Below are 144,179 nucleotides of genomic sequence, written 5' to 3' on the forward strand. Positions count from 1 at the left end.
ATCCAACATACAAAACTACATTGGAGGTCTACATCCAGATGCTAATTTTACAATACTTTACTAGAAATAAATGTCAATGTCTGATTTAGTAACTTTGCTAAACTTGCTTAATATAATAAACTCAAATGCAGGGAAGGAAAATTAGAGACAAAATCAGAATTTTCTCTTGTTTTTGAGGAATGTGGCTATAAAATGTATGTTAGAGTTGATAAGAAGACATTCTTACTATACCATCAAAACATCTGTGTAGGCCTTTGCAAAACTTAAAAGGGACATGTAATCATAGTATAAATAATTACTAAAACTGGTACATTTGATTTATTCCAGAAAATGCTTCTTATGAATTTCATTACAATACTATTTATTATGCAATCGACTGGCATTCTGTCCAGGGTGTTTCCTGCCTTGTGCCTGTTGCTTGTCGGGATAGGTTCCAGCTCGCCAGCAGCCCTGAATTGGATAAAGTGGTTAGAAAATGGATGAATGGATACTATTTATTGGAGATTGATTTCTTGATGTGCTGCAGTAATTATTTTCAAGAGGCATTGCAACAATTTAAGAAAATATTCAGTACACAGGACATAGCATCTCCCATCTGATATGTTCACGTAATTCAAAATGCTTCCCAGGTGGTAATTAACTGCAGTCCAGTTTTTAACAACTGTCAGTTTGGCAGCCTGTTTTAGAGACTGGAGTCTGAATACGCTTTAGGAGCTAAACTGCCATTTCAGTAGATCTCTCAAGGGCATTTAGTTGGCAGAATCTGAGCTGGTGAAGGTCACTCCACAGGATGCTCTTAAGAGTGACTTCACTGAATGTTTCTCTTCTCAATATGAGTTTGCTATCTCAGTGTGGGTGTTGTACAACCAGTCGCTTTTTCACAATCATCCTTGTCGTCATTTTCAAATCCTGGCTCTGAGAAGGCAGTATGTTAAAGAGCATAGAGTTCAAACTTAGCATATGCAATGCCAGCCCGTAATAAATGACGAGCAAGGTACTCAGTCATTTAGTGAAGGCTATGACAATGTGAGATGGATAAGAGGGTTGTTTAAACAAATACAGCATGTTTGTAAAAAGAGAACTCCTTTGTGCCTGGAGCACCAAGCACATTTTTTCAACTTTTTGTTTATTGATGAATCAGTTTACGTGTAAAATACACATAGAACATTTAGCTTTTTTTTCTTTCATCTTATCTTTTAGTTTACAATTGTTTTTTTTTAGAACTATGTACTGTACATTGGGCCAGTGAAGTTTGGGATTTAAATATGCAAACATATTTAGTCAAATTCATATTAAATTAGTCATTACAGAAAAAGAGAAAACTGTCTACACAGAGCTATTGATATTACTTCATTTCTTTCACAAACTTAAATCAGGTCTTAATAGGGACATAGATTTTACCTGTAGTTAACCAGCATTTGCTAAAATTTTTCAGAATGTAATATGAGAGAAAATACTACCCTTTTCATTATATACATTATATTATATACAGTATAATGTATATGTATACATAGATTATACATTAGTTCATGTGGGTAGCTGCATCAGCATGCATAGGCTGCAAAGGAACAAGTAATAGGTTTATTCTATGCTGAGAAGAGAAGAAAGAAAACACAACATTTCTAGGCTGTGGAGCCTTCTTCAGGTGTGAGAAAGAGAGGAAAGTCAGCAGCTGATAAAGCATGGGAGAACGAATTCCGAGGCTCCACACCCAAAATGTGTTTTCTTTCTTCTCTTTTCAGCATGGAATAAACCTATTACTTGTTAGATTATATATTATATCACAATATCAATCCACTGCTCAGATGCTGTATGTCCTTTAATAAGCTATTTTTTTGTAGTTGCCTTTTTAGTAGAGGTTAGAAGAATTCCTAGTATATATCTGTCTTCTGGCTCAATTTGATCAAAGGAATAATTTCCCAAATACATAGCAGAGAATATAAGAAGTACGACTGAATGTCCTATCTCATTTAAGGCTAGGTGTCTGAATTACTGCTGTATCCATGAAAGACCAGAAGGACCAGAGCATGCCTGAGTCACTGCATGCTTACCACAACCTCCAACATTGTGAAGTGGTAACAAATTATACCTTATGGAACTTTGTTGACATTTGCATACTCATCCACTTATCAGTTGATATCACATTCTGCCTTTATTTTGCCAATTTTATTGTCCTAAATAATAGCGTACAGCTTTGATATTGTTTTCTTCTGATTGCTCTGTTGGTAAGCTACAATATTAATATAAAATATTAACAAATTTGTCATCTAGCAAGCATATTGTCATTACATCTTGTTTACAAAGCCTGTAACAAGGGTTAGTTGCTGACAATATCAATAGATAAAGAGAGAGACGTTTGACTTTCAACAGACATTTTTAATTTAATAAGACAATAGAGAAAACTAAGCAAAAGTGTTGAAAACATCAAATAAGACCGTGATGTAAAATGAAACTACACGAGGGTTATGATTAAGATAAGATCACTTTATTGGCCATATACAATTTCTTGCATTAGGAATTTGTTTTTTCTCATACCCCAGCTTGCTCTCCATGAGACACACAGACAGGGAGAGAGAAGCTTGGGGTCAGAGCACAGGGTCAGCTATTGTACAGCGCCCCTGGAGCAGTTGGGGTTAAGGGCCTTGCTCAGGAGCCCTACGGAGTAGGATTCCTCTGCCAGCTGTGGGATTTGAACTGGTAACCTTCCAACCACGGGTACTTATCCTTAGCCACAGACCCACCACTCTGCCCCCTGATTAGGTAGCATGTCAAAAACAAACAATAGCTCTTCTTTTCCACCATTCCCCATCTCCACCAACCATCACTCACACTGTTCAAACTATCACTACAACAAGCTTCTAAGCTCCCCCTTTGGACTTCCTTTGGACTCATTCGCCTGCGCTCCCCCCATGCACCGGATCACCTCAGTCACAGCCCCCTGTCTGTCATCCTGACCTTACCTTGCTGTGCCTTCCCTGATGTCATTCTCCAGACACTTCCGGATTATTCCGTCACGCATAGGGTCTTTCACACCACGCTCCACAGGAGTCGGATTCGGCTCTCGTGACATCATTCTTTGGGAATCACATGAGCACTGTATATTTCTTTGTGTGATGCCGTCAAGCAGCTCTTTGCTCCTGGGTGACTAGAGAGATACTGGCTTCCCAACCCTGCTTGGGGAGAGAAACAGAGAGACAGATGTATCTTACAGGGGAAACCTTTCAGGTTCTTTGTGTCTTAAATGTAATGACTATGAATTGTAGTAATGAATATTAACAAGCCCTTGCTGTTTCACAATAATGAGAGGTGGAACTGTCAAGATCAAGAGACAGCAACATGTCTCTCACCACCTGTCATTGAATCACTCACAACAGATCTGAAAACACCATGAATATTATGTTAATTATTAAGTTGTGTAATTATTTCCATCACAAGCTATCATTATCTAATCCCACTTGTATTAAATGCTGCAGTTAGTTGCACCTTAGTTGGACATTGTTCCACCCCTGGTTTTCCCTAATTAGTTGATAAATAGCAGAACACTTAATCTGCCACTTACATTCTGGCAAATATTAACAAGGTCAAAGTTTCGCTATATCGTAAGAAACAGCTGTCTGTTACCTAGTCTATTAGGGGTTGGAAAAATGCCAAAGTCAAGACCAGCATCCTGAAGCTATGAAACATTAGTGATAATTGCAAAACCACAATGTCACCCAGTCTTTCAGGTTTGTCAAAAAGTAATAAATGCATGGATTCAGAACAGGTGAAGTGGTTGGCTATGCCACTATCAGGAAACCTGTCTAAAATGACTTTAGCTCTAGCTTAATTCAGAAATGTGTGAAAGACTCCTGCAATTATTGTTCACAATTAATCCCCATCTATGATTTAGTTTCATCACTCTGTTCTCCTCCGCACTGAGAGCTGGTGTGTGGTGAGCATACTGGTATACATTGGCTTCTGTCACATCATCCAGGTGGGGCTGCACACTGGTGGTGGTGGAGGAGAGTCCCCATTACCTGTAAAGCACTATGAGTGGAGTGTCCAGAAAACCGCTATACAAGTGAAAGGGATATTGTTATTACAATTACATGAACATTTGGAATATTAATTAGAACATTACAATAATGACCATATGTAGAGGACCTTTTGAGTAAATTGGATTATTAACAGCTATTAACATTGATGTTCATGAATGAGGAGGTGTTACTTGGAGAGATCTGATAACTTTAAGATTTTAAACATCAGGATCAAGCACATGAGCAAAATTAGCCCAGGAAGCCATGGAATAGGGACACTGGAGATTGAAGATCTGAGTCAAAAGAGCAAAGTTACCTCACTACAGCTTCTCAAGTCTGAGTTGTTGTGTAATGTACAGTAAATTGCTCTTGGTAAGGGCATCTGCTTAGCTCATTTTTTTGAGGCAGCCATTGTTGTATGGTGACATTTGTTATTTTAGGCTTTTAGGGAACGGGTAACATTTCCTCTGTTTCATTGTGGGTAATGTTGATGAACAGTAGGTGAAAAAGAGAGCACTGGCTTATGTTCCTAGGGCAAGGAAAGCCTCTGTATGCCTTTCCTGGAATACAATTACTTCCTCTTTTTAGTTGTGTTCCTGGAGTAACCAATTGTTCTCCTGTTGTTCTCCCTATCAATGATTTCTTTGTCTGGTAGTCCTGAGGACAGGCTAATAGGATTAGGGACATACCACACCCTTCCTGTTAACATTCTTCCATTGACTATGTTAGAGATACTAAGGTTTGTATTCCACCTACTGTATGCTTTAGATTAAGTTTAGGGTTAGGTTTGGAATTCCTTTCTCATTATTCCTGTATAAGTAAAGAAAAAAAGGATGCACTCGCTTTCTAAGTGTTTTGGATCTTTCTTATTAAGTGTACACAGGATCTGTGCTATTTGACCAAATACCCATCCTACTCTATGAAAAGGTGTGTGCTAATCCTGGGTCTCCCTAGCTATTATTTTTGCAAAATACATTTATTGTTCTTAAGGTATATCTATGTTTTATAAGAATGCATGTTGCTACAGAATATGCTGTAAAGTTTCTAGACATTGGTTTCAATGGCTCGTCTAGGGTGTGAAAGTAATAATAATAATAATAATAATAATAATAATAATAATAATTGCTTACACTTATATAGCGCTTTTTCTGGACACTCCACTCAAAGCGCTTTACAGGTAATGGGGACTCCCCTCCACCACCACCAATGTGCAGTATCCACCTGGATGATGCGACGGCAGCCATAGTGCGCCAAAACGCTCAACACACATCAGCTATCAGTGGGGAGGAGAGCAGAGTAATGAAGCCAATTCACAGAGGGCCATGATTGATAACAGCCGATGGGGAAATTTGGCCAGGATGCCGGGGTTACACCCCTACTCTTTTCGAGAAACACCCTGGGATTTTTAATGACCACAGAGAGTCAGGACCTCGGTTTTACGTCTCATCCGAAGGACGGCACCTGTTTTTTACAGTATAGTGCCCCGTCACTACACTGGGGCATTAGGACCCACATGAGCCGCAGGGTGAGCGCCCCCTGCTGGCCCCACTAATGCCTCTTCCAGCAGCAACCTTAGTTTTTCCCAGGTGGTCTCCCATCCAGGTACTGACCAGGCTCACACCTGCTTAGCTTCAGTGGGTTGCCAGTTGTGAGTTGCAGGGTGATATGGCTGCTGGCAAAGTACTCCTCTCAGACCTCTAAAGTCCTTCAGCATTTACATCTACTATTTACATTTCAAAAGTTAAACAGTTGGGGGAGCTGGTTTACCCCCTCTTTGTGCCCATTTTGCCTAATAATAATGTGTAGCCCCACCTGGGTGATGTGATGGCAGCCAAAGTGGACCAATATGCTCATCACACACCAGCTATCAGTGGGGAGGAGATCAGAGTGATGAAGCCAATTCATAGATGGGGATTATTAGGAAACTATAAATGGTGAAGGCAAAGGGGACATTTGGCCAGGTTACCAGGGTTAATACCTTTACTCTCCCTATCTCATCCGAACTATGGCACCTCTTTTACAGTATAGTGTCCCCATCACTATACTGGGTCATTGGGACCCACACAGACCGCAGGGTGAGATCCCCCTGCTGGTCGCATTAACACCTCTTCCAGCAGCAAATTTAGCTCTCCCAGGGCACCCCCCATCCAGGACCTGGACAGGCTCACACCTGCTTTATTTCAGTGGGTTAGCATTTGTGAGATGCAGGGTGATGTAGTTGTTGGCTATCGTGCCATCAGTGGCATGCAGGCTTTGAGTGACATTCACAAGACTGAGCGCTGCTCTTCTAGTTCGCTCCCCTCAGCAGGATTTTAAATAACAAATGCCTCTGCTTGTGCATGTGTGGAGAGTATTTGCATGTCCAATCTTCTCTCAGGTTGTATGGGATTAACATGGATTGCGAGAAGGCCAAATCTTAAAATACATTAATTTGCAATTCCAGATTGAACGGATTCATAAGATGAAGAAATCATTGTCAATTCAAAATTTGATTTATATAAAGTCGGTCCTTTATAGAAGCAGTTGGATTAATTAATGAAGTTACTAGCAATTTAAGACGATTTATTCCTTGCTTTATTAATGAGTTTGATCAAGAAATTTTATTAATTTTCTACAAACCAAATGTTTTTTTTTTGTATATATACAAAATGATTCTGGATGTTCCTAGGAATACATACATACAGAAACACACTGCATACAGTACTGTATGTCATGTTTCACTGGAATTTGGAAAGGTTTTGAGTATGTCTATGTTACACCAAACTCCTGGAGGACTCTTCATTCCACCTCGCATTCCAGCACGGTTCCCAATTAGCCCATTTACCCCAGCGTATTTAATGCTGCTTTACACTCCCCTGTGCTCAGTAGTAGGGATTTTGATTTTTGCTACATACATACTACTTGTTTTTTGGCTTCCTGGCCCTGGTTTGTTCTCCGAATACATCTGCTGGTTTTGTTTTTGGTACTTTGGTTCTCGTTCTTGTTTCGACTCTCGGCTTCCTCACTGCTTACAGCTCCGCTTCTGGTTTTTGTACTTTTGCACCGGCTTTTTTACCTTCGGCTTTCGGACCTCGATTGTTATATCGACTACGTCTCACTACAATTTCCTAAGAGTCTAAGAGAGGAATAGTTTAGACCTTGCTTTGAATAGGAAGAGTTAAACATCAAAAGAGATGACTGTAATAAAATACACCATGGCATTGTTCACAAACGAGACTATGATTTTTATAATTAACATAAACACTACACTATGGGACTTCATTTGAATTTGTCCTTATTTTTAAGATAGTTCTGAGTTTGTGTTGTTGAAAATGACTGTACTTGCTGGGTACCAACTCAGTTATTTTAAGTCAAGATGCAATTTCTACTTGACTCACTCCTTGTACATAACAAGATTGTAATAATATATATCTGACTTTTATTACGGGGCGCCCCAAATGAATTCTAGAGGCTGCAGTATTTATTATCTCTTTCTTATCTAGTGGCAGAATTGATAACCAAACATGAATTTATTGCATCATACCTATAGTATAATTTTACTCTGGGGGTAAATGACTTGTCTGTCAGAATTTGCAAAGTCACAGTGCTGTAATTTTTACAGCATAGACACACACGTCTACTTCAGCTAAGGTATTACAAGCAGCCCCCAAACTTCTACATTTACCTGGGCTTTGAACTGTCAGTAGTTTGTCTGGGAGATGCTGTGCATCTGAAAGAGGTGTGTGGAGGACATGGAGGGCAGACTATACTTAGTGGGACAAACCAAACAAAGCACCAGAAGAAAGCTCCATGGCCAAAACGTTGTGTTTTCTTTCTTCTCTTTTGAGCATGGAATCAACCTATTACTTGTTCCAAAGCAGGTGAAGATCACTTTGTCATTTGACAACAAGTTTCTGGCAGGATGGTTCAAAAGCAACTTTGAGTCCTGATATTACCACAGTTGGTGCACTTGCACTGAAACAAGCAGCTCAGTCATCTGGTCATATAATTGATTTGGGGTATTCTGTAATAATCAATTGGGTGAGTTGCTGCTGACCTTTAGTGATCACTCATTTTATCCCTCCTAGGTCATTACATGAGGTTGATCAGATCTCTGTCAATTTTGGGTTGACAGTTTTCGCTTCAAGCGACTAGTAATATCGATGGGCTGGACTATGAATGTCCTGTTATTTTCAAGCCATGATTACCAGAGCACAAATGCCTCTCCTTTCACCAAACTAAAAGCACCTTTGCGATGTAATGGAAGCTGAGTTATCAGAAATAATTGCCAAGTTCCAAAAAACAATCTGGCAAAACCTGGCTTACCATACTTCTGTACTTACCCCAGTTGGTTTTGTAATTTGGTTTCCATTTGTCAGCTTTGCACCCATTGCTTGCCAGTGTGACTCTAAGTTGGATGAAGCCATTAGTAAAACTGTATGGATGAATGGTTTCCATTTGTGGTGTTTTCTACATTTGATGTCTGGGGTCATTGACGAGACTTAAAAACAGTAAAATGATACACCAGTTTACAGTCATGTAGAACAATTTGTTTTCTTGATTAGTAATTAGACTAAGTTGTTTGTTTAGATGCTGGACTAGTGCATTGCATTTAAAGGTGGTCTGAGAATACCTCTAATCCATGCAATCCTAAGAACTTGTTTTGGACTTGCTGCTTTTATCATACTTGTCTGTATTCACAAGTGAATACCATTGTATTTCATGAGAAATCATTAGTGTGTGTCACAGGTTTTAAAAGAAAAAATAAAACACCATAAACCAGGGAAACAAAGACCCTTAATGCACTGAAGGAAGGTCTTCTCCAAAATTAGCAATTGGGAGTAACAGCTATCATTTGTCATATTGTTAGTCTGGTTTTTGCTTTTCAATACATCTTAATTACAGACATATCTGGGGCTGTATGGGAGTTAATGTATTGTAAATAAAGCACGACAGAAGGTTTGAAATCTGCACTCTCCCAGGCTATTAATGAAAGGCAATATAGCACTATTTCCAAATTATGGCTCCTGCATGTTTCACTGCTACAATAACTCAAGTCATAAATCTGTTCTCCCTTGAATCCTTGAATGATAATTCACACAGTCTACTCAGTTTCAGTTTGTAATGGTCTCCATCCTAAGACTTCTAGAAAGTAAAACAATTTAAATCTTATGTTAAATGACATAAATGATCTAACATAATAGACACATTTTTAATTCATTATTATTTCTGTTGTGATTTAGATTTACACCCATGACACTTGTGAAATGGTGCTCTTGTTTTTTTGGGTACTTCTGTAGGTAAGCATACATCAATTAGTTATATACTGTACAGTTATGATATATGTAATATACTGTGTATCATAAATCTCTGAAGACATGTAAATAGTAGGCCAGTTTTATAATCGCAGACGTAACAAGGAAGTCTTGTGGATAGCTGGGATTGGAATGGAAAGAACTACTAATTTAAGCAATTAAAATGCCTTTTCCTTCATTTCCTTCATATCCCTCTCTTTAACTGTGAAGTAGGTTGATGTGATGCAGGGTTATGAAAATGATTGTCTGCATTAATCCTTTAGGTCCCTTCTTCACTGATGTCAGTCACTGAACACAGACTTACTTTCAAAATGTTAGTGTAAGATGTGCTAGTAAAAGCAGAATTATCAGAATGATCTTTTCTCAATAGAAATGTTTGCACAATTAGGACATGTTCTTCATCAGTTCTTGTCATCATACAATTATAAATAATTGGCAATTTGTTGGTTTTACATGCAAACAAATCTAATACGATCACCCTAAAGAGACTCTCTCGGGTCGAAACAGGGATTCTGACCAGGTTATGGCAAAAAAACGTACAAACAGGAAAAAGGTTTGATTTACAGTTTCACAAAAAAATAGCACTAGGTATCTGTCCAACAAAAAACTGTTGTTTTTTGTTGAGAAAAATCTGGAAAAGTTTGCTTAAAGCCCTATGTCTAGTTAGTTTCTGCCTAGGGAGATGGGTGATTACTAGATGAACTGCCATGAACACAGTGTTTCTAGGATAGCAGTGAGATGAATGCAAATTAGATATACTGTATATCTTATATTTTGTGAAACTAGAAAGCCACATGGTGAGTTGTCTAAAAAGATGCAGAGGGATTCATGGGGCTTAGGTTGGATAAGGAACTAGGATCTAACATCTCACAAACCTTACGCTTTTTCTGGTTTAATACTTTGTGACAAAAACAGGAAGTAAGAAAATAATGGCATGAATCCTGCATATTGATTATTACTGTATATGTGTCACAAGAAGTATTTGGCATTTAATGTGACAAATAATCACTTTCCTTTTTGACCCACAGAGAATATGTTTATCTGATCAAAGTAAAACAGGGGCAGGATTTATTGGGCCTGATGCAATAAGCTTCTGGGCTAAAATTCAAATCATTTTTATTTATAAGAAAGGTTTCAAAAAGAGGTAGAAATCTTCCAGTTTGGGGAATATATGAAGCTGAAGTCTACCTCCTATTTCAAAGACAACAATGCTTTACACAAAGAAATGCTAATATACTGATAGTGAAAATTCAATTTTGCACTAAACAACCAACCTATGAAACACATGAGAATCTTTATACTTACAATGTTTTTTTCATCTAGAAAATTATTAGAAATTATTATTAGATTTTTGCAACAGAAAAACTAGAATGAATTGCGTTTTGTTGTTTTTATTTATATTATTTTTATAAATTGTTTTGTTGATGGAGAATGGCAACCAATTGTCAAATCATAATTTCCTTTCTGCTGTCAGATCTCAGTTGAAACTCAATTAGTTCCAAAAATGGCAATTTTAGTTGAATTTCTGCCTTATTCGACAGAAAATCATGATTTATTGCACTCTCTGCATTACTTTAAGAGGCAATAGACAATAAGTGGTGTGTCACTTTCAGCTGAGTTATGACTAGTTTGCAGCCAAGCATGATAAGTGAGCTTGGGCCTGAGGAGGTCCAATCTGGTTCAAATTTATAATGAGATCTCACAGCATGTTTAAATATTTAGCATATCTCTGTTTAGCCTTACTGTAATCCACTAGGGAGACCCTCTATGCCTTTTCCAATCCCATCCAAAAGCAGAACCAGAAAATAAAGGCTCATCTGATTCTCTCCCGAAATTGTTGCTATACATTCATTATGTATCTAAACTTCAGCATGGGAAAAAAGCCACACCATGGCAATAAAAAAGAAGAATGTACAACTGCTACAAATTGGCATATGTGCAGCTAATAGGGGCTTGTTCATAAAATAGCTGCAGAGGAAACGAGAACACAGGAGCATTTCATCCCCAAGGTAAGTGATTCAAGCAAACCACTCCCAGACTAATGGAAGTCAGAAAATAGCATATATTTTAAAATGTTTTCAAGCTGTTTCAGACAAAATAACTTAGGTCTTTCTCAATTATATCTGCACATTACAACTGTTTCTTAAAATAAAGACATTCATAATGGTGTGCTCATTTCCATGTGGGTTCTAATGGAGCAAATGAAAATGCAGTGTGTTAACTGCATTTCCTATGAAATGAACTAATTGAAGGCTGACTTTTTTAATAGTTTAGTTTACTCCTTATATCTCACAGGGGCACATAAAAAATAAAACTAAGTTCTTCCAAAACCACATGTAATTGTTCCATGAACTGTGAAACAATATTGGGAGTCTGGGGGAAAAAAACCTCCTTGGACAATTTGTGAAAGTTCTAAACATTTTCAGGCTTGATAGAAAGTTAATGAAGCATAATACCAACGTATTATAAGCATACGCAGTAAAATGAAGTGGCAAGTGTAGAGAAGTATACTTACTCAGTAGGAGCAAGTGTCTTCTGGTGAGTTTTGAAGAAGCATAGTTGAAAATAATAATAATAATAATAATAATAATAATAATAATAATAATAATAATAATAATAATAATAATAATAATAATAATTGTTTACACTTATATAGCGCTTTTCTGGACACTCCATTCAAAGCGCTTTTACAGGTAATGGGGACTCCCCTCCACCACCACCAGTGTGCAGGCCCACCTGGATGATGTGACGGCAGCCATAGTGCACCAGTACGCTCACCACACATCAGCTATCAGTGGGGAGGAGAACAGAGTGATGAAGCCAGTTCAGAGATGGGAATCATTAGGAGGCCATGACTGGTAAGGGCCAGGGGGAAATTTGGCCAAGACGCCGGGGTTACACCCCTACAAAGATCATCCCCTACAAATATCATTTTAATCCTGTACAGCAGTGGTTCTCAAACTGTGGTACGCGTACCTGCAGTGGTACGTGGCGTGCCGCCAGGTGGTACGCCAACTGACCCTGGAATTGTGTTGTGTGCGCTGAAAAAATCGGGACGGGTTTTCATATTTTGTATTTTTTATACGTGTCAAATACGCAGCCTACGTACTACAATACAGTGCGCGTTAGTACTTCAGTGGACACAAGAGATACTCTGTAATTCTATACCACTCTATAGGAATGCGTGCTACGGACGCAAGTGACCAATTGTATTTTAAAAAGCTACTGTATCTCCAGCAAATAGGGAGAAAGGAGAATGTGCGTGATTTTGGAACAATGCCAACGTTGTAAACACAGGAATGCATAGAAATGCGTGCTATGAATGCTGGTAATCTTGTGAGCACAGGAAAGCGTGAAAAATAACAGAAAAATATTTAAGAACTGTTCTAAGTTAATTTGAGAAAAATACACAGAGCGTCTCTGTGTTTCTCTCCCATGCGCATGAAATAAATACTTAAAATAAACACTGAAAAAAAAACGGAAACGTGGAAAAATGCAAGCTTGCGGATTGCTAAAGCAGGTAAGCCCCACACTATTATGTGTGGAGAAAAAGCTGCTGAACAGCTCGACCTGCTGCCCCCCCCCCCCGAAAGACACAGTCATTCACAAAGTTATTGAAATGAAGGATTATAACAAAAGTACGCGGACAGAGCGCGTTAAGATGAGCAGATGTTTTTCACTGCAATTAGATGAGTCTGTAGTCGATTTGGCCAATTTGCTCGTTTACATTAGATACGAGTTTGAGGGCATGTCCCATGAAGACTTTCTGTTCTGTAAGCCGCTACCAACAGGAACTACAGGAGAGCACGTATTTCAGCTTCTGAATGAATTTATCGAAGAGAATGGCATCGACTGTGTCGGAGTTTGTACAGACGGTGCTAGAGCAATGACAAGCCGACACAGCGGTGTAGTTGCACGAATTAGAGAGGTTGCTCCAGAAATAAATGGTTTCATTGCAACATCCACCGCGAGACCTTTGCCGTCAAGAAAATGCCTGACGATTTAAAATCTGTTAGACTGTTGTGAATTGTATCAAGGCTCGAAAAATTAATTCACATCTGCTTTGCTCAACTAAACAGGCTCACCCCTCTCACTGAAATGGTGCTTTTTTATTTTTGTGTGTTGTTGTTTTTTTTCTGTAAAACACTTTGAGAAGCCACATTTTAATATATCAAACAAAGTTTATTATTATAATATTTATTATATGTATGTGTGAGTGTGTGTGCACATGCGCTCATGTTGGTCATTGATAATTTCTGGGGTTCCTATGAGATGATGACTTGTAGGTGGTACTTGGATGCTTTGGTTGGATTAGGGGTGGTACTTGGTCCAAAAAGTTTGAGAACCACTGCTGTAAAGCATTTATTTTCTAAAAAATACATACTGTATATGAATAAATTGTGGTTGTTGGCTTGTTGTGTGACCAGTTATACAGTATGTCAGACTGGTACAATTAATCCTACCAAACAACGGAGTACTGAAAAAAAATAAGATACAGTATGTGGACATTGGATTTTAAATTAATTTATTCAATCATTATTTAACCCCTTAATGAAGAGCATTTGCATTTATCCTCCAACATAATGAATTGCCCAACTTTAAAGATAATGCAGTGAAATACACGAAAAAATAGAAACAGAAATAAAGGTTTTATTGTAAATTAACAATAAAGGAGAAATACTATTTACATATTAGAAGGGACGCCATACAAGGTTAGAGTGGGAATATAGAGTACACAGTACATTGCAAATAAGGGTATGAATTTTAATGACCTCTTGTTCCGCAAACTTCTTGCGCAAATACATTTTTATTGACTTCCACGTGTGCATAATGGCAGGAAGAAATTGTAATACAGTTCCATCCCCTAAGTCTTGTAACTATGAAGAGCTAATTAATAATCAGACCTATCATTCATATTTACAGTGCCTTGCGAAAGTATTCGGCCCCCTTGAACTTTTCAACCTTTTGCCACATTTCAGGCTTCAAACATAAAGATATAAATTTTTTATTTTATGTGAAGAATCACCAACAAGTGGGACACAATTGTGAAGTGGAACGAAATCTATTGGATTTTTGAAACTTTTTTAACTAATAAAAAAATGAAAAGTGGGGCGTGCAAAATTATTCGGCCCCTTTACTTTCAGTGCAGCAAACTCACTCCAGAAGTTCAGCGAGGATCTCTGAATGATCCAATGTTGTCCTAAATGACTGATGGTGATAAATAGAATCCACCTGTGTGTAATCAAGTCTCTGTATAAATGCACCTGCTCTGTGATAGTCTCAAGGTTCTGTTGAAAGCGCAGAGAGCATCATGAAGACCAAGGAACACACCAGGCAGGTCCGTAATACTGTTGTGGAGAAGTTTAAAGCCGGATTTGGATACAAAAAGATTTCCTAAGCTTCAAACATCCCAAGGAGCACTGTGCAAGCGATCATCTTGAAAAGGAAGGAGTATCAGACCACTGCAAATCTACCAAGACCTGGCCGTCCCTCTAAACTTTCAACTCAGACAAGGAGAAGACTGATCAGAGATGCAGCCAAGAGGCCCATGATCACTCTGGATGAACTGCAGAGAACTACAGCTGAGGTGGGAGAGTCTGTCCATAGGACAACAATCAGTCTTACACTGCACAAATCTGGCCTTTATGGAAGAGTGGCAAGAAGAAAGCCATTTCTCAAAGATATCCATAAAAAGTCTCGTCTAAAGTTTGCCACAAGCCACCTGGGAGACACCCCAAACATGTGGAAGAAGGTGCTCTGGTCAGATGAAACCAAAATTGAACTTTTTGGCCACAATGCAAAACGATATGTTTGGCATAAAAGCAACACAGCTCATCACCCTCAACACACCATCCCCACTGTCAAACATGGTGGTGGCAGCATCATGGTTTGGGCCTGCTTTTCTTCAGCAGGGACAGGGAAGATGGTTAAAATTGAGGGGAAGATGGATGCAGCCAAATACAGGACCATTCTGGATGAAAACCTGTTGGAGTCTGCAAAAGACCTGAAACTGGGACGGAGATTTATCTTCCAACAAGACAATGATCCCAAACATACAGCAAAATCTACAAAGGAATGGTTCACAAATAAACGTATCCAGGTGTTTGAATGGCCAAGTCAAAGTCCAGACCTGAATCCAATCGAGAATCTGTGGAAAGAGCTGAAAACTGCTGTTCACAAACGCTCTCCATCCAACCTCACTGAGCTCGAGCTGTTTTGCAAGGAAGAATGGGCAAGAATTTCAGTCTCTCGATGTGCAAAACTGATAGAGACATACCCCAAGCGACTTGCAGCTGTAATCGCAGCAAAAGGTGGCTCTACAAAGTATTAACGCAAGGGGGCCGAATAATTTTGCACGCCCCACTTTTAATTTTTTTATTAGTTAAAAAAGTTTCAAAAATCCAATAGATTTCGTTCCACTTCACAATTGTGTCCCACTTGTTGGTGATTCTTCACATAAAATAAAAAATGTATATCTTTATGTTTGAAGCCTGAAATGTGGCAAAAGGTTGAAAAGTTCAATGGGGCCGAATACTTTCGCAAGGCACTGTATCTATACTGAAGAAACATTAAAATGTCAGAGTCCGTGTGCTGGTGAAAGAAGAGCTGTTTATTCGTATGCATACAGTACGTGAGATCAGCTTGCAAAAGCTAGTCTCTCCGATAGGCGTTGCTCAGCACTTTTTATACACAGTAACAAACTTCCTACCTTTAACATAGATTACCTAATCCCTAAAAAGAGCCATTAGTTTCTTAGTCAAGCTTGGGTAGCGGAAAACAACTCCTTATTAAGACTTTCGTTATTGCTTACATTCGCAAAACAAGACATTCGACTTCCCTTTTTAGTATATTTAAGACATGAGCCGTACTTTTCCACTGACCTACAGTATTGATGCCCCCTGGTATGTTTACACTTGCCAGGGTTTTAAGCAGTTAGGAAGGTAAAAGATAAGCAGTTTGTTAGCTTTTTTAAATGTATAACATTCCCTCAATACTGTATGTCTACAAACACTGTATAATTAGGTATATACGGTATTAGTCCTAATAGCAATGAAAAATAGAAATACAGCAACAGGGCCAATAGCAGAGGTATTTGCAATACCCCATTGCTCCTTAATTTTTCTGCACTTTATAGTCTAGATATCTTAATCTTTCGATCTGTCATATCATCCTCCATTCTTAACTTTTTTATTGAAAAGGATAATCATAGGCATAAAGCACGTAAATGTTTGGAAAAAAACTGTTGAGGCTACACTTGTATAACTAGAAAACCTACAAAACACGACACAAATACAAAAATAAGTCTTTCAATTAGAAGTGCACAAACTGACAAAGAGAACTGCATTTCTTCCACAACCAAAAATACAGTATATCACCCATAAATTAATCAACATTAAATAATCAAACTTTGATTCTTCAGTGTATTGCAACTACTATCAGGTTAGTGGTATCTTGTCTTAAACAGAAACAAAAGAGCCTAAGTAGCAGTTTTAGGTAAGGCGACAATTAGTCATGAGTATACTGTTTCAACCACAGCACTCAGGCAGATAAAATGACCCTATGTCACTCCCAGTCAGCACACTAAAACTACTGTCATTCAAAACACGTGTGCCCAGGTACAATGTTTTTTGGAAGTGGTTTTCTATGGATGAACCATTTGGAGAAAAAAAAATGTCATTTGTAGGAGTCTGCAGTCAAGAAAAGAAAGCATTTTGCTCAGTAAGCAATAAATTGCTCCACTCACCATCCCCACTAATCCCCTTGTTTGGAATACCCGATTGTAATTCAGCAGCTGAAATCCCACACTGATCTAGAGGAAGCAAAAAAAAATCTCCCTAGATATAAAATCATTGAGCCGACTACTCTTTGTCTTGCAATGGAACAGGAGAAGCTATACATACACAACACACTGAGGACAATGTGTAGCTAGAGCCTTACAGGAATAAGTTATGGAATCCTTTGGCTTTTATCCAGTTTGGTCCCTGGTGAGTTTTGGTCCAATTTAGAGCCAATATAGGAACTTTCAGGAACAGTCGGCAAATGTTAAAGCTTGGCATCATATCAGTGGCCCAAAGGCTATTGGAATCGTCCTGGCAGTCCTGTATCTTCACCAGATTAGCTAGACAGCAGCCTCTAGTCACTGAAAAGCAGGAGTTTCCAGACCTGGCCCTGGAGAGCCCCATTCCACTTAGTTTATAGGTCTTCTGTATTTAAAGATTGACAACAACTACAGTATAAGCTATTGATGAATGAAGCAAGCAATCTGTTCAGCTCAGAGAACTCTTGTCCTTCAGGGCTGAAGATTACTTTTCTTTTAGTCCTAAGGAATCTCAAAAAAACATTTATTTAACAAATCATCTGCTTAATTGATCATGATGGGATTGTTCCAGGTCTTTAATTAGTCTTCAGAAATCTTGCTGATTGGGTGGTCCATATAACCAGCTGGATTGGGACTTGCCAGGATCACAGCTGGAGACGCCTGCCCTACAGCTCAGGAATATTTGTAATGAGTTTAACTTTATAGATAACATGAGACAATGAAGACAATAAAGAAACTCTTCATTGTTACACTACCAAGGAACACGTAATTATCTTGAGCCAACATTTAAGCAACTTGCAGAAATTAAATGAATAATGTAAAGGATTCTCAAAGAATATTCAAGGTCAGTTACAATTTACAAGGTTACTTAGAAAAATCCTCAAATCCTTGTCCTGGATGACACTCTTTAATTTGTGCTATATGTTGTGTGCATAAAGAGTTTCATCTCACATTTTTAACAACAAGACAATCTTTCTACGACTGGAGAATTTAATTGCTTTATATGTATCAATTAAATTGAAGAGATTGATTGCCCTTGATTTCCAAATTGCACCTTTTTGTGACCCAAACAATACCACAAGAGGGCAATCATGAAGCATTGATGGAGCCATGAAAATAAAAATCAATTAAGCTATAATGGCCATGTCACTCAGCCATTCTTCAGAAATCAATTGTATTTCACTTATATACTTATTAAAGGCATACAACATTCAGATTTCTTACCCACATTTAGATAGCAATGTACATTGTTGCTCATTTATAATGTCAAATCATACAATAATGTTTGTGCACTTTTCCTACCTGCCTTTGCATTAAAATGATCAGTGTCAAGTATTTCAATTATATAGCTTATTCTGCATTTCTGAATCACTGCTGGGCCTTTATGCCCCAGCACTTTCACCTGCATTGCACTTGCCTACTTGCTCCAGGTCTCAGCACTATTTTTGATTTCCATAGGGAAGTTGTATGCATTTAGTGCCATACTGCAACATTTTTCACTTTTTCCCTTATATTCAGATGCGATATATGTAGCCACAGCACAGTTGGAAATTCCAATCAAGACATTGAGAGTTGACTGATATGTGTAACTTCAGGTGAATAAGAAGACAAGTGGAGCATAAAGGTTACTTATTAGTTCAAGCCATAAAAATGTCAAGAACCACAATGTCTTTCACTTTCTGTAAATATGTTTTTGATTTTCAAGTTTCTTAAAAAAATGAGATAGTTAAGAAAACAATAAAGTAAGAATTCATGCAACATCAAATTTATTGTGGTCTGTTGTATTTCTTCTATATTGTTTGAGACAACAGTTGTGCAGTCGCAGCCAGCATCCCAGAAAATATTTTACCAAAATCCCTAAAAGTTTGGGTCAAAAACAGATGTCATGATCATGCTGCCATGCTTATACTTGGCTTCACTCCTTCGTTCTCTTCAATACCCAGATATTAACTAGTTTTTCCACTTCCATGAGTACAATTTTGGTGAGAGATGCAAAGAAACAATATGAATATTCAGGTTGCATTTAATAAAAAATCATGCATTGTATTTTAGGGACATTCCTGTTGTGTAAAACAACGCAGAGGTATTTAATATGGAAACACTGATAAAGCTTGCTTCTCTATTATGTTGCACATAAATTAAATTTCCACTCTGCATGCATGTAATGATATAACAACATAAGCTATATCCCATTAATTGTCATGTAAATTACATCTACTAATGGCAGTTACTCTAATCATGAATGTTTGTAAAAGACTGGTCTAAGGTAAATCATTTTGTCTTTTCATGTCTATTTTTCAAGCCATACTAACCGTTTACCTAATAAATCTTCTAAACACAGAGCCTATTTGCTCTAATCACTTTAAGCCTGGAGAGTTAGGGACTGAAACTCAGATGTTTTATGATAGTGCAGAAAATAATTTAACTGACTTAACAAAACATATCCCAAGGCACAAGACAAAAATGTGTATTATGCATTTGCATTGGGCAGTACTGTGGTTGCTGTCTCATTCAATACTTCTTAGCTCCTGGGCTTGATTCTGGACTGCAAAACCTTCGGTGTAGAGTTTGCATGTTCTCTCCTGGTGTTTGTACAGCTTTTCTCTACATGTTCTGGCTTCTTTCCACATTAAAAGATATACTGGCTAGGTTCCACAGGCTGTTATACATTTTCATTTACTCTGTGGACCCTCAATGAACTGGATTTCTGTCCAGGGTAAGAACAGCCATGTGCTTTCAATCCCAGCTTGCACCCTGTGCTCTTAAGACAGGCATCAGGTTGCAGTAACGTATGAATAAATTTAGGTAGTTTATTTTTTTATATGCTATATATATACAGTAAGAACAGCATCCTATCACAAGTTATTAAATACAATTCCCACACCCTCTGCCCACACGTGCACAAGAAGAACATTGTAGAACTACTTAAACATTTGTAAAAAATGGCTCTGTGTCTTCTTCGCTTTAAATGACAGCAGATCTTTATGTTAGACACACATACTTTAGTATGAAAAACTTGTACCAATGGCAAAACCTTAAGCTGAAGTTAATTAACATCTTTTTATTGCTGTAAGAGAACTGTTTTTTAAAATAATGACAACTTGTTATCTACACAGGACAGATGTCTCAGTTGACAAATGGAAAGAATGGTGTTCATATGGAAAGAAATCAAATGGATAAACAGAGCGAACACTTCAAGCTTGTTAATTAGTTTTCAAATCTAACAAAATTCAAAGTTAGTCAACTGTGTGTGACTGATTTTATATGATGATTTAATTTTGCAGTGTAAGCCAGCTGCATTCTTCTCACTGTAAGTACATTTTGTTTCCTATCTTGTCTTGCATTAACAGTGAGGTGCAGTGGACCACCTTTCCTTTTGAAATATTTTCTCATTGTAACAGGTTCTGGACATAATTCACTGTGCCTCACAATGACCAGGCAAGTGTTCTTGATTTCATTTAAGAAACTACAGATTGGTTCATTTCATTAACCAAATAAAGGAAAAAAAACTGTATCCTACTGTATAGTATACTGTACACTAGTTTCCATTACATGGCTGTAATGATTCTGTTTGTGGTTTGGTAAGTTTATTTGTCACACCAACTAAGTATTCTAGAACATAAGATTCTGAAAAAACTTCCCAAAACCTAATACACTGAAATATGCAGGAAAGGACAATTTGCAATTTATAACAGTCCGAAGCCCAATGAGGATGTCATGGAAGGCTCCAGTTTTTACAGCCCTGATATACCTCACCACTTCAATTGCTCTTCAGAATTTTCCAAAGTACTTTGCAGTTACTTTGTATTAGAATAGTTGAAACAGCAAATAATCTGTATAAAAACAGAAATAGATATGCATGATGTCCATGCAGTTTTTAGCCAGAAAGCAAATAACAGGAAAAAAGGGGCTTTACAATACTCAATTATCATAGATGTATATACTGTATGTATATATATTCAACATGTACAATGTGACAAAATATCTTTGAGTTTGAAGAGTTCTGTATTCTGGTTTTGTGCTTTTTTGTAAATTCCATAGTCTTGAGCTTATGTTTTTGAAAGCAGGCTTCTAATGCCGATTACCAACACTTCAGTGCCATCTAGTGCTACTTAAACATTCAGGTTTCTAGAAGTAGAAGGCTTCTTCCGGTGGAGACCACATATTCACAAGTGGCATTTATTGTTAATTAAAAGTAGCACTTCTTTCAAAACCTCTTCTCTCGCTGGACCGGCATCAATCACAGCACAGGCAGGATCTTCAATTCTCTTGAAGGCTTCTTCCACCCTACATGAAAGAGGAATCATGATGCCAGTCAATCCTTTACTTCATTTCTACATTACCTCAACTTAGATAGCACAGTTGAGAACAGAGTGTATGAACATATAGTAATAATAAAAGTAATAATAAATTTTTTAAAAAAACATATTTAATAAGGACATTTAACTTGTTTTTCTTGAGATCTTTTTAAGTCTTATTTTTTGTCTTCAGCAATTTAGTTTTTATCTCTTCTTAGCCTTTTAGTCACGTTTTAGCCTCTTTTGAAACTTGTAAAACAGTATAAAGCCCTGGAAAAGTACTTAAACCCTTATCCATAAGGCAATCCATTCCCATGGCTATTCTCCTTGAGATTACAATTAAGATATAACAAATAGCAATGTGTCTTGAGCGGTTTTGTTTTCAACTTATGCAGAACTGGAAATGAATTCGAAAATGTAAAAGTCACAATGCTTACCCCTCATCCTCCCAAGAAGGTGTTTGAGTGAGACTCACCAACTACACAATGATGAACTGTGCCCATCGTTTCTCCCATGGACTTGGATTCATGTCGAAAGGGAATCTTAAAATGTTTGGAGCTTAGTGCTGGGTTACATTAAAGTTGGAATTCTCAAACAATCTTATACTGTAATTATCTCAGTGAATAGTAATACTACAATGTTAGTATAAATACTGCCTGTAAATGATTATTTTCTACAAAATAGATATTTTGTATTTATAATAGGACTTTTAGAACAAAATACATTTTAAATAATATGGTTGGATGCCTCTGGAAATATTTACTAGTATTTTATTTTTATCTTGTGGTGCCATTGTATGGCACAACCTCAATATGAAATGGCTCATTAGAATTACCTAAGAATCTGTCATACTTTAAGACTACACTTATTATATTTTGTATTGATGTTCCATGATCAATTTCTCAGCCAGAAAGGAAATAACAGGAAATTTAACCTAAAAGTGGAAATTCATCAAGAAAGGAAATTGCATTTTCATTGCATTGACATTATGCCCAAGAATTAATGTGAAGAGAGAAAATTGATACATTTATTTAAGATAATTACATTTCTGTATCCTTCAAAAACATGTAAAATTCTCTTGTTCACATTACGTTACACTAAAACCGACCTGAAATGTGCATGTTGTTTTCCCTTTTAAAAGCTGCAAAGAGATCTAGAAAAGGGTAAGAAGATATTCCTATCAAAGATTGGATTTCCTATTGATCTTCTGAGGAGAGATAGAAAAGCACTCAGTTTAGCATTTTGGGGCAGTGAACTACAGGTTTAAATGTAATGTTTCCACAGAGGAAGTCAGGGAAGTAAGCAGACATGATTAAATCAAATTTAGCTCTGTCTAAGCCTCCCACAAATCATTTTCAACTGCCAGAGACACGTTTCTCTGGTATTCCAAGGTCAACTAAGTTCCCAAAACCCTTTGTTCTGCCTATTTGTTTACCACTCCTGACAGTTTTGGTTTAAAAGTGGGACTGGCTCAAGAGATATCAGATTCATTTTGATGCCCTGTTTAGCGAGAAAGGTGTAGCAGAAAGCAATATCCAAACATGTGTCAAAGTTCAAAGCATATCTGAACATTTTTTGCGAATGTTAAATCCATCACAGAACACTCACATTACCTTCACATGATATATAAAACAACAGCAGCAACCAGCACTGCTTTTCCCATATGGGAGAGCAACATTAAGATCTGCTTCCCTTCCCCCACCCTTGCTTACTTGGAATAAACAGGAGACATGTTAAAAAATAAGTTTTAAAATGCACTCTGCCAGGTGTTATGGTGTTTTCTTGTTTGTTTGTTTTGTAATGTTTTGCTCTATTACATTATAAAGTAGCATTATACAGTAACTGCTACTGTAAGGAAGTGGTTAACAGACACAAGGGGAATTAAAGCAATTTCCACAAGTTATTTTGGATCATAAAAAAACCAACATGGAAACTTGACAGCAAATTTAAATAAAAGTTCCAAAAATACACTCTTGGCTTTACGATGCAATGAATGGCCAAGTGTGATGTACTGTACCACTGAGCATCTGGGAAACTCTATAAAACTCTATGTGAGATTATTTGTACATTCCTATTGGAATGTAGGAACACTCTATTTTGGATCATTCACATAGATAATAGCAACAAATTATGTAACAAACTGTTGAATTGCAGTGGTAATATAAGTTGCTGAAGTACAGCTGTATATAAGTTTCTATTGGACTAAACAGGAGAGGCAGAAGTGCCGCCATCAGTACATATTAGATGAGAGGATTTTAGAAATACACAGTGCAAAAGATAAAAGATTCCATAATGAGAACTGTTTTTTTATATATATAAAAATAATTTAACTGTAAAGAATAAAAAAGTGAAATTGGCAGTTATCACTGCTGTCTTACAGCTCTCCTGTCCCAGGTTTTATTCTGGACCGGAGAACTTTTTGTTTGGAGATAGCACGTTCTGCCTATCTACTGATTGTTTGAGGTAGTTTTTCTAGGTGTTACCACTTACAACACAACTGTCCACAAGCAGACTGGCTAGGGTAATGACACCTCTAAACTCTCCTTGTACCGTCAGTGTGCATGTGAATGTTTCCTCTGTGGACGAATGGCATGCAGTCTAGGATGCAATTCCTCCATCCAGCACAGGCTCAGACCTAGCACAATCCTTATTGTTTGGTCAGCTTTGTTTGCAGTCTTTACATCAGGGATGTGCAGCTCCAGTCTTCAAGGGCCCAAATTCTGTCAGACTTAACACGTGCTCTTCAGTGACCAGCTACAGAGATCACTTTATTGGCCATATACAATTTCTTGCATTAGGAATTTGTCTTTTCACATACCTCAGTTTGCTCTCCGTGAGACACACAGACAGGGAGAGAGAAGCTTGGGGTCAGAGCGCAGGGTCAGCCATTTATACGGCGCCCCTGGAGCAGCTGAGGTTAAGGGCCTTGCTCAGGGGCCCAACGGAGTAGGATTCCTCTTTCGGCCGCGGGATTTGAAAAGGCAACCTTCTAGCCATGGGCGCAGATCCTTACCCACAGTGCCACCGCTCCAAAAGGCTAATTAAGATCTACAATACCACTTCTTGCCCATATAATTATTCAAAATAAGTAATTATTATCAGCTGAACAAAACCAGAGGGCCGTGTTTTTAGGACTACACACACTCATCACTACCTTGCAGCATCCCTGGAAGATAGAAATTTCTTCCATTAAAAGAATTTACTTCTGGATGCCTACTATTATAACAACATCCATTTCCTTACACTTATATAGTGCTTTTCTGGACACTCCACTCAAAGCCCTTTGCAGGTAATAGGGACTCCCTTCCACAACCCTAAATGTGTAGCCCCCACCTGGATGATGCAATGTACACGAGTACGCTCACCACACACCAGTTATCAGTGGGAAGGAGAACAGAGATAAGAAGTCAATTCATAGGTGGGAATTATTAGGAAGCCATGACTGATAAACACCAGAAGGAAATTTGGCCCGGACAACCTACGTGATAACTTGCAAGGTTTAACATTTAACCAACTCTAAAAGGTTAACTAATTAAAGTTATTTATTTTGCTACAAAGTGGTTCATTCTGAAGGTAGGTGCCCCCATTAAACTCTCCTTTTTGCGGAGCATTTTATTGACACAGGGATGAAGCTGGACCCTTTGGGAAAAGAAATCAAATTATCGCTTGTAAAAGGGGTTGTGGGTTTCAAGAACTGCAAAGCTCATGTTACCAAAATGTACCTCTGTCATAGATACTGGTCTATTGATCTACTGTAGCTTCTAGTTAGCAGGGAAAATCTAAAGTAATAATTACATATAATGCAATAAGAATATAATGTACCCACTTTTGCCGGAAAAGCTGGTTTGCCTCAAGCTCTGCCTCCTCTTTCGTCTTGTCGCCCCCCCGGGCCTGCAGCCGACGCTGGCGCTCCGCAGGGCTGACTGTCAGCAGCACCACGAGATCTGGCTTGAGCAGGTCAGAGGGCCAGCGGTACACGTCAGAGCTCAGGGCTGGCAGATTCTCCGCTTTCCCGCTGACTTCGGTTGCAATTGCATAGGCTGCAGTGCTATGCCAATACCTGCAAATCAGTGAGTGAATTAAGAGGTGCGAATTCATCCATCCATTTTCCACTCAGTTTATCCAGTACAGAGTCACCGGGGAGCCGGAGCCTATCCAGGCATGCATTGGGTGCAAGGCAGGATACATCCTACAGTAGATGAGGCGCCAGTCCATCACAGGGCACACACAGGCACACACACTCACACCAGTGCCAATTAAGCTTCCAGTATATCCTCGGACTGTGGGAGCTAACCCACACAAACAGGAGGAGAACATGCAAACTCCACACAGATTGCACCCCAGGAGTTGAACCTAGGGCCCCAGTGCTGCAAGGTAGCAATGCTAACCCCAGCACCACCATGCCACCACAGAAGTGTCAATGCACATCCTATTTATTCTCAGTATGTGAATATTTCAGTATTTTTCAGCATTTCAGAATGTGAATCATAACTAATGAAAAATGAACTGAGCTGTGCGATGGTACCAGATGTCTCTCTGAAGGGACCTAATGTGTAAAACTGACTGGCCTAGAAAAACACGAGGTGTAAGGAACTGAAGTCCTGAGCAATATCTCTTTTGGAGCATATTTAATTAGATACAAAATTAGAATTACTGCTTCAGATAAGAAAGACACAATTCAAGACTGAAGAAAAATGATGAAAATGATTTGCTTTCCAAAGTCAAATTTAAGAATTTCAAAATTTCAAGTCAAAAAATCATATTGGAAGAAGTAAGAAACAGAATTATTTCTAGTTCTAATAAAAGGGGGTTTCTGAAGCTAATCCACATTCCCATCACTGTTATACATTGCGTTCAAATTAAAAAACAGAATTTAATTTTTGAAATCATTCCAGTCCACCAAAATAAAATCTTAATTAGCATAAAGTCCGTATTCCATTGTTAGACCTAGTTCTCCATATGTCCAAGTATTTGTATTCTTAAATAAGAAATAGTCATTAAGGGTGCCAACAGATTTGGAATCTAAAACATACTGTTATTTCATTTTAAAAAAATATTTTGACCTTTCTCTGAAGCAGGCAGTATTTTACCTGTATTGATGAAGAAGTGCTTTACATACCTATCAACAATAACAGGTGAATGTGCTGACTGTGTTGCTATCTGGCCTGCAGTGATGTAGTTCCCTAGGGCATAGAAAGCCCTTCTGATCAGAGGGGGTTCAGCATCAAATCGCACTCTCCATGGAGACAGACACTCAGGTGGAGACTTCAGCAGAGATCCTTCCAGAGCCTGACTGAGAGACTGGGTCAAGGTAGTTTTTCCTACATCGCAACGATAACAACAGAGGATAATGAGGGTGGGGAGATGACAACATGGGCAGAAATGGAAAATGTCAAATTCAGATCATTCATATGCATTCTTGTCTTTACATTTTCCCCTCTCAAGATTAATCTGTTGAAGGGATGTGCTCTTGTTTTTCTTTTGTTTCGTTTGTTTGTACATTTCTGAGGACACGCAACGAAATACAGACTGAAATTTCATTACTGACCAGACCAGTATGGATGTAAAGACTGGATAGGTCTCAGCCCAATAATAGGTTCACTTTTGGAGAAATTCAACTCTTATCTATAAAGAATCAGTATTAAGTCATGAATAGAAGGGCTTTTCTTTTTCTAGACCAAATCTATAAAGGATAATAACAGAGTACAAGCTTTTGAAAGCTTGTTACAACCTCAATGGATCCATTTTGTGGAAATGTGTTTTTTTCTCTCTTCAAAAGACTAATTTTGTTTAATCACCAAACTAAATCTAATTTCTCCAGTTTCTTAATTGAGAATTAGAAGCGGACATTTACTGTAAAACAGGTGGGATTTGTGCTATAGAAATTATTTGGAAGATTTTATTTTACTATTATTTTAAAAACACCCTCCATAACCTTACCTGTTGCATCCAATCCTTCTACTATAATCACAGGAAAGGTGCCCCTTTTCTCCGAACTTGAACATTGTTCTGCTGCCTCTAACACTTGTTTTGATTCAGGGATTATTTTTATACACTGAGGGAGAGAAGACAATGAGTTTATTAAATGGCAGCCTGATAAATGTGCACTTTGGCAAAAGCAAGTTTAGGGCATTTAAACTGCAAGTTACTAGACATGTACAGTATAAATGTGCATATTATAGACTGTAAATCAATAAATGACCAGCAACACATACATTTGTTGTGAGACAACAGAAAAGGCATGCCAACTGTTAAGAAATGTTCAGAAAAGTACAGCATTCAAGTCAATGTTTGTAATTACTGCATATATACAATGTATTAAATTCCTTAAGACTCTGGGAATAACAGTGAATGTATGATTTAAAGACATACATGGAAAAGAGGGAGTGTTTCAAGGACTGAACCGGGAAACAATTCTTTCCACAAGGGACTGTTGGGTCGGAAACATTCAACTGGTCTGTTGGTAAAGCAGATTCCCTGGAATCATCTTTGGCTACTAGAAACCAAATCGGCAAATTCGGCTGAATGGCCTCCTCTTGTTTTGAACCTTTTTACATTCTGTTGCCACTTCATTTGTAGCCTTTTTGAATACAGCAATTTCGACTCTAAACGTTCGTACTTTATATGTTGTAACGAATACGCCCCTGCGCCTAACAGGGATCTGCGGAAGGTCCTTTTGAGCTCAGCCGGCAAGACCCCTGTTGAACGACGCCGGAGAGCCGGGTTTGAGCCCATGCGGTGAGGGCAGAAGCCCTAGAACCCGAATTCGCTACAATACTGTATGTTTTGGAATAAGGGAAGGGCATTACTTATACTATTCAACTTCCACAAGTAGCATTGCGGCAATAATGTCTTAATTGTATTAAACTTTCCGTTGTCTGGTATAAGTCTTAGCCACTTTATAGGTGCGTTACTAAAAATAAATTATTGGGGTATTTAACTCCAAAACTCACATATAAAGTATGCATATATTTGACTTAACATGATTACAAATATTATCTTCAGGTACAGGACTGAGTCTATTTTACGTCGTTGCCACTAGGCGGAGACTTTGCCCAATTTACTCCCCTTTAGTCAGCAAACCAAGATGCGATAACATTTGAAGATGCGTCATTATGGCAGTAGGGCAAACGTCAACCCAAGCAATTTTTATTAGAGACATTCTCAGCAGTCACTTCAAAAACATTTAATTCTAATACGCCAAATCAAGTCTAGAAGAACTGCATTAGTTTTCGTCATTTCAAATAAAATATTATTCAACTGAATGATAGTCATGCTGTAATCTGAACTGCAAACACAGTATAGTATTTAAAACCTTACCTCCTTTAGAACGTTGTAAGCTTCTTCAAAGCTATAGAAAACAACGTTGTTTATAATATTGGTCTCTGACGGGTGGGTAACTGGTGTTTCTGTAGGTACAACACAATTTTTTTTAACCACTGTCATCTCCCCGTGATCAGTCTGAGACCAAACATATTGCCACCACAACTTGTCGTCTTCTTCACGGACATAGGTGCACAGATTGAATGAATGCACCTGAAACAGTTCCTGAAGTACTCGGTCAGTCTGTTGAGAATCCTTCGAGTCCTGAATGAAAAAACCCTTAATCACAGAGTTTTTCACGTCTGGCTGAAAGTCGACAAGATCCAAAACGTTGCAGGTTTTGGGTAACCTGGAAACTAATGTGTTTTGAAGGTCGCAATGTAATCTTGCTCTTTGTATTCTGTCTCCTGTGGAGACGTGAATGGAATAACTTTTTGCGCAATCGAATAACTTTTGAAATGCCAGATCGTCTTCGTAATCTTTAACTGAGGGGTTTGCGTTTAAGGCAAAATAGACGGGATACGTTCCTCCGCCAAGTTCTACTGCGAACTTTCGGAGACACCATCGGTTTAGATGACACAAAGTCAGAGGTCTTGCCATAGTCAGAAGACAGGCTTGGTATTGAAACGGTGTTTTAAGAAACCGTACCACTCGTCTGATGGGTATCATGATACCAGAAACACAACCGGAAATGCACACGACTAACCTGACGTAGGCGATAGAAAATCGAAACTTAAACTTGAAAGAGCACTCGCTGCTGTATGGAAACGAAAGAGAAATTGCATAGGCAAACCGAAGTCTTTTTTTATTTTGCTGTGTTGTTTGTTTCGCTAGGGTGTTACACAAGTGCAGCGCTCCTTAAATGACATGGCGTAGCCAGCATTAATGCACGAAGAAAATATCACGCATCATTTCAAAATATATAGTAGCATTTAATAAAATGCGTTAGTGAAGTGTTTAGACAGGGACTCAAAAGCACGTCAGCATTCTAAACTTTTGGGTTACTGATTTCTAATTGAGAATCGAGTTTTTTTATGCGTTTATTCGTTACTATGTTATTTGAATACTACTTTTCATAACTATGTGATTGAATATCTGATGCACCAGTTTTACGTGGTAAAGAATGAAAAGAACCAAAAATATACATAACAGTTATACTAATACTGGGTGAGGGAGTACCAGCGGCACCACTGAGCTTGTTGATTTTCATGTTACAACTTGTGGACTGCTCTCAGATGCCGTGATGAGTTCAATCTGCGCCAAATTCCCTGTCCAGTAGTCTGCAGTAAGCCTTGTAGTTCATAGAACACTTCTTTACCTCAGTATTTCATAGGAATCGTAAAGCCTTAGTAACAATGCCGTACAATGATTCAATATATTATATAACTGTAAATAAAGAAGCATTTTACCCTAATAATATAGCATCAATCAAAGTTACATTCATTCGTTATCTGAAAGACGCTCATAACATTAAGAACCCTTTCACGTAAAGTTATGGCATATTAACTGGTGACGTTTTAGCACTGTCTTGAGTTTCTATTCTTGCTTGCATACTCTGAACAATGTATTATCAGATGTTTTTATTCTGGTGCATTTTCGATACCTACGTATCGAAACTTGGCGCAGCTTGTAAACAGTAATATTACGCGCAACTCGTGACCTGTGCGATAGTCTATAAAACATCGAATGCCTCTTGTTAGTGGCACTTGTCACAGACAAATACGGGGGAGACTGGACAGGTCTGGAAGTGAAAAAACAAACAAACATGTTTGCCATTGATTTATTTTTTAGGAAAATGGTCCTGCAGCTCTGTATGAGTAATCTTTCCAAGGTCTTTGCAAGTCTGTCAGAGAAAGTCTGGATCTGGATCGGGGTGAGAAGTTTGCGAGGAAGCACTGCGAGAAAGACTGAACGAGACAGCTGCAAAGGAAATATCCAGACGCCAATTCCAACAAGTGTCAATTACCATTTTACTCGGGTCTGCAACTACAAGTGCGGCTTTTGTTTCCACACGGCAAAAACGTCATTTGTTCTACCAATAGAAGAAGCTAAGAAGGGTCTGCGTTTGCTTAAGCAATCAGGTATGTGAATAGTGTATCGGTATAAGATTTTGTCGGAGAGAGTAAGTACAACATAAATCCAATATTTGCCGGTGTTGTATGGAATTAATGTATTCATGCATTCATGTATGGAAACCTGTATTCCATCTCCGTAATTCGCACGGCAAGCGCTCCACAAAACTTTCCACGATACTTAACGATGTACTGTAGGAAGCTCCTGCGTACATGCCTGTGCCTTCGCTTATTACGATATGGATAATCGATATTACTTTTGTGTATGTTCACTCTGCATTTAATGCGTTTGCTCGGGATCAGAGTACAGTAAAAAAAAAACTTGAAAGCCCGAGTTTTTTTTACACAAGACAAGGGAACCCGAAAAAAAAGCACACGAATGCTACAGTATGTGCATCTTTTGCTCTTATGTGATACATATTGTAACGCAACGGGGGCTCAGGCGGGCGCCCTTGCCGCATTAGGTCGGCTCCCCACCGAACCCGGGACTCCCGCGTCACTCTGCAGGGACCCAGCCCGGTGAGCCAAAGAGAGATCTCTCTACAGCCCAGTAGCTGTAGTCCTGCTATCACAGGGAAGGGCGGTGACCTCACCTGCTCTGGTACGCCGGCTCTTACACAGTGCCTGTCGACCGTAAGCGTTACAATATAAAGCCTTTTATATGTGGAGTATGAGAAAAATAATGAATCCCCGAGAAAACGGTGTGTGCGCATTTCGGAGGAGGATACAGATTTCAAGTGGATACTGGATTGGATATGACACTCCATCATTTTTTAAACCTCTGTCAAAGTGTTACGTCTGCGTTGGGCATGGGGTCTTGGAGAATTATACCATTTATTAAGGAAATCAGCCAAGAACCGGATCCATTTAAACAGGTCTTCATCTACACACCTATTTCTATACAACAACATTAACAGTTATAATTGCAGTCATTAGCATGTCGCTTTTCACCCTAAAGGATCCCCCAACGCTTGACTTCTCGCAGGTGAATCAGATCACCCATCACTTCCACCGGCAGCCCTGCAGTTTACTCCATCACTCCACCAACTGAATTAAGGAAGAAATTCTAGATTTGTAGAAATTGTAGATTGCGCAGTCCCAAATGGAATTTAGCCAGCAGGAGGGGTTAACATCCCTACTCTTAGGTACTCTTGCCCTGAGGAATCCCAGCCTTGTTAAGCTTCTGAGATCTGATTAAATAATGTTACTATAGAAGCTACTGTCAGCGCTTCATTCCCTGACAACAGTAAATAAAGGAACAAGTCACAGGTTTATTCAATGCTGAAAAGAGAAGAGAGAAAACACAACGTGTCAGCTGTGGAGCCTTCTTCAGGTGTGAGAAAGCCAGGGCAGCCAGCGAAGATTTAATAGCACAGAAGAACAAAAGCTGGGAGAGGGGAGAAGGCAGGAGGGGCAGAGAGGCCACTCAGGAAGTGCAAAGTGCACAAAGTGGCTCTCTGCCCCTCCTGCCTCTCTTCGCTTTTCACATCTGATTTCACATCTGGTCCACATGTTAGGCAATCCTGGTTATCTGACCTGTTCCCTCTTCCCATGTCATGACATATGGTGTATTATACTAAAATTAAGTACATACAGTATGTTATACTATAATTGCAATTAATCATTATTCATAATTAGAAATTAAGGGAGTTTTTTTTACATTTACTTTGAAGTAAAATGAAAAAGTCAAATGTTCATTGGGACCAATTTGGTTTAGCTAAATGTAAAGTCATCTCAAAGTTTGAAGGAAAAGCTATTGTTTAAGAAGAAATAAGCAACAGGCGAGTATACCCCAGGTACAGAAATGATGGAAATGAAATAATCTAGGCTGGTGAGTTACTCATTTTTTGTTTTAGGGATGGAGAAAATCAATTTTTCTGGCGGAGAGCCCTTCTTACACGAAAGAGGTGAATATCTGGGACAGTTGGTTCAGTTCTGCAAACGAGACCTGCAGTTGCCAAGCGTCAGCATTGTAAGCAATGGAAGCATGATAAGAGAAAAATGGTTTCAGCGATATGGTAAGTTGCATGCATGCAAACTCCATTGCAGATAAGATCAGATCACTTTATTAGCCATATACAATTTCTTGTATTAGGAATTTGTCTTTTCACATACCCCAGCTTGCTCTCCATGAGACACACAGACAAGGAGAGAAGCTTGGGGTCAGAGTGCAGGGTCAGCCATTTAGATGGCACCCCTGGAGCAGTTGGGGTTCAGGGCCTTGCCTGGGGACCCAACAAAGTAGGATTCCTCCAGCAGCCACAGGATTTGAACTGGCAAACTTCTAGCCATGGGCACAGATCCTTAGCCACAGAGCCCATTTCTTTTTTTCTGTCCGAGACAGTTGTACATGTTGTAGTCAGAGTCAGTGACTACAGTAAGGGCTGAAACATTTGTACAAATCAGTTTTGAATCCTCAACTACATACACATATAATGTGTGTGTGTATTAACCCAAATTTCTTTTCACGTTCAAATACAAAAGCCTTTAAAGCCTCACATATTCAGTGCCACATTATTATTGAATTCTTACTGTGATACGTTTAGCTCAATAAAAGGTAAAAGGTTAATATTTCATAGGAGTGGCTAAAATATATAGTTGTTCTTACTATTTACTGTGCTCCCCCATCCTGTATACTGCACTGTAGACATCATTGTTCTGCGATGTATTTGTTACTTCTATGTCTGTTCAGATCCTGCAGATGGCGGTAGTGATTTATGTGCAGCTGCATCATAATTGATTGTAGATGTCTTTTTTGCTGCTACTAAAATATTGAAAATACTTTCCATCCCATGAGTGTAAAAGGTCCTCATGCAGTAATATACAGTAACACAGTGAAGTGCTGTGTTAGTTCTAGCTTTCATTCATTAAATGAAGAGCTGATTAATCACGTCATTTCAATATACTAATTTCCTTACAAGTATATTTTAATCTTAATAAATCAAAACGATAAAGAATTTGTTAATTTTTAAAGTTTTAAGAAAAAAGTAGGATAAATCAGCCCTTTATTTTGTTAATTCATAATATTTATTTCTGAAAATGGTGGTGCATTGCAGTTAGGGGACTGAGAGATCAGTGTCTCCTCTCACAATTCTGTAACATTGTTTTGTAAATTCTGGTCTAAGTGCAAGACTGCCACCTACTGGTAGAGTACCACTTAACTCCTTACAGCAGCAAAATGGCTCCTATCCCAGAGCAAGCCCAGATGTCCTTATTTTTTTACATCTTAATAGAACATCCTGCTATAAATGCAGTGTTTATTAAAAAACTAAATGTTTTGAGGAAAGACTCACATAAATCCTGCTATAATTCTGAATTCAGTTTTGCTTTTTAATCTTGCGCTGGTGCTTCACAGTGAAAATTGACTCCTGATATTCAGAATGATATTTTTCTTTATTGGGAAAAGATGCTTACTGTGAGAACTTTGTTGAGCTCATTGTCGCCCTGTGTTGCAGTTAGTTCTGGTAAGCAGCCGGGTGGAATGTGAAAAACTTCAGTAAATAGGGATCCTGAGCTCATCTCCTTAAATAAGTTTTTAATAGTAAAACCCCCAAAAAACATGAATTGAAATCAGAAATTTATTGTGAGAAAAACAAACTTTCTCTAGGGCGTATTCCAGATAGCCACTTTGTATTTTGCAGTATTCTTGAGCTGCTGCTTCTGAACTCGTTGTAACCTGAATGACTTCCTGTCCTTCCGCAGGGGAATATCTAGACATTTTGGCGATTTCCTGTGACAGTTTCAATGAGGAGACCAACTCTCTGATTGGCCGAAGACAGGGGAAGAAAAGCCACTTGGAAAACATATACAAAGTGCGGAACTGGTGTAAAGAGTACAAAGTGGCTTTTAAAATTAATTCAGTCATTAACACTTTTAACGTAGGAGAGGATATGAGAGACTGTATCAGGGAACTCAACCCAGTGCGCTGGAAGGTAAGGTCTTCTAATTTATGCCTGTTTTTGAATTAGGTGAATGATGTAATTTCCTATTGCTCTTCGTTTGATATTTTAAAACTGTGTGATCATGACTTGCCTCCAAATTTTCTTCCCTGCAGTGTAGTACCATACTTGCTCAATTAAATCTATTATATTAATAATGTAAAACTGGATCTAATTGTATAAGATAATTGTTAGCTGTCCAAAATGCAAATTCCATACTGAATTCCAAAGAAGGTTTATACTCTAGGCCTTTCTTTAAGGACTAGCTAATCCAGTCTCAGAAATAGTGTGACTGATGAATGTACAGTTTATGCAGTTCATTAGACTAAAATGTGTATAGGTCATAAACACTTCTCCACTAAACTGTATACTGGGTAAGGAGACAATTCAAGACAATAGCCACAAAATGTCTCTTAGACTCTGAACTGTTTCATATAAATTTCCCTAACAGAGGGATTTTCATAATAGGTTTCACTTTATAATAGTTTATTGTAGGGGGAGTAGATCATTGCAGTTTTCTTAACCAGGTAGAAGCAATTAAACCTTGCTACAGTACTTAGCAGGAGGAGAATAGAAGATGTGCTAATTATGTTTTCTAGGCTTATGTGAAAATGAAAGTGATAGGTAAGATGCAGTTATTGTTTGCATTTCACTTTCAAATTTAATTTTCATCCCAAAGTGCTTTACACATGCAGTGTGCAAGAGTAGACCCACGTTATCCAGTGCTGAAGTGCTACAGCTTCATTATTACAACAGATGAGATGGAGAATTGAGAAATTATACCACCAACTGAATTAACTGAGAACTTTAGGTTGGGTAGACCGTTCAAGTCCAGTATGGGTTTTAACCAGGACACTGGGATGAACACTCTTACTCTTATGAAAAGAGCGATGGGATTTTTAATGACCAAGTAGTAAGGACCTTCATTTAACGTCTCATCTGAAGGACAGCACCTCCTACAACACTGCCCTCAATCTCCATACTGGAGCACCGTTAATTCTAAATTGCTGTCCAGAGGGAAAGTGACTCACCAGCACCAATTACAGCAGCAACCTGATTGTCTTTAGAGGTCTCCCATTCCAGTACTAGACAGGCCCAAACCTGCTTAGTTGGAGATGCTAAGATTATGTTACCAGGTGGTAATGCTGCTGTAAAAGGCTTTGATATTGTTAAATGCTTTGCAACCTGTAATATTGTCTCTGCTATTACATCTCAAAATTATAGGCCTTAACTCAGTTTTAAAGTGTCAGTCATCGTAGTCTTAGTCATGATAGTACTTTTTCCCTGCAGGTATTTCAGTGCCTGATTATCGAGGGGGAGAATGCTGGTGAAAATGCCCTGAGGGAGGCTGAGAAGTTTGTCATCAGTGACCAACAATTCCAGGACTTCCTGGACTGCCACAGTGACATGGAGTGTTTAGTGCCAGAATCAAATCAAAAGGTACAGTACAGCTGGTGATGTAATCGTAGAAAATAGATCAATCACAGACCTCTTCATGAATCATAAGAGGATTGCTCACTATTGACAAATTGTGATCTCTTTATTCCTCAGTAATGCTTAATAAAGAGTAATTTATATAAGAAATGTTCCTTTGTACCCAATATTTCAGATTATATTAATGCTTAACATTTTTTTGTATGGTTTTAGATGAGAGACTCATACCTCATCCTGGATGAATATGTAAGTCCTTAATCTATTGTTTAATATCTTACATAAAGAGCCTGTTGTCCAATTTTCTGAAAATTTACAGATGATTACATAAATTACTGTGCATGGTTCTGCAGATACCCATTGACCTACATTGTACCACATACAGTATGTCTTTCTACCTTGCAATACAGCTGTCTGGGCTTTCACTTTCATCTGTAGTTATCTACACGCTGCTTAGCAGTTTATTATGGAAACTTGTCCACCACAGAAAATCAAACCCCAGACATCTTGTCTTTCATGTCTTTTTATTTAATTCTTCTGCTGCATTGGTTAGGTCACATTTTCTTATTATGGCAAGTGCAACATGCTATTAATGGCATTTCAGAATGCTTAAGTGAAACATCTGCATACAGAAGCCTGTGCTTTGATAAGCAAACTCTCCAGATTAATAATAAGTAAATCTAAAACTGAATTGCAGTTCTCGTCTAAAGCACTAAGTCCCGTCATTGTGACGGGTTTAGTCCACAATTAAAAAATTGAGTGTGAGTGGAAGCTTCCATGCACTTACCAAGCCAAAGATATTCTCATTTACATCACCTTAAGTCATCGAGGCAACTCGAAATGTCTGAAAATATTAAGAACTATTTTGAAAACAATGTTTCTTTGTGCACAGGAAACAGTTCTATGTCCTCTTGCCTGTTCTGTAATACCCTACTGCCCTTTCGGTCACAAAGCTGCACAAGGAAATGAGTTAGCACATTATCTGAGTTTTGACAACTAGGAGTAGAGAGGAAAAGCCAAGTAATTTTTATTTTCATGGAGTCCTCAGAGGAAAATTAGCTACAGGTATTTTCTGGAACTATAAGGGAGCTCTAACTGCAGAGTCTAGGGTAATTTTTCATTATATCTTCTAACTTTTCAACAATGCACTGATTAAGAATCCAGTAGAAAGATAAGGTGTCTCCAAGTGCAATATTTTAAATAACAATGGCAATATTTTGAAACAATAAACTATATTTTATTGTTTCAAAGAACGAGTACCAATGCTTTTCATGTGCACATTTTTAAAACACTCAGGCCACACTATAATTCCTTTCACTTGCATTTCTTTTTTGTTTTTTCCTTTTAAGATGCGCTTCTTGGATTGCACAGGAGGCAGAAAAGACCCTTCAAAGTCCATTCTTGATGTAGGTGTTGAGAACGCCATTATGTTTAGTGGCTTTGATGAGAAGATGTTCTTAAAGAGAGGTGGAAAATACACCTGGAGCAAAGCAGATATGAAACTGGAGTGGTGACTTATAGGAAAGCTTTTGTACACCAGCAGCATATACAGTATTTTGTATTCCAGATAAAATGTTTAGCGATCAAAATATACAAGATTTACAAAATGTAAAATGTTGAGACTAAGATTTTGCACTTATATTTTGTGGAATTTTCAAACCTTGTCGTATTTATATACATTTTGCAGTGTATGTTTTAATAATTTTATATTTAGCACCATGATACATTTTGTGTTATAGCTGAAAATGTAAATATATTCCTACATTTTGCACTTTATAAATAAGGAATGTTTATTTATAGTAAGAGATCCTGATAATTAACTTTTATCTGCTGGCATTATATTATCATTATTAGTAGTAGTAAGAGTAGTAGTAGTAGTTCAACAGATTATTTTCATCACTTTGTCCTACCATATCTCCAGACCCCTGTTTTTGTAATATTCTCTCTTCACTTTTCTGCTGGCCACTTAACACTTCCATCTCTTCGTTCTCCTGCCTCTGATTCTCCTCATTTGCAACTCTGAGTATCTACCATCACCTTCTTAAGACCCACCTCCTGCTCAGACAGCATCTGCCCTTCCTGTGATCTGTTCCTTCTTACAGCACATAATCTGTCACCACAAATACAGCCTTACTTCACACTACCCACTGTGTTACATCAGATGCCATACCTGTATTGAACTGTTCAGTTGTATTATATGGTATTTCTTAATTTAATTAGCTATGATTATTATTTTTTTATTCCTGTGTACAGTAAGCATTTGGGTTATGTTGTGTTTTTTTTAAGAAGGTATAAGCTATATAAGATTTAATTTAATTATCCACTATGGATTTTAATTATATATATATATGTTTTAAAGATATGTACAATGAATTTAAAAGACAGAATAAAATGACCACTCAATATTAAAAAAAATTAAAATCATGTGACTGCATGACTTGTTTTTTAGAATTTCATTTAAAGTGTCGAATAAATCACCTAAATGAAGCCCACATAAAATGAAGAAATCAAATACTGCACTGTTCTGGGAGAGTATTTCTATATACTGTATAGATATATAGTTTTCTCCAAACACAAGAAGTGTATTGGTATGTGATGTTTTAGAAGAAATTGACATTTTAACCTTTTTGTACCTCCTTCATGAATACCAATACTGATATAAAAATACAAACAATACTGTATTTATTAGTCCATACTGTATACTGAAAAGTAAAGTGTCTTTTACTGTTTTTTGCATAATCAATGACTTGCACAGGTCTGTCTCTAGCTGAAGTAATTTCTAATTCAACAGAGCACTTGTCTCTGCATAAGTAAGCAGCCATTATAGTGATCCATAATGCTTGTTGCACAAGGAGCTTGGTAAAGGCAACACACAGAGTAACATAAATATCCATCCATTTATTATCAGAATACGACTTTTTCCTGGCAAGAGTTTTGGCAAATCAGTCCACCACAGGGATAATATAAATATAAACTATGAAAGCAAACATACTGTGCAGGTGAAAAAAGGCCATTTTAAGTAAAGGAGGTTTTATACAGTCATAAGTTTCATCATCAACTTTATCATCTTTACCCTTTACGCTGGAGAAGAGCTTGTGCCAGATTCTTCCACAGACCCCCGTCTTCGTCTGTTCTCATTTCACTTACTCCCACAGACAGTGGGTTTGTTTTATCATCTTACACATCTTTTTCTTGGGAGTGTGTGTTTTTGTTTGTCTCTTAGTTCCCAACCCAGCATTTTCTCAATTCAGTATTTATTCAATCTCTGTTCATTCTACTCTTTCGTGTTCATTCTTAAAATATTTTTGCAAGCTCTTGATGGTCCTCGAACCCAGTCCCATTCCAGGAGTACCACCACATTTTCTGGTATTCATTCTAGCTAATCTCTTTCTTTATTTAGGTAATTTAACTTCAATTTAAACTTTTAGTAGTTGCAGCTCTTAAACAGTAGGACAGGATTAGGAATTAGCGTGGACCCTGGAATAGATGCCAGATATCAAAACTCAGATATCAAATTCCTCTCATTTAGGATTAAATTGTTTTAGTGACCAGATGGACATTAATATATATAGCCAGCAGCCATATCACTCTGCAGCTCATAACTAGCAACCCACTGAAGCTAAGCAGGTGTGAGCCTGGTCAGTACTGGGATGGGAGACCTCCTGGGAAAAACTAAGGTTGCAGCTAGAAGAGGTGTTAGTGGGGCCACCAGGGGGTGCTCAGCCTGCAGTCCATGTGGGTCCTAATGCCCCACTATAGTGACAGGGATGCTAAACTATAAAAAGGTACAATCCTTTGGATGAGATGTTAAACTCTCTGCGGTCATTAAAAATCCCTGGGCTTTTCTTGAAAAGAGTAGGGGTATACTCTGGCCAAATTTCCATTAGCCCTTAACAATCATGGCCTCCTAATAATCCTCATCTATAAATTGGCTACATCACTCTGTTTTCCTCCCCACTAATAGCTGACGTGTGTACTGGTGCACTATGGCTGCTGTTGCATCATCCAGGTGGATGCTGCACATTGGTGGTGGTGGAGGGGATCCCCATTACCTGTAAAGCGCTTTGAGTGGAGTGTCCAGAAAAGTGCTATATAAGTGTAAGTAATTATTATTATTAACCAATTTGTCTCAACCACCAACTCCAAGCTTCATTTGGAGGAATACTGGATGCAGTGTCACCCACTAGTTTCAGTGCACCATTCATTGTTAACCAGTGAATAATGGAGTTCAACTATTTTACACCAACTTGAAACAGAGGTCTTTTTTTTTCACCTTTCCTGGAAAAAAAAATGTTTTTCTGAAATAAATACAAGAAACCACTTGCTTGATTTTAACAGAAAAAAGCTGTACCATTTGCCTCAGCATGTTACACTGAATGAGGAGCAAACATCGTTCCACAAGTGGATTAGCTTGTTATAGAAAACTATCTCTTATATTTTAATAAGAACAAGTAAAGTTTAATTTGGAAAATGGGGAAATAGAAGTCAAAAGCATGTTTTGACTGTGAAACCTAATGCAGGTGGGTTGTTCCATTTGAACATTTCAGCATGGAATTAAGGTTTACTTGTTCCTCTGCTGCTTCTCACTACAACACTTTACTGTATGTTGTGATTTGTATACAACATGTTCTGTCCAAACATTTTGAGGTCAATTGCTCAGGGATAACGCCCTAGGATTAAAGACTTCAAATGAACGAATATAAAAATCTTAATAGTTCATTACGATATTTCTTTTCATACAAAAAGTGTTGCTTATTGCCATTGAATTACAAAAAAAACCCAACATCGCCATTAAATTACAACTCGTTCACTTCATTACAAAAATTCCTTGATGATTTTTGAAAGTCCGTGTTATCAGCAAATGGCTTTATCATTCGAAACAGTTTGTTGAATAGTTTGAATGCATATTTAAAAACTGTCGTACTAGTTTACTTATATTTACATACGTACATTTAACAGAATGTGTGTTTATGTAGGATTTACTCGTGGTGTTACTTCGATACTTTTTTAAAATAAATGTGTATGCACGTCTTTTGTTACGCGACGTTGTGCACGTTATCCTTAAAGCAAAGGTGAAGAGAATAATCAAAATGTACTGGTTTTAAATGGTGATATGACGTGATTTCGAATAAAACAGATTTCTCTATACAAAGAATTTGTACATCGATTTTGGCTAAATGTAAATAATATTTTTATGTATAAAAAGTAAATCTATGTACAGCCCTAAATGGTTAGCGACCAGTCGAAAACCATTAGGTAGGTATCAATTGTTTTACGTGCTATACTTTTGGCCGGCAAGGGGCGCTCTTCCTGATTTTTTGTGTCGGATTTGTAGTCGCCTCTTCCCAGCATTGCAACTCGCAAATACATACAAATGGCGTCTTTCCAGCCAGACCGAGTAGTTGGTTGTCTCCAGAGCGTGTAGAGCGAGGCTCGCCCACTTTGAATTTTGCAAAGAATTACCACGGCAAACCCTGGTAATTATGTGGATGTAACACTGAGACAACGATGATAGAGGAGCTCCAAAAATGGACGTCGCCCAGTTGCTTTTAGGAAATCAGTGGCAAATAATTTCTTCAGCTCTCTAGTTGCTCTGATGCTCTGTAGCTGCTAGATTTGATGCTTGTTTTGCGCGCTATTCAACTACCTGTTTTGTTGAACGATGCATTTCTATTTTTTTCTTTAACGTACCCTGATTGATATCGTCTTTCATCCGCAGTTTCCCAGTATATCGAATTACTGTATTCTGCCTTTGCTGGGCTTGAATGCCATGGATATATTAAGTACAATGTCAGTCACCATACCCTGTGATACTTTCTGTATCCAGTTCTTGTAATATATTCATTTCTGCAAGTACAACAGATCGCATCAGTTCCTGCACTACAGTTAAAATACGATTTGGGAGATAATCTTAGTAAAACTCGAAAGAACCATCCATCATTCAACGCTTTTTAAAGATTTGGCAGCGTTTAAGTACGGACGGCGGAATACACAAAAAAAAACAGGTAAGGTTTTCTGCGTAGTCTTGGATTTTGGTCGAGATCGATTTTAAACTCGTGAGAGCCAGTTGAGTCGAGTGTGATCAGTGGAATCGGCTGTGTTATTATTAGGGTCGTCCGTGTTATGGGTGCAAAAAGCAGAATTGGGAGCGTCCGTTGAGAGAGTATTAGTATTGAACAACGGCGTATTCCGGGCGATTACGCGTGAATGTCCGCAGGCAGGACTACAGCTGTAATTTTGTTGCAAGTATCACCAGGTTTGAGCCCTGGCATAGCTATGAATTCAGTAACTTTGAGGTGAAATTTAAGGGCATACCCGCTATCTGAATTGGGATCTCCATTTTGCTCTTTTCATCTGAGTCAAGTTTTTAGATGCCCGCTTGAGCTGAGTATATTACTGCAGACAGCAGACGTGCTGTGAACGGGAATTGTTTGAGTGTGCAGTTTGAAGTTAACGTGGTAAGTTTTTTAAAAAAAAGTTTTACTCTGTAGTTATCCGGCTCCCATTGTTTCATTGAAAAAAGTAATACCAAGTTTTTTTTTACAGTAACTGGATATTTTACATCTTAAACATCAAAGTATGTTGACTTTAAACCTTATAATACAGCTTCGAACAGTTAATTATTTAATGGTAGATACTGCGTTATCGTAAACCACAGCGGTGATGTGTTGTACTTGAATAGTTTAAATGAGTGGAAAGTGCTTCAGCTTTTGCCTTTTCCACAACCACTGGGAAATAGAAAAGTCCAAATATTTTCTTCACTTTTGTGATCACCCTGGAAGGATGCCGCACAACACTTTGAGGTGTTTCCTATTTGTTAAAGGTAGATGGGAGTCTGAACCTGCTAGATGAGATCCTCAGATCTATTTGCAACTATCCAAGAGGATAGAGATTCCAGTCTGCCTCTATGCGTAACCTTGCTTATGTTCTGTACAAGTTCATCCAGACTTCTGTTATCTGTTATATAGGGATATGCTGCATTATTTAAACAACACTAGTCTCATTTTAATAATGAATTTGCGCGTTAGTCTTTTGTACATTAAAGTTTCCATCTGCTTACCTTTGGATATCTTCACAGGAAGATAAGGATGTTTATTTTTTACTGCTTGTGTGCGCTTAGATGTTTTTACATTCGACTTATTAATAAGGATGTAGTTGGTATCTGCAGATTAATTGCAATACAAAAACTTTAAGATCATAGTGTTTTCAACATGAAACAGTATTGTCTTTTGTCTTTGTCATTTGTAATTTAATATGTTATTAGTTAATTTAATTTTATTGATAATTTCATAAATATTCGAATATCTATGGCAATAATACTCCGCTCGGTAGTTTGGCTAAAGTCTAATTTATAGCCGAGGTGTTATTTGAATTGGGTTGCTTTATCGGCTGAGAGAATAAAGCTCTCAGATCCCCTACCTCTCCACCCTTTGCAATCCATGAACCATGGATCTGCCACGAGGGTGAAGATGGAGTGGGGAGAGGGATGTGAACAGCAAGAAGAGCCGTGACATTTATACATAGTTGGGTGGATGGGTGCCAAAGTATTGTTTGGCCTTCATAACTTTAATGCAAAACTCCACTGGTAGACAGGCCTTGGAATCAAGCCCGTGGCTTCTCCTTAAAATTTGAGCTCTCACTACTTTTCATATGAGGTGTTGATATATTCACATATTATTCACAAATTAGTGAGTTACAGAGAAAAAAAATAAGTAATAGGTTTATTCCATGCTGAAAAGAGATGAAATTTCAGCATGGAATAAACCTATTAGTTGTTCCTTTGCAGCCTGCGCATGCTGACGCAGCTACCCACCTAAGAAAAAATAGTCCATGTTTTTGTCCATGCACTCTTAAAAGTACTGAAATTACTGTCTGTCCTCCAGATCAGTTCTATTGACCGAAACCACTGCATTGCACTTTGATTTGACCACTACCTTGATTACTGTATTCATCCTGCTTGTTATTAATTCAGTATTCAAGGAACTGGTTACAGCAAAACTTTGAAATGGAATAGATTGTAATGGCTGGAAATTGAATAGCCTTGTTCTAGATTATGTAACCTAAGTGTTGCAGAATAGCATTAGAACTGAATTGTCTGGGTCAGGCTGAATCGTACATAAAGCTAAGAGAGGTTTGTGATCTTGAATTAGTTCTGTATTAGTAAGAATGTGGAGGTATTTGAGAATTTCTTTAAACTTTTTAAAAACTATTTAAAAAGCTGATGTTTTAATTCGTTTGTTTATTGTGATGCTGAGGTCTCACTGTAATCTAATCAGTGCAGAACTGCGTGAGTCTCTGATAGCTACAATGCTACTTAACAAATCTAGCAAACATTTATTTTTACAAATCCTTCCGTAATCTGTTATATGTTTGACTGCTTTAAAAAGAAAAAATGGTTCAGCCAATATTATGGGAATAGTAATTTATTTTGGCTTTGTGTCACATAAAGTAAAACTAAGCATTTCTTGTGAGGTCCGCTTTACAGTTTCCAGATTGTATTTTGCTGAGTAGATCTTTGAGTCAAATCCAGGACTTTGTGAGCCCACTCTGCTAAATTGTGTTCCACCCGAGTTCTTAATTTAAATCCAAGATTTAACTAATGTTTTACTAATTAGACATTTTGTAATTGTTTTCAGCTCTGGCTCTGTAAGCATTTATGTTTACCAGTCAGTGCGATTATTTCACCTGAAAATGTCAACTTTTAGGGTTAAAAAACAAAAAAAGGTATAGTCAGCCACCTTGTTACATGAGTTAAGCACACAAGGATGCTGTAAAATAGGACAAGGGAAACTAATAGATATAAAGCTGTATTTTTAAGGTTTAAGCATTTCTGCTTTAGCATTTTCTGTCAGCACCTTACCATTTAAAGCTGACATTGAATAACATTAAGATAATCTGATTGTATGCTACATATATTATACATTATAAATATTATTTATATTCCAGTTTCTCATTAAGGTGTATTAAATAAATGTATGCCTGAGATTTGTACGTCATGGTTAGGCTGCTACCTTTTATGATGGTGTCTGTGTGTTTCATATAAACCTAAACAAAACCTGGTTTAAACAATATTGCAAATGTGACAAGCGCAGCTCACCCTACCACTGTTGGGTTTTCGATCCTGGTCGTTTTGCGACAGCCAGCAGAGAATTCTACTGCACCACAAGGCCGTATTCTTTGCTGCTGCAGAGATTTGCACCATTTAAAGTATCACATGGGGTGAGTGACATCAGTTCTCTCTCTGACTCAATGCATGAGCCCAGTGACACTCTCCCCATCTCGATACCTCCTTTTTTCTCCACTGCTAGACATCAGCGTGGGTTTCCCTGCTCTTGCTGGGATCCGATCACGCTCGCTCGTGGGTGCTGAGTGTGCACCAGTGCCTCTCTGTAGACAGCGGATAACTCCGCCAAGCTCAAAGAGCAGTAAGATTCTACACAACACCAGTGAGTCGCCCAGCTCTACACTGGCCCTGCCAGGTTTCCATCATGGTTGCTAGAGGGCCCAGAGCCACACAGCGCCACTCTAAACCCAGAGGAGAATTCTGCTGAGAGGTGTTGTAACTTGTTACTGGCATAGTGCATGGGCTCTGTTGCAGTACTGTGAGGACTGCTGGGGAAAATGGAATCATTCTGAGAAGAAATAGACTGCCTGAAGAGGATAAATTGTTGGGAGACATTCCTTCGCTTCATTCCACACTGCCACTTGTAGTTGTCATCTTCTGTTGTGCTATGCTCACTGCTTATTTTTAGCCTTCTTGTAGAAGATATTCTGGAGTTTAAAGGTGTAAGTTAGCCTATAGCCAATATCAATCAATAGTAGTGATAAGGTGTGCCTGGCTTTTGTTGGGGATAATGTTACTTTGCTTTGATCTGAACTGGATTTGTTTGTCACCTGATTTGTTATTCGGGAATTTCATGGGTATATTTAATTCAGCAATAGTTTAGATTATTCAGAGATTAAGAAATAAATAAAATAGTATAAATAAGTGAGAAATGAGCATTTAAGTTCTTTCTCGTCCAGCTATTCTTCAGATTATGATGGTGCAACCTAATAAATACAAATACCTTTTCAAAGAATTGCTGTTGAAACTTACAGTGGTGATAAAACGTATTTACGCTCTTTGGCATTTTCACATTTTATTTTCAGACTTTGTGTAATCAAAAGGGATTTATTCATACCACTGATCAACACAAAGCTGTTAATGCCAAATAATAAAAAAACTCAAAAGCTTTGTCTTAACTGCAAATAAAACAAAAGGTGATGAATGCATTTTATAGCCACTCTATTTTATTGCAAATGTTTAAAGATGTGAATCCACAATCCTAACGCTTACCCACACCTTTGTGTTGGGCGGAGCGGTGGCTTTGTGGCTAAGGATCTGCGCCTGTGGCTGGAAAGGTTCCTGGTTAAAATCCCACATGTGGCAGAGGAATCCTACTCTGTTGGGCCCCTGAGCAAGGCCCTTAACCCCAGCTGCTCCAGGGGCGCTGTACAATGGCAGACCCTGCGCTCTGACCCCAAGCTCTCTCCCTGTCTGTGTGTTTGTGTCTCATGGAGAGCAAGCTGGGGTATGCGAAAAAAGACGAATTCCTAATGCAAGAAATTGTATAGGGCTAATAAAGCAACATGATTATTATTATTATTAATAACAATACAATAAATGGTATGAATGATATTCCGTGGAATAGTATTGTTGGTATAATTCATAAAATAAAATATGAACAGAGTACTTTAGAGTTGTTTATATACCACATTAACATATTGACATTTGAGCATATCAGTATATATAAAATAAACTTAGACTGATTGAAAGCATCATTCTTTTAGGTCGTGCTGGCATTTATGTTGCTTTGATGATACAATAGATTAAGAACCATTAATTTATCATATAAGATTAAAGAAATATTATAAAGCTCATTGAGTTAGGGTATTCTTAGAGCTATCTCCAAGTACACTTTAGCAATACTGTACATCTCCTTTGTACCTTCTTTTCCGATCAGTGGATGTTTATTAAATATTCCAAATATATTCATGAAATTGAATGCCATTTTTATCACAGCTGGCTCCATTCAGTATGATATTTCCTAAGCTTCATTTTTTAAGCTTTCTGGAAATAGCATTCTGTTTTTGACAGTATGGGGGTGGATGATTACATGAATGGCATTAAATCATTTTTCATTTTCCAAAAATTCAGTACTTTCTAAGCTTGAGAATGAAAACTATTTTAGGGTTGTTGTGATGGGCTTTTCAGCTAAATGGACAAGATGATTGTCATCTGTTTTCATTAGCTCTGTAGTAACTAGAGTGCATTTGTGACATTATTGAGCTGTGGTGATTTTTTAGAAGGTACATATTTCACAGTGAATGTGTCAATAACAGCAAGATGTTACATTATTTCCGTAAGTAGTTTTCAGTTGTTCGGTCTTATACTGGCATATTTCTTTGAATACGTGTATGCAGCCATAAGAAGTAAAATATTTTTTAATATGAGAAAAAATAACTTATATTTTGGATCCCCATTTTTGCTACAATACACTTAAATTATGAACATGACTACCAGTTGGTGTTTAAGATTTTCCTAACTGAAAAATAGAACAAAATGTTTCCGAACTGGCCTTGTTTGTTACACTTTATTCAATACGCAAGGCCAGATTCCTTGTTTCTTTTTATTCCACATTTCAACATTGAAGATTAACTCACTCTGCTTTTGTAATTTCTTTCTTAGAAGATGAACAGAATGTGGAGATTTAAAAAAACGTTCCTTGTATAAAGTATCTTCAGAATATGTTTTACATGGCTACTTTCATGTGCATTTTGAAAAACTGCATTTAGACAACAGATTGGAATTTGTCCCTTGAATTTAATGACCAGTGCAAGAGAAAATGCTGTCTGTGGTATGTGAAGTATGCAGCACCAAAGTGGTACTGGGCACAAACTGTGCTTTCATTCTGTGGATGCTGACTCCTCCTTCGATGAAAAGGAGCATAAAGCAGCATGAATGACTCACTTAGATCTTCTACATTGAAATAATTCTAAACACAAAAATACATTGTGACTTATGAGAAATTAAGCATTTACTTTTCTTAAGCATGTCTTATTGTTAATTAGATTACGTAGATGCCTATTATAGTAAGATATAATGGAATAAACTGTATTGTTTATATCATCACAGCCTTCTCCCCCCCTGCCTTGTAATATTAAGCCTGCTAATGATTCAGGGATTGGAACAGACACTTTACTGTTAAAGACACTGGGGGAATGTAAGTAAGAATGATATTCACCAGAACGTGACTTGTGGGGATAATGTACTAGGATTTGGAGAAACCGATTAAAACTGATAAAGTTAGAAAACTTCTTTAGGATGTAGGACTGCAAGATAAAAACTGTGGATGTAAATAGGAATTGCAGTATTTTCGGAGTAAGTGGTAGGACTTAGATTTATGGTACTTAGGTTGGTATAAATGCAGGAAGATTTGGTTCTGCAGCTGCAGGCTCTATGCATTGGCTTCATGTATACAGCTTTGAGATGGTAGATGTACTTCGTAGTTGTACCAGTAGTTACCCTGGTTAAAATTGTCACAGACTTTAAGTTGCATTTCTGTTGACATTTCTGAATTGTTACTGTAGCAGCAATGCTTATTAATAAGACAGAATTATGTGTTGCTGTGCTTTTCCCAGTGTGCCCCCCCCCTCTCTCTCTCTTCTCTGTGGTCCAAGCCACAGAGAAGCCATTCATGTTGCTGCACTGATTTAGGGATGTTTGTCTTCCTGATAAGGAAAACTTCCCAGGATAGGGATGTAACCAGCATCCTTGAACCAGCAACCTTCCGGTCAATGGCACAGATCCTTAGCCACAGTGCCACTGCTCCGCTACGACTGCAGTGATGTCATGTATTTCCAAAACCAAGCACTCAAAATGCACTTTTTTGGGGGGATTACACTCCATTAAAACATCCTTGTACGTTTTTTGCTGAGTGTGAAATGTTCTGTATCATGTTGTTAACAAGCATCAGTTCCCCTGAGGAACATACCGCGCTTACAATGCATACAAACCCATTACCTAATAATAGGCGCAACAGTCATTATCGTATGATGGTTTAGCATTATTTTTTTGTGTTATAAGGTTTTCCTTTGGATGTGAATGGGCTGGTTTAACTACAAATAAGACTGTGTGTCGCAGCCTCCAGAATGGGATAAAAAAAAAAAACTACATTCTGCTAGTCCGTGTTCTCCTGTTACAATTTCAGTTCAATTCAATACTTTATTGCCATGTCAACAATGCAACTCCCAGTGGAATATAGATTTTGTATAGTAGATATTATAGGGTGTTTGTTATTAAAGGAATTTTCATAGGCATATGATTGCTGCTGCTGATAGTCAGCAGGGTTTAGACGAGAAAAAATGTAGAGAATTTTTTTACCAAGAACATTAAAGATTGCATCCACAGTACTGTAATATGACTATAATGGAGTTAAACTCCATTATAACTCTAAGTTAAAAGACTATTCACCGCAGAATTGCCTTTAAAGGCTTGTTAAAGACCCTTTTGGTTTCAGAGCTCTGTAATTATTTTTAAAAGATGTTAACCAGAATCTGTAAAAATCACATTTAATTCATTAGTTTGGCATTTCCACCTCATCCAGTTTCAAAATGAGACTTTTATTTGGCTTTTTAACAATACATTCCGTCGGCTTCAATTTAATCTGGTTCATCTTCTGAATTTTTTTTTCCCAAATGACATTTTATGCAGTTAATAATGCAATATAACTTCTGACTAATAATACTATAACCATTTATTAAACTTTCTTTGAATTAGTAGGAGTAATTTTATCTGTCAAACTGTAAATAGTAATCTCAGAAATCTAGTTATAAAAAAACAATCCAAAAACATTTAATATTTGAATTCTAACAATGTTAGAGGTGACAACAGTTTAAATGCAGTTACATATAATTATGTTTTTCTCATCGGGGGGGGAATCACTGTCAATTTCCAGTTCCGTTATCTCTGATAACCACAAATGTGTTGTCTGGATTATAGAGTGAGCCGAAACATCACTTATTTTAATCAAGATGTTACAGAACACATGCCTTAATCTAATACAGCATGGGGCAGTGGAGGTTTGTGTTCCAAATAATACCCAAAGACCCTATGTCCTTCACCTTAATCAATTACCTGAATAATGAAGGCCATGTTTAGTTTAACACACTAAAAGGAGAGTAAAGCGTTCTTTGAGAATTATGAACAGGTATTATGCCTAACAAATAGGAAAATATTTCTGACTTTTAAAATGATCATGATTAAATAAACTACAACACAACGAGCATTGTCACTTCCTTATTTAATGTTTGATTTTTGTAGAGTGTGTTTTTAAAACTAGGTTTGTAGAGCAGTACTGGGCTACTTAAAAATTATTGGTATTAGTGGTGTATCACCTTTCCTGCTCAAACAGCCTTGGAAAGTGCTGCAAGTGACACAATTATAATCAGTTAAAAATTAAACTTCTTATTGTGAAAAGTAACAAGACAGATTTTTCTCTTAATATTAAGCCCCCAAAATATTTGCGTCTACTTTTTCAGACAACTGGTTTTCTCTTGATTTACATATTAATATGTTATATATACTTTTCCGATGCATTGTGATATTGTTTAACGTAATACCATTAACCTAGCACTTTCATTAAATAACCTGGTGCAGTTTTCTTTTTCATGCATACTGCTTCCAATACTTCTTTAATTTTCTGCAATGGTTAGTTTAATTCAACTCTGTCATGAAGTATCAAGATAGATTATTAGAAATTTCTATTATTTTAGAATAATGATAACATTAATTTCAGTGTCCATGGAACACGACATTTTCATTTACAAGGCTAAAGTTTAAGTAGAGTAGTTTAAAGCCATATGTACACGTACATTGGATTTCTTAGTTGCGTTGATCTCTTGGTACACACACAGTATGTACAACACCACACAGTGTAGACAACAGAAACAGTAAATATGTTGTGGATAAAGAGGGTTAGATGGTTCTGGCATGGTCAGATGTTCTCCCTTGGAAACTCAGACTGCTGCCTAGCATGTGAAGAGCCTGAAAAAAAGCTAGAGACAGTTCAGCTCAGAGCAGCAGGCCTCTTGCCAAACATTGGCTTCTTGATCTAGTGTTGGTGCCTCTACATGGTTCCAAACCTGTCCCCAACTGAGGCTGGAGGATATCACTCTCGCCTGAAGTCCAATGTGAGAACACCTTGACACAGACTGGCTGAGTCCTTCCACCAGCACAATGTTGCCCAAGAGGTGATGGTGCTTGCCACATGATGGGTGTGGAGGAAAGGCTTTGAACTGCACTTGGACTGTCCAGAGGTACATTAACCTCAGAAGGAGGATGAGCGAAGTGGCCATCAGGCCATCTGCAGCCTCTAATATGTGCACTGTGCTGTTCCCTTCAAACTGGGAACGTTGTCTTGTGGTAAGAAGGCATTTTTGGAACTTGAATGTGTGCTGCCGTGGACATGAGGTCTTAAGGTTGCCCTGAACACGAGGTTAGGAAGCGAGTCCACTCACATTACAAAGAGTAATGAATTGAAGATGACAAGTCACTGGTTGCCAATGGAAAGAGGCTATGCTCCTTACATAAGGGCAGTGTTCTGCCTTTCAGCCTGTGAGCATTTAGGGCTCTGCTCTTTGAGTTAATTTTGGACCAAAAGCATTGTCTGGTCTGGTGGAACGGAAGCATCCAGGAGGATGCCTTCTGCACCCTGTGAGAACACTGGAATTTCAGAGGTGGGGTGAGTCCAGGTTATGTGGAATGGAAGGAAGTCAGGGAAAAGAGGTGATGCTAGTGTAGTGGCAGTCATACAGCATGAATGGATAGTGTGGAGGCATTAAAGGTGTAGTTTCATGGGAGGCACAGTTTACTGGACCACAGTACAGGTTTTCTAGCAGGTATATTAATACAGCCATCACAAGTAACAGCAGGAGCATAACATGTTTGGTGACTCTGCTTTAGAGTGCAACACACCTTTTGTGGTCAATATGGTCTTCCTATAATCTACAGTTCAGTCATCTGAGCACTAAAGATGCTGCCTCTGGAAAGTATACAGTGTTGCCCCTTTCAGATCAAAACTTGATCCACATCACACATTCACTGAAACAAGAAAAGGAGACAGACAGGCTCCAAAAGAAGTCAGCGACAGGTGGTGGGAAAACAAATTAACAGAAATGTGAATGGAGTGACAGTGCTCTCAGAGGAGAGATGTCAAACCATCCCAGCTCTTCAGCAGTTATCAATTCCTGTTATACCATTTTAATTTGATAGTTATACTTTAAGTGATAGCACTGCATACTAAAGCTGATTCAGTGGAAGCTTGGATCCACAATCCAGCTCACTTTTTGGAAGGATGTTTTCTTCTTTCACATCTTTTGACCCAGTGGTGCTGGGCTGATTCAAACAGAAACTCAGGAGGGGAAGGGGGTTCAGAATGGAGAGATACGAATCTGGGAAAGGGTCCATTGAAAGAATCTTTGAGATGTGCACATGCTCTAAGTTACCGGAGATGCGTTGTACAAAAATGTGCACTTAACCGCAAGTCACGAGGAAGGAAAGAAGAAACTGATTTTTCTGGAGATACTGTAGTATGGCAATATCCATGGGGAGCAGGTGGGAGCAGGTTTTAAGCTCTAATAAATAAGCTCCCTACCTTGTGCCCTGTGGGCAATATTCCATTTATGGAGGCTATGTTTTGAAATGAAAATTAACTGAAATGATATTAGTCTATGTTTGGAGTCACAGTTAGATGCTGGCAATAATACCAGTAAAGCTTTTACTTGTGGGGGTGGTATACTGAGCTCTTCATTATGTTTTTCTTTCCTTCCTGCCTATGTGTAGATGAAGGGTGTTGAATTACGGGGTGTTAAGCAAAGATATTTCACTCTGCATCATATTGCAAGTAAGGGTAGACATTAACTCTGAAAGGTATTTTAAGACATTTTATTTGCTTGATCACTCTGTTCCGGTTTGGCCTGGCAATAGTGGATGTGTACTTTACAGGAGACTTGTTTTGGATTCTAATCTCCAATGGCTTTTTTCCCCAAAATCAAAACAATGTTCAGGATATTAGGGGGAAAAGGGATTTTTATGTGCTCTGTGCACATTTATAACATAGAAAATAAACTATTTAGCTTTTGAAATAGAAGTCTAGGTCTTGTATGTGTACCAGAACATACAGTAGTATGCAAGCCAATGTTAATTGCATTTGGATGTCAGTATTATCTGAAAATCGAGTTCAGATACAATATTGTATGTCTGTTGTTAGTTCATTTAGAAACAAATGAGGAATTTGTATCTAAATTTAACTTCCTCCAAAAAAACACATTGCAACAGAAAATAGTTTTGAGATAAAAACATGCTAACAAATCATGTGTATTAATCAGTTTGAAAGTCGGTAGTTTATGTTCCAGATGATATACAGTACAGTAGTGTAATATAATAAATATTGTCTTTCAGGATTGAAGCCAGCCTTAATTCCAATGCTAAATCCTATATAAAGTACATTTATATACTTTTCAAATATCTATAGAAATACTGAGTACAAGAGTACACTGGAACACAATGCTTGTCTACTAAATTTATAGACTGGAATATTTGCTACTAAGTTTTTGCTTGCAGTTGCAAATTAAATTAAATGGTCTTTCACATGTTGCTCCTTAGGTTTTGGAATAAATGTTTTCCAACTTGTTACGCATGCTACAGGTATCTCTAATTAGAATTCATTATGCTGAATCCATTTAGCATGTTTTTAAATTTTCTCTCATGTAACAAAAACCTACATCTTCCCTTTTCACACTGCATTCTTATCATTATGCCTTGTGAACAGGCTTTCAAAGTTGGTTTTTAGAGCCACGATCTGCTGACTTGTCTTAGTTTAACTTTGTGTTCTGCTTTGGTTACAGAATAACCAGTTAAAGAGGAGGTATTTGAGTGCAAGGGCCTTTTCTCGTGACCTTAAATTGACTGTCCTTGCAGCTCTTCTGTTTTTGTGCTTGTTGTGCTCCTTTGCCATCGTACTCAATTTCCAGTTTAAGGAGGGGCCTGCCTCCCTCTTCCACGCTGATTCAGTGATGCATTGCTCTTAATTGCACATTTCATTCTTAGTTTGGAAGACACTAACCTTAACATTGCAAAGTGCTCCTTAGGAGCCCGGTGAAACTGCTGACGTTGTTTTCATAGAAGCAGTTTTACTGGAAATTACGGAAAATAATTTTTGTGTTGTAATTTGTAACCATACAATATGTTTACTTGCCCACTTTATGATTGAGAACTAAAGCTAAAATAAGTTGGGTAAATAGTAGAAAAAATGTAAGTCAAAGGTCTGTTACTGTTTTAAATACATTGATGAATAGTGCAGATGATGATTTGGAAATTTCAGGATTGTGAAATTTGGCTGAGTTCTTTGCATTAGATATGAAAGAACTGCATGTAAATTTATCATTACATTATTCTGGCACAGGTTAAACTACATAATATTTCATCCAGCTCCAGACAAGGCATTTTAAAACCAATTATATGAAGGAAACAATATTGTGTAAACAGTAACATTTGCGAGACCATTTTTCACCAGAAAAATTCTGGTTTTGCTTTCACCAAAAATTATTCTGACCAGAGTGGCCAGAATAAGCTCTATGTCAACAGGCTGACAAAAACCTGAAACGTTTGTATCCGCAACTATGAATTTATTGTTCTCTATTTTTTTTAAATAAAGCCAGTATCCTTTCAGTTTGGCCTGCTAAATTTCCCTGTGCTGATTTACTGAAAATGGTGCCTGTAAGGTTCCCAAGCGGAAGTTGATGAATTGAATGAGGTGGAGAAGTGTATTAGGTTCTAACCAAGCAGTCAAGAGGGCATCTCTCGTGCTGAAAGGCTTGGGTCAGGGCGGGATTGGAACTTCTTAACAGGATGACACATTTTCTTGGTTATTGGAATAGGAGACTGATTCACTCAGTTACACGGGCACTAAGAAGTGGAATGCTTCTGGTCAGCATGTAGTTCTGTGTGTCTGGCTTCACATGTAGTGTGTCTGGTTTCTTTGTGTTCGTCTCAGCATTTGAAGCACTGCTGTAGGTTCAGTGGCCAGGGACTTGGGAAATTCCTGTGTTTTTGTTTTTTGTTTTCAACCAAATATCCATTCTGTGACAACTGCAGCACTTTCATTAACTGCTGGCACAGTGATGAGGATGTGAAGCACCCCCTAAAGTACTGTGTTTCATAACAGGTGAGCTTCTTTGACAAGAAAGAAAAATACTCCTTGATGTAAGTATTTTGAAGTGTTTTGCAATACTTGTGATTTCATTCTTACCAAAGGTTTTAAATTCTTTGATATCAATGTCTAACATTTTCAATTGGTCAAAGGAAGTGAAAGCAGCAATGATCTATTTTTTTAAGAACAGTATCCCATTAAGTTGCTCTGGGGACATGTTCAATTCTGTGCTCAAGTTTTGATAGCTGTCACGGGTATGATATACTGTTCCAGCAATGAGGCTTTGTCAACAAATTAATTACTGTTTGATTTGCAGTACTTCTTTAGAATTGGCAGTAAGAGGTTTACACCTAAACAAGAAACTCCTATATTCAAGGGATCACACACTATCAGTTCAAGTTTGTCAGGGTTTTGCAAAGTCCACAGAATGGCCACCTTGTCTTACATGTTTTCTTCAGCTTTCTGATGGGAATCTGTTTATTTTTGTGGTAGGTTAAGTGAATAATCTTGATAGGGTCTTTGGCGATAGGGCCATGCTCTTAATTAGAGTTTCGCCAGAATTGTTATAGTGTATTCTGAACCTTGCTGATGTAAGATGCGTCTTCATTTGATTCTGTACAGTCTAGAGAAAATGCATGGACCTCTTCTCTTTGTGCCAGAATGTCCAAGCCTGTGCACCAGTATAGTGGTGGTTGACAAGTTGTGCTATAAGTGCTGTCCCTCAGGTGCAAAATCAAACATGGTCCACACTTTTCTGGCAACTTCATAGTCATTAAAGATTCCCATCTCACTTCTTGAAAGTGTAAGGATGTTAATCCTGGCACCCAGGGCTTGAAAATCTTTGCTCTTTTCTGCTTTTCTTTTTTCATGCTAAAGATGCCTTTTTATGGATGAGTACTTACGCAATCTGTGTTTTATTTTGGATTTTCTTTTTGCGGTGTTGGTCGACCAGTTTTTTCCCATAAAAATCCAGTCTCAGCAGTTAGGTTTTGATTAAAAGTATTCACATTATGAATGCGTGAACGCCATTTATAATTTAACAGAATAATTTCAAGTGGATTAATACTTTTGCAAAAAATACTACATTATTGCTTTCACTTACTATTAATTGCAGCCTTTTGCATGAACTTTGAGCTGACATCAACCACTTTATCATTGACTTCATGGCCAAAATGAAGAGGCTTCTCTCTCCCTAACTGTGTCTCTCATGGAGAGCAAGCTGGGGTATGCGAAAAGACAAATTCCAAATGCAAGAAATTGTATAGGACTAATAAAGAGACCTCTTATAAAATGTTGCTTTACTTGTTATCTCAAAAACTACTAGTACAGGCAATTCTATGGTTACAGTATTGGTGGACATAGAATTCCTCCGAGATTGTTTTGTTTAAATTATGCATTTATGCATAAATAATAAATGAGGACATTGACAATTCTGTTTTGTCAATTGACGCAATTCTGATTTTAATTACCAATCAGAGCTTCCCAGGAACAAAAGGAGAATATCTCAACAAGTGCCTCCATAGCGGGTATTACGTTTAACAATACCCTAAAAATGATCCAGTCTTGGTTTATCCGACACTAGTGTGTTCTACAGGAACTGTATATAGGAGATTCTTCTTGTTTGGCCTTCATAAGCACCAAATATAATTCCTGTAAACAGCATTCTGGGATCCTTAAAAGTCATAGTTGAATGTGGCTGACCTTACAGTCCAAGCAAACCTGTCCACTTACTTTCTGCTGAGATTGGTTGATGAGCGTGCTTCACAGATTTGCTGCTTTAAACAAACAGATTAATATGCTTGAGTTAACAAGTGTGGCAGATCGGCAGGGGAAGGGAGGTGAAATTCCGATTTTAGCCACCACAGGTTACCGACACACTTGGAAATAAATACTGTACATCGTCTTTATGCCTCAGACATTTCAACAAGGGAAGCCAAGTCGGCTCATTTAGGATTCTTCTGTCTCCTGGGAGCAAATGATTATTTGAGGACTGTTTAGGAGGATCAGAGAGATGAGAGCTTCAGTTTGTGGCCTGACTCATGCAGGTGTGGGAAAAGAGAACAGAACAGGCTACTGTGACTGAGAGACCAATCTTTAAGGAGATCCAGTCCTCAAATAAGCAGCTGACTAGAGGAAATAATGAGGAGGAGGCAAGAAAAGAGATAAGCCTATTTTACCCAAACACTAGGTGGCTTGGTAGGATTGTTATCTTTGCCCTGTTGTGGGAAATTCTTCATCAGAGGATAGGATAGAATCTCAATAAAGACAGCAACGCAGAACAGACCCATTGCAAGGGGTTCCCAAAGCTTATATAGAGTCAAAAAGAAGTTTGTTTCACATCTGATTGCTAATCCTGTTCTTTGATATGTTATTACTTTTTGCCTTGCTCTGTCCTGCTCTAAGTTCTGTCCTTTGATATGCAGCAGACATTGATCTGCTTTATCCTGTTTCTGATATGTTTGTGGGTGTTGATCCTGTCTTTTGTTATGTAGCATTAAGTCGCTGGGGCTGCTAAAGCAAGTCAGCTGTATTGCATCTAAGCATAACCTTTGTTGAAGGCTAAATTAGCAGACCCCAGCAACACCTTCTACAGTGTGGTTAAGTGGTAATATTGCAGTGCTGGGTATGTGAGATTTACATGCCCCACTTCAGCCCTATAAGCAGCTAGGCAAGACATCAAAGCCAGATGCCAAAGCAAGTAAATCTCACTAATACCATCTGATAACCTTGTTTTGGGCCAGCACCCAGAACGCCACCCAGATGCAGGGTGATACTTCTGCTCAGGATTAAAAAAAAAAATTGTGTATGGTTCCCATTTGTAATTAAACACTTGCATATTACACAACCCTGTGGTCCCCATTATTTTGCTTTGCACAGTGATTTCAATTTGGTTACTCTTTAAATACATTTTATGAATCGTACTATATACTGTGATTCATTGCAATATTTTTTTCCCATGAACTCGGGGTTCCCTGCTGTGTAATCCAGTAAAATGCGCCTCAGTGATTTTAGAAAAAATCCTACATCTTGGAATGTTATGGGTTTCAATCCAGTCTTGCTTAAATCCAGGTCCTGTTCTGGCCAGGGGCCAGCAGGGATGAGCAGTATGAGTGGGACCTGTCAGCTGTCCAGTTCACACTTAAGCCCTGCTGTTTGTGTAATAATAATAATAATAATAATAATAATAATAATAATAATAATAATAATTGCTTACACTTATATAGCGCTTTTCTGGACACTCCACTCAAAGCGCTTTACAGGTAATGGGGACTCCCCTCCACCACCACCAATGTGCAGCATCCACCTGGATGATGCGACGGCAGCCATAGTGCGCCAGAACGCTCCCCACACATCAGCTCTCAGTGGGGAGGAGAGCAGAGTAATGAAACCAATTCATAGATGGGGATTATTAGGAGGCCATGATTGGTAAGGGCCAATGGGAAATTTGGCCAGGACGCCGGGGTTACACCCCCACTCTTTTCGAGAAACGCCCTGGGATTTTTTAATGACCACAGGACTCAGGACCTCGGTTTTATGTCTCATCCGAAGGACGGCACCTGTTTACAGTACATTGTCCCCATCACTATACTGTGGCATTAGGACCCACATGGACTGCAGGGTGAGCGCCCCCTGCTGGCCCCACTAACACCTCTTCTAAGGGAGTTGCGCTGTGCAGTGAAGGTTTTGGCTTGACAGTACATCCTGGAAGGAAGGGTGTCTACAAGTCTTCATTATTATAGCCGAGTTTCAGTCTCGAGTTGGACACGTTTTTTTGTTTGAATCTATAGTTCAAAGTACAGTTAACAGAAAGTCACTGGTGACTTTCCAAGCAAAAAGATTAGCGTAGTTTTGTTCCCAGTCATGGGTAGGAAGAAAAAAGGAAAAGCAGATATTTTAGATTATTATTGTTGTTTCTATTTATGTAGTTTTGTCATGCTTAATGTACTGAGAGGTATTAAAAAGCTTCAAATACTATTGGGTGCAATAATAATTTGTTGCATTTTTAATGCCTCTCAGTGTAGAAAACTAATTTTGCTAATTGCAAGTTTGCAAAGCTGCTTTTATTACTGTAGGTAAGCAAACTGGAAGCTTTTCTCCAGAAATGATATTTGATTTATATACACGAAGCTTGATGTTCGTAGTGTATATTTAGTGATTGTAATATATTGTGAAAATAATACTGTATTGAATGCTTTATTAGCAGGGTTAGCTAATTTCATTTTCAGGTGGGTAGCTGTGTCAGCATGCGTAGGCTGCAAAGGAACAAGTAATAGGTTTATCCCATGCTGAAAAAAGTAAGAAAGAAAACAACACTTCGGCCGTGGAGCCTTCTTCAGAAATGTGTTTTCTTTCTTCTTTTTCTCAGCATGGAATAAACCTATTACTTGTTAATTTCATTTTCAATGTGCTGTATATTATTGCTTCAGACAGAGGTAGGTGATAATGGAGGTCTCTAAGAATCTACATAAAGGGTGTAACACTTGTGTAAACATTTCCAACTTCAAAGCAGAGGGGATGTTTTCTGAGATGTAGGGGTTCCAGAGTCTGTGATCAAAGCAATTGTAAAGTTTACCTTAGTTCACCATAGTTAATTAAGTTTTGGTTAAATGATTAAGTGTTAGTCAACAGCCCAGAAAATATACCATATAAGATCAGGAGAAGGAAAGAGAAGAGAAAAGGAAAAAGTTAAAGGTCAGACCACACTTCACAGGAACTTGAAGCTTGTCACAGACGAGAGTCCCTACTTCATAATCATCCGGAAAAACACGATTGGAGCTTAATATTTGAATCTTCCCAGGAGAGCTTGCAATACTGTACCTATTAGGAAAGAATCAGAATCACAATTTAACTGTAGGTTATGTACTTTTTAGTATAGAATGCAGTTAACCTCTTCTTTGGCCTCTGTCGGCATTATTTAAGGGTCAGATAGCAGCCTGGGGTTTTCTGGGTGGTTTAGACATAGGTCTCTGAAACGCCTTGCATGTAAACTTAAAAAGTACAGTAACTTGTGTGGTGTATGTTTATGTTATGTGTAGTGTAGTGTGTGTCACTGTTATTGTTAATAAATATTTGTTTAACTAAGTGTGCCTGAATTATTGCTCTTTTTACCAAGCTGTGCCAAAGAACAAAGAATTGGCATACTTCTACCTATACAATCTGTGCGGGTATATTCCGGTTTGATTAAGGACGCTGAGGAAGAACCGGCTTCCTCTTCTTCACAAAGAAGACTTGATGGCTGTCAAGGTCTGTCAAGACACAGAATACCAAGATGGTTTATATTCTTCTCCCATTAACATCAAGTATTTGGTTGCTGCTTTAAACAATTTTGAGTTTATTCATCATGGCAGTCTATAAACTTAGCTTAGTTTGAGGGGAAAAATCGATTCAGCACCATCAGGGGAATTGAACTCCTTACTCCCGTTATATGTTTGTTAACAAAGGATGCAGCGATCACATTTTGTGACAATTCCTTCCGTAACAAACCCAACAACTCACTTTAAAGGAATTATCAAACTCTTTTGAACTTTGAAAATATATTTCTATTAAAGCTGTCTTTGCCATATTGGATATTCCTCAAAATAATGTTAAATCTTGAAAATCCTGAACAATAGTTTGTTTGAATTTTGTTTTGTTTAAGTTTCTTAGACCGTTCGATCAAATATTCCTTTTATGCATTTATCACTAAAATTTAAGCTGAAATTATCCCCTGCCTACTGTTGCATGTATAAATTGGGGCGGAGCGGTGGCTCTGTGGCTAAGGATCTGTGCCTGTGGCTGGAAGGTTGCTGGTTCAAATCCTGCAGCAGGCAGAGGAATCCTACTCCTTTGGACAATTTCTTGCATTAGGAATTCATCTTTTCGCATACCCCAAGCTTCTCTCCTTGTCTGTGTCTCATAGAGAGCAAGCTGGGGTTTGCGAAAAGACGAATTCCTAATGCAAGAAATTGTATAGTGCTAATAAAGTGATGTTATGTTACTACTTTGGTAGGTGTTTTCTCTAGAAACTCTCAGGTCTTGAGCTTATGTTTACACCCTACATTTGTGGTCGGTGAGTAGCCTAGTTAAGGGAAGTAGTAATAGGTTTATTCCATGCTGAAAAAGAAGAAGAAGAAAGAAAACAACGTTTCGGCCGTGAAGAAGGCCGAAACGTTGTTTTCTTTCTTCTTTTTTTTTCCAGCATGGATTAAACCTATTACTTGTTCCTTTTCAGCCTATGCATGCTGACGCAGCTCCCCACCTGAACTAGTTAAGGGAAGGCATTTCTCATGTATTATCTGGCCTAGTACATCATGGTTATGGGAATTATAGCACAGTGGTTGTGAGTACCATAACTGCCTGACGTCAAACCCCAAAACATTTCTAGGGAATATGCCCCGTCTTCGGTTAATATGAAGCCTATGTTCACTGGTGCCATAAGATCACATTTATACATTTTTGTTCTGTAGTATATATTTCTCACACCAATATAAATGAAACAAAAAGGTTTTCTAATACTGCAGCCATACAGGAGTTAAAAATGTAGTTAGAATTTAATAGTTGTATGAGTGTCAATTTAATTGGTTTTTTGAGTTCTTAGATTCTTGACAAGCTAAACCTTGGCGTCGTCCCATACTCTTAAGAACACAATGCTATTCTGTCATCTGCATTTTTTTTATTTATCTTTATATAACTTTTTTTGTCCATCCAAAAGGGTGGAAATGTCTTTGGCATGACGATAAAAAACAAATAACACTCAACATAACAATAGTCCTTCCCATGCAACAATACATATACATATATAAAGCTCCACCCTTTGGATGAGACATAAAACCGAGGCTTCCTGTGGTCTTTAAAAATCCCTGGGCGTTTCTCAAAAAGAGGAGGGGTGTTAACAGTGGTGTCCTGGCCAAATTTCCCCCCAGCCTTTACCAGTCATGACCTCCTAATAAGCCCCTTCTATAAACTGGCTTTCACTCTCCTCCCCACGGATAGCACCTTTTTTCTGCCATCATATCATCTAGCTGGGAGCTGTACATGGTGATGGAGGTTCTCACTAACTGTGTAAAACACTTTGAATGGCATGTGCAGAAAAGCACTATATAAATTCTAGGTACTGCAGTACTGTTTAGCCAAGATGTCCTTAAATCAGAAAATAATGTTTTATAATTCAGTTTAAGTGAGCTCTTTTAGGTAAACTTGTAGATCATCCTTGTAAATTATACACCACTGAGTAAAGGAATTGATTTATTCACTAGAAAATATTGCTTTTGGTTTGAGGTGCTAGTGTTATGTAATACATTTATATAAGGGTATTTTTTGTCAGAACTAACTATAAATTTTAACAATGTAAGCTCATACATTCTTTAAAATAAAACATACTGAGCTGTGGCTGCTTCAGGTGACACTAGTGCACTCAGAACACAAGAATATAAAAAAGGAAAATTTTAGTTCAACTCGTCTACCATCTTGTTGCTAATTCCTGAAATGACAATCTCATCCAGCTGTTTCATTAAATAAGCATTGGGTATCGCCTTCTACCACACTCTCTTTGTAAATACAGTAAGTTGCCTCCTGTTCTCAGTTTTAAAATTACAAACGTTTCCACTTGCGTCTTCTGTTTCACTTTTTATTCTGAAGAAATCCTCTGGCCTTACTCGGTCAAAGCCTTAGATGAATTTTAGTTCTCGTCTCAGGTCCTCTCTGACTAAAACATTTCAGTCTCTTCAGCTTGTCATAAGTAGGACACTTCCAACTGTTGTAAGAGCAACAATATCTCTCTTTGTAAAGTGGTAACCAGAATACTGCATAATATTCTACTTGATTCCTAACAAGTGACTAGTACAATTGTAGCATAAAATCCCCTGATTTAAATTCTGTGCCTTTGAATACATATATCATATTTGTAATATTTAATATTTATATTGCTTCTCACATTATCTAGAGGATGAAAAAGATTTCCTCACATCACTAGACAAGTCTATTTTATATAAACAGCCTTTTTTTTTACCTCAGTGTTTCCAATGTTACATTTATAGTTTTTGTGTTTTCCACTTGAATGTAGCTCTACAGTGTGCCTACATTAAATGCCATCTGCTAGATGCCAGATGATCTTTAACCCTGTCTTCTGTCTATAATTCTAAATCTGGACACTGTTTGCTGACATAATCTCCTAATTTGACTAATTCACTAACTGTACACAGAAATAAATTGTTGATATTGGTACTAATAGGGGTTACCATAATGTAGAAAATGACCAAGAAGATAAACAAGTAAAATAAAGATTCATAACCTCCAACTTGTAAATTATTTCTGGCAAGAATATAAGCAGTTGGTATATTTAGAGGCATGTGAATTCTGATGGCTTTGATGAAAAGTAATAATTCAGACACACTTGGTTAAACGGATATGTATTAACAGTGACAATACTCGCACTAAACTACACAAAACATGAATATACAACATAAGTTGCGCTATGTACACAGTTACAAATAAGGTCTCCCAGAGGCCTGTGTTCTAACCACCCATAAAACCCCAAACTGTTACCAAGTATTCAACTTTTAAATAGCGCCTACAAAGGCTAAATAAGAGACCTTCTAGACTAAATAGAATACAGCCTGTAGTTAAATCTCTCTGTAAACCTGGATGCCACCAAATGAATGGAACCATATCTCCACATTCTAAAAATGCACTCACTCACCAGGAGAGGCAGTTTTTAACCAAGGGATTCTTTACAATCAGAATTCAAATCAGTTCAATTTCAATTCAAGGTGCTTTATTAGCATTAACCGATGGGTACAATCAGTGTTGCCAAAGCAAATAGAAATAATAAAATTAACATGAAACAAAATAGAATAAAATCTACAGACATATTACAGACATTTATAACAGAGGCATCTAAAATATTTACAAATGCTGTAAACAGATGGAGCATTACTGGGAGACAGACTCGCTGTTCTTCAGGCTGTGACAGGAGATCACATATTGTGCTGCCAGTTCAACTGAGTTCCCTCCTTCCTCTCCCAGTAGGATAGGGACCCGTTTAGGATCTATCTGCCCTTTCATCCACAGCGACTGTCCACTAGAATTTTATTCCCTTGTCGATGAGCTTTAGGTTGATTTCAGATGATCATTTTCATAATATTAACTACAGGTACTGTATGATTTATTATTCTATAAGTTCTTGGATTTGTCACCCATTTTCTAAACAGGCAATTATTTAGTCAGCTGATATTGCCCCTGTCTGGGGTGGTAGCTGGGATGATTTTGTTAGCCTTGTTTATTTCCTCATATAGGATTAACATCATTCCCTGTAGATGTTTGTTTGTCCTCGGTGTTCCCAATACCTGTTACATGTCTACCTCTTATTATTTAGCTCTTATTTTCTCAGCCTGGTATTGATTCCTCCTTGGTGAACACCTGAGTAAAATATTAATTTCGTAAAATGTGTCCATTTCAGTATCTTTAAGATTCCCATTCGCTGTCTCCGAGGCACTTTACTGTGCTTCTGGTGTTGTCATATTAATAATGGACATCTCCATTGCAGTAAACGCCTCTCTTGACCCTTCTAATAGCCTTTTTTTTCTAAAGTACTTTCTACATATATTTTTAATTGATCCGTTCAACCGTTTGGATCATTGCTTTTTAGGCTCAGATTTGTCTGCTGTTGGAATTGGTTTATTTAATGCTTCAAGCAGATCATCTTTAAACATTTGCCATCCATTTGCTAATGTTTCTTTATCATATCCTGTTCCATTTCTTCCATTTTGCCCTGAAAGTGAAAGCATTTGTTGTGGATTCTACATGTAGGGTTTTTAAAATACTGTAAACTTCAAAGCTTAAATCATTGGAATCACACTTCCCGAATGCTTCTCTCACCCTCCATTCTGTCTTGAGTGTTTGAAATGCGTAGATCAGTACAGGGTTTCTAAGTAGTAGGCGTTCTAACAGAATGAGTTAGGAAACAGTCGCTGGTTATATTTTCCATGTTCATTTTTGGCTGCTGCTGTCCTCAGTAGATTTTTCCCAATCTGTGTTAGGAAAATTAAAATATCCTATGATAATTATGTCTTCCGTTATACAAACATTCCTTCGAACATGATTATATTTGACTTTATTATAAATAGAGGGACAGCTATCCAAATTTCTGGAACTCTGTTGCTATTGTCAGTTTTTCTGTTGCTTCCACCTTTATGTTCAAATACCCATGAAATCCAAACTCCTGGATGAAAAACAAAAACAAAACTGGATTTTAAAGGCCTACAGTAATTTCTCTCTCCATCTCTCTCTCTAATTTCTATCAGTGTAAAACACTGCACTGGCAGGCTTTGGCTACTGTGTTGGTTTTCTTACTTTTCACACAGAGTTTGAAAATTCTCTAAAACCAAACATGATAGAAGTGTGAAACATCTTGGATTATTTCATCACATCTGTAGTAAATGCTGATGTTCATGACAAGGTGATTGATTTGGCTGTCATCTGGTGTTTGTTTTTTACAAACTCAAGAACGACCTCAGCTCTAAAACCAAGAGACAAAATGAAATGCAATTTGATATACAGTAAGTAACGTCCATAGTGCTGTCTGCCGAGTCTGTTGCTTCAGAAACTAGGGGGTTTGCATTAATTGCATTGTACTGTGATGGTCTAGTGTGCCTGAGTTAAAATGTCATGTAATTCCAGAGCTCTGGTAGGGATGCATTTATCTATAGTGCAGTTTGATAGGCAAGTGCTAAATCTTCTAAAAGTTCTAGTATCTCATTGTGGGGATTGTAGTTCATGCTGGACAAACCTGATTGGTCACATGATTTAATCAAATATGACCTGTGACCAGTGCTTCTGGTCAAATGAAAAATTGGCTTGTAAATACATTATGACTACAGACAGTCATGGTCACTGTGTACCCAATATGTAAAATATGTAGACTTATGTGCTTCAGACCTTTCCCATCGCTTAAAAGTCTCCTGTAATATTAAAGTTATATTACTGTTACTCGCTGCTGAGTGCATAGGAAGCCATGTGTATTCCAAAAATGAAAATATTAATATTACACTCCTTTATAGTACATTACATTTATGTGTCTATTACATTATTCAGTAGTTGAATTTCCAGTACACACCAGACTCTTTTCAAAAACAACTTCTGGGGTTTCTGAGCACTGCATCCAATAAAAATCCCAGCACCTAGAGATATCAGGATAAAGATTCATTCATTACACTGGCCACTTGTTTTCCAAGATATGTTGTGGAAAACATCAACGTTTTGTGGAGAAAAAAAATCTCTTCCTGCAAAAGAGAAAGTTCTTAAGTGGATGAGTGGTATTGGTGAAGGCGGTGATTTGTTCTGTAGTGCTATGGTTACTTAACCATGAAATAAATTGGTTAAAAACTAAAATAAATGCTTAACAGATTAGTCGATATCATAACAATCCAAACAGGTATTGAACGCCAATCTCCAGCTTGTAAGTCAAGCGCTTTACTTTCTTGAAAGAAAGTTATTTCAATTTAAATTCAAAATCTTTATTCATCCCAAGTCCTGGTGTCTGTTTCCATTATGGTACTGATCCCAAGTGCTGACAAGTGAAGAATGGATGTACTCTTTAATAATCCTGAAATATCTTGGGAAGTAAACACAGTACAGTTCTGGTAGGGTCTTGAATTCAAGGGAATCCCTTGGACATCAAGTCTAAACCTTCAGATTTGTATAGTATGTCATGTTCAGAACATGCATTAGAAAGAAATATCCAGAACAAAAAAAGGAAACGTGTTTAGCAGTTTTTTTTAACTTATGACAGAGTGAGAAGAAGCTACAGTCTGTGATCTTCACTTTATTGATAGGCTGAAATAAAAAAGCAAAGCAAATCCAAATAGAGGGTCACAAACAGTATATAGTTGAAAAACTATTCAGACTCAGTAATATTGAACTATAAAAACAGTCATAAGCATCTTAAAAAACAAGTAAAAACACCTTATAGGAAAATTTAAATGAACAACAGTAAACTTGTCTCTTGCAGTTCATTTCTTTTTGTCAGTGTAACAATATCAGTATTAGTGACATAATAAAACATGGATAGATGCACAATATTCCTGGTTTTACTTTATAATAAGGATTTGGTTGAATATAACTTGGGTCTGGATTTGAAGGTACTGAATCCTTCTAAATGTATTTGATATTATGACAGCCTCAGACTTTCTTTTCAATGTTGATTCATCAAATGCAGAAACTTAAAACAATGTATTGTGAAGACCAGCACATTATACATATTACATATTTGTGTTTTAATGAGAGGTGCCATTGAGAGGGGACAGGTGGAAGAAGATGACTCCCTTTTGAACTCAGGGAGCTTTCAGCATAAAGATTACATAATTTCTATTTATATCTAATTGTATCTAGGCTAAAACCAAATTAGAACACTATTTTCTCTGTTGTATTGTTTTCCATATATATATATTTGGTCTTGAAACTGCTGCATGCACTGAAGTTTCATTTTAAAAAATAAGCTGTTTAATCATGTAATAAACTTTTGCAAAAATTGTTTGACTGTATTTGGCTGTTAAATAAGAGCAGCAGCAGCACTGCAACTATAAGATGGGATTTTGTTTTTTTATAGGTGACCATAGCTTGTGTTTTCAAATCTGTGCTGGAGTTGTATTAACCTTTTATGGTATATAAAACATTTCTTTCATGAAATTTTATTTCACTTAACAGCCTTTTCATAATAAGCAATACCTCAATGCCCTTTGAGGTAGGTTACAACATGAGATAGCAATATTGTACTTCGGGTATATTATTGAAGTAATCAAATTAAGAAAGACCACCTTGAATTGTAAGAATTTGAAATTGCATAGCAATACATAAAAGGATTTAAATCTAAGTAATCCACAGTTTTGGTAATATATTGAATACGTAATTATATAGTTATGTGTTTTAATTGTTTTGTATTATTTATTGTCCATTAAAGCAAATTCATTTTAGAATGCTATTTTTTATACATTCATTACAGTTGCCCATTCCCAGTTCAACACAGTTCATCTGTTTTAATATAAACTTGTCATTTCTTCTGAGAAATAGCATTACCAGCACGACATTCTCTTGAAGGTGTCTCTCTTCACTGGCAAACCAAACTCTGCTATAAACAAACTCCAAAAGCAAACATGCTGTAGCCCAGTCCTTTTTAGGGTCAGAGTCCTTTTTCCTTTGCTAACTAACTTGTACAGAAGTATTTTGGGGAGATAAATAGAAAAATATTCCATACATTGTTGTAATACATTAAACATGTTGTTCACTGTAAATCATTTAGATGTATGTATATTTTTCACAGCATTTCATTCAAAGTAAATTCAAAAGATATTTTATAGTGACTCTGAGGCAGCCAGGGGAATTGTACAGAGCTGTCTCTATTCCCACTCGGAATACCATATGATTAAATTTTCTAAACGTGGCTGGGATTCAAGGTTAAATTTTTTCTCTATCAGCATTTCATTTTTGCCTCTTCAAGTAGAAGGTTTCTCATTTCAGAATGACCTACTTGTCTAGATCTAAGAAAGATTAATAATACCAAGAGATAAGATAAAATGTGCGGGAATATGTTATTACTGCTAAACGCTTATGTTCTATGTTTTCAAATGACTTACTTGTGTTCATTAACTGCTTTAATATCAGTTCCTTCTCTAATTTCTGTTTCTTGGTGGCCTAGCTCTGTGAACTTAAAGAAATGTGATGCTGTACTTCTTGATTGGCCAATGAAAATTTCTAATCTTGGAGACTGTCCAGAAATTACATACTGAGAATGTTTTGTTCTGCTTTTCCACCTTTATACTGATAACAGAACTTGAATTGAGGGTTTGTTGCCAATTTGAAATACAAAAAGGGATCATAGAAGGCACATACAAATATTTAAATCTTGTAAAATGTGTATAATGTGAAGTCCAAGCCCTAAACACTGTGTGGACTTAAAAGCTGTAATATGGAATGTAGCAATCCCTTTCACCTACATAAGTCACACAGAAATCTCACAGACAAGTGGGTCATTTGTTGCTTTTAAATTACTGTCCATAGTTGCGTTACACTCAGAGGGTCTGAAGTGGTCCGATGGGGTAGACCAACAGGCTGAAAACACCTCTGAACCGAGATCAGACGCAGACTTTGTGGGTCTCCCTGTCTTCTGCTGGTTTACTCTGTTGAGTCCAAGATTTTTTCTCTGCGAGTGTATATCTTAAATTACTCCTGTGACATCTATTTTATCAATGTTCATCAAGGTTTCAGTAGCTGTGGTTTTCTTGGTAAAATGTTATAATCAGTGAAAATTAAACTATTCATTAAGTAATTTCCCAAAACATGTTAAGGTCATTTGAACAGCAAAATAAGAAACCCATGTTTCTGTGGAAGATACAATTCTTAAACTATTGTCAAAAAAACCTTTAGTCATCATAGCCATTTAACTCTGAGAAAGCTGTAGTGCACTGCTTTGTACTATAGTCCTTGGATCCAAGGGAGAGCAAGTGGACACAAAAGGTTCTGTTGCATTTAAAGAACATGGAGCTTTTATTAGACCAGAATGTGCTTCCTGATATATTCCTAGATACACTTGCAGTATCCATGAATAGACTACATATGAATATTTTGTTCTCTAATAATTTTAGAACTGAGTAATACACAGAAGGAAGAAAACCTTACGGTGCTCTGAATATATACAGTACATGCAAAAAATCATTTATTTCTTGTCTAGGTCATCTACCAGAAAATAATACTACATTCTTAATATGTATAAGGTTACATATTTTACTTGTTAGGTTTTATTTTAATATTTATTGTTACATCTCTAAGGGTTATATACTGTAGTAGGGCTACCATGATTAATTGATGTAATCGACTAATCGACGCAAAACATAATCTAGTCGTATTTTCTTAATCGACTAATCGCCCTCCTCCCCCTACCCCCCCAAATTGCGCGCTGTTATTAGGATGCTATAATGCTCTGTACAGTTTTGGAGTAGGCTAATCATGGCTACAGCTTCACCACATTCTGCCGAAGAAGGCCCCTCCAAATATTGATAGATAGGCTAGCTAAATCCAATCAACTAGTCTGCTAAATGCACTTGCTAGCTTTATTAAGGGCAGTAGCATTTTAACCCTTTGCCATATATATATATGCCAGGGGTCTGCAACTTATGGCTCTTTAACTGTCACCTTGTGGGTTCAAAAGAAAAATACAAATTAGCAGCCTTTCAGAATTGAGCAGCAGTAAAATCCTATATAAACATATGAGAGCTTTATTAAGTTATTTGAAAGTTATTTTAAAGTATTTTCTCCGGTGATTAAATTGTAAATAAATCACATTCAACAAATGATCAGGCTGACATCTCAGGAAGATGTGTTTTTAAATATACCGAAGAACACAGGTTTTTTGCCGGTTTAAGAACGCGCATGTTACACTTGGTTGTAGCCTACTGTTTAAGATGGTTGGTTGGCTTTCTAAAAATAAAAAAATTGGCAATGAACATCAGGAATTTAAAGATGCTTTATTCACGTTTATAGTCATATTTAATATGTGACAAGAAATTGTCAAACAATAAGAAATCAGATGTTGAGAGAAACTGCAAAGAAACGATACACAGATACACTTTTCAGTCGCACTGAAAAGGTATGCCTAAATGTTGAAATGTAATGACAATAACAAACAGCTGTAATTAAAAAAAAGATTGCTCATTGTGCAGATGTTGCCTTCAGAATGGAGAGCGAGCCTGTACCAGAGTCTGCAGTGCCAAAATTAGCTGATACAGAAATGTTAAAATTTTTATATATATAATTATTTCACACATTGCAGCTCCAAAGTATAGTACTGTATATTTGTTCCACTTCAGTCTTCTCTTCAAGAGATATGAGTTGCTGTGCCCTGCCCCATACTTTCAATTGGTATCATTTTATTCTTTACAAACATTATTTAGCCTCTTTAGTCCTGTTTAACAAGATACGTAGCCAAGCCAACCCAACCCCCTTGGATTCAGGAAAATAATCTAGCAGCTATATTCACAATGTCTATGAATAGGCATGTATGTAAATCCCAATTCAAGTTGGAGTTTAAGATGGAAAACATTTATGTGCCTACTTGCGTTATTTGGACTAAATTAGTTTTTAGATTAATCCATAAAAATAGTCGATAGATTAATTATTTACAAAATAATCGTTAGTGGCAGCCCTATACTGTAGTAAATTGAGGAGTTTTCTAATGCTTTTTTTTTTTAAGAGGAGCCTTTTTTAAGATTGCAGGTTTAGTTTCTCCAGCAGTGAAATGAGATATCCAAATGAGTATTCCTTTCAGAAGAATGGAGATGCACTGTACAGTATGTACTGCGCAGTAATCACAAATCATTATGGTTTTATGGTTGGTATTAAAACTCATCCTATGCTCAGAGGCAATGAGTTGAGTATTTTTACTAGATTGGGATCTTGCAAATATAATTAATTACAGTTTAAAGAAAAATGAGCAGTTGGAACTTAAAGACAACCAAGAGCAGTAACTATCCAGTACATTAGTGAGTCAGAGTTCACAATTTTTTTGTTTCCTGGACGCTCATATTTATGTCATGATGGATTTAGACTGGTACACCTTAAGTGTCCTATAGAAAATATATATATATAATTCAGACATCTCACTAGAAATCAAGTTCTTCTTCCCCTCGTGGATGAACTGGTAACAATTAAAAGCCATCAGAGTAATCCCTCTTTAGATATGACTATTTGAAAATTGTTTCTGACAAATTAAAAATAAAGGCAGCACTGTGGCACAATGGTTAGCTGCCTCACAGTGCTGGGGCCCTTGTTTCGGTTCCAGACCCGGGGTGTTGTCTGCATGGAGTTTAAAAGTTCTCTCCGTGTTCACTTGGGTTTCCTCTGGATGCTTTAGTTTCCTCCCACAATCCAAAGACATACTGGTAGGACTGGTAAATGGCTTCTGGGAAAACTGGCCCAGAGAAACAGCAGAAAAGGATGGGACTTAAATGCAATGAATGTTAGTTGGTGCTAAATAACAGCCAGTATGTTCCATATATTTTATATTAAATGCATATTTCATTGTTACTTTAAATACATGGCCTAATTTCTGGTATGTATGAAGCTATGACATACACCTAATAATTGATAGAGGCAAGAACATCAGATAAACAATATTCATTGATTATTTCTGTCTGGTAATATGGGGTTCTTGAATATAAATACTGTGCATATATATGATCCCCTCCATTTTGTTACCTGGTACTGCCTGATCAATAAAGGTCTTATAAATAATAAGGTAATGTGCTCTGACTCACATCTCAATTGCATCTTGTTCTGAAGCGTTTTTTAATGCAATTGATGGCTATCCCTGTGGTCTCCTCTTGCAGTCATGCTAACCATAATTATAGGTAATCAGGCCTGTCTAGCATTTTTATACATGACCCTGAGCATGCCCTGCTGGAATGTTATTTGTTTATTTCATGAGTCACCCCTATGTGGATGCCCTTGCTCTCAATACACTTGGTGTCCCTCATTAACCAAAGTGTTTCCATTATTTTCTCCACTACCTGCACTTCAACACCCATAAATACAAATGTTCTGAAAACTAATTTATGAGAATTTAAGATGCTAGACCCCGAATAATGTTTTCTCCAATGCACTTTTCTTTCTGATATTTTCAGGGATGGACTCCCATCATTGTGACTGTGGAAAGAATTGGTCCTGCCTTACTTAACAGTGGACCCGATTGTGAACAGTAATTTCTCTCCATGTAAATGAAAAGCAAAACCGTTTTTTTCATGGCAAGAAGTCATTTCTAGTGAACATGAAAACCTTCAATAGGTGGAATGAAAAGAAATGCTAATACGTTTGCTAAATTCATGTTTTTTTTTAAATTATGAGACATGCTCTTGCTGCTGTTAATCTGAAACTAAATTGTTAAAGAAGGACATAAAATCTCCAGTGTCTATTTTGTAAGCATACAATGTCAAAAAATTAAGATTCACTGAATGTCAACCCATGTGAATTGTAATGTATCGTTTACGAGTTGGGAAAGAAGTGCAGTTTGACAATGACATTTGATTTGCGAAGACAGGAGGAGGAGCACATAGGCTGGCAAGTTTCTCTTTACCTGAACCCTGTAGTGTTGAAATTGGGAATTTGAAACTGAAAACAAGCTAAACATTCATTAGGCTGAGATAAAATGTCGTGTGACCTGTATTCCCATAAACATTTCCTGCTTTAATATCAGAAGATGATTTTACTACCTAGAAAAGAAATGTAGCTAACATTTGTATCTTCCAGTGAATGTGAGCTGTGTGGTTTTAAGTAGTTTTTCTCTGTAGTTCCTGTATGTCAATTGTGATATAAATTGTGTGTGTTGGTAAAAAAAATACCAGGAAATTGTTTTGAATTCATGTGGTTGTTCAACACTCAGAAGAATTTGACCCTGTGGTGTTGTCCAAGGATTTTCTGTTTCTCGTAAAACATTTGGGACAAAATCCAGTTTATAGTAAAAGCTCTTCTATTTCCTGACCCTTTTCTTTGCAGTTATGTCAAGATACATATTGCTTCATCTTCACTTATATGTATGGACCTACATGTAAAGAAGATGGTGAATCTTTAAAGGCATGTTTTTTTTAAAATAAAGAAGCAAGTTTGTCCAGTTTAGGAGGTGTTGAGATTTTTAATGGTGAAATATCTGAGCATTTAAAATTTAAATCTATTAATTAGAAATTATTTTTGTTATATTGTTTTTACAATGTCTGAATGTCTATTTTGCAGAATGTGAGTTTTATCTATAACAAATCAATTTTCATGCCTTGAATGTGGGTATTTTTACTTATATGTATAAAAGATAGTATGGATTAAAATCGAATAAATAAGAAATCCTTCCATCTTCAGATACATTCAGGCCCCTGTAGAAGTTCAGTGTCAGTTAACACATTATTAAACTAAAATTATCCAACACTGATGAAGCTGATTCCATAATATGGTCGTTTTAATTATATTTGTGAAAATTCTTGATTACATTTACTGTTACTGACTTCTGAACTCTTCTGTTATTCATCCCTTATTGTATACTAAACTCTTTTACTATTTTTTTATTATTACACTACTGAACAAAATGCTTTGCAATAGTTTCTACTTAAGTTTTGTTACTCCCTCACTCTTTTCCGTTCTAATAATTTTTAATAATCTTTGAATCTTTAATAGAGTCTGTATGGTACTCCTCATTATGATTTTTTCTTAATTCTTCATTAAACCATTTAGGTCAGATTTTATTAGGTTCATTTGTTTTAGAAATTATTTAAGTGCTGTAAGCCCTGTATTTAAAAATAAATCACTAGAAGAATTCTAAAAGCATTTTCATTTTTCAGGAGTAAGTCTGTATGGCTAATTCATACAATTAATCTTCTATAAAACTGCACTAATTTGATCAGACTACTGGTTTGTTGAAATACTGTGTTAGTATTCAGGTGTTACACGTTGCTGCAGTGTACACATTATAGTGTGCAATACTTAGTTGTTAGTTTTAGCTTGTCCCTTTTATTTTTCCCCATTCATCTGGATATTTAAATATTGATATGAATATAAAAGCTTTACATTAATCTTTTGGGAACATAACAATCCCAGAATTACTGTCAGGCACACTGAAGATTTAAGTAAATTTGAATTAAAAAAAAAAGAAATGTTACAAATGGAATAGTTCATTTGACCTTTGGAACAGTTTTTCTGCATTGATTTGCTGCAGCTCTTCTGAGATACACTGGGGAGCTGTCATTCCTGTTTAATAAAACAAAGTTTCTTTAGTATGTACAAATTAACTTGGGCAGTGTGTGTTAAAAAACACTGAGCTTATAACAGGGGTTTCTAGGCTTGATCTAAAGGAGTTTGTTCTTTATGCCTATAAAGGGAGTAATGTCCATCGGCCTTACTGGTTTCCTAGCAACCCAAGCAAAGTATTGACGTTGATGACGCTGGCTGTAGGAGAACTTCCTGTAAACATTTGAGTCTAAAGCTGCCCTGTTCTTGTATTCCCAAGGGAAAAAAAAGAAACACATAGATCTGTACTGGAGGTGCCAGAAATAAACCCTCCATAGCAACCAGAGGAAACAGCATTAAAGACAGCTTGTGTTATTTTCAGTGCGTTTTCAGATATTTTCTGTTAGAAGCGGTAATCAGGATTATCAGCTTCATAAAAATCTGTGGTGCTTTGTATTATCACCACAATAATGCAGTGATGCAAGGTACTTCATTTGCAACCTATATTTATGTGATCTGGTAATATTAAATACCAATACATGACATGAAGTATGTATAATTGCAGTATACATTTATTATAAAATAAAACAAGTGTAACTTATTTTAGATTGTTTTTATATCGCCAGATCAAAGTCAGTCGTTTGACCATCAGTACCAGTGCATTTCATGCATTCCACTCTGAAAGGAATGTCTGGTTTTCTTCCTTGAAGTAGAGGCTTTATTGTTACAGTTTTTGTGAAGGGAGTTGGTCAGTTTGTAATGCTCTACAGTGCATGTCGGTCTGCAGCTCATTCGGGGTGTGTTATATTTGGAAATGACCAGTCTTTATTTGCTTCCTGTGTTTCAGGTTAGGGTGAACACAATGACTACTGCAAGATATCGGCCAACGTTGGATTTGGCTCTTGAGCCACTGCTGTCCTGTAAACTGTGTCTTGGAGAATTCCCATTGGAGCAAATGACAACAATCTCACAGTGTCAATGCATCTTCTGTACACTGGTTTGTATGAATTTGCAAACACTTTGGAGTAATTTAAAATAATTGTCTAGCCCAAGGTTTCCCAACTCATAAGCAGCTCTTCACCAGGGAGAAGAGTTAAATCGATCCACTTAAGTTTTAAGTGGACCAGTTTCTTCTCTCCCCTCAGCCTTCAGCTGTTGCCAATTTAAGGCTGATGTTAGAAAACCTGCTTGAGTCTGCATGCCGAGGTCTAGAGAGGGGAACAAATTAAATAAGGAACCCAGTGAACTGAACAAATACTTCTCTAAATAGTAACTAGGCATGCTTGCAGCTTGTGATCGCTTTGTTAGAGAACTGATATTTGCCCCTCCAGCAATAGTTTTAAAAAACAGTTTTAAAAGACAGCAGAATTGAGAATTGCACAATTACAATAGGATTTGGAATAAAATAGGTTTATAAACATACATAAATCGTAGTATATTACATAGACTACATATGATACATTAGTGTACTTTCAGATCTTTCAGAAACAGGAATCATAAGATGAAAATAACTTCCTGTTTTGAGGAAGTTGAAAGGGTTAGAAATAATGTACTTCAATAAATGGAAATCCAATTTAACAGCAAAGTAGATTAAATTTCCAGTCATTAAATTTAATGTTCTGTTTTGCCTATTTGCGTAAACGTGTTTGCTAAATTTAAAGCAGTTTATTTACTATTCCCCTCAATGGAACTCGAGCAGTGCCTAACTGAATGATGTTTATTAATGATTGACATAAGCAGGCATTAGCTTGCTCAGGATAATGCGCATATCTGGCTGTGATAACCTTGCTTGAAATACTACTAAACTGTAAAACTGGTTTCTTCATATTAGTGTGCAATGTAACAAGAAGTCTAAAGAAGACTGCTACCTTTGTCTTTTGCTTTGTCTTACTTTACCTCTAATTTATAAATTATTCCAAATTCCTCTTCATTATTTATCATTTATTTCTTCATTTACAGTCAAAAAGTTATTTATAGGCTTTTCTCTGGTTTCCCCACAGTGCCTGAAACAGTATGTGGAACTCCTGATCAAAGAGGGCCTAGAAACCGCTATTAGTTGCCCTGATTCTGCCTGCCCAAAGCGAGGACATTTACAAGAAAATGAGGTATTTTCAAGGGGTGACTTCTCTTTCATTCTGTTTAGCATAGTGTCATTTCTTTTAATGTCAGATCAAATAAATTATTGTAATAACTTCAGATATATCAGATACTAAGAGCAGGACAAACCTGGTCCTGACCTTCATATTCTGATGAAAACAGCTCAGGGACAGCTAAAATCTAGAGGGCTCCGTTATCTTAGGATTTCTCCTTGAGGCTTTCTATAATTGAAAAAAAAACTAGTTTTACAGAGATCTGGCTCAAGAATGGTGCCAGTACATAAAACACAGGGTTTAAACTAAACTCCTGTGTAACAGATTGTGTGTTGACTCAGTCAAAAGACTGGGGATTGTTTTCATAACTAAACCCCTAGATATTTTTTCTTTTAAACAGGAAACCTGAAAGAGTGTAGTTAAGGAGTTGCTGTTATTCCAAGGAAGCAGATAAAATTAAATAATTTTATATCTGTAACTTCCCTGTACAAGAATGTAAACAAATGTGACTGAGGAGAAAGTTGCATAACAACTAAAAAAGAAGAAAACCTGACAGTTCAGGCATAACCATTTCATTAACAGCACTGAAGATGTTCCTTATTTTAGTTTCAGGTCAACTACATACAGATGCAGCCATTCAAAGTGCGCGGTACAAACCCGTACTGCAGGCAACTACCTATGTCATACTGCGGTACATGATTGGCTGGCCAAAATGACTGACAGGGGCACTTGTGGTGCATTGGTCAGTAGTGGAAAGATTTAATCATTTAATCTCTTTACTGTGCACGTTTTAATCCGCTTAGTATTGAATATTTATATGGAATTTTACAACTAAAGGGAAATTTTAGTAGCTGAGCATAAAAAGAAGAGGAGCATAATGCATCTGAAGGTCATTAACGATATTAATTTAGGAACATAAACATATTATGTAAACTGTATATTGCTGATATTGGTAGTTTAAAGAAAAAATACACACCAGTATTTCATTTCTCCCTGAACATTTTAAGCATCAAAGTCTTACATGTGGTTATTTTTTAAATGTTTTTACTTGCTCCTGACCATATTACTGTACGTTTATACACTTTGTGAAAATTGATCGTTTTAACCTTTTCTGCGAATACGCCCGTCATCAGAGTAAACAAAAGCATACTTTTAGAATTGGATTAATAGGGAATATAATATGGAATCGCGTATCTAAAGAACTTAATAACGATAAGACACAAACGTTTGTTTGGTCGGGAGGGGGGCGAGACCGCTTTTGCCCATCGCTTTTCAATGTATAATGATAAACATGCTGTAACACACAGTTTAAATTTAAAAGTCTAAAGAGTTTACAACTTGAATTCTTAATTGAATAAAGATCATCCCTCAGCAGTGATTGGGATTCGAAACCAGGTGTTTTCTGGTGACAGCTCAAATGCTGTACATGAGAGGTTAAGCTTTATTAGCTCCACCTGGCAGTTTTACAAAGTGATTCCGGATACTATTAACATAATCTAATTTGCATATGGTAAACTACGGTATGACGCGAAATTGTATGCGACACACCCAACACGTTGTACCACAGCGTACCCCGCTCGTTTTGAATGGCTGCATCTGTATAGTTTTGAGAAACCTGTATAATGGAGTTGTGAACTGAACATTGGAAAATCATCAAGGATTTTCAATTGAAAAAGCTTAGGTTCTCCATGCTAAAAAAAGGTATGTGAAGGAGTGTTAGATAATGTTTAAATCTTTTACCTCAAAGATTGCATAGTTTTAGAAACTACAAGCCGGCGATAATAACAGGATGGTGGAAAATATAGAGTTTGTGAATTATACCTCCATTTGACCCGTCTCTCACTGGTTTGAATGCAGTTCAACATTGAGCTGAAACTCTCATTGAGGTCTTTAATATTGCATCCCAGTGGCTTAGGCAGCATGGCTGGAGTATTATGTAGTGCTTACAGTAAAGCCTAAAACTGGTCACATCAGAAATTGAGATTGAATTGCAGAAACAGGAGATATAGACCTTTTAAAAAAATAGGAGAGCACAGTGCCAGGAAACACTCTTTGTGCTGTGATATGAAGGTTTCTTAGGTGCTGAAACAATTAGAAATTTGAACATTATATTGTAAAAGCTCTTTTATGGCTGTTAGGACTCACAGCAATAACCAGTCTGAGGCAGCAAGGTTTAGTGTTGTAGTAGTTCAGGTGGGTAGCTGCGTCAGCATGCGTAGGTGGTCAGAAAAGAGGGCCCCAATGGAGGGATCATCCTGTAGGATGGAAAAGTTATCGTTAATGGTCCTGGAGATAGGAAGTTTGTTGGGGTGGTAGGGAAGCACCAAAGAAATGTGGTTGTTGCGGCGGGGGTTCCTGATTGAGTTGATGGTCCGGAGGGTGTTTTTGGCTCAGCCAAGGGCCCTGTCAATAACACTACTGGGGTATCCTCTGTTGATGAAAAAGGAGTACATTTTGAGGGCTTGGTTCTGGAAGTCGAAGTTGTTGTTGCATAATCGTCGTAGCCGAAGGAACTGTGAAAAAGGGAGAGAGTTTTTAGTGTGTTTGGGGTGAAATGAGTTATACAGGAGATAGCTGTGTGAATCCGTGGGTTTGTAATAAACCGAAGTGGAGAGTCGGGGGTAGTTGATGGAGAAGTTGATGTCTAGAAACGGAAGAGTAGTGGAAGATACGTTAACCGTATATTTGAGGGACGGGTGGAAGTTGGTGAAATGATGCAAAAAGCACTTAAGCTGGTCGTTTGAGCATGTGACGCAGCTGTCAATGTATCGCTTGTAGAGGTCAGGGACATAGCCAGTGTGGGAAGCGAAGAAGCGTTCTTCTATTCAGCCGACAAAAATATTGGCATAGCTGGGTTCCATTCTGGTGCAACTCCACTCACCTGTTGGTAAAAGAGGTTATTGAATGAGAATGCATTCAGTGTAAGGACCAATTCTGCAAGGCGTACCAGGGTGATGGTGGGTGGATCAAGCACTGTGCGTTTGTCCAGCGTGTGCTTGAGGGCTGTAAGGCCATCATTATGGGGAATGACTGTGTAAAGAGATGTGATGTCCATGGTAAAAATGTAGCATTCGGGGCCCTGAAATTGGAAATCATTAAAAAGTTGGATCGCATGGTTGGTGTCCTTGATGTATGAGGGAAGACCTTCAACCAGCGGTCTCATGAGGCTGTTGAGAAAGGCCGAGATGTAAGTAGTCAGACAGTTGCATGCTGATACGATGGGGCGTCCAGGGGTGTCCAGTTTGTGGATTTTGGGGAGGAGGTAAAATTGAGATAACTGTGGATATTCAATGATGAGCCGGTTCGCCTCATGGGGGAGCTCATTACTGCTGATAAGAAGGGAGATGGTGGATACCACTTCCTTTTGGTAGTCAGTGGTAGGGTCCTGTTGGAGAGGGAGGTAGGCAGAAGTGTCTGTTAGTTGTCTAGAGGCTTCAAAGATATATAGGTCCTTACACCACAATAGTGCCTCCTTTGTCCACTGGTTTGATGATGATATAATCTCTGTTGCGGAGAGACTGGAGCGCCTTAATTTCTCCTTGGGTGAGGTTGGACTTGTGTTTAACGGGTATAGAGAGTGTCTTGGGAGCTTGATTGGTGCATTGGTTAATTAAATAATCGACTGGTGGAAAACGGCCAGAGGTGGGAGTCCAACAGCTCTGTTTGGGATTAATGTTGTTAATGACATCAATAACTGGATTGTTGTCAGCTGCCTGTGAAGAGGAATCGTCAGCAAAATGTGCTCCGAGACGGATTCTGCGGTAAAAGCGGTTAAGGTTAATATTGGCCTGGGGGATGTCCAGCTTCTTGGGAACTGGTACAAAACTGAGGCCTTTGCTGAAGAGGGATAGCTTATCCTGTGAAAGGGAAAGGTCAGAAGGTATAGTGACAACAAGGTTAGGATTGGTGAAGGTGTTTGGGGTGTTGATGGTTTAGCGTTGGTGCCTAGCAGCACTGGAGCCCTGGTTTCAATTCTTGAGATGCTGTCTGTGTGAAGTTTGTATGTTCTCCCTGTGTTCGCATAAGTTTCCTCTGGGTCCTCTGGTTTCCTCCCACAGTCCAAAGTCATGCTGGTGGCTTAATTGGCTTCAGTAAAACTGGCTTGGTGTGAGTGTGTCTGTGTGTGGCCTGTGATGAACTGGTGTCCCATTCAGAGTGTGTCCTGCCTTGCGCCCAGTGCTTCCCAAGATAGACTCTGGGCCACCATGATCTGAATTGGATAAGCAGTTATTGAAACTGATGTGATTAATTAAGCTGTCAGAGTACATGGTTTCAGAAAATACAATTTATTAATACAACACCAAACAAAAAACATTCATAGCAAAGAAACAAACGCAATAACATATTACAGTGATACACTTGGGTTGATTGTTCTCCCAGGGATTAAAAAGACAGTTATTAATTACATCTAGGTTAAAATAAATCTGCCGACATTTGTTATCTACCTTGTTTTAGAAGTCTCATATACATAATTACATTCAAATTCTCAAAGACAAATATTCATTTACTATTGTCAATTTTATCAAATGTGCTTGGAATAACAAGTCTACAGTAAATCTCATTGGACTATAATGTAAATATGGAAGCTTACACTCGGATTCTTTGGCTCCGTGTTTCTTGTAGAGTTTGAACTTGAACTGCTGGGAATAGTAGCTGGGCTGGGTTCATCGTAATGGTCCAATATCCCTCAGCTGGCTGGCTCTGTGCCAGGGATGTCCTTTGGAATAGAGAGAGAGAGAGAGAGAGAGAGAGAGAGAGAGAGAGAGAGAGAGAGAGAGAGAGAGAGAGAGAGAGAGAGAGAGAGAGAGAGAGAGAGAGAGAGAGAGAGAGAGAGAGAGAGAGAGAGCGCACTGCTTAGCTTATGCTGAGCTTTGCATCTTAAAACAGTCTGGGCACGGTGTCTGACTGGTTCGGTCAGACACAGGTGAGACGGATTGGGTCATCCCAGCTATAGTACTGTTACTACATATGTCCCGATATTCAGGATGGTGACAAAATTGAAATGATTAGCTTGCAGAGAAAATCACGAGCAGAATTCTGTTACCTACACACTCGCTAGCTCTCTGCCTGGCGTTGTGAACTAAAATTAAACTTCTGACTCAGACAAATATGGTTGCTGTTACATGGTTGATCATGTGGTTAGATTGCCAAGGTACAACTGAGAGGTAAGAGGAACCAAGAGAGTGAGCTGTGGAGTACTTCTTAAATCAGGAAATCAATCATGTCATATTTTGAGTGAGCATCAGCAAATGTCTTACACAACCTGTTCAAAGCAAGTGAATCCTGTTAGGCCTGGATTTTACCCTTTGTTGGTCCTTAGGCAAACAAGTAGCTTGCCCTCCCCACTACCGTAATACACATTTTTCGCATGCATCGGCAAGTGAAAAACAGTATGTTAGACTCTACACCTAATTAAGCCATATTTGTTGTGAAACCTTTCGCGCTCCTGGTCTATATAAACAATAGACATCCAAGTGCTCAAGCAGTGGTTTAGCCTAACATTATTCTTTGTGAAATTTAATTTTCTGTGGAATTAAGGATGAAATAAAACTCATACACATATTAAATTATACAAGAACTGTAAAGCAGTTGGATTAGCATCACTGCTTGTACTCACTTTTAAAGTGCTTTCCTTCCTTTTCTATTGGCAAAGACTTTACTATCTTCAATGAAAATCCAGGGAGCAATGCTGTTCATAGTCACTAATAATACCATACGCATTTAGTTTTCTTTCCTTTGCTGTTTATCAGAGACAATGTTTCACACTTTTCAATAAAGAAAATGACAGCTCTGCAGAACAGCTTGAGAGTGGTACAGCTGCAGATTTTGCATACAAAGACTTGTCTTTGTATCCTGCCTCTGCATTTTAAAACATTGAAGCTATTTTAAATGTTCTGCAGCTGCAAACTTCCCAATCTTTCGCAATCACAAATGTCATAATGCCTTTCAATTATGAATGCTTCTCAATGGATTTAACAGGAAATGACACGGCCTTAATTTTTCTTTTATTTTTGCACTTTGCTGCTCCCAAAGCATATATTGGTAGCCCAAAGCATGCACATTTAGTCAATACACTGTCCATTTTCTTTGTAGCTAACGGCAGTAGCTAATGAACCAGAAACAGAACCTGCGCAACCATCTTTGTGCACTTCACCAGCAGTAAACAGGTCAATCCTTAAGTCTTTATGTGTGTAAGGAAATTACTACTCTGTTTTGATGACAGCTGAAGTCTAGTTTGATTTTGAATAAATGTGCATGAAACTTAAAATATAAAATATATATTGAAATATAAAAACTATATTTTATTAGAAAATGAAAAATAAACAATCAGCACATATGACTGGACCCCTCCTAAGCATTTTGTCCATAGTCATGTCTTTAGTTTGTTCTGACTCTCGTCTGGACTTAACAAAGGAGATGTTGAGGAGACTTGATGCAAGTGTTCAGAATTTTTAAAGGCATTGACGAAGAGAACCTGATGGGACGTTTTCAATATTAACAGTGAAACACAAACTAGAAGGCATAAGTAGAACCTAAGGAGAAGGGTGTTTCAGACTGAGAAAAGGAACCCTTTATTCCAAGGGGCAAGGGAGCCTAGACCCATGATGTTGAAACTGATACCCTGGTTTCATTCAAGAAGCCACTGGATGAGATCCAGGCATTAATCATTTACTTCCAATCAAATGAGCTAAATGACCTGAATGGCTTCCTCTTGTTTGTAACCTTTCTGGTGTTCCTATTACCAGGACAGTTAATACACAGTTAATATAGTCATACAGTATCTCATTTGAAAAAGGTGCTTTCAAACATCTTCCTCACAGAAACTATATTCAACTGGGCAAAATGATTTTTATTGAAAAATGATCCCATATTAATTCAGCTTCTGATATAAGGCTTAGAGGACCTCTGCTTATGGAATATTCATACCTGAATCTGCTGGCTGGTATCTTCCGAATGAAGCCTTTGTGATAATAGTCATGACAGTCTGCTGCATGCACTTAAGAACTGCATCATGATGAATAGATTGCTGCATGACACATGTATTGTAGAGAGCGTGTACAATCTCTGTCAAGGTAGTGCAGGGTGAAGGAGTCTGGATCTGTAATGCCAAACGGGGGCTATAAAAAAGGCAATGAATTGTAATTACACTACCATTAATGTAGGAGGAACGTCATAAAATTAAAATGATGATTTCAGGTGAATATTATTAATAGAGCTAAATTCAAATGACTGTTTTTCTGGTCATCCTTCAGGGAATGTCATAAAACAGAAGCACACTAACAAATGAATTTTAAGAAATGGCCAACACGAATTTAGAAAGCAAAGGTCTTGTTTAACTTGCTAGAATGCCTTGACTGAGTAACAAGAAGATTTTATAACTCTGAACCCTGTATGTCTATATTGCTAGAGTTTTCACATGGATGGGGAACTGGTTATCAAAAGGTTTTGAAACAAATCGTAGATTGGACTGGCAATTGGCACAATAAATTTAAAGTTCATAAAGACAAGTTATCTGCATAGGAAATAGGAATGTATATTATGCATATAGTATTATTTAGTTGATGCTAAGCTACAGAATGTTATGCATGGAAGGGATCTGTGCGTTAGTGTGGGTTCTGTTTCCTTGCCAAGAATTTCAAAAAGCTTAATTTGAGAAACCATAAAGCAAATAATTCTTATATATACTGTATAATATAAAATATGGAATTTAAATGGAAGTGGTGTTCATGCTTGATAATACAGTATTGTGACATAGAATGTCAGTTTCTGAATATTGTGTTCAAGTAAGAAGTATGATTCCTACTCTCTGGTGATTGGCATATACAGTACAGACATATTAAAGGAGTCAGATCTCTTCAGTTTATAACAAAGGACATTGAGAGGAGATTGGACCCAATTATACACAGCCCTGTAGGGTATATGGTAGGATTGCCATATACAGTACAGACATGGAGTCAGATCTCTTCAGTTTAGAACAAACTAAACTGAAGTTTTAGTTTTGGGAAGTCAGGCCTTGGGAACTACTTCATCCTCAGTATTTAAACAGGGATATGGAGTCCTAATTGCAAACTAAAAAGGAATCAATTTAGGGTAGACGAGTAAATGTTTCTCTATAGAGAACTGAGGGTCTCTTGAACGGGCATTCCAGTCATGTGATTCAGGCACAAACTGCGGGCATGTTCTAGAAATGTCTGGATAAAATATTAGGATTATTCAAATATAAAATTGCCAAATGAGCAAAACAGACTGAATATCCTCCTGTCTTTTTCAGCTTTTCTTATCTTCCTAAACTGTAATTCTACCTTGATGAATGTAGCCTACGGCATTATTAAAGAATGTTGGGAAACTAGGTTGAAATGCAAGATAATTGTTTAATTAAGTTTTCATTTTATCAGCATACCTCTTAAAAGGAATAAAAATGGCAAAGAAATTAAGCTTAAGCCACATAACCATACTACACAATGTGTGCAAGAAGAGAAACAGCTTTATAAAAGTAGGTGTTTAGGAGGTTATAATCCTAAAAACTGTATAATTGGAGCTCATGGTAAATTTGTAATTCAAGGGCTGATCCACATCATCTGTAGCTTGTGTTTAGGTTGGGAAGAATTAAATCAGGGGTTTTAGGAATAGTTCAGTGCAGCCAAATGTATGCGTTCCAAAACCTTTCGGTTGGCGAAGAGAAAATCAACAGTAGGTTTGATGTCAGTGTGACATCTTGGCACGTGGGTTGTGAGGCATGAGCACATGAGAAATCGCAGTGGACCACAACAGTATCATTCTGGGAGACTTCAACAAAACAGTTTACCATTTACAACACAAAGACTTCTAAATTAACCCAACACCATCTGCCACCATGAGTTTATATACCAAAGTAGAATATCTTAACCCCTTGTAAACGTGTAAACATCAGCCCTTCAATCAATCAATTCAAATCAAATCAGAGTTTATCAGATGCACAACAATACAGCGTGCAGCAGTATATGCTGGCAATGAAATGTCTTTTCTGCGAGCTCACAAAAATCACAAGAATCACAAAAATCACAAAATTAAGGTTACGAAAATAAGGTTACATGATAATAGATAATAATGTAATAGAAATTTTAAAAAACTCAATATGAATAGAGCTGCTATGTGTCCATAGTGTATGCAATATATTATGTCCAAGTAGTGCAGTTATGCTGAATACATTGACAACTGTATGTCCATGTAGCCGTTACAGGTGATTTGCTAAAGGAGCTGCAGGTTGGCTGTTTAGCAGTCTTATTGCCTGGAGGTAGAAGCTGTTCCGTAATCTGTTGGGCTTTGACTGAATGCTTCGGTACCATTTACCAGACGGTAGGAGAGAAAACAGTTTGTGACTGGGATGACTGGGGTCCTTGAAGAATGGACCTGGCCTTCGCAAACTTAATGATGGACTTTGAGTTATGCCTGGTGACACAATCATGGGTAAATAAGGAGTTGAGGACAGGGCTAAGCACACAGCCTTGGGGGTCTCCAGTGTTTAGAGTCAGGGTAGAGGATATGTTGGTGCCAACTTTCACCACCTGCGGACGTTCCGTCAAGAAGTCCAGGATCCAATTACAGAGGGTGGTGTTCAGTCCCAGGTCCTGGAGCTTGATGACAAGGACAAGAGGGCACTATGGTATTGAATGCTGAGCTGTAATCAATAAACAGCATTCTCACATATGTTCCTTTCTTATCCAGGTGTGAGAGGGCAGTATGGAGGGCAGTGGCAATAGCATCTTCTGTTGACCTGTTCTTGCAATTTGCAAATTGCAGTGGGTCTAGGGTGTCAGGCAGTGAGGAGGTGATGTGTGCTTAGACCAACCGCTCGAAGCACTTCATGATAACTGATGTGAGTGCAACAGGGCGGTAGTCATTCAGGCAGCTGACTCTGGGTTTCTTAGGAACAGGGACAATGGTGGTTTTCTTAAAGCAGGAAGGAACTATAGACTGAGCTAGAGAGAGATTGAATATGTCCGAGAAGACATCTGCCAGCTGGTCTGTGCATGCCATCAGAACACGGCCAGGGATAGCATCAGTGCCAGGAGCCTTGCATGGATTGGTCTTTTTAAAAACTTTACACACATCCGCTCTGGATATGATCAGTGGGTTTCCGTCTTGGATTTCTGGAACCTTCCTGACTGGATTTGCGTTACTGACTTCAAACTAACCTCGCTAACCTCACACCGGTGCCTCCGCCCCCTCGGTCGGGGCATCGTCTCTTACGCTCGATGCAGCTCCGCCCACTCCCGCATTGTTCCCACTGTGTTTAAATTGCTGTCTCTTACAATAAAAAAAAGTTGCTTCAACCCAAATGCGGACCAAATATGACATTCACCAAAACGTGAATTACAAGGTTACAAGTGTTCCAGTTTCACAAGACGCATGACTACAGGTTTCTCTAAGCCCTATTGCAGAATGGTCTGAGTGTCAGGGTTGGTTTCCTTGCCTCCCACACTACAGCAACACAAATGCCCTGTGAGCATTGTTGTTGGGGAGATCTGTGTCCCTCCTTCAGCCTGTCTGCTGTGTGCACTGCCGGACTTCCACTGGGAGGAGTGGTTGTTGGCTATCATAGACCACATTTTCATCAGAAAAGCATGCCAGGCCCTCATCCCTCTTAAGGTCGTGGAGTTGAGTGAAACTTTCAACTAAAGGGATATATAAAAGAAAATTAGTTGTTTAGTTATTCTTAGAAAAAGGAGAATAAATGCAGAGCAGTCACCCTGTGCTCTCCTTTGGAAAATTATGGTTTTCACTTAAAACCGGAAAAGTTATCACATTTGAATTACTTCTGACACACCACATGTGCCGCACACAAAAACTTTAAACTTGAGGTGACTGGAAGTGTTCTTGCAGTATTGCCTGAAATAATTACTCCAATGAACAGAGAAATTATCTATTTAGAAAGTGGACTCCTTCCAGGTTACTTTTAATATGAACTTTTTTTGTGTTTCAACAGATTGAATGCATGGTTGCTGCAGAAATTATGCAAAGGTACAGAACGTTACAGTTTGAAAGGGGTAAGTAACACTGATGCAGTCAATTAGAGAGAATCCTTGTATGGCTGAGTAATAAGCAGTTCATGTGGAAGAAAGTAGCTAATGCAATTCCCATATGGCACTGTCTTTGTCTATATTGACTTTACTTATTCATATAATGAGATTTAGAAAGGAATCCAGGGCAACAAGCTCTGATAACCTGCAAACCAGTCTTTGTCATTGCAAGCTTATTCTGCATCCGTAAATCCCATAAAGACTAACATGACTAGTTTATTTTTCTCACTTGAATGTTTGTCTCTGTTTCATAAAAAAGAAAAAAAAGTTGCCTACTTATTTTGAAACGAACACATGCTCTTCTGCCATTATTTAAGTTTTAATTCTAATATGTGAATTGTTTTGTCTGAGGATTAGTGTAATACATGCTCTACAGTTTGTAAAAGCTTTTCTAGGTCGCAAGATTACTTGATGAGACTTATCTGCAAATAGTGTGAAAAGTGTTTCATTAATTAGGATAAGGGAGTGTTCAAATATTTGACAATTGCTCTCAACATTTGTTCATGGATTATAATTACTCCATGTATCAAAATGTAAACATCACTGCTCTTTTAAAATCTTTTTTTTTCCTCTAGAAAATGTAAAAAAAGTGTTTTTAAATAATTCTATGGGGGATAAGTGTGCCTAATTGTAAAATACAAAACAACATACATAGGTGTAGGAGAGAGCTTTTTTAAACACTAGTTAAAAAATATATATATCAAATTTCTGAGTATCTGAATGTTTTTAGAGTGGGAACAGGCTTGCTGTTTGTACAACACATCATATGATTTTCTGGACTTTGACCAAGATTAAAATAGAAGATGATGCAAACCAGCAGTAGATCTTTAGAGCACAGCTGTAAGCGTTTTGAGACGTAATCAAATCTTTTTTTTTAATTTGATACTTTGGATTTAATTTATTGTGTTAAAATTTAAACGGATACATCTGGCAAACGAACGTGAGCAGAAATGTCTCTTTTCCATTAGGACTGCTTTCAGGTTTTGTTAAATTCACCTTTATAGACTGTTTAAACATATAATAATAATAATAATAATAAACTTTATTTTATATAGCGCCTTTAAAGGTGGCTTCTCAAAGCGCTTTACAGGATGACAATAACAATAAATAAGAAGACTACAACAATAAATAAGACAATTTCACAAGACAGGACACAATTATAATTACAACAATACAACAATAACAATAGAGGAGACCGTGGAAGATGGTATTAAGAAGAGCAGAGGGGTGAAGAATGGAACCAGTTAAGTAAAGGCTTTTCTGAAAAGGAGGGTTTTGAGTCTGGATTTGAAGGAGTTTAGAGAAGGTGACTCTCTAATATCCTTGGGCAAGGAGTTCCAGAGCTTGGGGGCATAGCAGGAGAAGGCCCTGTCGCCCATACAATGTAGACGGGCTTGGGGGACAGTAAGGAGGGCAGAATTTGAAGAGCGGAGGTTGCGAGGTGGGGAGTAGGGCGATAAAAGTTCAGACAGGTATTGAGGTGCCAAGCCATGTAAAGCCTTGTAGGTGAGCATGAGGATTTTAAAGTCTACGCGGAATTTGACCGGAAGCCAGTGCAAGGACTCCAGGATAGGAGTAATGTGAACACTTGCACTAGATCTGGTCAGGATTCTGGCTGCTGAATTTTGGACATACTGCAGCTTGTTCAGAGTAGATTTAGATACCCCAGGGAGCAGAGCATTGCAGTAGTCAATTCGAGAGAATACAAATATGTTGATCAGCTTTTCAGCCACAGTTAATGATAGCATAGGGCGTAGTCTTGCGATATTTCTAAGGTGAAAAAAAGATGTTTTGACAGTATGCTGTACATGTGGGTCGAATGTTAAGCCAGAATCGAATATAACCCCAAGGTTTTTCAATTTTGATTGGAGCTCAAGTACAGAGCCATCTACAGACAGGGTTACAGGACTGGCTTTACGAAGTTGATGGGGGGTACCAATAAGCATGACTTCAGTCTTGTCACAGTTAAGATGAAGGAAGTTTTGAGTCATCCAAATTTTTATGTCAGAGATGCAATTAGATAGAATAGAGACAGCCACATCATTGTCGGGTTTGGTATGGATGTATATTTGAGTATCGTCAGCGTAAAAATGAAAGCTGAGGCCATGTGATCTTAAAAGCTGACCAAGTGGGAACATGTAAATGCTGAAGAGCAAGGGGCCCAGTATTGAGCCCTGAGGGACACCAGACTTGACAAGACCAATTTCAGACCTGTACCCATTGAGAGAGACAAAGTGACAGCGATCAGTGAGGTAAGACTTAAACCATTTGAGGGCAGTGTCAGAGACTCCAAACACAGTCTCGAGACGAGAAAGCAAGATGTTATGGTCAACAGTGTCAAAGGCAGCACTGAGATCAAGAAGGATGAGTATGGAAAGAGAACCAGAATCAGAAGCTATTAGGAGATCGTTGGTGACTTTGACTAGGGCGGTTTCTGTGCTGTGAAGTTGACGGAAGCCAGATTGGAGGGGTTCGAAAAGGTTGTTTGTCATGAGGTGGTTATGTAACTGAAGTGTGACAGCACGTTCTAGAATTTTAGAGAGACAGGGTAAGTTGGAGATGGGGCGAAAGTTGTTAAGATTGTCGAGAGCCATGTTAGGCTTCTTTGGCACTTGGGTAATAGCAGCAGTTTTGAGGACCGTTGGTACAATGCCGGTGCTCAAGGATTCATGTATTATATTGAGGACAATGGGACAGAGAGAAGAGAAACAGGACTGGAATAAAGTGGTGGGAATGGGATCTAAAATAGATGTGGTGGGTTTCATGCGCGTAACTAGTTTGTTTAGGGATGCTGAGTCAAGAAGAGAGAAGCTGGAGAGACGGGAACCAGAGAAGTTGGATGAGGAGGGAGGAGGTGTGGAAATTATATCCGTAGTGGAGAGAATGTGATGCCGGATGTTGTCAATCTTAGAACTAAAGAAATCTAAGAATGTGTTGCAAAGTTGTGATGAGGCAGGTAATGTGGTGGGGCAGTTTGGCTTGAGCAGTCTGTTGATGGTGGAGAAAAGATGTCTGGGATTGTTTTGGTGATTTTCAATGATGTGAGAGAAGTAGGTGGATCTAGCAGACTCTATAGTAACCTTATAATCAGATAAGTAATCTCTCCAGGCCTGATAATGTACATTTAGGCCGGAAAGACGCCACCTACGCTCAAGTTTGCGAGAGGCTGCCTTCATGAAACGCAGATGGTCATTGTACCAGGGGGCAGGGCGAGAGAAGGAGATGGTTCGAGTTTTTAAAGGAGCAAAGGTGTCGAGGGTAGATAAAAGAGCATTGTCAAGTAACTGTATTTTGTCCTCTAGAGGGTCAGAGGAAGAGAAACAGGATAAGGAGGACAGAACAGAATTTGCAAACCTTGGGTGATCAATTGATCGCCAGTTGCGGAATTTTACAGAGCGTGAGGGGGAAGTGTTAGAAACAGGTAATTCCAGATTGAAGAGAATGGCTAAGTGGTCAGAGAGGCCTAGATCAAGGGGGGAGCAGTGGGAGACAAAGGAGTCATTTGCAATAATTAGATCTAAGGTGTGTCCTTTGTTATGTGTAGGGGTACAAACAAACTGAGCAAGGTCAAAGCATCCCAAAAGAGAAAGGAAGTCTTTAGCCAGACTGGAGGAAGTTGAATCAATGTGTATATTAAAGTCCCCTAGAATAAGGATCCTTTTAAATGTAAGGGATAAGAATGAGAGAAAATCAGCAAACTCACCTAAGAAGACTCCACTGGGTTTGGGTGGTCTGTAAACTGTGGCAATAATAGTAGATTGGGGGATAGAAACATTTAAAACAAGACACTCAAAAGAAGAGGGAGGAGGTATAGCTATAGGACTTAGACTGTAAAAAAGGTTGTAAATAACAATGATGCCCCCGCCTCTGCCTGAAAGACGTGGAAGGTCAAAGAAACCATATCCAGGAGGAACTAGTTGGTTGAACAGGAGTCCATCGTTTTGTTTGTGCCATGTTTCGGTTAAGCACAGAAGGTCCAGTTGTTTTTCTTTGATAATGTCACATAAAAGAAGAGCCTTGCTGTTAACGGAGCGGGTGTTGAGTAGCGCTGATCTGGCCAGTCTCGGGGATGCGGGGGGAAGCGGAGTGCGGTCCAGGTGCGGTAGTGAGAGGAGATTTTTTAGATCGGCGCCGGTACGTGATGGACTTACAGACGTGCGGCGAAAGGCAGGGATAGAGACTCCGCAGGCAGACGAACGTAGAGAACGGCGTCCTGTGCTGCGATGGATGTAGCGAGTCGGTCGTAAAATCCCAGTAAAACGGCAGTAATCGAATGTGTCTTTGACCAGGAAGTAGCTTTGTTTTAGTTGAAGAAGTTGCAGTGCAGTGTACCTCAGAGACATGATTGATGAAACGAGACGAGAAGGAAATCCAGAGAAGGCGGTAGCAAGAGGTGAAGGTCTTCAGTTGAGTAAGTTCACAATGCAGTGGAAGTCGCATTTGTGAATTTGTAACGTGAAGCGGATGAAAATAGATAAATTAGAAATCAGTGTAATCGAGGAGAAAAAGGGAAAAAAACCCATAAATAAGTAGATAGAAATGAAAAACTGGTGAGAGGAGCGGCAGCCAAATGCGCTCCTCTCACCAGTCATAGCATATGACACCTGCATAGAGCTAAATACATTCTGCATGCGTTGGAGGAACATTGACATCCAAACAAATAAGAATGTTGAAATGGATTAATATACATACGCTTCTTGAACCCCTATGGCATTGAAGGAGAATTTCCAAATTAAGGCATCCTAAAGGTGTTTTTAGACTTTCCAAAAAAAAAGACTCCTTGTCACACCACTCGTCCTCTTGCCTTGAGACGGTTCCATCAAAGCAGTGTCGAGTTATATGTGGGTTGTCATTGCTGGAGAGAACAAGAATGACCATGATCTGAATTCTTCAGTTTGAAGACGTGCCCTCGCCCTGTCGTCTCAGTTTTGCTAAGCCAACATTGCAAAGACAGAACATGACAGATGCTGAAAAGCTGTTTTGCCTTCATACGCTGTGACCTAGAGATCAGCTTCATTTGCAGATTCGCTCTGTTTGGCATGTTGTGTAATTATCAGGCAATTTGCATACTTTCAATGGCAGGAACAAATGACTAAGTAAAATATAGCATATCTTCTTCAAGCATGTTTCAGAAACAGTCTTAAAGTTTGGGTACCCTTTTCTTACTGCATCATGTACCAATGCAAAAATACTTTGTGTTAATATGAAATAAAAACAGCAGATTCTATTAATGGTGTTCTTTGTTGGGTTCCATACTTAAAATGTTATTTTAAATAATTAATATAAAAATACTGGATATCTGTTTATACCTTCTCATTTAATGTGATGGACAGTACCACACTGCATATAAGACGGATCACTCAGATTTCAATTTAAAATGTTTACTGTATTCGGTTTATGGATAGTTTAAAATTAATACTACATTTATAAAAGCCTTACCAAAATGTTGTTTTTTTTCTTTAGTCAGAGGTGGGACAGGTTTGAAAGTTTCAGGTCACCTGTTTCTTCGGTCCTGTGTTGTATGGCTTTGTATTAGAACTTGATAGTGGTCAAATTATTGACTCCAGTAGCCAGTAGTTTGTTTTTTCATGAACTTGATTTGCACTGCAATTAGGTGTCACTGAAAGTAAGCATAAAAGACCTAATGCGTGCTTGTGCTCAAGTACAGAAACTGAGTGGCAAATGTATGACATAACAGGACTTCCTTAAGTCCTTAAGTTATATTCCTTAAATATAACATCAGTGGCAAATACCTATACACTGTGCTTTTTTTCGCTGAAAAAAAAAAGAAACTTTTGTGATTTTTGTATTTTGGTTTTCTGTTCTATGATCATCATAATGAGACAGCACCTTTATCTTAAAGAAGTATAAGTGGAATGCAGCACACAAACTCTGATCGAGTATTATACCCAGTATTCAGTAAAATAATGCTGATTTAAGAACCATGAGGATTTGGATGGATATTGAGGAGGATATGCTTTGACAGTATCTGAAAGTGTTGAAGTTTAAAATAAGTAATTCCCTAAGACGATTGTTTTAAGCCATCCCATACATCACTTTTAATATATTTATATTACCATTATAAATTATAATTTACCATTATAATATGATATTAATGTCATATACTGTTAAATAGTAACACAATTTATAAATACATGTATGCTGAACTGACAGATCTTGCCAAACAAACTTGACACATGTTGCATGTGATGGATCATGTGACTAGAGAGCTGGAACAATGCGACCTGGTCAGGGAGACTGGCCACACTTGAGCTGAATGAATCCGTTAGGATTGTCTGGTCTGTAGTGAAATCATCTTCTTGGTTTATCTTAATCTAGGTGCCTGCAATGTTCTTGTTCTATGACTTGAGTGAGGCTGATTAAGTCAGGTGAAATGTATGGCAAATATTTGCACAGAATAGCAGGTTTTCCATTCCACCCTGAGGTGTTTTCTATCACTCAAATACTGAAATTAGCATGAATACTGAAATAAACATATAGAGACCATACTTTTTTTAAAAAAAGGACAGAATTCCAGATGTCTTAGGAAAATTGTTTTTAATACTGTTTTATTATTTGGTCAAAATGTTCATGTACAGTTTCTTATACTGCACAACTGCTCAAGGTCATTAATTTTTCAGCATTTTAGATGTGTTTTACGTCCAACAATTCAGTTTTATTCTTTCAGCCTCAAGATGTAGTATTAAAAGGTATGCAGCTCACAGGCACCTGAGACCGCCCATTTTTGCAGCTATTTTGCTTATTTTTACTACATGTGATGTCGCTCAATACTCAGCAGCTGCCCTGTGATTTGATCTGGTAATAAGACCGTATGCGTTTTCTGCCACAGAGGTGCTGTTGGATCCATGTCGGACGTGGTGCCCTTCCTCCTCCTGCCAGGCAGTGTGCCAGCTGAAGGAGACGGAGACGCCCCAACTGGTGCAGTGTGCCGCCTGCAGCCTAGAGTTCTGCTCTGCTTGTAAAGCCAGCTGGCACCCTGGGCAGATGTGCCAGGAACACCTGCCCATCCCATCATTTCTTCCAGGGGAGACCAGGTGTGACACTTACCGTATAACTCTCCCTGTTCACTGTTGGCTTGCATATACTATATACCGGTGGTTCTCAAACTTTTTGGACCAAGTACCAACCCTGATCAAACCAAAGCATCCAAGTACCACCTACAAGTCATCTTCTCATAGGAACCCCAGAAAATCTCAATGACCAACATGAGTGCGCGTGCACACACACTCACACACACATACAATAAAATTAGCTCTGAGCACTTAGATAATTTGGATCGTACCGCCTTGTAGACGTTTTCCGACACTTGCTAATGCTAGCAGTGCTGTCTGTGTCAGATTCAGCAGCAGAGCTAGAGTCGGTGGCCGATAAGGTTACCATGCATCCGAATGTTCCTGGACGTGTGCTCTATTTTGATCCTTATATCTCCATCCAGGGGGAATTTTCAAATATCCAAAAATGTCCGGGATTTCGACCACTTTATTTTTACCATGAAGAAAAATTAACAAAAGTTTTAAAGATAGTAGATGAGTAGGTGAGAAAGAGAGCGAAATTTATTAGCTTCTCTAGTTCGCTTCGTGACCTATGTCTTCGTTCAGTTTTCCTCCTGTACAAATTGTATGATTATATCATGAAAGAGTGAAATCGGGTGCCAATATCAGTGTCTTTACTCGGTCTGTGCAGTGCAGAAGCATTCCCTCGAAAGGCTCCCTGTTTTGTTTCTCGTTTTCCTACCCTCAAACACAATGCCAAAGAGAAAGTATAAATTCACGGCAGAACCAAAAAATAAATTTCTGTGTTTTCAAAGTGGCAGAGAAGACTGGGAAGCTGAATGTTTGGTGTGTAAGCCTGGTACTTTTGTCTCTGTGGTAAATAAAGTTGTACTTGACTTGCAAGCTCATGCTGACTCAGACAAACACAAAAAGGCAATTCGAGGAGAGAGTTCCTCAACCAAATTAACAGATTATTTTGTAAAATCTGGCAGCAAAACAGAGGATACTGTTATTGCAGCAGAGGGGACTTATGCATTTCACACAGTTAAACATCATCACAGTTACTCTACCAGTGAACATAAATAGGGGGATATTTTGAAAACCCTCTTCATCCTGACCCCCTTCCCAGACAAGGCAATAGGAAAGTTACTCGAGGTGTCCTCTTTTTTTTTGATGTTCAAATATGGTAAAACCCTAGTGGCCGATATATAATCCTCCTCGCTCTCAATGGGTTTGCGTGACCTATCGGAGTTGGCGTCGGTACTCTTGGCATCTATTGCTTTCAAACATGATATAATACTTGATTTTTGTAAGGTATTCATTTTTGATCACTTGTTCTGTTGGTGAATGTGGCACTATGCTGTGTCTCTGAAAGCTTGAGAGGAGTATGAACACTCAAGTATTAGCACCTGCTGTATCAACGTAGCTTAGTGCGTAGGTTGTGTATTTGACACAAAAAAACTAATTTTATTAAATAGAAAATATGAAAACCCCGTCTCAAGCTTTCTGAAACCGATTAAGGAAATCACAGATGAAAAATTTACAAAATATTTAATTATTAAATTTTTAATTCCCAATTTTTCAGTGCACACGACAAATTTCCAGAGTCAACTGGCTTACTATCTGGGGGCGCTCTGTGTACCATCAGTGGTACGCATACCACAGTTTGAGAACCACTGCTATACAGTATGCTTCTGGAAAAGAGGAACAGTCGATCTCTGAATGTTCAGATATTTTTGTCATCGGTTAAGATATTATAAACATTTCCACAATGTTCTTTATGAAAAGAACTTGCGTCTTTGAAATCCATTGTGATATAACAAAATTGCAAAAAAAAACAACCAAAAAGATTAATGGTAAAGATTGTCCTAGTTTCTCTGTTGAGAGCTCTGCTTGTATGAGTCCCCTACTCACACACTGTGACGGTATTTAGTGTGATAGGCTGGGAGCCTGCGGAACTAGATGACATCTGTGAGGGCAATGCATGTCATCTATCTGTCTGATATTTAAACTACAGTAGAATAGTCTCCAAGCCTGTCTTCCTGGGCTAACTGCTCTCTATATGTAGTCAAGTTAAAAAGCAGTTAAAAATATATATATATTCAAATCGTATAAGTATCACATAAGTAGCACAGAATTGTTTCAACACAGTTTTGATTAGTTCAAAAAATTATACCCTCTTATCTTTTCAAAGGAATCCAAGAGATTATCAGTAGATACATCAAACAGGTCTTTCTTCTGATCCATGACGACAGTAAAAAAGTTTTGAACCAGGACCTCTGAAGCCTTCTCAAAATGATAATTTGTTGCTTATTGATAGTTACATAAATTATGACCATATGAGAATTTTCACCAATTGTGTAGAGTTGAGACAACAGTCCATATTAGTGCAGGCCCATCAGTCCTGTGCTGTAGTACTTCTTAACAGGTAAAACTAGCTTTAACTCAGTGAATTCCTACATACAGCCCGGTAGCTTTCAACAAACGTTCGCCAAATCGAGCAAATGTTGTTTTTTTTCTCCAAAACATTGCATCAAACTTCCCAGCATTAGTGAGGTGGGTTTTTACTTTTGTTTCTTCATGGGTTCATCTTTCAGTTCCTTCTACAAGAATGATGAAGATGATGCACCTATCAAGAGGTGTCCAAAATGTAAAGTCTACATTGAACGGGATGAAGGCTGTGCCCAGATGATGTGCAAAAACTGCAAACATGCTTTCTGCTGGTACTGTCTTGAATCTCTGGATGTGAGTATAAATGTCTCCACAAACTGCAAAGCACATGTTGAGATGCTGGGTGATGGAAGTCCTCTTGCATTTTTAAGGTACTTTGCGTTCACCCTGAAACACACAAATGTTCGATGAACATAAGATGTGTTCAGTCACACTTTATTGGGCTGTGAACACTAAATGTTCCCAATTCAACCAAAGAAATTTTGCTTTAATACTTAAATATGTAAATTATACATATTATAGAGTATTTAGTATTCCTTTTATAGAATTGTGTAAGGCAACCCGTTGACTGTCATCAGACATTCCTTTTTGGTCTTGTTCCTATTTGTCTGTCCTATAGGCTACAAATCAGATTTAGTATTAATGGAGCTTTTTGCACTGCAGGATGACTTCCTTTTGATACATTATGACAAAGGACCTTGCCGTAACAAACTTGGCCACTCCAGAGCATCCGTAATCTGGCACAGAACGCAAGTAGGTGCATAAATTGCTTAATTATTTCAAATGGGTTTGAAGTGCTTTGCTTTGTTAACATTATAACACTTTCATGCAGTGGAAGTTTTCTTTTTGCTCTTGACTTTCAAATTCTTACATCTTGATCGAAGTTAGTGGTCCTGTCTGTGTTAAGGACGAGTTAACCAGCTGTCCGTTAATGTTGTAAAAAGCAAAAACGATCATTAATGTTAGGATAGTTTTGCAAGAGAAAATTTGGCTGTTACATTATAAGCAGAATTGCAGTTTCTATCCACAAAAGCATACTGCATTATTGAGTATATTGATCGTTATAGTTTCAGACAATGGAGTGTTAGTTAAGAATAACTTCATAACCATTGTAGTAGTCTAGGTAAGCTTGTGATGGTTAGCATTGGCTGATAAAAAATAAAACATGTTATGTAATGAACATCTTGAGGATTTATTTTAATCTCTTCCCAGTTTTTACTCATGAGATTTAGTCATGCCACACCACTAATCTCAGCAATCATTAGGTGATCCCCATTGGAATGGTGGTTAATTATACAATTAGAAACTAATTGCAGTGTATTTATTGGAGCAAATCCATTTGCTTACACAATTCAAGCATAAGCATAATTAAAAAGGATGTTCAGACAACATCACAAACTTGTTTTTGAGTGAACTACAACATTCTCAAAGGCACTGGCAGATTCAATCCAGTGGATCTCTTCAAAATGAACAGTGAACACAAACCAAGTGTGTGGAAGGACATTTAAATTGTGAATGGGAGACGCTCCACCCAGAGTGTTGTGGGAGTATGGAGCAAGCTATGCACCAATATCCTTGAAAATCATACCCTGGTTTCCTTCAGGTAACACGATGAAATAATTTGGTTCAATTACCTACTAACTGCCAAAGGGCCCAGATAGGCCAAATGGCCTCCTTGAGTTTGTAACCTTTCTTATTTTAACATTATGCACCAGATGTAGAGTATACTGATGGATATTTATTTTGCCGTTAAATTTTTATCAATTAGACCACACTCCACAGAAAACATATTCTACCATTTAAAATAACAAAAGCACCCATAATAAAAGGGTGAGATTGACTCGGATGAGGGGGGGGTCCTCTGTATAAAATGTGAAGGAAAATAAAACTAATAAAACTAAATGCCAACAATGCAGACGTTTTCCGACCAGAAAATGCTTGAATTAATATTCCCCTTGAGAAAGTTGGCTATCCAAAAATATGTGCATTTCTCAGAATATGTTCTAAATGAGTCATCTCAGGAGTTTAGTTCTGAGTTTTAGGTGCAGACTGTTGATTTACACAAAAAACAAAACAAAATGAAGGCACTGATAAAAACAGGGCTGCATGGTGGCACAGTTTTTAGCATTGCTGCTTCACAGTACTGGGGCCCTGGGTTCAATTCCAGATGTTGGGTGCTGTTTGTATATTCTCCCACAGTCCAAAGACATACTGGTAGGTTAAATGGCTTCTGGTAAAATAGGCCCTGGTGTGAGTGTTTGTGTCTGCCTTGTAATGGATCAGCATCCCACCTGGGGTGTACTTACTGTACTTGCGTCTGTACCTTGCTGGGATAGGCTCCAGCTCCGCTGTGACCCTGAATTGGAAGAAGTGATTAGAAAATGGGTGGATGGAAAACATATTTTGCATTATATATCCTGCCAGGACCCTGTGCATGGCCTTAACACTGCACTCTCAAGCAGCTGTTCATAGGACTTTATTAACTCTATCCAATAAACACCATTAATGTCCACTTTAGATAGTCTAAGCTAAATACTGGATAAACCTGGTGCTTCACAATTTGAACGATTTGAATTGAACAATAATTTCTCGTCCCGGTGTATTCTAATATATTTTTGTCAGATTTAATGGAATCTTTGGAGAACTCCACTAATGGTGAAACATTGGTTTCCCAGTGGGACAGGATGAGTCATATAAGACATCTTTTTAGGTTTTGTGTTTCTTCAGCATTATTGCTGCTGACACTAAGTGGCTTCTCTATCACTTGCAGTATGCAGCACATTTCTGTCTTTGAATGAATAATTAAAGATCTATGTTAGAGTGCTCTTTTATCCCTTCCAGTTAGTGATGACGTCTGTGGTCTAGTGTTAATCCCAACTACCTTGTTCTGAAAGTTAAGATCTGGTGTCCAGTATTTTTTTTTCATTTTCCAACTTCCTACTCCAATCCAGAGTTGAAGGGGAGCCAGATCCTATCCTAGCAAGTAATGGGCACAAGGCAGGATGCAATCCAGATGATACTCCAGTCCACACAAACAGACGTGCACTCACTCATACCAATTCCATGTTTCCCAGAAACCTATTCACTTACTAGTATGTCTTTGGACTGTGGGAGAAAACCAGAGCACCAAGAGAAAACTTAAGCAAACATGAGAAGAGCAGACAAACTCCACACAGAGGGCACCCCAGCTCCGAAATTAGACCCGGGGCCCCAGCACTGCAAGGCAGCAATCATAACCACTTCGCCACCTTTCTTTAAATTATATTATTCTTATCCGTTATTCGTTTCACATATATTTCCAATTCAGGGAAAATTAGTTTGGTGTGTAGATTTTGCTTCATTAATCTCATGAAACTGACCAACTGACCACCTTGATCACCTATGGAGCATGTTTGATTGTGTATTGTTACACCAAAAATATTTATATGTACAGTAGGTAGGTGTTGTGTCTCCCAGTAACCCCAGCGGGTTGTAAATAAAGCTGCCGATAGATCAAAATATATACTTTTTTGTAAACAAAAAAAAAACTGCAAAAAGAGATGAACAAAATAACTGAAAATATTCGGAAGATGCATCCTTAACATGACAACTCAAATTCCAGACTAGGTCTGTCAGTTCACTATCCAGGAACAGGGCTCTTTTGGTTCTGTGACTAACCAGTGCCATCTGCTGGAAGTTAAATGTTTGTCAGAATCGTTTTTGGATTTAAATGAGGCAAAGTACAGTAGATCACTTGCAGTACGTTTCTATACAGCAGCGTCCTTTGTGAATTGTGAAGCCGACGAGTACTCTAAAGGATTGTACAGAAGTGAGCTAAATAAACATTTAAGACTCAAATCTGCTTATTTGTCAACAATTCCACTCATGTATATAATTTAGAATTAGTCTTCAGAGTGTTTGTTTTGCATCTGTTTTACCTACCCATGCAAAATCTAGTGATAGTTATAACTGAGGATTTCAGAGTAGTTCATTACACTTATGACTGTCCTAGAAATGGACCTGTGATGTGCTTTGTGACTGAGTTACGCATGCAGCACTGAGCACAGTGTTTTGTTGTGTGAATGTATATAAAAAAGAACCCTAATCATCTCCCCTTTCCCCCCAGGTTGTGGGAATCTTTGCAGGCTTTGGCCTGCTCCTGTTGGTGGCTTCTCCATTCCTACTCCTTGCCACGCCATTCGTCCTCTGCTGCAAATGTAAATGCAGCAAAGGAGACGATGACCCACTGCCTACTTAAGAGAGTGCCAGACGGCAGTAAATCAATTATTTTTTTTTGTGTTCAGAGCGCTTTCTTTCTAATTCAACGGCACTGTCCTGGGTTTATCTGAACCATCCTGCTTTTCAGTGTTGTTCTGGCGCCCTGAGTCTTGGGAGACCACGGAGCTGTCATAGACACCCCCCTCCCCACCCCCCCACGCTGAGGGAGTCGGTGTGAAGGCAGGGCCACACCGAGGCCATGCATCTGCGCTGTGGTCTGCAAGGCCGGTACTATGGCCGTGGCCCTTCAGATGAGGCAATGCCTGTTGCAAGAGAAGCACAGATAGCTAGTTGTTTTCAAGCTGAGGGGGTGCAAAACAATTTCATCTTTTTCAACACGATGCCATTGCTGTTCAATTAAATAGATTTCTGGGCATTCTGTCATGTTGTATTGTGTTCAAATGTCATATTTTTTCATGTAAAGCCTAGAATTTCTGAATCTTGGTCTGTGATCTAACCCATCAAAACAACACTACATCTATACAGAAAGCAAGCTACACTGTTCATTGATATGCAAGCCGTTTTATTCCCTTCACCAGCGCTATTCACAAATTTGGGAATTTTGTTGCTTGAACACTCTTAACCCTTTACTCTGAGGATGTGGTTTAGTGTCTTTTTCAGTTTTAATTATTATGCTTAGTCTGCTTGATGCCTGCTGGTGTTCACTGCCTTTTCAATAACGCATTACAAATTCCATGAGCAAAACCAAGAGTCAACTCTCTGTGAAACCTAACCCGTCGGTAATTCTGGCCAACACATTGTGTTTTTTCTAAAGTTCAAATGAACTACTTCCAAAATAACTGCTTCAGTGTTTTTCTGCGACCACTATTTTGTACAATTTATTTTGATAGAATTTCACATAGAGAAATAAGATTTGTTGTTTTCATTGATAGCATTAATAGCATTTAAAATACAGTTTCATTCTGAAGGCATTGAATAAATCCCTCAGAGGAAAGGGAAAATGCACACCACCAAATTGCCATGGAGGTTTCTAAGCCATTAGCGAAGAGCGGATTTGCACTGGAGAACAAAGCATAGGGAATATTGGTGACTATGAAGCAACAGTGCAACACCTTGGTGTACCACCTACACACACAAACCCCTCATCACGGTTCATCTCATCTTCAGATACACGATGTAGAATTTATGACAGTTCTCTGACACAGGGTTCTCTGACAATTGTTGTAAATAACTTCCTACTTTTTAATTTCCTGCAGATATATTTGCCATTGAACTCAGTAATTTGTGTTGGAATTAAATGTACAGAACTGTTTACTAGGGTCCTTATTTGAAAAACAAAAAACACATGAGAAACATAACTGAAGTCATCTCAGAATAGGGAAGAATTTTGAATGGTTATACCAGTGTATTTGGCTATTCAAATAAATTCCTTTTTTTACCCTCTTCAGTTTCACAGAATAATTACCACTTTACACAGAGTGGTCCATCTTGCTTTTAATGGTGAAGTTTTATTTTAAAAAAAGTTTGGAATCGTATCATTTGATATTTGACTGCTGAAAATTACTCTTTAATTGGAGACAGCTAAATAAATCATTTTGTAAGGTGGTTTGTGTGCTGTTATAAAAATACCATCTAATTCTGTGTGGGTTAATTTAGACACGGGTTGTAAAAAAGTAAGAATTCTTAGATTTTTTTCCCAAAAACATTTCTAAACTAAAATGACTGTTCGTGTTACTGTATACTATGTTAAATGGCATATTGGGACCAAGTCGAAGATAAAATTAACAATAGATGCAATTCAGAATTAATTCAGTTAAATTTGTTGGCATAAATTCTATGCAAAACTATGCGTATACCTTTGAACAGGTTATAAGATACTTGATAGAAAAAGCAACAGCGGAATCTTGCTCCTTCCCACCTCAGATTCTAGTGACTTGCTGTATCAAATCTGATCTAAATGACCTTCGTTTCTAGGTCTTAGCCAACGGAGACTTTCGCTCACCTACTGTGTAAAATGTCCATGGCTACAGCTCTCCTGGATCATGACAGTCATTTATTTAGATGTATTTATCAATATTTAATTTAGTCTTTAGCTCATGGAAACTTGTTTGGCAAATACTGAAGCCACTACCCCATGTAAGGACAAACATATTCTTCTTATATACAGTATATACTGAAATGCTGTGCAGTGATACTGTTTGTGTATACTGATGTTGCAAAAGACCACTGAAGAACAAAATTAAAATGGAAGCAGGGATAGAGGATGCATAAAAGTGCATAAACACTTTTACCATCTTAATATGATTGATGATTTGATTGCAAATCAGTTGTTTGGAGTTATTGTTGAACCTTAGCTTCCGTCCCGAAATTGCTTGAAGAGATCTTGGATCACTTAACCGTTCTCATTTGTAACTGTTTTTCTGAGTTTCAATAAGATGACTGCAGCTGAGTCTTGAAGGAGAATTGTTCAAGACTCCTATATCCTACAAATAGAAACACCTTACGAGTGTTTTAAACAGCCAATGTGTTGGTTTGTAGTTTGAATATAGCCTTGTAGCTTAAATCTTGCTGGTTTAAAAAAAATATTCTGGATTTTGACATTTTAGATATGTAATGGAGATTCTGCATGTCTCAGTGCACCTTTAAAGCTATACTTTCCTCTTCATGGTTGATTTTCTAGTGCATTTTGAAGTGTATGTCACTTCAAGGGAGTGGCACAGTGGAACACTGGCAAGCATTTCTGTGCTGGAGCCTGGGTTAAATTCTACACTTCTAAGACATGCTGACAGATTAAATGGCTTCAGGGAAAATTGGCCCTGGTGTGAGTGTGTGCATGTTTGTATCTGTATCTGCCCTGTGATGGACTGGTGTACATCGTCATGACCTCTTAGGATTTGAGCTTGCGCCAATGGAGTTATTTCTGTATATATATATTTTTTGGGAGAAAAGGCAGTACTGGAAATAGAACTAATTTAGAGCTCTGTTTTATAGATCGCAAGTTTCAGTCTAGGCTGTGCAATGAGAAGCTGTGTGAGAAGCTCTGTGGCCGAGGAGTAGCAGAACGCAGCACGCCAGGTGACACAGCTGACATTGCGGAACCTTGTGCGTCATAGGATTTGAACAGGATTCCTAGACATGCCATGTAGCAGGGTCCACACACAGTGTGTTTTGCTGTGTGTGAACTTACACTGCTGTCAAGAAGAGCTGTTAGTTCCTTAATTTGATGCTAACTGCCTTACACTGGGACTCACAATAAGAATAAGACACAAATGGCTCCTGCTCCTTGACACAAATGTTGGAGAGCCTAAGAACTTTTGCAGACTGAAATAGGCCATGTAACTCGTTTGATTTTTAGAAGCTAAGTGATCTGAATATGTCGACCAGGTGTTTCTTGAAGTAAGCCTGCATATTAGCTTGAAAAACATTGCTGGGTAATGTGTTCCACCAACACTTTCTGTTTTGTGCACTCCTGTTACAGTTTCAAAGGCATGGTCTGATGTGCACTAGGTGAAGGCTTGTATGTTCCTCACTTATCCCACTGCTTGTGTCAAGACTATGGCAGTGATGTTGAGCTACAGTAACTCAAATTGCCACTGGCAATTTCAAATTCAGAGGAAGTTCAAAATAATAGGTGACGTCAAATTACAGATTGGGAAAAAATGAATGTCCTCTGAATATTGGTTTGTAAAAATATTCACCAAGAAATGGAAATACACAAGCTGTTAATCAAAAGATACTTACAGAATCCCTTTCTTTTCTGGTAATTGTAGTTGGAGTTGCTCTTTTGAATCAATGTCTTACATGTCTGATTATTATGCCAATCAAATATTTAGGCTTACCTAAACCACTGCATAGTTTCCAAGGTGTAAATAGATAAAACGCTGGAAGCAATCTGGCTCAAGATGGTTAACATGTATGTTTCACAGTTATTGATCTGCATATAATTTTGTAAATACTTTGGTGTCTGTAAGAGACCAGTTATTTTCATGTAAATGTTCTACAGTCCTCCAATATTGGTTAAATAAACCTGTGAAATGAGCATAAATGTGCATATATTTATGCTTACAGACCTTGCCTGAACTATTGGGTATTTTATCTTCATGTTCCAATATGCCCTTTAAGCTTCATCACAAAATCTATGCACATTTGTACAGACTTGCAGAATAATATCTGATGCCTGATACTGGAGACATTATGGAAACTCTTGTGTTTCTAGACTTCATAAAGCATAGGTTTACATATAATTGACATTTTACATATCAGGGACAAGGATCATATTTTCAGTTTAGAGTTTAATCAGGTTAAATATCTTGGCTTCTGTTAGTCTAGAAAAATCCAAAGAAACAGAGCCTAAAGTGAATTGTGCCTGAGATGAAACCTTTTTTTTAAATGTAATTACTTTTTTAAATGGAATATGTAGCACCCATCAGGGGCATCTTTATTAGTATACTGTAGATTCATCAGTACACGTGGCAGTGCACAGGTGACTTGGAAATTGATTGACATGATATTTAGCATTATTGAATACCTTTACATGTTTAAGAAACGTATCCAAGACCAGCTGATCATATAAAACCATCAGTGTATACTGTATAACATCCAGTGTGATTTGCTGATCTTTGATCTAATTTTAGAGATGGGAGCTACTGTACATGTCATTTTGAGGATTCTTAGCAAAAAATTAACAGTTTGCATGGTGAGTGAAAATTATGGCTTTTGTGTGTGAAAAAGCTGTATTCAGACTGAAAATATTGTACAGTCCAATGCATTGTTTCCTTTTTATTTTTACAGTTATATTAATAAAGTGATATTTTTTATTAAATTACCTATATAATTAATTATCTCCAAATACATTTACAGACCTTTTAATGAACTGCTAAATCGGTTATTTACTGTACATACTCTTCTCTTGTTATTATTGTTCTCATTAACATAAAAAGTCCCTTGAGATGTTACTTGCTAATGAAACTGTTGCATTTTTTACAGTGAAGCTGCTTCAACATTGTTAGTTTTCTAGCTTAGTAAAATTGTTTTGTGAACATTGAAACTTTATTTTTTTATAAAAATGTTTGTTTACCAGTATTTACATCATCCATTTTTCACCGTGCACTGACTTGTGTCTACATTCTCCTTTATAATGCTATAGGATCTCTTGTCTGGGATGCAAAAACAAATGTAGACCTCAGACCCTTGTGTAATATGATGAAAAGACTTGTTCGAATCCAGTTTAAATTACAGTTAGAACTGAACATTCCTTATGTGGTATGCCATCAAACATTTTGGCTGTGTTAGATTGGAAAACTGTGATAAAGGTTTATACATTTTGAAAGATTTAAAACCCACATATTTGGTTAATAGTTTATACTGTTTATTTGTTTTTTACCCCAGGAATGTTATAATTATTTTAAGTGCACTGCTCTTAAACACTACGAAGGTTTAAGGGTATAGTGATAATTAAGCAGAGATGTTTCTGGTTTTATTCTCTTTCTTGGATCAAAATGTGAGGAAGTCATCCAGTCAGCCATTGACATGCCATGAATAATGCACTGCACTAGGATTTACACTGTAGCCATCTGCATACATATAATAATGTAGGCCTTAACTTTCAGGTACCTCATTTGCAAATGTTAAGCATATAAACTCCTTCCTGTAGCATCTAACAATATTTTGTAATTGAGCTACAAGAACTTGTTTGTTATATGTGTGTCACTCTTTGCACTTTGTTGCTTTTGCAAATTTGTTATGCACACAGTTTTTTAGGCGCTTTAAATTGTTTAGTGTTATTTAATGCAGGTGAAAGATACCTAACTTCTGTGTTTGTGCCATGTATACAGCTGGTTTCTTACATCTAATGAAGATAGTGGGGATTAACGTTCCCACTTTAGAATGATTTGTTTATGTGCTACGTCTGTAATGTTTACTTTTTTTTATTTAATGGTCTGAAAATCAGAAAATTGTACTACAATTAAATTTAAGCATTGTGGTGTGTGGAATCTACAGGTATGTCAATTTCACATGTACATTTTGTTTTATTTCCTTGTTGGTATTTTATTAATGGACATATACAGGGGCTTCTTAAAACATCTTAATTTTCCCGGTTCCTGTTAAGTAAGCTTAATAGATTCGATTGACCAGCTTGCATTGTCTCAGTGGGAAAATTTGCAAACATAGCTCAAACATGGCCTCAGTTCTGCCTTATGCCAGTTATTATAATAATAATTGCTTACACTTATATAGCGCTTTTCTGGACACTCCACTCAAAGCGCTTTACAGGTAATGGGGTCTCCCCTCCACCACCACCAATGTGCAGCATCCACCTGGATGATGCGACGGCAGCCATAGTGCGCCAGAACGCTCACCACACATCAGCTATTAGTGGGGAGGAGAGCAGAGAGTAATGAAGCCAATTCATAGATGGGGATTATTAGGAGGCCATGATTGGTTAAGGCCAATGGGAAATTTGGCCAGGACGCCGGGGTTACACCCCTACTCTTTTCGAGAAACACCCTGGGATTTTTAGCGACCACAGAGAGTCAGGACCTCGGTTTTCCGTCTCATCCGAAGGACAGCACCTGTTTACAGTATAGTGTCCCCATCACTATACTGGGGCATTAGGACCCACGTGGACCACAGGGTGAGCGCCCCCTGCTGGCCCCACTAACACCTCTTCCAGCAGCAACCTTAGTTTTTCCCAGGAGGTCTCCCATCCAGGTACTGACCAGGCTCACACCTGCTTAGCTTCAGTGGGTTGCCAGTTGTGAGTTGCAGGGTGATATGGCAGGGTTATAATTTTGTCAGACTTTCTATACCTGTATAGGCATTGTTTGATTCTGTCAACTGCAGTTTAGAAACAGCTTTAGGCAAAATATATATTTTATAACAGTAAGCCTGCTTATTCATTATTATTATTGAACGGATAATATTGAACTATCATTAAGATTTATTAAATAGCTCATTCAGCTGAGGGAACAGCTGAGATGGGTGGATTCCTAAAGTTCCTAATTTGAATAATTAAATAATTGGGTTTCATAGTTTATATTTTATCCATTGATCAAGTTCTGTGAGACAGAATAACACTTTTTTTTCCTTGGAGGAATTTGAATACATATAATAAGCTGTTTTGATCTATAAACTAGTATATTGTGATTGTGTTGTGCCACAGATGCAATTTGAGTTTACAAAATCAAAATTGCTCATCTGTCACTCAGTAATAAGTCTGATTAAGTTTTGTAGTTTGACGCTGGGGATAAAATATTAACAGTGTTGCTTCTTAAACTGGAACAAGGAGAAAAGAGATGTTGAATTAATTCAGATTTTACATATGCAAACATATCGAAATTAAAGTGGATTTTGCAGAGCATCATTCGAGATTAGGAGGTATAACCATAAACTGGTATACATTTTGTTTTCCATTTACACCAAAACTAACATATTTTGTTTCTGATTAATGAAAAACCTTAATGTATACTGCAAGCTGCCTAGGCTTTGTGTATCAGTTACATGACTATTTCTTGATATGTGAGATTTCAGAACCACATTTTTTGTAAAAGCAACATCTCCTAAAACAAGTGCATAATGGTCTTTTAGGCTGCCAGGCCCACACAATGTAAACCTTGGAATTTACAATGTACTCAGAAAGCAATGTAAATTATCCTAAAAGTTAATTTGCCTTTGATGTATGCCATCATTTTTAAACTTTTATTATGTTGTTGTTTTTATAGAAAATAATTGTATTTCTATTTGCTGTATATGGAACAGAGTTATAAATGTGCAATTATAACCTTGTATATTGGCATGCATCAGTAGTCTTGTACATAGCAAACTGTAGATTGTTTCCCTTAAATGTATTTAAGTGTTCTATAGTGCCCCTAACACTGTGATATAAAATAAAAACAAGCATTGTGTGTCTGTATTGAGGTTTTTTTTGTGTAGGAACAAGAACATTAACTACTGTGACATCAATAGTTAAAAATGTAATTTTTGGGTTATACAACATACTACAAACCAAATGAGTAGTCATTTTATTTTTCTGTACCTTTGCTCTTTCCCATTGGTGCTCCTCAGTGAAATTGGTATGCATGAAATCAAACCTTGAACTGCCTGTACTAATTGTTGATTAGATGTGGATAGGTTTACATTAGTACCGTTAGTTATTTTTTATTATTAGCCATCCCAGGGAAAATTAAACTTTCAGGTAGAAAACAAGAAAAAAAGGCACGCATCAAAGCTGCTTTTCTAAATACATACAGTCTCAATTTATGTCACAAAAACTGAGATCCAAGTATTTGCTTGATGCAAACATTGCATTTATGTTCAATACATGACATTGCATTACATAGAGACACACTTAGCAGACCAACACAACTGTTTTACTCTCTTTTCTATACAGAGATGGCTTTATGGGTTCTTTTCCTAATATGTTGTGAGTTTGCGAACCCTTTGGAATTATCTGAATGCCTACATTAATTGCTCCTCAAGTGTGATCTGTTCTTCATCTAAGTCGTAATAGAAAAGCACAATGTGATTAAACACATACTGTACAAACTATTTTACTCTATTAAAGGGGGTAATTGGAGTTAGGAGTCCCAATCAATGAGGTGACATTTAGGCGTGAGTCTGAGGTGCCCTGCCCTATAAAAAAAAAGTTTGGTTAGCAACAGAGTCTGCTCTTCACAAGGCAGATTTGTTGAAGGGAAATATACCCCAATCCAAAGAGGTTTCAGAGGCCCTCGGAAGAAGAGCTGTGGATGCTCATAAGGCTGGTAAGTGTTACAAAAGCATTTCTAAAAACATCAATCCACACAGTCAGACAGATGTACAAATGGAAGAAATTCAGTAACATTTCTACTTTACCTAGGAATGGTCATCTAACAAAAATTACTGCAAGTGCAAGTCATACAATGCTCAAGGAGATGACAAAGAGGCCTAGGGTGACAGCTGCAGACATCTCTTGTACTGGCTAATGTACTGGGATTATTACATCCACAATAAGAAAAGCAAGAGCAAGAGTGGTATGCATGGGAGGGTACCACAGAGGAAACCACTGATCTTCAACAAAACGTGCCGCCTGTCTCCAGGTGTTCTGTGGACAAATGAGACAAAAGTGAACTTTTTGGTGGTGGTGGTGGTGGAGTGAGCATCATGATTTGGGGCTGAGTTGTTGCCTCATGGTCCAGACAGTTTGCAATCGCTGAGCAAACCATGATTTCCAACTTGTATCAGTAAATTCTTTAGGAGAATGTCAGGGTTTCCATCCATGATCTGAAGCTGGGTTCTTCAGCATGATAATGATACTAAACACAGGAGTAAATCTACAACAGAATGGCTCTGTGGCTAAAGATCTGCACCCGTGGCTGAAAGTTTGCCTGTTTGTATCCCCCAGCCGGCAGAGGAATCCAGCTCCGTTGGGCCCCTGAGCAAGGCCCTTAACCCCAACTGCTCCAGGGGTGTCGTATAAATGGCTGACCCTGTACTCTGACCCCAAGCTTCTCTCCCTGTCTATGTGTCTCATGGAGAGAAAGTTGGGGTATGTGAAAAGACAAATTCCTAATACAAGAAATTGTATATGGCTGATAAAGTGATCTGATCTTAAACAGAGGAATTTTCACATTTTGGAATGGCCAAATCGGAGTCCTAACCTTAACCCAATAAAAATGCTGTGGTATGACCTGAAGTAAGCCATTCATGTGAGACACCCCAAAAAATATAAATTAATTGCACCATTTCTGCAAAGAGAAATGGGGTAAAATAGTCATTGCTGCTAAAGGGGGTTTCACCACATATCACACACACACACACACATGTTCCAGCAGAGACAGTGAACATTTAAACGTACAAATGTTTGTTTAATCAGATTGTGTTTATAGTTATGACAGAGAGGATGATGAGATCACATTTTAGGAGCAGTTACTGCAGGAATACAATTAATTCCAAAGGGTTCACAAACGTTTTCTCACGTCTGTATGCGTTGATCAAATACGCTGAATAGTGGATTAAACTGAACATCAAATTGAACAGTTTGGCTACCTTTAAGAGGTGTTAAATGCCTAAAAGAAGTTAAAATGTTATGACTGTTATGTTCATGCATTACCTTATGAATTATAATCGTTTATGTAAGTTGTTTGCTCACAACTCATAATAAAACAGTTCAAAAGGGCATGGGACAGGAGCTATAATACGATTTCCATATTTTATTAGCTTTGAACTTATAAAATCAAATGTTTACTATGCACAGTATTTTCTTCTGTCTGTACAGTATATACTGTAGGCTTAAGGTTATGTACAGTAAGTAGCTACAGTAAATAATGGGTCTTTACAGACTGGAGCTTGTGGAAATTATGGAAATCTAAATGATAAACAGTTTCTTAGTATGAAAAAATGACTACAGACATACACATGAGGAGTGTACTGTATATATAATGTTGCCCTTTTTTAATATTATGTGGTTTTTTCATACCAAAATTCTATTTTTTTTCTCTGTGTATACCCATGTGCAAAAGCAATTTTACTGATTGCAAAATAAGAAGGGTATTCATGCATCAATCCTGCCCTCTAGTGTCGACAATAAGAGATATTGATATTTTATTGAATTGGATGATTCATACGGTATGTAGAAATTGCACTTTATTTATAACCTAAACATTCAGAAAAAAACATTAACAGCATGCCCCTGAGCTTTTATATTGTTAAATTCAAAATGTATTGAAGTATTAGAACATTTATGTTTCTAGAAGATATAAATCACAAAAAGTAAGTTTTATTGTGGATGCATTGTTGAGAGATAAATATGAAACAAGTTTTAAGGGAAACACTACTATATTTTTTATCAGTGACACCTAGCATTAATAATGCTGTGTCATTTTAAAGCAGCTAATCCAAATCCTGCAATATTTCAGTTCATTTACTCTTCAAACACAGTTCAACATAGATTCTATGCCATGTTTTAGGATTTTTTCTAAAAATACTGCTTAATTTAATTCTATGCAGAACTTTAGTAATAATTCTTCATTTGGAGAAATCCAGAGTGTGTTTACGGATTGTTACGGAGAAATGGGGAACATGAATGAAGACTCAAGGGCACCAAAACAGCCTTATAAAAAGAGCAGAAAACATAACATGACTCAGCAAATCCATGAACCAAAAAAAGGCTGAATGTTTTATCTATAATTTACTGATAGCTACAGGCTGCCTGTAGAAGCAAATAGAAGGCATAACCCCTATTATATATTCTGAGTTCATTCTTTCATCAAAATGAGGCTTTCATGAAGCAGTGCTTAAGCTATGTTCACCTTTAAATATCAGCTGTCAATCTTTCCAAGATACCAAAAGAATTGAGTGACATCAAAATAGGTTCCTTTGTGGGGTTTTTTTTTCCTTTGGGGAATATACATGTATGTTAGTTCAAATGCTAAATATGTCTAGTTTCCTTGGAAACCATGTAGTATCTGTGGTATGTGACATTTTGATAATGGAGATCTACCTATCCTTTTGTATGTGATAATTGAAAATGATTTTGCATCTCAAAAGCTTTTATAATAAGATGATCTTTTAAATGATATACTGTTCATGCATCTGTGTTGTGCTTCTATTGATTTTTTGGACATAATTCAACAGTTTTAACACTAATTCACAAAGTTCAAGGTTATTTAGCAACAGAGCTTTCTGGGTGCACTGCACAGCATTTTCATTTCACTATCTGTTGCGATACATACAAGAAAAGCAACAAAGAACAGTACTACGGCTGCTGTTGTATTACATTCATTATAGGCTGCGTACAAAAAAGTTTGATGTTCCTTTCTGTAATAAATCCAAACCTTTTACGACATGCCTTAAGCAGGGTTTTGTCTGTTGTCTTCCAAAACAAAATTTAAAGTAACAAATAAATAAAAGTTTATTCCGATCATTCTTCATCCTTCTCCAGACAGGTTTGTGCTGTATGCTTGTAAAACAGCCTGGTCCAATCAAGAACCTCTTTTTCATTTGACAAACATTCTTCTGTCTAGTTTCGTGGGACAGACTAGAAATGACTAGCACTTAGTAACACAACATCAGTTCTCAACCCATCCAATCTTTTTGCTATTTAAATCTGCAACTCTGATAAACATGTGGACACCTGTGTGTTCATTTTTTAAGTCAGTGAAATGCGGCAGAGACATTTTTTATTAATTTATTTGCAGGCAGATGTTGTACTAGGGAAAAGGAGACAAGCTTCAAATAAAAATGTATATGAAAAAGAAGGGTCTAATGATGTATCACGTCCCACCAGCTGCTCTTGGTTCAAGAAGTTGAGTCAATCAGATAGTTCAGCTGGAAACTTCTGTTGCTAAGAAAGCCCATCAGCAACTAAGACGGTGACAGAGTTCATAATACATGGGTCTGGATGTCTGGAAAAATTAAATAAAGTGCTAAACAGTAAATGCCAGAATGAGCCACTCTCACCGGCAGTTCATGGTTTACAATTTCTGACATCAAACATGTGCAATAGTTTCCTCTGGGTATAATGTCCTTATATTATGCTTGCTGTAGAAGATGTTATGCTCTGTCTTTGGAAAACAAATATAGCTTAGTTCAGTTTTAAATCTTTAACACATTATAATTTGGTAAGAGTCTGTAAATTGCCAAAAACCCAATAATGCTATAGCATAATACTGTTTCTCTCCTGAACAAGGAGAGCTATGTATTCTACAACATTAATTTTCTAGTAAGAACATAAGAAGGTTAAAAATAAGATAAGACCATGTGAACCATACATCTTTTGTGGCATTTAATTAATAACTAGTTGGACCAAGGATCTCTTCCAGTCATGTCTTGAAAGAAGGGTATCAACTTCAACATTATGATCCATACTCCCTCAGCACTGTGTAAAGATGTGCCTTTTTCCTCAGTTTCCAAATACATTTCCATGTATTGTACTATAGTTTCTACTTGTGTCCTCAGTGGTCATTCTGAAGAATGAGCATTGAGAATTTTGAATACTTGGGTCTTTTAGTAAAAATATATATATATATAAAATGCAATTGGTTCAAGGCAAGGACTAATTAATAGTTGATCTTTTTCAGTTTTTAACAGTTCAGTGGCAAAACAATCTCGTCTGTTGGAAATCAGGTTTTGTTTGTCCATTCTCAAATTAGGCTGTTGTCATTACATTGGTTGGTATCTCTGATAGAACAGGACCTCTTAAAGCTGTATAGCCTTATATGTTATTTACATCTTATATTTTAGAAGTCACTGTTATACATGACACAAGAAATGTGAGATTAAAAGATTCAAAACAAATCAAGCACTACCTTTGAGGAGGAAACACATGATATGAAAAAGATACATTTCATGCTGAAATATTTCTGGTATCAAAAACATAAAAACTTCTCGTTAGCTTTCTGAATCTGGAGGTTTTTCAGACTCGAAATCGTCTACATAAATCCTCCTTCGCTGAATTTGAACAAAGATACGTCTAAGGAACAGCTGCATAAGTTGAAACTGTGATGATACGCTTTTGGAATATTTTTGCAATCTTTGTACCTTTTGATGGATATGCCATGAAATGTATGAAAGAGATTAGACACTGTAAATGTTGTGCAGGTGCACCCCAGCTGTTTTCCTAAGCACTAGAACATATTTCCTGAACTCGGATTGCTTAGGAAACGCAGCTGAAGGCTTTAGCTGACACTGGCTTTAAGGCAGGCATTCCGCTAAGGCAGGTGGCCGTAGAACAGGATGCAGAAGCCAAGGCCTGATAATGAGTTGCTTCAACTTATATCAGTAACAAATATAACAGGAAAATGGAGATAAAAATGGATTATTTTTCAGAGGTTTTACTTTATTTGATCTCTTTCATAGTACAGGACAGCACTGAGTTCAGGTTTCGTTGTCTCTTGAGAGTCAAACGGATGGATTTACAGTGGTTTTTCTAACTCCCATTCAGAAGTTACCATACTTTATTACGTAATTTTTAAATCTGTAATTTTTTTCATCTATGTTCCAGTGTGCTGTTTAAAAACATTCTGTCATTCTAATGTATTATGTTGAGTTTTAACTAAGATTTCCAACACAAAAGTGTATAGCTGACACTCTATATAATCTGACACTGGAAATTACACTGCAATAGCCAGTCAGTTATATTTAAACAATGTTCTTCAGCTGTTTATAATTTATTTGTTGGAATTTTGTAACTGACCCAAGATTTTTTGTGTTTGCCTGCTAATTGAAAGTACAGGCTTGCTTAACTGTGTGTGATGTTAAGAGTGGGGTTAAAAAGCTTAACAATTTAGCAAACTGTTTGATTGGAGAACATTATTTTTGTGACTCCTTTAATGGGAGGCACCTGGAAATCATGTGGAAGGGGATGATGAAGACCTTAATTGTCTTGTTTTTCAAAGTGCTATAAAATGTTGTGAGCACCCTTCTCTTTCATATTGGTTTTGATGGTAATTGGTAGAGACCTTTTCCTGTGTGATGTACAATTCGACTGTAAATAGGAAAGGTAAAAAATCTGTATAATAACATTTTATTAAATATAGAACATTATGTTTCAATTTTTATCATGTTTCATGTTTCAAGTTGAAAAAAATCAATTGGAAATCATTTCAATTGAAATGTTGAATTTTTCAATATTTGTATCTGTTTGCTCAATAAAATTGAGTACATATTTGGCCCTCACTTGACTCATTGTAAAATAGTAGCATAAACATGAAAAGGCATTTCTCTGGAAATGTAACATTACATTCTGTGTTTATTAATTTTCTTTCAAACCCACCAGCTAAAAAATAATTAACCACAGAAAGTTCCACTTCCAGCTGGAGCCATTAAAAAGGAGAGTCCAACAAAAAATAGAAAAGGTGATTTTAGAAGAAAATTGGTATACAGTATGTAGGAGTTCATAAATCATATTTTAGAACATTGAATGCTGTTTCAATCTCAACCTTTCAAAATCCAGAAAAGCTACTTGTCAAGTAAGCTTATTATTTAACTCATTTCTCACTTTACCTATCTCTGTAAAAACATCATGTCATTTATTTCAAACATAATTCCACAAGAAAGACATCCAATAATCTCCAGCAGGGGGAACTAATGTACTTTATCAAAAAGTGTGTATAACCTCAACACCATACTGACGTTATGACAATTTTGTTGTGCCTTTACAGATATTAAACTACATTAGATTAAAATTAATGTTTTTATGCGTGATAATGTAGTTTCCATGATATATAATTATTAACCAAAGCCAATTGTTGATAATTGAATTCTGCTACACTGGTACAATAATATCAAGATAAATGAACCAGATCATTATCGAGCAGAATATTCTACATTTTAATTAAGTGTTCATTTTTTAGAATTATTCATTACTTGAATCCCATTACTTAGAAATTAAGTCATTTAAAGTTCAAGTTAAGTGATAAACTACAAGAACAATTTTCTAACAGCAAATCAAAAGTTTTGTATTAATAGTGCTTATCTCATGAAATATTTGATGGAAATCTGTATATCTTTATTAGCTAATTCTGGAAGGATAACTTTTAAATTTAATTTGTTTAAAACTGGCTAGGCATAAAACACCTTTTCTAATATTAAACAAGGTTAAGCAATCTATGAGACAGATTATAAATAGCAAGGCTTTCAAGACGCAAATTGGGTTATTCAGAAAAATTAAGTGTTTGGAGGAAAGTACTATGCCCCAAAAATGCAAATGCAGTAATAATCTGTGTGTTTGACAGTCTGCCTTTATCTAAAACCCAGAAATTGAATAAATACCCAGAAATATCCTACCAGCCAAAAACAAAGTACAAGCCCAATACTTGATGAAACCTTTTTGTTTGCAAGAGGATTCTTGTGTTTACATCATGGACAACTGACACTGAGTACTGGGTTTATAATTTGCATTTGGCAGGTGGATCAGTGTTTTGCTATAGTTTGGGCCTCGGGTAGATGGATTAAACACAGAGCCCTACTGTGTCCTAAAGAGCAGCCTTGACAGAACAGTTAGCCCATGTAGGACATTTCATCACACAAAACACAGCAGACAAAAAGGCAGTAGAGTCTAGTGTCTGTGCCTCTTGAAGGGACGGATACATATCTATTTGCATGCGGCTTAACTTTATATACTTATCGCAGAAAACCTTATGGGATTCTGTGATGTATATGATAGAGTTACAGATCTACTGTATATCTGCACTGTAGTACTGTACTTTAGAATGACATTTTCATATACTAAATGCATGTTTCTATTAAAGATTCTTTTAAAAAAAGAGTTGATCTGAGGATCTCATCCCGCAATTTTGTTAAAGAAATATTTTTTTCGTTTTTTATTTGTCAGTGCTCCAGAGGATTTTGAATACTTGGATCGTGTTCCCTTGTTGACTTCATTAAAAAGAGTAAAAAGATTCAGCTGAGTTTGTTAGTTCACTAGAATTCTTAGCTTTTAATGGGGGAGTTCAACAAACTTAGAAGACGCATCATTGTCACTCAAGTATTGCTCAGCAATGACTAAATGTATATACTGTAGAAATTTAGTTTATATATAGCTCCTTCAAAATGCTAGTTTTCATCTTCAGTCACAGGAAAACTGGCCTGTGGCCTCAGAACCATAAGCTGTGAAAGTTAAAGGTGCCATATTAAAAAGAATTGTGTCTAAATCCCACATTACCTTGAAAGGAGTAGTCATGTCCCTTCAATGCTGTTTAATCATTTTTGTTTCCAGAGATCTGCAATGAAGAGTAGTTTTCCGAGCTCCGGGTGTGTGTGTCGTGTGTCATTATACCTACTCGGTATGTCTGCCTCCTTATGTGGCTCAGGCAGTTGACTGAAAATCAGGATCTATGTTAAAACAAGAATACAGAAGTGGGGAGGTGGTGGTGGCATAGCATTGTGGGTAAGCCGGCATACCATAGCATAATGGTTCATCAGGATAGAGCTCATCCTGTTGACTATGGTGTTCAATAGTTTGAAAGTCAACGACTATACCCCTGGACGGGAAGCTATTCCACTATACGGTTATTTCTAGCAATGCTGGTCCCCACGTACTGAATACAGCTACAGGTAGGAGTACTGGCACAACGAGGGTAAAATACCTTGCTCATAGGTACAACTGTAATGTCCGTAGAGGGAACTTGAACCCCTAACCTGTCTGTCAGAGACGTATACACTAAGCCAGGCTTTCCCCTTCAAGTGCCATTAGAGTCCTATAAAGCTTGAAACATTTCATTTACGGTCTATACACAAAAAAAGCTTTCTGTGCCGACTGTTCCTGAATTTCTCTTGGGAGTTGTTTAATTGTAAAAGAAAAAAAGTTTTTTGATAGTTTAATATCAGTATAATAATTTAAAAGCAAGTTAATATTAATGTAAAAACTTCTTAGTGAACTTGTCAGCTCTATGCCATCTTTGACTACCAGGGTATTTTCTGGTCTCTCATAGCATTGTGACATCTCCAGTGGTAGTTGACCAGCTTGATCAGGCCTGGGCTGTGGCTTGCTGATGTCTCTACCCTTCCCCCCATCTTTAGTCACAACCTCTGCAACACTTCTTCTTTTCTGACAATATCTCATTCTTTAGATATAAGCTATCACATTTTGGAGACTTCCCAAAAATCACAATATACTGTACAAACCAATTTTTATTTATTTAGTATCATCTAGTATGGGGAAAAATATACAATGTCATCTTGATTGTCTCAAATAATGGCTCTGCAATTTCCCTCACAGGCTCAATAAAGTATCTATCTAATACTGAATTTTCACTTCTACTCTTTACTTCTATGGTTCAGAACTGTGCAAGGAAGTCAAACTGTGGTATTTTTAGGTTGTTCTTTCATACTGTGTAGAGTTGATTCAGAAAATCACAAGCTCTTGCCATATTTCTATTCTGAGCAGTATAGCTTCATAATATTACAAAGCTTTTGTGGTTTTCCCAGTGGGAACATGTGATGGTAAAATTCCCTAATTAGACTTCAAATGGTGCCTTTGCCAGTGCCTTGAAGGTTAATGTTCTGACTCTAATCTGATCAACCTTCTTAAACACTGGCCTGAACCACCTCTGTGAATCAATGACCTCTTGAAACCCAAAGCTTTAGATGACATCACACAGCAGAGGACTAATAGTTAATGGTTGATGTTGTTACACTGGGGTCCTTTGTCTTCCAAAGCAGTAGTTTCACAAATAGCAAATGGCATGTTTTGAGATGTACTGTCTTGGAAATCTCTGGAGAAACTCACAAGAGCTTTCATTTATTAATTCCTGCTCATGTGGGATGATGCTCTCTTTAGCAGATTTTTCAGACCTGAATCAGATTCAGCTCTTAATGTGTTAAATCAGTATGATGAGTGTGATGACCTGACTATGTACTGTACTTCAATGTTCACATTGAAATAGCTGTTTATATACCAATTGCTTTTAAAAACATCAGAATGCTACACAATTTAAACTTCTGGAATACACAACTGTTATTCCATTTATGTATCAAGTTCAGTGCAGGATTATTTCAGTTTCAGACATTATTGAAATAGGATAAATGTGTCCACTCATATGTCCATAAGAAAATATCTGTATTTTACGACATCATCCTAATCAATACATTTCTTGTGATAATTAAAACAATCTGTGTAGCCAAGATAGAAAGTTTAACTGTTGAATATAGTATACTCTTCAAACATAAGAATACCACTGAATATACTATAAATAATACAATTAAAAGAAAATAGAATAACGTAATATGAAGTGTAAAACTCTTTATCTCACAACAAAAGTTACAAGCATTTATTTGCTTTCAGTTAAATAATTCTTTTTAATATACCTAGCATCCAACAATAATTTTAAGCTGTGTGAAAAAAGTCATACAGTACCTTTCATGTTGACTATTTTATCAGTCAAAATGCCAATAATGCATGGGAAGTTTTCACAGCATGAAAAAATGATGCTTTCATGCTTTTTACAATGTGCTGCAGACTGGGTAGGTTCTCAATGCACCAACCTTGAAGTTCACATGACATTAAAATACACAATAACAGACCACATCACAAAATCTCTTTATGACATGTCCGAACAGAAATCTTTTAAACATGCATCTAATTCTTATCCAGCCGTTGAACTGTGTTTACCCCCACATCATTTACAAGAATAATGACAAATGTAGTTTGTGACTGTGGTTCTACAATAATTTGCATCGTGCAGTTTGTCCATGGTTATGTCATTTTAGGATAAAAAACAGTTCTGTATTTTCTATTATTTAAATATTGAGAAAGGAATTGGCTTCAATGATTTTCCCACACATTTTTCCCACAATATTTTTTTCTTTTCTGTGTGTGTATACCTCAGATGCCTAGGAGCACATCACCTGCAGTAAGTCAGATGTACCTGTGACACATTTGTTTAACTTCTTAATATTCAGATAGTGCTCTAGGGGAAAACTGTTGCTTGTTTGAAATAACATTTCGCAGAGTCGCGCCCTAAAATTAAGACCAATGGCTCGTAACTTTAAAGCACCAAACAAGAAAAAAACAATCCATGTATTGAACAGAAAGGCAACAAAAGTGCAAAGATTTTGAATTCTCAGGTGTGGTAACCATATCATCCTAAAGGCTGTTATATTGCATAACATACTGTAAAAGATTGTTGTTGATTGTTCTTCTCAGTGAACTGAGGGCTTACTTGTATAAAATGGGTACCATATGCGAGGGTGATAAAACATTTCACGTATAATGACAGAGTTTATAATTTGACCTGACATTTAATATTTCCTTGCACAAAAAATGAGCACCTCCTATTTTAATCATTACTATCCATAAAACATCTGGAACATCCTGAAAACACCTGAGCAAAGTCTAATTAAAACAGTAATCTGTACATCTTTCAATTTCCTGTTGTTTAAGTTATTGCTTTACATATCTAATGGGTGATTTTCTGTTTCTCTTTCTAAGCTTCTATAATAAATAGAATCTTAGACTTTTATTTATTATTTGGTTCTGAGTTTTAGAGAGCATAACGAGGAAGCAAATAAACCATGGATTGTTCCTGTGTCCCTGGACAATATTCTCACATTTTCTCACATTGAGACCTGTGAAATCTTCACAACATTTAATACTTTTAAATATATATATATATCACAATATTGTTGATGTCGTTGCTGTTGAAAGAGGAACATTTGTGGTGGCTTGCAAGTAGTTTTTTAAAATAAAAAAATAAAGATAGAACCTGAAGTACATTGTGTGAACCAGAAGAGACAAAATGTTCATAACACATTGCATGTGTCTTTGCTTCAGGCAATACAAAGATAAAATAATGCCTGTACTTTACAGAAAAATGTAAAATGAAGAAAGAAGCAGAGCTCAGGCTGCATACTTTTGCAGCTGAAATTTATTTTTAATAATTAAAATAACAATAAACATCTCTGCAGCATAAGGTACAGTTTCAATGACATTCTTTAAAAATCGCTTTTTAATTATGCAATTTAAATACATTGCTTTATTAACATTTAATTAATCTGTATTGCTAGATGAAAAATAATTTATATTTTAATTTTTTAGAATTAAAATAATGTTTGTTGCAAAACAGTGATGTCACACAGCCATTGGTCTACAACAATATTTAAATTTGTAGCTAGTTACAAGTATTATAACTCAACAAATAATTGTAGAAAGTGGGATGATGAAGGTTACATTGAGGTTTCAGATCACATTCTGAAGATTGCTATTTGGGTTAACTTACTGATAAGCAAGGAGTGCCACTTGATTTGGGGTTGCTTCTAAACTAGGGGAAGAAGTAATGGACTTTTGTTAATTTATTAATTATATGGAATACTTTCATGGTTTGACAGAAATCATCAGAGGGGATGACAGCCAGGCAATGTACTGTAAGGCAATCAGATTACCCTTGTAAAGTGAACCTAAGGGTTCTTTGTGATTGGTGTGAGTAGTGGGATTGGAGGAGGGGAACATGCACAAAAGATTAAAGATGACTGGTAGAATATACAGTAGGTCTGGCATTTCACCAGAACTTTAACTATGAGTTATATTTACTACTACAGTTTGAGTAAAAGGTTATTTGGTTAAGGGTAGAAAACAACTATAGGTTTAAGGTTATAATTAGACTTAGCCAAGGTTCAGGTTTTGAAAAACCTGTATATAATGTACATTTCCTCAATGTATAGAATTTAAGTTAGGAACCTGAAGTGAGTTGGTGCAGGTTAGATGGTGGATATGAAATGCAGTTATGGACATGTAAAGGATTAGCAAAGGAGATTATTTCAACTGAGGCAAGGAATATAATTCACAGGAAAGAATACAATTGTCTTTAACAAATACACAATAGACACTTATCTTTTTCTAAACCCCAATACTAACTATGTTAGTGTTTGGCATTAATTCGCCTGGAAGAAAAAATAACAGCCCTAGCCATAACATCAAGACTGTCAAAATCATCCTCATTTTTGAGGATTGAACCAGGGAGGCTGCTGGAACAATGAAGATTGGGTTAGTGGGAGGGGAGCTCAAAAAGATGCATTCAAGATGTGGACAGCAGTCTCGTATTTAGACAGTAAAATTAGAATCAACATCCTTCTGAACATCTGAGTAACAACTCCATTTGGTATACTAATTAGGAATTGGCAATATTTTTGTAAGGTGTCAGTCGAAAATGTATTGGTTTAGGCACATGGATGAAGACTGTAATTTTGAACTTTAACCTTAACTCCAGGCCAGGTCTTATCCCAAGTACAGCTTGAATGTGTGTATTAGATAAATTCCAAAATCTACTAAGCGATTCTAATATTCTTTTAGACATCATCTCAAAAGTAAGGTTAAGACCAAAGATCTGTTTTTTTACACCCAACTGTAGTGTGAGGTTGTTAATATCGGCTCCCAGTGTTGGGTTCTTTAAGGAATTAAAGGATGTGATACCTTGACTATTATTATTAGCAAGTAAACAAGGAGTATGGGCCAAATTATTCAAAAAATGTCTGTCTTTGTAAGTTCCCTCAGATAATGAAAGCTGCACCGCAACAGTAGAAGCTAGTCGGAAGTGAGAGAAAAGTGTATGGTGCAGGTTTTCCTAGGGGAAAACCTATATCGGTCACCCAATATCCTAAGAATCGGTCAAAAATTCACCTTCAGATAAAGCACAAATGCAAAGCTAAAATGGGTCTGACAAGAGAGAAAACAGGTAAATTGACTATCCAAAGGGCTGTGGGAGTAGAGAACAATTTACCCTGCCATGTGCTTGAAGCTGATACTTCTTTTAAGAAACTGCTGGATGTGATCCTTGGATCCATTAACTTCTAGTTACCCAATGGGCCAGATGGGCCAAATGGGTTTTTATGCTATTTGCTATGTTTTATGTTCTTTTGATTCTTATTCAATGTTGGAATTCTGAATCCATTTAAACCTAATTGAAAATGTACAGTATGAGTATCAACAACTGGATATAATTGACTATCCCCAACAAACTTGTCAGTATTGGAGATATTTTACTAGGACAAATGGGCAAACAAGACAGTATATAAACTTTTTTAATACTGTATATTCTTTGCAGGTTTCTCTCGCATTTAACCACCTTTACAGTGTTGTGTGGTCATTAAAAGATTAGGAAAAATAAAATTACTTGAAATTAATTAAAATGTTAAATTTCTGTCAGGGGCCCTGCAGTATTGAAACAAGTCTTTCTTCATTACAGATATTATTAGTGCATGTGAAGGGCGATTTACTATTATTGCTTTGTTTACTGTGGCTTTTAATTGCACATCATTTAGTAGAAAACAGTATAACTTTAAAACAGAAAATGTTCATTTAATTTTTGTCTGCTTATTTTTACAGCATATGCAGTAGAAACGTATCATGACTTCATGGTATTCAGAACTGTTGAGAACATGAGGATATAACATTGCAGTACTTAGAAAAAGTGTGGGAATTCTTCGGATTTGGTTAAAAGTCCAAATTCTGGTTCTGTGTATAAAGTCACTGCAATGTTACTCCCCCTTACTGTACATCCTAAAGCAAATATAGTCACTAACTCTCTATAGAGTATATTACATTATTGAAGACATTTTCTAAATGGGTTTTCAAATGCGGTGTGCTATTTTAATATTACATCAATCAAAAGTTTCAGCCGTCACTTCTTGGACTTCTGAGACATTCATGCACATTTATTTCAAGGTCACTTCATCTATATACCCTGTTGTCCAGATGATATATAATGCTGGAAACTAAATTGCCCATCTAAATTCACCAGTGGCTGGGGGATGACCTACAACATTTTGTGGTTAAATAAAGGAAAATTGCTTGTGGCTCCCTGGAAAAATTACATCATAGTCACATTTTAATTTAGTAGCTCAGTCACTTATGTATAAGTACTTATTTATCTGGTCCTTTGAAGTTTTCTTAACATGAGTTCTCTTCTGGTTTCTACCCCCTATTTATTTCCTTTGCAGTTTTCCTTCAGCTGTTCACTAGTTCTAGTCCAGTTTGATCACTACTTTTAACGTCATCTAGATCTTCTTAGCCCAAATCAATTAGTACCCATCACGTTTAGATGCAACCCATTGTGTCTCTGTAGAAAATCCTTGAAATGGAAAGGGCTGTGACAAACAAATGTCTCTGTATAATATTTAAAGAGACTGTGAGCTTTCTTAGTGTATCTATTAGAAAGACGTTGCTGCTACTTGTAGCTGATGAAACAGAGAATACTATGTTTCACATTCAGATGGCTGAAGGCATTTCCTGAACTGACATGCTTCTGTTCTGTAGGAAGATATTATTGCTGCACTATAGGCCTACAAATAAAATATTATATGCTTGGATTTTAGCAGTTATTTTTAAATAGATCTGGAGACAAACAAGTAATTTTCTTTTTTGTCTGACTCAAATTCTACAGTTCTTTCTTTGTATGTTTTGTTCTGTGTTGTAAGGGTAAAAGGCAGCAAGTGGAATCTATTTAAAGAGCAGTGTCCTGGCTACTGCTTTTATATTATCCAGGACTCCATAGAATCTGTGACCATAAACCAATAGTAACACACCATTATTTATGACTACTGTGCATTCTTTCTGGACACTCCCTGTACTTTACAGAGGCTGACATTATACTGTCAAAATGAATCTTTTCCTAAAAATGTTGAGTCATATTCAAATGGAAACTCTGTGTCACTACATCATGACAAGAAAAGCAGTGACTAAGCATTCAGGCAGTAATATATTTTAGTTTTTTTCATGTTTTTACTTGATCATTAATTTATATCCCCATTTCACATACAGTATATTCTATCCAAACTAATGGAGTAGTCAATTAACTGACTATATAATAAAGTTTAAATGTGTTTTGAAGTGCGGTCTCTAAACCAAAGTTTTTTTTTAAAGTTAACAAAGTGGCATGGGGTGCACATTTGTACAAATAATGCTACTAGTGTGTTCTTCATGCTTGTAACTGTGTGAATGCTGTATTTGTTTAAAGCTTACCTGAAAATGTAATGCTATTCTTATATAACACTTAGAAGACCATTTTAAAATAACATCAATAAATGAAAATGAGATTAAGAGTTTTTGCAATAACTGGAATGTTTTATGCTAATATGGATACATGAATTGGTAAAAGAGTGCCTATTTAAGGACTGTGTTCAATTGCATTGATGAAATGCAATAGAGTCTTTAATTTTGGGACCTGGTAAATTATTCGTAATGGAAGTGTTTATACAGCATTAAACAAACTAAATATGTTATCTAGAGCTTAACTGTTTATTTTGTGCCGATCTATTAAAACAAAAGGTGACAGCTAATTTAAATGTTGTTTGATTTTCAAGAAATGTAATACATTGCAAGGTGATAGCTACTGCCTCATACAAGCTCTGATGCAAAAATATGTAAATGCTCCTATATTAGAATCTTTGTCTAGTTGTCATTCTCACATGGGGCACATCAAAGCCATATGACCTGATTTTGCACCTGCTGTTTAATTAAATTTACAAGGCAGACACACTCTCCACTCCTGGTGATATACAAATCAGTTTTTATTACCACAGCCCTGTAATTTACAAGGCGATCGACTGCTGAGCTGCAACAGAAGCTGCCAAAGCAAAAACGATGCGAAAAAACCTATGATGGTCCGTCTTGTACAGTACATGGTTCTGTCGGAGCAGCTTGGCTTTGCATAAGAGGAAGTGTGAGTGGGAGGCATAGTTTTAAGAGCTAAATTTACATTATTGTAGTACTCCAGGCCACAAAGGTTTAACTAACATCAGTACAAGAAGTGGCCTTTCCACAGAAGTTTAAACAGGATGGAGAAACCTAATATATATTTTGTTGTAGTCGCATGATTTAGTTTTAGACTTTGTCCATTGTTTTAAGATTTGAAATCTTGTGAGTTTTCCAAAATTTCAGTATATTAATAACACAGACTGCCCTTTTTTTGATTGATGTTTTATTTGGAATTGTAGCGGGCATAAAAGTTCTAAATGTAGCAGTGTAGCGGGCATGAAAAGTTCTAAATGTCTGCTTATTTTTTAGTGTTTCTGCACTGTATCATTTTTGCATGGCTTCTTGCTTTCAACATCACAAAATCTGAGCAGTAAATGAATAATGTTACTTTTAAACGGAAATATCTCTTAACGGTGCATAACAGGCTTTAAATGAACCATCAGTTTTTCAAATAAAGTTCAGGGCCCTTTATACAGCACTACAAATATACTCCCCTTTAAGAAACAAACTAAAACAGTTTAAAATCCCATTGTAGCTTCTGCAGCAAAGCAGTCCTAGTAAGAAATTACCTCTTTTCTTATTTGTTCGTGTTTATTCATTGTAGCTTTGGCAGCTGTGTTATCTGTTCCTCCCCACACCCTCAGTCTTTCTCCATATTCAGATGGATACTGATGTAATTGTGCCAATAACTGATGTCCACATTTCAGCAGTGAGAACTCAGTTTTGATGCCTCACTGTGTTTAATACTGTTATACTGTTTTATCTGAAGCCTTATTTTTCTATGATAGCATGACATTTAATAGAATATGATTTAGAGTTCAGACAAAAACAACACTTTTTAACAAAAAGATGGAATAATGGTGAATATTTTTTATTCCCCATCCAATGTCCATTTCTGGATTCCTGACTTTCAGTACTGACTGAAACATCAACTTGCAATGTTCAGTACTAATTTGAAAAACTACTCAAATACAATTTCAAAGCGATAATTCAGATCAGTTAATGGATTTAATATTCTTGTTGAGCACAAAGTTCTTGGGCAGCAACTCTCAGGCACTCTACCTCTGAATAAGATTGTTGGAAGATAACAAGACTTCATCAGGCATGTAGATTTACAAAACAGTGAATTGGAATCCCCCAGAAAGATTGAACATTTAAATCTAGAGATAGAGAACACAGAACGTTCACAGAACAAGCACATACTGTCTGGGGAACACACACAGGATAGATAGCACAGCCATAGAGCATACCATACAAAACACGATAACAACTATTTTGCAATGGACATCAATTGATGTGGACTGTTCTGCCATCACTGGATTAGAATTATGATTATTTTATTGTAATTTATTTTTTAGCACAACTCTTATCCAAGGCAATTTAAAATAAACATATGAAATTGACGTGCCCTTGTAAATTACAAATATTAAACGAAGAGTTACAGTTGGGTACATACATACAACAAGATAGCAAAATGAAAAAGATACATCCAGCGCAAGCTGAAATAGCAATCCAAGCACTACATCAGGCAACTTAAAGGGCAAAATACATAACAGTGTACAGAGTGGATACCAAGCAGCAGAGAAGGAACCCTGGTGACCGGGCATAACCTGTCTATGGTGAACAAGCAAATCACACTGCCAGCCTCAGATTCAAGGACATGTTGAAGAATGTAGATGAGAAACGAGAGACCACAGGTGCTGTCTAAACAGATAAATCTTGAACAAGCGTCTGAAGTTGGTCAGGGACATGACCAGTTCTGATTTCTGTGGGTAGTTCTCTCTACCTCTGAGGAGCAAGAATGGAGTATGAATGGGGCTCTTGAAGTGGGAGAGCATGGAAAGGGTACAGAATTTCAGCTGGAAGAACATTAGCAGAGGTAATGACAGAGCAAAAGACACTGAGGGAGAAAGCAGTAGCAGAGGTTACGAAAGCTGTAGACAACCAGATATGTGTGCCCATAGGTTTTGCCCATTGGTGGTGGTGGAGGGGAGTCCCCATTACCTGTAAAGCGCTTTGAGTGGAGTGTCCAGAAAAGCGCTATATGAGTGTAAGCAATTATTTATTATTATTATTATAGGGAGGAGCCAGCAAAGAGACTCTAGCAGCACAATTAAATTTGGGAATAGTAAAAGCAAGGCAAGCTGTAGAAATCTGGATGACTTGGTGTGGAAGGATAGATTTAGCAGGGAGTCTGACTAAAAGGGAGTTGTAATAGTCTAAGCAGGATTGTAACAGAACTTATTATTATTTTGGGTTGTCCCTGTCTGGTAAAATGCTTAGCTTCTGATAACATTTGTCTGGTCAGCTAAAACTAATCATAGGAGAAGGCTCATTCCCTTGTCAGGAGCATATCGCTGGTCTCGTGACAACCCACAGAAGTGCATGTTGGTATGGCTGGTGATTCTCAGATGTGAATCACCATTTCTGCCACACAAGCCACTAATCTAATAGGGAATGACAAGAAATAACAGTAATGTAGCCCTTAAATAGAATCTTCCACTTAAATATACTGTTCGTGTGAAACATATGTATTGTAAGTGAATGTAAGTTTTAAATAGTGGATTAGCCTGACGGTACAGTAAAATAAAACAAGAACAAATATGATCATGGAACAAGTAAAAGTTTATTCCATGCTGAAATCTTGACCCAAAGAAGGCTCCACTGCTGAAACGTTGTGTTTCTTTTCTTCTCTTTTCAGCATGGAATAAAACTTTACTTGTTCCTTCGCAGCCTACTCATGCTGACGCAGCTACCTACTTGAACAAATATGATAATTACTAGCAAAAAATAAAAAAGATAAAATATATATATTGTTATACTTGTACATAGATTTCTGATTGCATCTGATACAAAAACACTGCCCCAGGTCACTGTGTAGTGCACTTCACAGTCAATTCATAATAGATGATGAAATCTGGCAACCAGTCGAGCCTTATGGTCCATACTTCATGCTGCAGCTGTTGATGTTTGAGAAATTATCTACAGTGACCAAGTTTTCCATGTGTGTGCGTTTGTACTAACATTTGATTATGTGTAACTGCTGTAAGTTGAATATAAAATTTATTTTACACAAACTGAAGGCTTGTAATAGTTCAGGGGTTTAGATTTAACACCTTCAAAACTAAACCTTCAAGTGGTTTTCTGTTTGTTTGGTGGTCATCTAAGGCAGTTCATTAAAAACATGATATATTCAGAGTTCTCGAAGATTTTAATGATAATATTACACATGCTGATTTTTGAAAAATAGTAGGCTAAACTACATGTTTAAACTTTTTACACAGCTGCACAACTTTCAAATTTTAGAAGAGCCAACCTGATCTGATATTTTGAACTGCATAAAAAAATTAAGAGCTCCCTGTTTTTGTATTGTTTATAAAAGCCAAGATTTATTTTCCTAAGGAGAAAAGAAAAAATAATCTGACACCTGTGTTTCTGCTGCATATAGTAAACATCCACTGATTCAGCAGATGAAACACCTGCATGGACCCAGATGAGGCTAATATCTATAAAATGATGCCCAATACAGTATGCAGCATGCTTTCTTTTGAATTATTTTCTAGCAAATCTAACAAAAATAAACAAATGATTTCCTACCTGCCAATATTAGAGAAAATTGTGATTAGTATTACATTTCATAAATGGATAAGAAAATAAGAATGATTACAAACAACAGGAGGGCATTCAGTTTATCTACAGCATCACATTTGCTTGCTAGCAACTAACAGTAGATCCAAAGATATCATACAGACATTTCAGTCAGTATATCAACTTCAACAGCATACAGTAGAAGGATAGCTCATTCCTCTGATTTAAAGTCCTAGATTTAACTCTAGGTTTTTAAGAAATCCATTGGTTTAAAGCTGTTATTGTTAGGGTAGGACATGACTAAATACTTGGAAAGATTTCACGTTTTCCTGATGTAGGCTGTTCAAGACTAAAAAGACTATATCTGTTGTTTCTATTAAATAATAAACAGATAATAGGAATATCCAGTCTCCTTGCTTTCCTTAATCTTGAGATGAATCTATTCTGCCTCATTTTGCTTCTCTAAATCTCTGTCTTTTTCTTTCACGGTCTGCTTTCCTGACATTGCAATCTTTACAGTTTCATAATGGACTTAAAAACATATGATATTTTAATCAAACCTGCTTGGTGGCTCTCCCACTTCTCCTTTCCTTCTATCATTATTGATCATTTACTAACTAAACCACATGTGTGAGTACAGAATAGTATCTGGCAGATTGTGAAGAACAGAATAATACATCTGAAAGTTGCTAAGAATAATATAATAATTCAAGGAGACACTTGTGGAACCAAGGCTTCACTCATTATTTTTATTTATTCATCACATTAGAGTACAGATTCTGTTCTGCTTTTAAAGTTGGAAATCCAGCCATCTGGTGTGTGTTCCCTCTATCATTTTTTGTCTATTGCTATAAGTGTAATGTACAGATTTATGGTGCATGGCTGAAGTCCATAAAAAATTGGAATGGTTGGGTGTAGGAAATGAGTATGTACAGACTTGTGTCAAATGGTTGTGTAATAAAAGAACATTACACTGGTAGATTACAAAATATGATTAATCTTGTCAAATGAAAAGACAATATGAATTATTTAAAAAAAACAAAGATGACAGACTTGACTTGATTTTACTGCCCAGTTAACACAGATTTGGCAAATTCCTTTGTGTCATACAGTTGACATATTTTATATTTTATGATTTGTAGATCGAGTTTTGAACTTTCTTTCACTTACAAATATCATTGAAATGCATTAAGAAACAAGAGGTCAAACTTATACTTATTCTTGTAAGGTGACTATCTTGTACCAGAACATTGTTTTCACCATGTCTGTGCTTTCCCCTAAAATTCACTCTAACAGCATTAATCAGCAACATATTTTTTGACTGTTCAGTGGATCCAGAATGAATACTAATTAGAATTATAGAAATATTTCAAATCATATAAATGGTCATTTGTTTCAAAACACTCAAATCCTCCAATGAAATGAAAATATTTAAATATTTGCCAAAAAAATAGACAAAATCAAAGTTACTTTGTTTTATTGTTAAGTATACATGAAACCTTCAAATATTTCGAGTCAGTGTTTGTTCTTGAAATGAATTGAACTAAGGATTTTCTAAAGTAACAGGTCACAATTTGGTTTGGAATTAATTCAATTCCAAACAATTTTGCAGTTAAGTAAACATACTTCACAGGGCAAACAACCACACAGTATATCTTCACATGTAAAAACTTATTTTTAGAATGCCTCTCTGTTTTTGACGTGTCTTGTCTCAAGTAACATATAGTAGTTAACTATAACTTTAAGTTAACTTTTTCTTTTTTTACCTGAAATTACTAAACGTTTTTCCTTTCCTTCTGGGGGCTTCTGGGGCCTCAGAGTCCTCTGTGGACTGCACAGGGCATCAGAATAAAACATAGCGATCATCTGTTAAGCCATCCCATTATCTTCACCAGCTTACTGCGGCTCAGTGTGCGCCGTACTGATAATTCTGGCCTCCACAGGCCTGCTTCTCTCTGCAAGCATTTTTCACCTGCCTTCTGGACAGGTGCCCCAGTGTGCTCGTTTTCAACTTGCATCTATCCTTTCTGACAAGTTGCTTCGGCCTCCGAGCGAATCATCTGTGCGCAGGCACACCTGACAGAGTTTTTCTGGGGGGAAAAAAAAAGTTTATTTGCATCGCAGCAAGGCAATGGAATGGGAGCTTTTTTCCTCTTTGAGTACTCCTCTGTGATGATTGATAGCTTGAGTTCTTCTGGTATGGTGGGACTGCTGTGCAGCCTGAGCAGAGAAAGCAGCTGCTTGTTGAGGGAGAGAGGAGAGAGGAAAGGAGGAAATCTTTAGTTTGCCCTTCAGGCAGGCCAGGTGTCTTTTGCTCCTCGCTGTGTCATCCTCAGAACCAGGCACAGAGCTTCCAAACAGGTCCAGCTCCTTGTTCTTCCTCGGGGGTGTGTGTGCAATTAACACTGATAAACCTCATTTTTAAAAAAAACAAAAATTATGCCTCCAGTCATTGCAAAAAAAAAAGTATATTGCCGAGAAGAAAAAAGAGTGAGAGAATCACACAAGAGAGCTTGGTTTCTAATGGTGCAGGTGCAGAAGTTGGTTGAATGCCAGGTCGGTCTCTGCTTTAGGTTTTCCACGAACATTGTCAGCTTTTTAAGGTTCTTAAAAGAATCCTGTATTGATTGTTTTGTAGTTTTTGTTTTCAACTGTAAGAATGGGAGTTAGAGTGACAGAGTGACATGCACCCACTGTCTAAATGGAAGAAACACATATTCTAATTTGATTTAATGTAACAGTGTACGGGAGTCAGTTATTCAAATGCTTTCTTGTTGAATTGCTGTGTTTTGTTCTGCCTCATTATAAAGATTTGCATTTATCCAGGAGCTCTTTCTCTTCCCTCAGGCCATAGGTTATCCACATCGATGATAATAATAAATGTTGATTTTTCATGGCTTCATTCTCCTTGGTATCCCATTTCCTGTTGACATCATCAACATCTATAATGCCGTCTCTTGCCAGCTAGAACCTCTATTTCCATTAATATCATTTTGTGTTTTGGTTTTATATTGACCATTACACATCAGGTGCAGAGGATAATAAAAATCTATATTTCCATGACATATACAGTAGATTGAAGAGGTTTGGTTAGGAAGCTGTGTGAAAGCAGCAGATGAAAAAATAGAGGTTAATTCCACACTGAAGGCACAAAGAAAAATCTCAATTCTTTGGTTGTTCATACTGTAGGAAAGGAGGGCTCCAGAGCTGAAAAGTTTTTCTTCTTTCTTTTTTGTGTTTGGAATTAACCTCTACTTATTCTTTTAAATAATTATGACCTTTTACCATGACCTTCAAATCAATCAGTTAAAAAAGTCCTAAAATCTCTGATACTGAGTATATGAGCCTGGGGTATGACTCTAGGCAATTGTGAGCAGGATTTACACGTAGTGGCACGCAGTAGGGCTGACGGTCAAGCCACAATGAATCATGCCAGGGCTCTCTCAACTCCCAGAGAAACAGACACTTCCTCACAGGCACCTGCAAGCTTGTGGCAATGGCATCGATTCTTCAAGTGAGGCACCTTTCCTCAAGTCTCTTGGCGCCTCCTGCACACAGCAAAGAGTGTACAAATACAAAGGATCAGTGGGTGGGGGGTATGGAGGAGCCATATTATTATTATTATTATAATAGCGCTTTTCTGGTCACTCCACTCAAAGCACTTTACAAATAATGAGGACTCCCCTCCACCGCCACCTGGATGATGCAACAGCAGCCAAAGTGCACCAGTACACTCCCCCACACACCAGCTTTCAGGAGGAGAGCAGAGTGATGAAGTCCATTCATAGATCGGGGTGATTAGGAGGCCATGATCGGTAAAAGCCAATGGGAAATTTGTTCAGGGTGTCAGGGACACACCTACTCTCAGTCAGGATCTCATTGCTTTGCATTGTTTTACATCTCTTCCAAAGGATGGCACCTTTTTACAATATAGTGTCCATCTCACTGTACTGGTGCGTTAGGACCATGATAGCCCACAGGGTAAGCACCCCCTACTGGTCCCACTAACACCTCTTTAAGTAGCTTAAAAACCTTAGTTTTTCCCCTGGACGTCTCCCATCCAGGTACTGGCCAGGTACACACCTGCTGAGCTTCAGTAGGTTGCCAGTTGTGAGCTGCAGAGTGATATAGCTGCTGGCTCTTCCTCATTCTCCCTGTGTCAGTACAAGCTTGTCCCTGTGAGTACATATGTGACATAATTAGTGATTCCAAATTGGGTGGGCATATGGCATTTATATTTGATAACAAACGCAATGTGGCGAATAGGATGAATTTCTGGAGACACAAATTTTGTCATCATATCATTTCTTAGAGTTCAAAGCATTTAAGAGTAGCTGACATGACACAAAAAACATTTCTCGGGTTTACAACATAATACACACATGCAGATATTATGACTGATATCTTGGGTCATGTTAATTTTGAAATACTTTTTTTTTCTGTTCGGCGGAAGGTGGTAGTTAGGTTGTTATGTCTTTCCTGTACTGCAAGAATTCCCATTCTTGTCACGATCGTTACTCCTCCTCTTAAGGGCGCTCCAGCCCTTCCTCGTTCTGTCCCATTCCCCACACCTGTTCCTCATTCCAGCCCCTCTTTAGTTCCACCTTTAAAGCCAGACACAGGCGTTTGCCCGGGGCTTCTCATTGAATCCCGTTTCATGAGAGCCCGGGGTCCTGCCGCGTCTGGCTCCGTTATGGTTTTAGTTTCCTGTTCCTGATTCCCGGTCCCGCCGGTCCCGCCGGTCCCGACCCCGTTCTGGTTTTTAATTACTTTGGATGGATCCCCTGGTCTTGGACTCTGCCTCCCATTTTGGATTTCCCTTTTGGATTTATGCTTGGATTGTTCGCCCCGGACTCACTTCCCCTGGACACCTGCTCACCTCGGACACGCCCCCCTGTCTCCTGACCCATTCCTGCATGATATTTTTCCCTATTGTTTCTTCACCTTCCGGATCGTGTCGTCCGCATAGGGCCCGGAAAGAACTGTTCATGACAATTCTTAATATATCTCTTGTACTCCATTATTAAACATCCATTGTTGTTTGCTTGCTATTTGTTTAATAAGAACTTCAAAGTTTACATATTGCTTCAGAGGTCATCATACAGAAAGGAAAGGTGTTTTTTATGGAGTACATAGAAGAAAATCATTTTGAGTAAAACTGTATTTCGAAAATGATTTTTTAAAGTCAACTTCAAAGAAAACTTTCTGGGGGAATTCTATCTTATAATATCACATTAAATTACTTCTCTCATGCCTACACATTCTAACGTGTAGTAAGTAAAGATGTTAAGAAATTAAAAACCAAATTAAACGGCTGAGAGAAAAAGCACGACACTTGCAATTCATAGGAATTATCTGATGGGGGTGCTGTGACATTATTGATGATTAGATACAAACTTAAGTGAATGGATTTTGGGTTTTTTAAAAGACTGTTTTTAGTGACATGTTTCTACTGATCACAGGAGCATGAAAATAATAATCGCAATAATGTATTTCAAGATGTGTTCGTTAAAATTAGTCTCCCACTTTCAATGAATAACATCTTGACATTTTATTTTAATCAGAACTAGTTGAAAGCCTAGCTAAGAAAACCCTATTAATAGCAAACCTCTAAGTACAAAATAATAATGAATGATAATAAGAGCTCCCTTTTGTTACTCTTATGTATTTTTAAAGCTCCCATCATCTTGCTAAGTATGCTTTTTTTCATTGCTCTCCCGAAAGCCATTATCTTTCAATCAGTGCACAGTTGGGCAACTCTTTGTAGGCACTTTGATCTGTTCAGCACCTGTGTGCATGGTTTCCTATATTTTTTCAGTTCATTATGTTGGAGGTATCCAAAGCATTAGGCCATCAAGAACTGTTTCACAAATGACCGATGAAATTAATGTGGCAGTGGAAAGGACCGCCCACACGTGTGCACTGTGTTGCTGTAATGATCTTGATTCTTATCGATTTACTGGAGTTCTTTAGTGTTATTATCCAGTTTTCCCCGGCAACTGCGTGTCTTCACGGACAAACATTTATTTGTAATCTGTTGAACAGATGCCCTTTGTAGACCGTATATATACAGTATGTAATATTGCTTTCTACTTAAAACTAGGAAACTCATACCAACCTGAATAGCATTTTGATCACAATATGACATGATAGATCCCTTTTATTACAGTACATGAGTAATGGAATAATATTGCGATGCTGTATCACTACTGTAATTGTCTGTCTTTATTGTTTATTGTTTAACTCAATGCAATGAAGCTATAATGCACTCAAGATACTATAAACTATATAATATTTATATAAAAATGGGTCCTGTAGCACCCAGATAATAATTAATCATAAATTTTTCATTGAAAAAAATAATGAGGAGTTTGAATTTTTGAAATTGAAATCGAAAGGCAACTGTTAGAATTGAAAAAAAAAAATTTTTCCTGCTTTCTTATGCAGCTGTTGAGAAGGGAGTTGTAGTTGGGGCTACATCTGCTAAACCTCTGAGATCGTGTCCGAGCCGGGGTTCCGATTTCGGTTCCTGTCATGATGACCTGAGAGCTCCCTGGACAGCACAGCCACAGACAGTGCTCCCAGGCAGAGCCCAGGGAATGCAATCCCAGAAACAGGGAAGGCTCCGCTGAGACCCCAGACACCGGCAGACCTGGAAAGACTGAAGAGAAAGAGGTAGAGACTGCGGTGCATGGAGGACTAGCGAGCGAATTGGGGGGGGGGGGGGGTCATGAAGCAGTCTGGGGTGAAGTCAGGAGCTGCACGGATTGACAGCTGGGTTAGAAGCTGCGTGGATGCCGTCAGGAGCCAGCGCTGGCAAACTGCCCCGGGTGGCAGCTGCTCCAGCAGCGAATCGGAAAGCGGTACAGGTAGAGAGAGGCCCGGGGCTCTGGATGTAGGAGGCTCCCCTGGAATGGATCCGGGTAGCAGCAGCGGAGATGGGGGCAGCCGAGGAGATGTCCAGAGTTCCAGGGCAGACAAGACCGCAAGCAACCAGGTCGTCGAAGACTCAGCCTGCAGAAACTGGACAGAGGGACCGTGAAGTGGAGTGGAGTGAAGTGAAGGCAGCGCTGCCAGAGAAAGGCGAATGATGGAGCTCCGGTGGACAGGCGCTTCTGGAACGTAAGAGGTAAAGGGATACCGGAGAAACTGGTGGTCTGATTAGCGATTAAGGAGAAGGGCCTGAAGAAGGTCCGGTCCCAGCTGTAAGCAATGGAATACTGTGAGACCTCGTGTGAACGCTCTGGGTTCACATGGCAACCGCAGGCCAAGAGACACCCAAGGATGCTGGGTGTAACAATGTGAAGCTTGCTTATGTTACAGGTCAGTTCACCATTTGATTTAGTATTCCCAGTAAGGCCTGTAAACTTTAGTTGGGAAACAGAAGTTTACGAAAGGGTTTCTTGTTAGCTCACTCTACAAAATAAAAAAATCTTTATTATTGCAAATGCAACTTCCTCACATTCTGATGACCACTGAAACAAGAAACAGTTACAATGCCACTGCCTTGTATAACTTGTATAAAAATATAACCTGTGCTTACGTCTGATACCCTTTGACAGCTATAAAGGTAATATGTACTGTAGAAGCAACAACACCCAATTGCAAGATCTTTACCCTTGTTCTTTACTAGTGCAACAAATACCTTCCCTCTATTATCTGTGCCAAATAAGTGTTAATAAATTAACAGTTTGCAAAATTAATGTAAGGCACACATTCAGATGTACAGTTTTAATAACCTACATAGAGCTGCTATTGCATAATTCATGTGCACACATAATCAATGGCCATTTTAATACTTTAGGAACATAAAGTTATCCAATGCTTGTGCAAGGAAGAATGCACTACAAAGCATGACCATGATATTTTAGATTGCTTCTCATTATACCATTATGTATATTATCATGTGGAGGAAAGAAGTATATATATGGTAGTGAATCTACTAAGCCTTGTTTTGTTGGAGAATCAGTCCCTCCTATCTGTGTTCCTCATCTCAAGAGCTTGCAAAACAATTTGGCATTTGCAAGTATTGAGGCTGTCTTTGATGAAAATCATTTGTACCAGATTAATAAAATTCTTAACAAGATCACATCAGACTGCAGAACTCAGTCAAGATCTTCAATGCTGATCCTGTGAAACTAACCTCATTTAATCTAGTTATTGGCGGTGAAACATCAGAAGGATCTGGAAGGTACTGAGGTTGCATGTCATGGACTCCACTGGAAAGATTAAAGCCAGCATATTCTGATATTCAAAAGAGATCATGCTTTTCCATTATATGCAGCACAAAACTACAATCATCAGTCAATATAGTGCTGACCTAATTTTTTTGATTCTGTTTAGTGTTTATTGAAGATAACACTGTTGGTATTTTATCACTGAGCCAGAAAAAATCCAACGGGAGCTCAACACTGATGATAAGATCCTTAAAATCCTATATTAAATGCCTTTGGTAATGTGTTAAATTCAATATGTCCAGTGAAAGGGTTTTACAGAATTATACTGTAGCTTGTATATCAACGGACAATTAGAGGTCAGTGCATGACAAAGGAGATAATTATACTTAAAGAAGATAAAGGTGTTCAGGTGATTGTTAAGTGGAGAGGGTTCAATGTTCAAATTGTTCAAAATAATTGTTAAAAAATAGGGTTCAATTTAATATGTACAGTACTTCAGTATTCATTGCTCAATACTTAGGATATTGTGTAAAATCGAAAATCTATCTTAAGGAGAAAGTTTCGACATGCAATATAGACAGACAGTAAAGTGGTGAGAATCTCAACATACTGTATATTTTAAAAAAATCGGCTAGACTTGATCCAGTCTAAGAATGGATAATATCATCTCTTTATTATTGATGTAAAAATGTTCACATACTGTAGTACTGCTGTGTTTACTGAATATTATACAAAATTAATATTCCCTTTATACAGTATATATATTTTTTCAAAATAGCTTTCAATATACTCACCCTTCTGGATGTGGGAGGTCAGAAGAACTTTTTAACCCACTTTATGTAATTATTTATAATGACATGCAAATAACAAAATTACATTCCATGTTGCATTTTTGATGACGGTGACAGTTGGCAGGGGACGTTTTGTAGGCCTATCCACAAAAGTGAATAAAAGATGGGAGCTGGAGAACTGCTTTGGCCAATAAAGGAATGTGTTTTCACCCGGAAAACTTTGGAACGATACTTTGAAAGTGCAGGAAACAAATAAAACTTAAAGCTATAAAGCCTTTGTTGTAAAAAAAGAAAATGAAGAGAAATATAACACTGCACTACCGCCTTCATTATTTTCTTTTTATTTTGCAACCAATGCAGTATATCAGAGGGATATGAGCTACAAATCAGGGACAGCTGGTGAATCTAAAGCTCGCAGTCTGCTGGGATTTGTAGTTCTATTGAGCGACATATGCAAATCCCCACCGTCCCACCCTCCACTCATGATAACTGTGAATTTTTAGAACAGAAGAACTAATGAGTTCGTACAGGTCCCAGTTTTCGTAAATAAGTAAAATATGCAGATATTCAGAAGTGCTCTGCTCCAGATCGGTAAACGTGTTTTGGAACTCAAGACAATGTTTGCTGTACACCTGTGTTTTTTTTCTGGTTTGTTTCGGAAGACGGAGGTTCATGGCTCTGCTCACTAGGAGGTCACAGATTGCTGTGCTTTGCTGATGGAGATGCCATTCCTCAAGTGATATATAAAATCAAGGCACCCATCTGCTGCGCAGATTTTTGCAGCTCCTTAAAGGCTTGGCGAGGAGAAAAAGGTGGACAGACCCCTCATCTCCCTTGCGTCCCTTGCATCTCCTGTCACTTTTCAGTCAGTGCTAAGCTCCCGGATGAAATACTTGAATATTAGTAAAAACTGATATCTCATAAACTAACCTATAAAATGGTGTTGGCTTGATATTGATTTTTAAAAAAATGCTTTTGGTGTACAGTACGTGCCTACAGATTTGCACCAAATACCAAATGATTTACGTGTCTTTCTATGTGACTATTCTTTCCAAAAACAACTGAAATGCAATTTCCATAAATTCCAGTAGTCTCCCTTGTCTGTATGATACCTTCTCTCCTTCCAACAGTGTTTGAAAACCTATCAGATGGAGACAGCATACTGTAATATAACAATTCAAATGGGTTTGAAGGCATGACATTCTGGCTGGGTTTTAGCTTTTCTGTCTGATTGTGGATTTGCACCATGATCTCTTGACAGACCAAGATTAAAACTCTACTCTGTAAATGAATGGATTGTCATTAATGCGCCTGTCCCCAGAAATCACTTTTATAGACATACCGTAGGTTGTCTGAGTAAAAATAAAAGTGTTTTGCAAAAGAGCAAAAACAAAGATGCTGTGGCTTTTCCACCACCATAAATTCAGTCCTTCATTAGATGAATATTGTGTGTTTGTATTTAAATACTGCAATTATGTATTTCATACATATTTGCAGAATGCACTTAAGATGCAATAATTCTGATTACCCCATGTGAATATAATTATGTAATGTAGATTTTTAAACTATTCTAATATACCAAATTTTTCACAGTTGACATTCCATTTTGTTAATCTTTCTTTTCAAAGCTGTATAACATTCTGCTGATATTTTATATTTCTTATTTAAAATGTTTTGTAAATGTAATAAATACATCAATTTTTTTCTCTATCTGCTTTATTCAATACAGGGTTTGGGGAGCCTATCCTGGAATGCCACAAATAATACAATATATATACTGTGATGTAGTAGTTGGCACTGTTGTCTCAAAGCTATAAGGTTCAAGGTTTCACCTCCGGATATGGAGTTTTCTACGCTTGTTTGTGTGGGTTGTTTCTACACCCAGAACTGGGTACATGTTAAACTGGCAAGATGTGTGTACAGTATCTACTGTATGCCTATATATTATAGACAGAAGTTAAGATATAATACAATATATCTTAAATAAATCTACTTTTAGTGAAACTGAACTATCATGAAAGGGATCTAAATGAAAAAATGCATGTTAAAAAATCAGGAGGCTCCTCTTTTTTAAAGTGTATATATATATTCTATTTTTATGTTTGGCCTGATTTTGAAGTAACTGACATATCTTAGATTTGTTTAGAAAACACAGATTTTGGGATCACAAATATAATTTTTCACATTTGAAAAGGCCGTACAAGACAAGAATGAAAAATATTTGAGTGGTGAGCTGTACTATGTGAACTACCTTATATCTACTTATAACTTACTTGTTTAGAATGAAGGAAAATAACACGTTCGACGCAGGACATGAAGCTCAGTTCAGCGTTCATTTTGCCACACTAGGACAAGAGACATTTTCATGTTCTTCCCATGTTCCAAAGGGATTTTTTCATGTGCTGTAGTTCTTCACACTTCCAAAATGGATGGAAGTCTGATGTGGTCGTTTGCTCCACATTGGAGGATAGGAGTTTCAAGAGAAGGTGATACCTGGGAAACTTGGAACAAGCACTGGGTGTGGATCAAGAAATAGAACCAAAAGATTTTTTCAGGGGCCGAATGGCCTCCTCTTATTTGTGGACTTCCTGATATTGTCCTAAACTACTGTGCTTCTCACCAACGTGGTGATTCCTTTCCGATGACCTGTTGAGGAGGTTTATTCTGAGTCTGTGCTTTTTTCTGCCTCCGAATTGTCACGCCTTTTTTTTTACACGATTCGGACAGCTTTAAGACTTGTCACAACAAAAGTTTAGCATTCCCCTCAAAAAAAAAAAACAACAACAACTTCACAGCAGGCTTGATCCAGACCTCTTCCTGTGCTGTGGTAAAGATGTGGGGGCGGTGCGCTTGTGCAGTGCATTCCAACCTCCCTGCTTGGTGTCATGTTCACACCTCCCACTCGCTCTGTACTGGCTCAGGAGTGCTACCTCCCTTCTTACAGCTGTCAGTGAATACATGTGCAGGTGCTGCACTTACACTTCAAACAACAGCTTTGGCAAAAAAGGGAAATGAAATAATGCATGGAATGAAGTGCATTGTCAGATAAAATCTTTCTGAGATTTCACTTCACCATAGAGACTGCGCTAAACTGTTTTGTGATTATGTTTTGAAACATGAACTAAAGACCCTAAGCAGCCTTTACATATGGAATTAAAGCTTAGTTTAATTAGTAATACAGCTTACTCTTCTCTAATCATTATATTTTTAGCTGAAAAAAAAATAGATTGAGAGGGTTATTTTAATGTTTGCCACAGGTTTGGCTTAAAAATACAACTAAATAAAAAAGACTTAAAACAAATATGCTATCTCAGTAACTCAACAGAAGGTCCTGCAACTTTTAAATGTTTCATTAAAAATATGTAAGCTCATAACCAATGTCTTGAGTTAACTAACTCTAGTTGTCATTTTGTTTTTACGTTTCCTTCTGTAAAATATTACATTTCATGTTTTGAAAAGAAAAGTGTTTTATTTTCTTTTTCTTTTTTAAAGAAAATTGGTGTCTTTTCATGACATTTTCCAAAGATAATGACATACAGTTCATCCTCTTTTTTTTAAGAGATACAATTAAATCGATTTGTTACAGGTCATTCCAGGCCTCTATATTTATAAAAAAAATATATTATATTTGTCCTCTCAATAACCAGGATAAAAAAAATGAATTTTCTCTACATGACAAATTATTGATCTCCGTGAGTGCCATAAACACAACAACACGTTATTTATTTCGGTTTTGAGTGTTCAATCTGATGGATTTCACATGGGAATATTCCCTAAAATGCCACTGCTTTTCAGAACAACTTATTTTGTATTTTTCATGATATGAGGAAGTTTTGTATATGTTCTGAAGTTATTGTTTTAGTTTTTTTTTTGTTGTTTCTGTTTTCTTGTCTTCAACTAAAAATGGTGGAAAGCACTTCTTTGTTTCCAGATGTTAAGTTCTTTTTCCAGAGACAGTTTTTTCTTTCTCAGAGACAGAGACAGGCAAATGACAATTTTGTTGTTGGAACACGACACTTTAGTCAAGGGAACACAATTTAACTGCATGCTTCTGATTTATGTATTTGGTCTGAATTCTAATTCAAATGTTTCGCCTTGCTCATGGTAGTTTGCTCATAAATAATTTCAGCTGAGCTAGAATATTCCATTGTCAAGTGTTTTGTTTTCATTTTTATTACAAGCTTGTAACTCTTAACACGATATGATAAATATTACTGTGGTGATGATTATTTCTTGCTTTTTCATTTCTGAAGATATGCCTTACATGTGGTATTACTGTGACCTTGGCAAAGCAAGCAAGCTATTGTATGCGGTTTTACCTGCACCCACGCATTTCACATCAAAAACCCATGCAAAATTATATTTTTGAATGTTTTAAATGAGAATGTGTGGGCTATAGACTACAAAAGGTAAAAAAAGGTCTATAAAACAAATACAAAAACCGAGAACTG

General features: G+C 37.4%; 3 protein-coding genes across 3 annotated transcripts; 2 read left to right on the forward strand and 1 right to left on the reverse strand.

The window, feature by feature from the left end:
* Positions 1–18,878: 18,878 nt before the first annotated feature.
* Positions 18,879–29,491, reverse strand: cmpk2 (cytidine monophosphate (UMP-CMP) kinase 2, mitochondrial). Its single transcript, XM_088626551.1, has 5 exons — positions 28,748–29,491; positions 27,368–27,482; positions 26,547–26,748; positions 25,254–25,487; positions 18,879–21,416 (listed from the first exon to the last, which is right to left on the reverse strand). Exons 1-5 carry the CDS (start codon positions 29,417–29,419, stop codon positions 21,296–21,298), a joined length of 1,344 nt encoding a protein of 447 aa, XP_088482677.1. The 5' UTR covers positions 29,420–29,491; the 3' UTR covers positions 18,879–21,295.
* A 922-nt stretch (positions 29,492–30,413) lies between these two features.
* rsad2 (radical S-adenosyl methionine domain containing 2) lies at positions 30,414–38,615 on the forward strand. Its single transcript, XM_088626552.1, has 6 exons — positions 30,414–30,831; positions 32,679–32,840; positions 34,525–34,754; positions 36,051–36,200; positions 36,408–36,440; positions 37,541–38,615. Exons 1-6 carry the CDS (start codon positions 30,516–30,518, stop codon positions 37,703–37,705), a joined length of 1,056 nt encoding a protein of 351 aa, XP_088482678.1. The 5' UTR covers positions 30,414–30,515; the 3' UTR covers positions 37,706–38,615.
* A 2,898-nt stretch (positions 38,616–41,513) lies between these two features.
* Positions 41,514–106,826, forward strand: LOC148675324 (putative E3 ubiquitin-protein ligase RNF144A-A). The gene is made up of 8 exons (XM_088626553.1): positions 41,514–42,196; positions 76,020–76,169; positions 77,173–77,277; positions 88,229–88,289; positions 95,173–95,377; positions 97,933–98,080; positions 98,450–98,539; positions 101,892–106,826. The coding sequence occupies exons 2-8, from the start codon at positions 76,035–76,037 to the stop codon at positions 102,021–102,023; spliced, it is 876 nt and encodes a 291-aa protein (XP_088482679.1). The 5' UTR covers positions 41,514–42,196; positions 76,020–76,034; the 3' UTR covers positions 102,024–106,826.
* Positions 106,827–144,179: the final 37,353 nt, after the last annotated feature.

Source organism: Lepisosteus platostomus, chromosome 3, assembly GCF_059453375.1.
Source record: "Lepisosteus platostomus isolate fLepPlt1 chromosome 3, fLepPlt1.hap1, whole genome shotgun sequence".
Lineage (NCBI taxonomy): Eukaryota > Metazoa > Chordata > Actinopteri > Semionotiformes > Lepisosteidae > Lepisosteus > Lepisosteus platostomus.

What these genes read in the sequence shown, in the direction of transcription:
- cmpk2 (XM_088626551.1), bottom strand. Translation starts at nt 29,419, where the DNA reads ATGATACCCATCAGACGAGTGGTACGGTTTCTTAAAACACCGTTTCAA. An exon ending in AGAAGGATTGGATGCAACAG is followed by an intron (nt 26,749 to 27,367) that starts GTAAGGTTATGG and finishes GTTGCGATGTAG; the next exon opens with GAAAAACTACCTTGACCCAG. An exon ending in TCACCTGTTATTGTTGATAG is followed by an intron (nt 25,488 to 26,546) that starts GTATGTAAAGCA and finishes ACTGATTTGCAG; the next exon opens with GTATTGGCATAGCACTGCAG.
- rsad2 (XM_088626552.1), top strand. Translation starts at nt 30,516, where the DNA reads ATGTTTGCCATTGATTTATTTTTTAGGAAAATGGTCCTGCAGCTCTGT. An exon ending in AAAATGGTTTCAGCGATATG is followed by an intron (nt 32,841 to 34,524) that starts GTAAGTTGCATG and finishes GTCCTTCCGCAG; the next exon opens with GGGAATATCTAGACATTTTG. An exon ending in TCAACCCAGTGCGCTGGAAG is followed by an intron (nt 34,755 to 36,050) that starts GTAAGGTCTTCT and finishes TTTTCCCTGCAG; the next exon opens with GTATTTCAGTGCCTGATTAT.
- LOC148675324 (XM_088626553.1), top strand. Translation starts at nt 76,035, where the DNA reads ATGACTACTGCAAGATATCGGCCAACGTTGGATTTGGCTCTTGAGCCA. An exon ending in GACATTTACAAGAAAATGAG is followed by an intron (nt 77,278 to 88,228) that starts GTATTTTCAAGG and finishes GTGTTTCAACAG; the next exon opens with ATTGAATGCATGGTTGCTGC. An exon ending in TTTCTTCCAGGGGAGACCAG is followed by an intron (nt 95,378 to 97,932) that starts GTGTGACACTTA and finishes TTCATCTTTCAG; the next exon opens with TTCCTTCTACAAGAATGATG.